Below are 121,896 nucleotides of genomic sequence, written 5' to 3'. Positions count from 1 at the left end.
CGACTGAGATTTTTCTTCACTTTGCAGCACTGGCTTTAGCTTGATGTCTTCCTTCATCAACAGTTTTCTGTTTTAGCAGACTCCTGGTTCTGATACTGCACCGTTCCCATCAAGTTCTGGTTCTTTTGCCTGGGTTAGGCTGGCGTAGGCTTCCTGGACTGGACTGGGCCCATAACCTTTGTTGGGTTATTGTGCCAGAACTTTTCTCTCTCTGGAACTCTGTTTGTGCTCAGAAACAAACACACATCACGCAGGTCTTACACAGCAGAGCTGGTTTATTTCCTTCAGGCTTCTGTGCAGTTCAGTTCAGATCAGCACACTGAGGCATACACAGAGAGCAGTGATCATAGAGCAGTGATCAGTAAGCAGTGATCAGTTCCATTTTACACAAGTGAGAAACTATATACAGATCTACACAATTCTTATCTACATTACATACAGCTGTGATGAGGCTAACTTAAAATCTTGGCAAGGTTCCCAGAACAGCCTCTATCTCGAGGTAATTGCTCACAGATATACTTTCTCTGTTTAACCCTGAGATAGCCATACACACACAATTTTAATGACTAAGCAAGTATTTCTTTTCATATACTTAACAGCATTCGGTGTTGCTGTATATAAACAGCTGATTCTAACTTCTTCTACAACACCAAAACCCAATGACATATTGTTGGGTTATTGGCAATTACAAATAGGAAATATTTAAAAACTTAGGACTTGTACTTTCATTTGTTTCCCTCTAGTTTGATTCCAACAACAGAGCAAACAGATTGCTATGTTTCAGGAGGCTTAAGTGCACTGACCTCTGTTGGACCGTGACCAAAATAAACATTAAACTTGATTTTTAATGTTCAGTCTTTTAATCTTTGTAAACCACCCAGACGGCTTCGGCTATGGGGTGGTATATAAATGTAAAAAATAAAATAAAAAAGTAATGTAATGACATGTCCAGTATTAGCCATTAGCCAATGCTTTTGCTATTAGATGAGTGTTCAAACATGCACTACCCACAAACACACACACACCTACTACCTGCAGTCTGAATTAGTACAGTCCTGAAGCCACCTCCCTGTTTCATCTACGCTAGGCGTTAGCTGAAGCCATCGCAGAAGGCCAAGAAAACGAGCACTGGGAGGGCAAGATCTCATTCTCAAATGTAAGGACAAAGAACAGCATGTAGGTTTGAAGGCAGGGAAGAGAGAACCAGGAAAAGAAGGGTGGAACACAGAGAGGGCTGAGGGAATGATCAAGGGAAGAGAGGGCTAAAGAACACCCCCGAAATGCTAGCAGAGAGAAGTGGAGATCTGCTTAAATGGGAGCAATACAATGAAGTGCTAAATTACAGAATGTTGTAAAGGAAAACGCTCACACAGGACACCGTTTTTCGAAAGGGCTGTCGAACACGGAGTTCCCAAAGTGCCTTCTGCATCCTCAGATGAATCTACATATGCTGGTGCCAGGCAACGTTCGGAGAGCCCTCAGGACATAATCACAACAGTCTTTATGAGTTAGAACCAATGCTTAATTGTAAAAATTACAAACCTCATTCCAACTGGGATTACAGTCAAATGGTCGTATGTAACAAGCTCATAAGCTGTGATGTGGGTGACCTTTGCATTGAAAGGTGCATTGAACCCAGTACATTTGCACTCAGATAAGATCATCTGATGCATGCAGATGGGTGTTCCTTTTTCTGGTTAAGGGCTACAATATAGTGAGCTTCTAGATCTGGAGACATTTGGATCAGGCAAAAAAACCCAAGACTCTATGACCACAGCTAGACCTAAGGTTTATCCTGGGATCACCCAGGGTTCGCCCCTGCCTGAGCACTGGATCCCCGGTGTGTCACCTAGATGAACAGGTTTGACCCCTGGACGATGCAGGGATAAACCTTAGATCTAGCTATGGCCAAGGGAGTTTTGACACAGACCTCAGAGAGGACTGTTTTACCTCCATATGTTTCAGTTTTCCCCAATTTTCAGCATAATACCAGGCATAGGATATGACCCCAGAAATTGCTACAGCATAACATCTAGCGATTATAAAAAACATGCCACCAAGATCACTAGACCTTCATTAAACTACAATTGAGATGTGGCCAAGAAACGGGAAGGTGTGTGGAGAAGTCTGACAAAACGACACGGCAAGAACTGGGCATTCATGCTTTTCAGCAGGGTCACCTGTGGTAGGTTATCCTCCAGAACATTTCCTTGAGCTGGGAAGCCCCTGCTGTGCAACTTTTTAGCTAGGAGTGTTGCAATGAGACGATTGTACCCTTTCCTTCGGTGGTTGGGCAAAGTATACCCATGAATCATAGTAGCAAACTGGTCTGTCAAGCCCCAGGAGACGGGGCATCCACATGCATCCAGGACACAGACGCTAGGGAAGCAGCAAATGAGGTTGGCTAGGTACTTCCTGCACTCTTCACTGCCTCCTCGGGACCATGTCTCGTTCAGCAGACTGGCATGGGATACATCAAGGGAAGCCAGTCTTGGTGCAGGAGCGGGCCTAAAAGAGATTTCTCTGCTTAAAAATTATGTATTCATTTATTCATTTAGTACATTTTTATACCGCCCAGTAGCCGAAGCTCTCTGGGCGGTTCACAAAAATTAAAACCATAATAAAACAACCAACAGGTTAAAAACGCAAATACAAAATACAGTATAAAAAGCACAACCAGGATAAAACCATGCAGCAGAAATTGATATAAGATTAAAATGCTCAAGGAAACAATGGGTAAACAAAAATGGAAACACTGGAGAGAGGGAAAGCAAGGAAAGTGAGGGAACTCAGGGAAATAACCAAAGCAAGGAGTAAAGCCTACCAAATTTTCTGGGCTGCCACACTCCTCAGCTCCTACAACCCTCATACTACTTTGCCTCCTCCTCCTCCTAATTCCGCGTCTATATTGCTGTCATTTACACCCTTCCTCCGAACAGAAACACACACCCCTCCCCCTTTATATCTAACCATATGTAGGAGTCAGGGATTGGCAACCCCACTGCTCCCATTCACAGATTAATCCCACACTTTGGGAACCTACAGTTATTTCTACATCTTTTGCTGAATTCCCATTCCAAGCGCCCAACTGGAGAATAGTATGATTATAATAGTATTTTGTATAGCTTTCCACCCCCTTAAGTACTTACAAGAATTACTGAGACAAAGACAAGTTTCTACCTGTAATTGTAGTTCTTCGAGTGGCCATCTATGCATTTACATGCACGGGCTCTACGCCCGCATGGAGTCTTGATTCAGGAAGCTTCTCTAGCTAAGGCATTTGGGCGGGAACCCTTCCCCCATCGTCCAAGTGCGCATGTCCCCAGCGGGTTCCAACTTATTCCCTCAGTTCTCTATTAGCCGCCATTGTGTGCACCTCATAGGGAGCGCTTCTCTCGTGTTCAGTCTAACGTAAAGCCTTTTTTTCTCATAAGCTGGGGTTTTATTTGATCTTTTGTTTCCTATCAAAGTTTTTCCTACCAATCTAACTTTTTTGTGGGGGGGGGGGTTTCAAAATTTTTGCAATCACCCTCATGAGCATGTGTCCTCAGGGCACCATTTCAAAAATGCACCCATTGTGGGGCAAAACTACCGCCTTCCAACAGCCATTCCCTCTGCCAGTTCTGCCTTGGAGAGGGGCACAGGGTCGAGAGTTGCCCTCTTTGTAAAGCCGGTTGAGAGAGCTGGACCAATAACAGCAACATATTGCTTGGATAAGGGAGTTGGATAAAATTTGACACAGTTAGGTTAGCTAGATGTGTTCATCACTGGTTGTTTTATTACCCTATTGCTCTTTCCATGTGTATGTTTTGTGAGTATGTGTATTTATTCAGATTTTAAACGTTTTCCTTATTTTTCTTTAGTAAAATTTAAAACTTGTTATTTGAAGCATTGTGGTCTCTTTGCTTTTTGTGCTACCCATCCCAAATCTAACCGTCAGCCCCTACGCTATCTAGATTCACGAGAGAGTTTTGAGGATGGTTTGGTGGAGGCAAAGAGAGAAATAAAGATTTCCCCCTGGTGACAGCATAAAAGGCCACAGAGGAAGGAAGCGGCAAATAGGAGTAATGGTGCACAATTTTGCCAGTTTCTCCTTCCACTCAGAGAATAGGGTGTTGCTGGACCATGACAACATCCAATATTTTTTTAAAACGCAATATTCATTTCTAACTTTCAGAAAGGCAATGTGACATTTTTTGTTCAGGTGACTACTGCTAGAATTAAAGCATAACAAAAAGATTAACCTGGTAAAGATTCACAGTTCACAAAAATCCTACATGCACACTTACTTCAAAGTAAACAATCATCAAACTCTTGATTGCATGCATAGGATTTAGCTGCAAAAATAAAATATTTACACTAAATATCTCAGATGAAGGTTGGTATTTCCTTACTTGATTTGTGAGGTACAAGACCGTTGCACATTAGTTTTCATTACAGTATCATTTGCTTGAGCGTTTCCTTAAGCTGCACTACAGGAAACTCTCTCTGAAGAGCTCAGGAAGAAACAAGCCAATTGTGTCAATTTAAAGACAGAAAAATCTGCCAACTAAAAGCAAGGCTATTAAAACATGATTTCTCAAATGGGGCAGGTTTTCAGCTCTGGTGCCTTCCCAGTGATTCAAAACCAAGGTGATAAATGCAAACTACAGGGATACCTTACAATACTTTTATAAAATTCTGCTGGGAATTCCAGACATCATGTGGAATGGACAGGAAACAGCAGAGCACTCTAAATCCTTGGATAAACTAGGGCCTCTATATCCACCCTAGTAAATTAATTCCCTATCTTGACATCTATTCAAGCGCAGCAGTGCAGTGGCATGACTACACTTACGGAAGTTTAATATCTGGAAGCGCATCGGGGTCTGAATGGATAACCATCTGGAAAGAGGACTGCTTCACCTTCACATGTTTGGAACCAGCAACAGCTTTGGAAGCTTCAAATAATCCATCCTGCAGGCCTGTGTACAAAAACATTAAAGGTTTTATACAAAACCTGCAGGAAGGAATATTAAGTCTAGCCAAACCAGCTAGGGATGTATGCATAAAAGCTGTCTTGAGAAATGCCACTATTCTCCTCAAAACACATTTGGCTCTTTAGAAATGGTTCTTTGCGGGGGGAGGGGGGACTATGACGACGACAAAAAAAAAAAAAATCACTTCAAAATTTGCCTTAGGTGATATTTGGGTGACAATGGTAGTAAAAATGAAATCTGTACCTCTTACTGAATTATTCAAATTAAACTGACTCCATTTTTATTTTTGTGAGAAAATATCTTCTTGAACTTCAACGGCTGAAAAAAACCAAACAAAATGGCCTCTATATCCATTTATTTATTTATTTAAAACTTTTGTATCCCGCCCTATATCATTAAGATCTCAGGGTGGCATACATTCGCTGACGGCGTCGTGCTGCCTATCTCCTAGCGCAACACCAGTCTTGGAAATAGAACCACAAATGTAATTTAGCCCACAATCAGTCATTTGTAGCTTAATGACACATTTTGTATAGCTTCTCTGCTTGGGGATATTCCCTACCGTAGTGACCAGGCAAGTGGCTTTTTAGTGCCAAAGGACACACGCCAATCATGCAGGTGAAAAATGCCAACATGCTGACAGAGCCCCATTTAATTTTTGCTTTACTTGCATCATTAATTCTACAATATCTTTTATCAAAAGTCATGTATGACAGAGGCTGCAAACACATTGCTGAAACTTCACCAGCAGCTCTTTTCATATCCGTACATTATTTCACAAAAGAGTTTTTCAGAATTCAGTGTCAGCATTAGCAAGTACATTTTCCCATTGCCCTGCAAAGAATGGGCTTTACCCTGGATCTGGAAGACTTGATCCCAGTTAATAGTTTCTGGGTTCTCCAGCAATGCCTGGTACACTCGTATGTCTTTGTAGAAAACAGCATAAGCATTGGTAAAATAGTCTTGATCATCACTTTCAGCCTACGTTAATAAAAAAACAACACAGTTTACAGTATTACACATGCATACAAAATGTTCTGTTGCTATAATCAAAACGATGAGGTGCCATAGGGCTCGCAGCAGGCGCATTCACGCCTGTAATGTGGTGTAAATCGCCCCTTTATAGCTGCCATTTATACATCATGACCTTCCCTGAAACGCCCGAAAGCCCATTGTGGCACAACAGCGATGGCTCACTAGGAGGACAGGAGGCCCCACTGCTTTCTCAGGCACTTGCAAGTCTTTGCAGAAGCTCTTTGTGGCGGATGGCAGCAGCAGCGAATCAGGTGAGTCAATCCATCCCTAGAACTGATAGAGTGGTTCAGTTTGCTATATTCACAAGCCTTTGATTCCTCCCCTTCTCTGGCACAGCCACAAGGAGATTAGAAGCTTTTGCTTGTATTTTCCAAAAAATGTTTATCATGATATCTGAAACCAAAATGGTGGTTAATCTTAACTAGGGTTTAGGGAAACAAGCCAGACTCATAACTAACAATAAACTGCCGGAGAAGAAAGACGCTCACAAGGTTGAGGCTCATTCACATGACACTAAACTCTAGTTTAACTTCTGAACAAGGCCAGTATTCTTTTGCGTGTATGCATCAGAGTGATACTGCATTCCCTGCTTTACCTCTCTCTGCCGGCGGGTTATAACAGCTTTAAATTCTGGCCATGAATCCACCAGCACTTCCTTCTTGAAGGGGTTTCCTCGGTTTATATTCAACACTGCTCCATAAACCTGCCAAACAGAAAGGCAGGCTATTTAGAGAGGACGGTAAAATCTTACTAAGATACAGTTCCCTCAACTCCTTTCATTTTGTTGAGGTATACATATGAAAGATTGCGTAGGAACTCTGGAGAGGTCCCTTGCTTGGGTTGGGAGCAGAAAGGAGGATCAAGAAGCAGACTGTGAAGTTACACATCTGTACATAATAAATCTTGGGTTATAGTTATATACTCCTATTATATTTTTGCATTTATGGTGAGAACTTCTGGGGGGAAAATGGGATGAGTGACTGGGAGAATTGTGGCTTTGCCTAAGTGTGATGATTGGTTGAATGTATGAAGTGGGGGTGAATATGAACTGTGTGCTGTGGTTGAGTGAGTCAAATGGGGTTTGTAAAAAAGATAGGATGAGACAGGGTTTGGATCAGCGAGAGATTGGATGAGTTAAAAGTTTGTCTGCGGTGATTGCTTAACGACTGATTAAGAGTGTGATCTGAGTATTGTGTATGAGCTCAAGGTCAGAGTAAAGGGTTGGACCGGAGCATTAAAACTCCTCGTGGCAGCATGATTGTATGCAGGGCAAGTGTTTCCTGCAGCGGTGAAAAAGGCCTTAGAATAGGGTTATTCTCACTGGGAATAGGTGGGAACACCACACAAGACTATCTGCCCAATCCCAACATGAGCACTGAAGAAGTGCAGCATTTCCCGAGAATGGCCTGTTTGGGTGCTATAATGAGCTAGAAGTGGGGGGCAGGGATGGAGGGGGCAATATCTATTTTCAAAACTAGAGTTGGCCCCTTCCAACTCTACTATTCTATGATTCTATGAAATGTGTCAGCCATAATTCTACATCAAAGGCAATGGTAATTTCACGTCTCCTGCATTAGTTTTAACATGCTACACGCGCCAGTGGAGAAAACTCTCATATGCAGGACACATGAAATGGCCATTGCATCCGATCAAAAGTTAAGTTATACCTTGAGAGAGCAATCCTTTGTGTTTAGTTTCTGGGCTCAGGGATCAAAAACAGGGCTCCGATTTTGGAGCCCAGAAACTGGGCTCTTCACCCCTTCAACCTCATAGCCAGCATGGTTCCGGCTAAGTCTCCGTGCTCGGAAACGGAACAAGAAAATGGGAAAAGGGGGTGTTCCTGGGAGCAGGAAGGGGAGAGACGGAAAGAGGATGAGGCACCCATAGGAAACGTCATATGCCAATGCACATGACGTTCCCTATGGGTGCCTCATCCTCTTTCCGTCCCCCTCCGACTTCTACACAAGTGAAATCACCCATCTAGCCAAAATACATGTTGGCTGAAGAGCAGAGCCGGACATTGCCTCGACGCCCAGCAGCCTCTGAGTTTGGAGGTTGCTAAACATCAACATAGCATTACACCCAAAATGAGTCGGAGGTAACCATCTTTCCAGAGTGCTTCAATATGGTTTGTTGGCAGGAGTCAACCCCTCAATTTAATGTGGGTGCTTAGTTTAATGGGCGGCCAGCCTTCTTCTGGCACATGCAGAGCCATGCATGAAAGCATCAGCTACTAGAAAGTAGTAATTATTATTTTTATGAATTTTCAGCAGATCTGTTTTATCACAGTTATCAGTGTTTGAAGATGGAAAATGGTGGGCTGGTTTTTGCTCTATTGGATTATTGTGACCATTGCTGTAGCAATATTCTAACATTTGTTTTAATTTTGTATTCATCAGTTTTAATTACTTATGTAATTTAAATTTTGATAACAACCTTGGGGATGCTGCTAGAAGTATGGGATAAAGGAATTAAATAAAACGCTCATGCCTCGGTGTGACTATCCATAATTAGCCATTCTCTTCAAAAAGCATGATGGAAAGCAACTCTGACTGCATTTATCTACAGAGCTGGCTGCAAAAGGTAGTACTTGTTCTTTCTCTAAACACAAACCCTTGATTGTTCAAAAATGTTTGAGGCCCCAATATGAATCCAGACAGAGAGGATTTAGCCTACCTCTTGGTTCAATTTCCTTCTTGTCGGGCATTCTAAAAGGCTTGCACAGAATGATCAGCATTACCTTGAGGGATTCAGGAAAATTCTTTGTTAACGTATGTTCTAGTAGCTGCAGCTTTGTGGAACAGTTCAGCACCAACATCTTTCCCTAACAGCAACTTAGGTACAAAAAAAAAGGGGGGGGGGGAAGATGGCATATTAGGAGGCACAAGGATGAGGAGGCAAAACCATGATACCTGGAAGCAAATGCTCCTTCAGTACCCTGTCAAAATAGAAGCCTGAAACATGCTCCTAGGGATCACCCACTTCCAGTGTGTTTACATTACGTGCCAGGGCTTTTGGGGGTCAGCATGGTCTTTTAGAGCTCAGTTTTCCTGGTCTAGAAATCCTTGTGAAGAGATGTTTCTACACATTAACAGTATCACACAATCAGCTTTGCATATGCAATACAGAAGCATATCCTGTCTTAGCACTGCAGGGTCAGATAGCTTGTGGAATTCAGTGGGACTTACTTTGGAGTAAGGTTTGCATAACACAGATGCAAAGGGGCTACTAGGCTGGGCTGCCTGTGGTTGCAGGACACGGCTTTGGTTGCCCCGGGGTGCAAAGGGCCTGTTCTTCTTGCTACATTTCTTTTCTCACCATCTACCACTTAAGGATGTGGAGAATATGTGGATGCATTTATTTATGAAGCTTGTTAGTCCCTTCTCTAGAAGATATCCAAAGGAATATACAACAAAGTAAGTTATAAAACACATATACAATTGAGGCATCCAGCAATCTTTCCCTAAAAAAAAAGGGGGGGGGGAATCTCGAGTGATAAAGAGTGCAAGATTAGTACCTGGGATTTTCTTGGGAGAATTTCACCCCATAACTATCACGACTTGTTTTACCTCACTGCTGTTTTTAATAGTTTTAGATTCCTGTAAGCCTCCCTGGACAGAAGGGAGGGCTATAAAACTTCTAAACTTTGAAAGTACCGTTATATACCTTCATCGTTTTAAATCCAAAAAACCAAAAGTATGCAGAGCATGGGCTCAACCTGAGAGGAAATGAGAGGATGGAGGCAGCAGTCCCAAAGCTCATAATGCAGGAATTATGTTGTCTGGATGTGAAATTCAAAATGCTTCTAGCACTAGAAAAACTAGAAAAGGCAAGCCACTGAAAGTTTTGTAGTTCAAAACAATACTTTAAATTGGGTCCACTCGTTTTCGACAGTGGGTTAGGTTTCCCTCCCCCTCTGCAGCCCCCCTCCCAACATACCCCCAAAATCAGCGCCAGAGATTTGGGGCAGTTCTGTTGCATACACAGAAGCCCACTCACATGACATTGGATTTAACCCAATATATCTGCATTGGAGGATAAATCCATATAGAAAGGGCCTGTGAGGCAGCTGTCAGAACAGAATACGCAGACACCCCACATTGTATAAATAGCGGTCCTCATATGGATAAATCACATACCTGGTGTTGACTTTCCAACTTGTTGTTGATGTAGGGTACAGCTGGAGCACTAAGAGGCAGCAACACCTTGGATGACACGTGGGTCTTCTGGGATGAATATCCACACCTTTGGAAGGAGGGACTTTCAATGCGGGCTTTAAAAGAGAGCAATAAAGCTCAGAGTAACTGAGGCTACGCTCTGCAAGTTTGCCTCATTGTTCCCAAGACATTTGATACTGAAGCAATGATTGCTATAAAAGATCACGTTTCTACAAACTTTAAATTAGAACTGTTATTAAGGTTAAACAGTACGATGGTCTAGTGATACTTAGACATTCTAAGCATTATTTTGAAAAATGGTCAAAACTGTGCACATGCAAGTACATTGAGGGAAACGGAAGACCTGCGTGCCTTAAAAATCTCTCAATTTCCCGGGTTTTGATGTCCCTTTTTGTTTTGTTTTCTTTAATGGGATACTAAATTCTTCTCAATACAGCTCTAGATCCTCCTTGCACAGTAGCTTGAGCCCCAAGTGACTCTTCCGTGTACAGAGAACTGGAATGTCACCTATATGCATGTTTCAGGGAGAAAAAAAATGCAGTGTGTCTCTTGAGAGGCCATTCTTAAGACAAGATCCCCAGCAGCATAGAAAGAATGACTTATGCCTGGAAAAGAATCGTATGAAATGAATCTTTTAGTCTCTCTGTGTTAAATGACTTGTAAATCTAGAAGCGAGGGAGACAGGAGCAGACAGAGACCATCACAGACTGCTTCAGTTGGACCCCCTCCCCCCAGGGCTAACTGTCATCTTGACCCTGTGCGGAAGAAGGAGCTGTGGGTCTGCCCCTCCATTGAGAGATGAGGGGACGGAGCAGGGCCTTCCCACCAACCTGAACAGTCTCCTGAATTTCTTTTTATTTTCTCCCTCTTCCCTCCCCATCCACTTTTCCTTGTATGTCATGTCTTTTTTAGAATGTAACCCTGAGGGCAGGGACTGTCTTCTTTACTGATCAATTGTAAGCCGCTCTGGGAGCCTTTTTGGCTGAGGTGCAGGATAAAAATACTCTAAATAATAAATAAATAAATAAATCTACAGAAAGTTTACAAACATCTTGGCTGTTTCATTTAGCCTTTTGCAAATTCTTGAGCGAAAATTCAAAAATAGGAGCATAGCCCTTTCAAAACTGGGCAAGAAATATTGTACTTTTCAATTATAAATTAAGACAATTCAATTCCGTATTTTGCTTCCTGTAGACTGGCCACAGGCAAGGCACACCTTTACTGCGCCAGATCTACCTATGCATTTTATCATCTACCTTAGTATCCAAAACCTAAAGTCACCATTGCAGAATAAGAATACATGTCTGAGAAAGCAAATTAGGTTTTATTTATTAAATATAGAAAAATATGGCTATTTTACAATATGATAAAAATTGCTCATCCAGAAAGGCTGAAAAAATAATAATTTATACAGATGAACATAAATGTTGAAACACAGATCAGGACTTAGCTAGGAAAAAAATATTCTAGCTAAAATGTCTCCTTCGCCCGGCTTCCAAGGTCCCATCCATAACAACCACACATATGTTTATAGTTCTCTGCTGATAATAGACCAGAGTGCATTTGCCTCATTAAAGAGAGATGGGGAGAGAGAGAAACTGGCCAGTAACATGTAAACAAACTGAGAAGGAAGCTCACTGGCAGCCCAAGTATTCTAGCAATATCTCCAAAGTTGCAGGGAAAAGCTATTTCTTTTATTTAGGTCTCTTTTGAAAGATGTGTAGACACAGATATGGATTTGTTCATGCCAGAGATGTATAAGTCCATTTCATTTTGTTTTCCAAAACCGAATGCCCTTGATAATTGACAAAATTGAATGGCACTTGACGTAAGAGTACAGAGTACCTTAATCTTGTGGTTATTAAACAGAAAGAGAGCCAGGTGTGATTTTCTGCATTGAAAAGTAAAGAATAACACCAAATTCCTACAATTAAAAATATAATCCTTTAACATCAGGTTTCTCCTACTTAGGTAAGAATTCCAACAGCCATCAGATCAAATATTACTTGAAAGGAAACGCAATTACAACCTGATAAAACATCTCTCTCTCCCTCCTCTTAAAATGCAGGTGAAAAAATCTAAGCAACTCACAGCCCTTTCATTTGATTCAAACAAAAAACCCTTCCATTAGTTGTGAATAACACATTAACAGGTAGGAGTGTGCAGAGTAGGTCTTCTCCACCCTGAAATTTGGGGCAGAGCTCTGTTGAACGAGTTCTCCACTCCAATTTTTGGAGGGGGTCCATCTTTCCATAGCACCGGATTACTCGTCAGAAAACTGCTCCATTTTTGGAGAACTACGCTATTGTCAATGGGAATTAACAATAATGCATACATCTCCATCGTTTTTAAACATAAAGAGATTAAACTTGGCACCTTGGTTGCTCTTAAGTAGGGCTTTAGCTATGCCAAGTTTAAAGCATATGCCTTCATCCCTTGATTTTTAGGAAATTTTTAAAATTCATGGTTTTAAAATTATTATTTTTTTAAAAATGTCAAGTTTAAAGATAAAGAGAGGAAACTTGGCACCCTGGTAGAGCTTAAGGAGGGCTTTAAGCATCCAAAGTTCAAAACAGATTGGTTCACCCCTGATTTTTAGGATTATTATTTTTTAAAAATCCCCCCTTAAACAATTCTCCCCCCCCAATAAACTCATACATGCCTCTCTTATTCTGTGTTAATCCTGTGTTAATTATTCTGTTGGATGGGAGAAGCCAGCCTTCCTTTTCTCTCCTTTGTCTTCAAAAGCAGACATACTTAAAACATCTCCATAACCATGAGATCATGGAGATTAGATTACAATTCCCATTATTCCCAGTGGAAAATGCCAATGATTGAGGATGATGGCTGCAGTTCAACCTCATGGAAAAAGATACCACAGCACCAAGACACAATGCAAGCGGTTTTGTAGCTGAAAGAAGCACTCAGAGGAGGGACCCTGGCCTCCCCCACCCAACTAGGAAGCAATAGGGCCACTGCACCCCCAGCTCCCAGGGAAGCTACCTCAATCCCTGGCCCTGTATGCTCACTGGCTGGTAAGAAATCTGAGCCATGGATGGAGGGGGGAGGGCTCGAGCCCCTTCCCCCTTCCTTTGGCTGCTGCTCACCCACCCCGAACTTTACGTGGATGGTTTGCAAGAGCGATAAATCACCAAGGATAACTTGTTTGCACTTATATCAACCTATCAATGAGATTAACAAACCAAATCCTTTTGCATCAGTACAACCTTTGACTTGAGTGGCTGAAGCATTGAGCAGGGGGTTGGTGTCGATGGCCTTATAGGCCCCTTCCAACTCTACTATTCTATGATTCTAAGCCAACCCTATTAATAACTACACCTACACAGTTACACTAACATAGGGATGAAGAAGCTCTACCCTGTGGGCCTAACACAGCCTGCAGGAGGTCCCCATTTGCCCCCACCTACTTCCCTACCTTCTCTCCACTCACAATCAGACATAAGGCAGTGTTCCTGCACACCATGGCACCAGCGGAGGCTTTTCCCCAGGCCTAATTGCAGCATGGCAAAGGAACATTTTCAGAGGAGAGCTGCTGACTAACCATCCCTTCCCCAACACTGTGACCTCTCCTTAAAAAATCACTCCCCACACACTACACTTAGACTTTAAAAATAAAAAAGGCAAATGGGAGGTTTTGTGTGTGTTTTTAAAACTACGTTGCAAGGCCATATGCCTACTAGCATGTGAAAACTTCCACACCCCTGCACTGACACATCTGAGTAAGGACGATAGGATGCAATAAAAGAGAACCAGAAGAGACTACTGTAGCAAGCATCCTTGTACAGCATAACTATGCAGCAGAGCACTGGCACTATGGCCAGGGTTTTGCCCCAGTGTTGATGCAAGGTCATCTGATCAGCGCTACGAAACTAGTATGAAATCTTAGCACCAGCTACATGCTTGAGCAATAGGGTTGGGCCTTAAAACTACCTAAATACGAACATGCCAGCTTAAGTGATACACATTGCAGCTTCAACAAGCGAGGCAGAATTCTTAGCACAGTATGATATTTAAGCTGTTTTATTAGGGCCTCTAGAAAAATTAAGTTTATGAAAACCAAGAAAGTGTCAAGCTACAATATACAGCTCTTTCACGGCAAGCTGGTCTCTAGACACCTTTGTACCAATAGAACTGTAGAATATTGCACCCAGCTATCAAAATTGCTGCACTGAAGGGAAACATTGTACAATGCAAGCAGAAATGTTAAAAATGATGAGCAAAATATGTATCTTCATATACAGGATGGTGAATTTTAACATGTCTCAATTGACTTGACAAGACTGTGTTATATTCATGCATTTCCCACAGAACACACTGGAAAATGCATGAATATAACCTGGAGTGACAGGTAATTAATTATAAGAGGAGCATCATAATCATGTTTGGAAAAAACATTATTTCTTTACACAGATTCATGGAAGATAAAAGCCTGCAGCTTATATTTCTGTTCTTCAGTAAGCGATTGCCTCACTTTATTCAGAAGGCCACGTTTTCATACGCCTGTTCTAGAAAAGCCAACATAGTCTTCATTTCATCTGACTGCTGAATGGTGTTCAAGTTGTTAAGAAGACCTTGTTGGTTTCCAATCTTCAAAAGCTCATTCTACAGAATGTTAAACAGAAGACGGTTTAAGAAGGGATGAGAATAGTAATAGAAAGGATTTTCACTTAAGAAATCAGAAACATTTCCAGCGAAGCTTTAGATAACACAAGAGCCATGAGGACTCTGAAGCATATCTCCCTGCCTCTGCTCACCTGAAGAATGGGCGCTTTTAGCTGGTCCTCTGACAGATCAGGAAGAGCAAGATCATCACTGTGAACTCTTTGGAATACCTAGAGTGAAGGGGGGAAATATCTAATGTGAACATATCTAGAAATAAAATTCTGCCTCAATCCTTTCCCCCTATGTCCTTACTCGGTGGGGGGTGGGAAAGAATTTGCTCTATAGAAATCCTTCTCAAACTGCTATGTCAAGAAGAGAGAACAACTTGAGCAACTATATAGTTCCCCTTCCTGAACCCATGCAGAAGTGAGACAATGCAATGCCTCTTAGTCAGACAAAATTCCAAACCTACCGAGCCATGTTCAAGGTCCAATTGTTAACATACAAAGCCCTAAATAACCAGGATGCCTAGCACATGCCCTTTCACTACAGACATACATCCAGCCAACCCTGAGACCTTCGGAGGAAGTCTTGCTGGCTGTTCAGCCTACGTGCTGTTGCCAGGTAATAGCACGTAAGCGGGCCTTCTAAGTAGTGGCAACTCCACTTTCTGGAACACTCTCCCAGGCACGGTTTGAGAGGCAGAAACTGCTTTGTCGATGGGTTATTACTCTGTTTTACTGTCAATCTCGTTGTAAGTTTTCAAATTATTTATTATTTTATACTGAATTATATATACATTTTAATGTGAGCTGTTTAGGGATTTTTTAAAATATTAAGCACGATACATGACAAATAAATAAATACCTTGCTTGCTGCTGATAGCTCACATTTTAATTCCTGCACTTTGTTCTGGAGACATTGAATATTCTGATCTTTGAATTCTACCGCTGACATAACTTTGTCTATTTCATTCTGCATTTAAAAGAGAAGTGCAAAAGTTAAGAAATGTATTTAAAGCATGGAATTATCCACGTATCAAACATTATGCCAGGATTAGATGAACTCCCACTGTTATATATGGGACACAAGCTTGATGCGGGGCAAATATTCATCTTTCCAGTTAACCATTCCGTGGAATAGAATGAGAAGAACCCCCTACTATTCGAACTGACAGAACTTGCACAATTATACAAAATTAATTATAACATGTAATATACTACATATTAGTCATTTGTGGTGAACAATACCCTCTCCTCCCTTTTGGAGGGTGAAAAAGAAAAGAAAGACAATGAGGCAGGTTTTGTATGGTATCCAGTAAAGAATACACAGGTTTAGAGATTTTGGAAAAAACAAGTAAACCCTTTGTACCAAAAAAAAAATTGTAACCCCAAAACAGAAAGTGGGACAGCAATATAGCACTGTGGCATGAAGTAATGGGAAGAAATAATTCAAAATATTTTGAAACAGTAGCACAATGTGAATCTTTACAAAGCAATGTCCAAGGTTTCAGGTTCACTAGCACTCTTCTTTAAACATAAACAAAAATAGAGGCCGGACAAAGAATGTTGGTGGGTGCAGTAAGCTTCAAATGATATGAAGTTCCTCTTATTCATGGAATTGATCACCATTTATTTCCAGGCAATGTGCCATACAAATACTCAAGGTTTACCCTCCCCCTCCCTTTCTTACCTGCAGTTCTGCTAAACCCTCTTTCATGACCAGACTCTTTTTCTTTTCCTCTGCTACAATTTCATGCACACTCTTTAAGCTGCTCATCTTCTCCACAGGAACTCTCAGGGTCTCAAAATGTTTTAGAAGCCTTGAGCAAAGTGATAAACAAGATGTCCAACATGCAGTTATAGTAACAGGTTCAATTGTAATATTGAAATTATGCAGGGGATTAGTATCATGCCAGGTGTAGTGCAACTGAGTTGGCACTAGTTGCTTTATAGGGTTTCTTTATAGACTATGACCAGTAGATTTATAGATTATGACCCCAGCGAGATAGGTCCAATGTTTATAAGAAACTTCCTCCCCAATGCCCCATCCCAATGTCTCATATTGGCTGATGGTGCCTTCCGAACTATATAATCTTTGCATCAATGTTTGGACATCACATACACCTACAAGAAGTATTTATGTCAAGTGAGCCACAACTGTTGAACTTCCTTCTTCTGGGGCCTTACCAAAGTGGGTTTTATCTGTGCTAGCTGGCGGCAGCGGTGTGCAAGCTAATGCTTATAATGTCTTATCAATTTAATGTTTTTATAATGTTTTAATTATACTGTCACCTATTTAATTTTACTGTCACCTATTCAATGCTTTTAGGATTAAGCAGGCTACGAAGCAAAGAGGAGTAAAAACCCAGTACACAGTGTTCAATAGTTTTAAATTGATCTAAACAAAACACTTTTAGCTAAGATATATTCATACTAGTAAAATCAACAGACATTTTGGGGCTCTGCGGGTGCTATACAATCTTTATTTAAGAGCAATTGTGTCTTTTGAAATAGATTCTTTCTTGTTTTACTAAAAGCAGCATTCACTAAACATATTGGGGTGATTTGGACATAATGCTGTATCATAGGCTGGCATTATGAGAAAGGGCCACCATGAGCCTCAGTGGGTTCATGTGCTCTCTGCTCTATGGAGACCTGAATGGGGATTTTCTGACCTATGGCTCATACTCATTCTTAATCTGGCACCGAAATGGTTAAATAATATTGCTAACCAAAGTCTGAAGGGGCTGCCTCAAACTACTAATTTCTAACTGGGTCCTAAAATAGTTATGCCTGATTGTGTCTTGGGAAGACCTACAGCTGGCGATAGGAAGCAGTGAAGAAGAGAGCTTAGCGCATGCTCAGATCATGGTGTGCATCTGTGATAAGGGGAACGAGACCGTCCTTATGCAGACTATGAATGTTTTCTAAATAACACATTTAGTGCATTTCAGTTAAATTCTCTGTCTGTGGTGATGTTTGTCTATTTACACTTGGCTTGGTTACCCACTGGGTTCCTCGAACCCAACTGGTCTAAGTTCTGAAACTAAGCAGGACCAAATTAATACTCTCCACTACTACCCAGGCCAGCACTGTTTGGCTCAGCCTTCCCCCAGCCTGGTAGGCCCTTCAGGTGTTGTTTCCTTCCCCAGCCAGAGTGACCAATGGGCAGGGATGGCTGGAGTTGCAGGCCACAACACCTGGAGGGGCCTAGTTGGGGCGTGGCTGCTTTAGGTGTGGGAAATGAATAGGAATTTCTTGGATATTGATTTTAAAGTGCATAATTTGAAAGCATGTGTGAAAAGGATCTTGGGGTTATGATGTGGCTGCAAAAAAGGCAAGTGAAATTTTCAGTTGCATGGAGAGACATAAAGTTTCAAAATCACAGGAAGTAAGAGTTCCACTCTACTGTGTGCCAGTCAGACCTCAACTTGCGTACTGTGTCCAGTTCTGGACATCACACTTAAGAAGGATTCACATAAATTGGAATCAGTTCAGAGGAGAGTAACAAAGATAATTGAAGGAACTGGGTTTGTTCAGTCTTGAGAAGAGAAGACTGGGAGGGGGAGGAATGAGAGCAGTTTTCAAGTACCTAAAGGGCTGTCACACAGAAGGAGGCCTCCAGCTGTTCTCTGTCATCCAAGACAGCAGGACACAAAATAACAGCCATAAATTACAGGAAGGCAGATTGCAGTTGAACATCAGGGAACACTTTTTAACAGTCAGAGAAGTCAGACAATGGAACCGACTACCTAGAGAGGTAGTGGACTCTCCATTACTAGAGTTATGCACTCAGAAACTGGACAGCCTTCATTCATAAATGTTTTAAACTGGATTCGCAGGGGGTTGGACCCTTCCAACTCCAAGATCTTTATGATTCTAAAGGACTGAGACTAACTCATTGAATCACTAGCCACCTAGGAAGGCACCACAAATTCACACCACTTCTTAAAAATCAAACTAGGACATCCTCTTACAGACATTTATGCTTTAGAAAATAATTTCTACCGGGCAATCCTATGTATGTTTATTCAGAAATAAGTTCCACTGTGTTTAGTGTGTCCCCAATAAGTGTGTTTAAGCTTGAAGTTATATGCAGAGAATTAGACACAACAGGCTTTATACCTAGTGCATAATTTTCAGTCTAATGTACGCAGCCCTGAGATCCCAGTGATACAACTGGGAATACAACTGTTTTAAAAAATAATGAATAAATTTAATAAATAAAATGATTTCTTTTAATGAGAAATGCTGTTAAGAACATATTAAATGCTATTAAGAACATATTAACATATGCATATTAACATATTAACTAGAACATATTAACTAGCACTTAAACAAGGCCTAGCCGCCATCATTGTGCTGGCAGTATGCATTTCCTTCACTTCACGGCAGGATCGCTTTCTGGTTTTTTATATTTCCTGGAGAATACTTGACTCGGGATTTAGAGAGCTGAGAATTTTTAAGAATCCTTTAGATCAGGGATGGTGAATTTCCACTGATCTAAGGGGCCACTGTAGCAAGCCAGAAGCTCGAAGTGAAATCAGTCACACAGACTGAACCTCTTCCCCTTACAAGTGGTCTGGTTGCATAATGAATTTGGCACCATCTTGTAGTGAGTGCTCTGCAATTAAGGAGCAAATGCCCTTACAGACAAAATTTCAACAAGATATATAACATTAAAGAATCTATTAAAACTTCAACAGAATTTTCTTTTGAGTGAAATTATGCTGCTGATTAAAATTTGATAGGGTTCTCAGAGTACAGCTGAAACAATAAAGGAAGTGGATGGGTGCTAATCTAGCCTCTGGGATGCCAGCTGGATAAACTTACATTAGCGTAAGGCTGGAGTTTTAGCAGTATTCACCAGGGATTAAATCTTATTGAACTCAACACCTCATTTACACCTATAAACATGCTTAACATCATGTTACACAAACACCTGCAGGTCTTTATTTTTTTGCTGCCCTATATGCATTACCTTTTCTTGAGAAGGTTTAAATCCTTTTCAGTTTCACTCCAATTGTCTGTAGTTTCATACAAAAGAGATCTGGAAGGAGACATAACATATTGCTTGTCGCTTTCTCCCATACAGAAAGTGTAAGTTGAATTTCATATGAGTATTTGTCAGGAAATGAACCACAAATGTACTACACTGAACAGCAAGATATTCTTGGTATGAACTGAGTTGTTGTTTCTGTCTTGACTTCAGTTTGCTGACATCTATTCAAAACAGGCTGATTACTACCTGCTGGTCTAATAAAAAGACATCAGTCTTGCCTCCAGAAGAAAACATAACTGCATTTCAGGGGAGACCAGTAGGGGACCTTTAGATGGTCAAGAGAAGTGGAGTTGGATGGCCAAAGGTCACAGGAAGAAATGTGTTGTGATATAAGAGCAGAGAGATGGGGAGCATGTATGGTTTGGAAGGACAGAAACTCTTGCAAGATCTGGGAGCAGACAGGACGCCAATGTAGGGATTTAAAGAGGGCACCATTTAGTCATATTATTTATTTATTTATTTCATTTGTATCCCGCCTTTTTTCTTCCAAGGAACCCAAGGCGGTGTACATAATCCTCCTCCTCTCTATGTTATCCTCTCAACAACAACCACCCTGTGAGGTAGGTTGGGCTGAGAGTATGTGACTGGCCCAAAGTCACCCAGTGGGATTCCATGGCCGAGTGGGGACTAGAACCCGGATCTCCCAACTCCCATTCCAACACCTTAGCCGCTACACCACACTGGCTCTTGTTAGCTACCATGGTGTTATTTCTGAAATGCCTAGCTTAGATGGTTTTAAGAATGAGGACATAACTCCATGCTTAACTTTCTCCAGCTGAAGAGCTTTAGGATATAAACTAAGTTCCCTGCATCTATGTGTAGGGAAGTCAAAAGGCTGGTTGTCAGGTATAAAGCAATTTGAACCTGCCTGCAAGGATCCCTGGAGACGTTTCAGTTGCTGCACCACAGTGGTTGATACTTTGGAGGGCACTGCGGTGTCCCTGTGCCTAGACAAAGCTGTCCTTTGGTGCCCATCTGCAGTATGCGTTCGTGTGGTGGGGCAGGGTGATGTCACTCTGGGTGGATTGCCTCCTTCCATGCATGCCTAAAGGGGGGCATTACTGGGCTACATGGATCTTGGACTGAATCAGTGAGGCACTACGTGAAACGCTCACCTAACAATTAAATTGTTTTTCATTCCATGAAAGCATTTTAGTTAGCTCTTCATTAAGAGTTATAGTTACCGACTTAGGACAACCACACTTGCCACCATTGGTGAAGCTTCTCAAGGGAAAGAAATCTAATATAGGTAGAGAGGTCTTTGGTACTTACGTTATTAACCAATGCATCATGGATTCCAAGCACTCTCTAGTGCTCTTTGGGAGTGGGCACCATTTTGCTCTTTGTCTTGGAGTCACCCTCACTACTTTCGCGGACCAAGAAGTTACATCTGTTGGCAAACCGCAAGAGAGTTTGTCAGTGTCACGGCTAGGCTTGGTCAGAATGCTGTGCTGTAATATGCATGTATGATGGCAGGATCACTTTCTTAAACAATTCTATTTCTAAGGTGATTTGTTTTGTCAACCTGAAATGGAATGTCCCTATCCAGCAAAAGCCTTGAATTAAATATGACAAAGTGCTGGATTATAACGTAAATATTATCTGCTTATTTAGATGTTTAATCCACCCTAAATGTAAGACAGGTAATACAGTAAGACAGCCTTGGCCAACAGCTCCCACCAGGTTGGAGAAAACAATATTGTAAAACATCCAACAAACATACTATGAAATAGTATTAAACAAAATGTTGTCCATATTAATCTCCAATTACTAAACTGCAGGCCACCTGTTATTTCCCAAATTTTGACATCAGGGGCATCATTTCTTTCCAAATTAAGAATGGATGCACATTTTCTTCTTATGCTCATATAGACTGCTCTGTTTCTCAGTCCACCTCTAGGTCAATGGACAGGCATTCTCCTTTTAACTGCAGGCCAGCACCGTTAATATTGCCGCTGGGTCCCATCCACCTCTTTGCCCAGTACTTAAGGGCCCAAGAATGAGACTGTGCCTCCTAGATAACGGAGCTCTTCTAGGATTCTTCCACACTTGTCAGCTGGTTGTGTCTGGGAATCCTGGTACATCCTTACTCATAACTTTGGGGTGATGTTACTGGCTATCTATTGGCAAGGGTCAGGGAGTGAATGCCACACAAATACCAATAGAGTGAAAGACACCTCCTACAGTGGCTTAGTTTTTCCAGCCACACTTCTGCTCCTCTCACAGCACACTGTTCGGGAATCACCGACTGAAACAAAAGCATGGTTTCTGGCAAGGACTGCCGAAGCTAGGAAGCAGTTGCTGGTAATATCTGTCTATAAATGGAGAACACTACAAGAGCCTACACGTCTTTCCTCCTCCCAGATCAGAATGAAATGGAGAAGGTGGTGGTCCCAAAGTTATGTGGCGCTGAAACAATTTAAGGCTTTATTAGTCAAGGTTTTATTGATGTCCCAGAGACACTCGTGTAATGGCTCCTGGCAAGCCACACTTGTGAATCAAGCAGGCTGCCAGTGTTTTGCACTAGCTGCAGTGATCCAGGATGAAGGTTATGAAGGCAGAAATCACTAAATGTGCCTAAGCCACATCAAAGAGAAATTCCAGACAGGGACAGCAGCAAAAGGGCACTTCCCATAAAAGTCTGTGAACTGTGTGTCTTATCACAGGAGAATCATGATTGCTGCCAAAGCAGAACAGGCTTACTAATGGAAGAATCCCCACATGGCACAATTCAGTCACATACAGTTAAGGATGGATAAACAGCCACAACATCGTAAGCTTTAGATTTCAACTCTTTCTGTTGGCCCTATAAGTAAACCATCCACACACCCAAAATGCAGTCACTAAATAGAACTTTATCATTTGCACTTACAAGATATTTTGCAGCTGCTAAATCTAAAAATTAAAGGAAAACAGCTGCAGCCTTCTCACCAAAAAGTTGGTAGAAAGCAGTCTTGTTCACTGCTGTAACTTTGGATTCTAAGCAGAGTGATAAATCCCAAAGCATCAATGACAGGTATACACTTCCTCTAGGCCACAGCTATGCTGGGCTCAACTATTGACTAGCTCAGTTTTTTCAAAATGATAATTATGTATTCGAATTAAGGGATTTCATGGTACTAACAATTGTAAGTGTGAAACAAGGGAATTTTCTACCTATAAAGCTGAAAGTATGTGTGTGGGATGTATGTCTGGAAATGTTTACCCACTTCCACATGAATTACATCCTTAAAACTGTTCCCCCCTGGATCAGAAAAATATATATCTAACAACCAATGTTTTTCGCTTTTAACTATTTTTAATTAATTAAAAACTAAACTTATGCTGATGCCTTCAACTCCTAGCATGCCTACAACTCCAAGCAACTGAAGGCATGCAGGAAGATGTAGGCATTTCACAGATCTCAGGGAAAGTGCGCGGCCACTTGAGCAATCTTGCGACATCTCTGTAATGGCTACACAGCTTCACAGGGCTTTGGCAGCCATTTCTCAGAGTAGATGCCCTGGGTGATCGTGTGCATCCAGATGGCTGAGCAAACACACAAGCAGCAGGAGGGCCCAATGACTTGGAGGAAGGGCGGCGATGGCAGCAGCAGAAGTTTTGGCGGGACAGGGGCGTGCCAAGGAAGAGCGCAAAAGGCGAGCAAGAGAAAAACGATGAGCGTTGAGGCAGGGGAGACGCAAACAGCAACCCCCGCGCTGCCACTTTTGCTCCGCTTTTCCGGGAGCTTTGAGGGGACAAAGGAGTGTGAATGGGTGAAAAGTGAAGAGAAGGGCATGCTTTAGGCTTTAGACTCTTTGGTGAGAGTTGAACCTGACCCTAAGAGCAGAGATGCAGACAAAACAACCATTTCAAAACCAAGAACACATGAAGAGCCAAAGAAGTGGCTAGAGATCTCTCACTCCTCGGAGATGCTAAGTCGAGAAGCAGCATCAGCAATGAGAAGAGGGAAGCACCTCAACGGCTGCAGTTCAAACCAGGCCTTCACCGCTGGTTTACTTAGAAAAAAATAGTTTCTATCTGGTTTCCATCTGGTTTTATACATCTACTATAAGGAAGCGAGCTCTGAGTCCTAGAGGGGCTCTGAGTCCAGTTCCAGAATTGGGCGGGAGGAAGACTTCCTGCCGCTGCCTTTGTATTCCAGGACTGCAAAGCGGCCTGGTGAGGTTTCATGGTGTGGGAGCTGAGGGAGGGTAGGCTGGTCTGGGGGTGGGGGGCAAAGATGTGAGTGGGGGTTCATTGAAAGGAGGAGGCACCAATAATTTGCTCTTGGGGAGGGTTGGGGGGACGCTTTTGTGAACCGCCCAGAGAGCTTCGGGTGTGGGGCGGTATATAAATGTAATTAAATAAATAAATAAAATAAATAAGAGAAAAGCCTCCCTCCAACCCTCTCTTAGAATCATGGGGGAGGGGGGTTGAAACCATGCAGTCCAGTCGCTAAACTCCACCCCCCCACTCCATGATTTGCACTGTTGCTATCGCAGGATGCACTCAGAAATCAGCCCAAGCCCTATGGGTGTGTGTGTGTGGGGGGGTATGGCTTAGGGTGGAGGACTTCGTGCACAGAAAATAATCTTACTTGGTGGGGCAGAGTGGGACTCAGGAGGGGGGGGGTTGAAAAAGCTCTCAGGAGAAAAAAAGGGAAAGGGACAACATGAAGTAAGAGGTCTATTTAGTACAATAATAGGCAGTTCAAAAGGGCTTGCCATATTCCATCTACCTGAGCAACGGTTCTGGCTTTTATCTGTGACTTGGAAGGCATAATGACAAGAATGGACGTTTTCACCAGTCTTATAAGACACTGTGCCCCTTCCCCCCTGCGAGACTTTAGTGTTGCCAGGTGCGCGAGCGCCTGGTTTGTTACGTAGCACACAGGGGAGGGGAGGAAAAGGAGGGGATTGCACCAACCTGGCCTCCTCTTTAACTCCCTTTTAAATAATAATAATAATGATGATGTTCTAGAAACTTCAGAGCACAGGCATACAACAGTTCCCTGCGTCCACTGAGATCCGCTTCCCTACTATATGTTATTCAGGTATCTGGGCAACACCAGGTATATTTTGAAAACGTATTTTTAGGTTTGCATCTTTTTTAGCTGCTAGAAAGGTTGTTGTGTCTCCTGATTGGTTTTGAAGGTTAGATGGACACTCCAGCCAAGGCATGTTGGGAGGTGTAGGCATTTCAGAAATCTCGGGGGACCCGGGCAACGACGGATATATCAGCTAGTCACTAATAAATTACACAAAGGTGAGAAAAATGTAAAACCGTTTAATACCTTCAGGAGTCTGTGCTCCCTGCTGCATCGTTTTCTTCTGGACTGCTTGTACACCCTGCTATAAAGAAATATGCAGGAAAAAGATACATTAATTGAAGCTGGTTTTTAAAAACTGTATACAGTATACTTACATCCTGGCTCCCAACCCATTTAAGCTGAAATCTATAATGACAATGACTTTCTTATGTGTTTCTTATTAAGTTTAACATATACATGAAGCCACTGGGGGAGGTTATCCGGAGATGTGGACTGAGGTGTCATCAATATGCGGATGATACCCAGCTCTACCTTTCCTTTTCATCAAACCCAGGTGAGGCAGTGACTGTTCTGAACCAGTGCCTGGGTACGGTAATGGACTGGATGAGGGCTAACAAACTGAGACTCAATCCAGACAAGACGGAGGTACTGTTAGCGGGTGGTTCTTCTGTCCGGCGAGGTGATGTTTGCCCTGTCCTGGACGGGGTTGCACTCTCCCTAAAGGATCGGGTCCGTAGTTTGGGGGTACTCTTGGATCCAGAACTGTCACTTGAGGCACACGTGAACTCAGTGGCAAAGAACACCTTTTATCAGCTTAGGTTGATATACCAACTACACCCTTATCTGGACAGAGATAGCCTAGCTATCTCTGAGCTATCCATGCTCTGATAACCTCTTGTTTGGATTACTGCAATGCGTTATACGTGGGGCTGCCTTTGAAAACGGTCCGGAAGCTTCAGCTAGTACAAAACAGGGCAGCACGGTTACTAACAGGGACTGGCCGGCAAGATCACATTACGCCAGTCCTTTTACAACTTCATTGGCTGCCAGTCCAGGTCCGGGCCTGATTCAAAGTGCTGGTATTGACATTTAAAGCCCTAAATGGTTTGGGGCCAGGTTATTTGAAGGAACGCCTCCTACCCGGACCTTAAGATCATCTACAGGGGCCCTTCTCCGTGAGCCCCTGCCAAAGGAAGTGAGGCAGGTGGCTACTAGGAGGAGAGCTTTCTCCGCTGTGGCACCCCGGTTGTGGAATGAGCTCCCCAGAGAGGTCCGCCTGGCGCCTACACTGTACTCCTTTCGTCGCCAGCTGAAGACCTTTTTATTCTCTCAGTATTTTAACACTTAATTTTAACTTAAATTTAAATTTTACTGTTTTAACTCTGTATTTTAATTTTATATCAATTTTGCTGCATGGTTTTTATCCTGGTTGTGCTTTTTATACTGTATTTTGTATTTGTGCTTTTAACCTGTTGGTTGTTTTATTATGGTTTTAATTTTTGTGAACTACCCAGAGAGCTTCAGCTATTGGGCGGCATAAAAATGTAATAAATAAATAAATAAATAATTATACAAGCTAATCCTGACTGAAGAATTGGAGTGCTCCCCGATCCCTCTCTCTCCCTCCAGAGGAGGAGAGCTGGCATCTAATGGTCCCAGGTGCACCCTCCCAAAGGTTAGAGAATTGCGGCCTTAACTGTTGTTTTTTCATGGTCCTGTCCATTCTTATTTATCTTATCAATCCTGTGCACACTTCCCTGGGAGCAAGCCCTATGGAACACAATGGATCATAGTGAGGATCGCACTGTGTGTTGCTTTCTGTTGGCCACTTCCCTTGGTCCTTCCATTTGTCAGTCAACTAATCTAGGATAGCTAGAGTGGCCAGATACAACAGCTTTAACTGTTGTGATGAAGAGGGAATTTCACAAGGTGCTGCCTGCATACAAATGACGTCTGCTGAAATGCCCTTTTCTATACAACTGTGAAAGATACATGAGCCCTGTCCTCCTTTTCATATGGTCACCCTACCTCCAACGCCAAAGGGCATCCCCAAGGCATTTTATGTAGAGGTGGGATTGTTCCCAACTGCAGTCTTGTGGTACAGCTCATCTAGTTTATGTGATCTGGGACACAATAACATATATTCACCATGAAAGGGGAGATGAAAATTGTATCCAATTACAATGGGAGTTTATCCCAGTGTAACCATTCCTTTGCTCAGGCTCATTCTCCCTTTAGAGGTATGATGCTTACTTCTTCCTCTAGATTCCTCTTTTGTCGTCTTCCCCTTTTTCGGCTGGGACGTCTTAATGGAACTTTAGACATCTTCGCTTCCACAGCTCCTCTTGCCTGGTGCCTAACAGAAGAATGACTTTCATGACTTTTAAAATGAGAAACAGAAAAATAAAGAGATAATCATGTTCCAAACATGCTAGGATGAAGTAATTGTAAGAAAGAGCTTTGCTTGAATAAGACATAATTTCTTAATTCAAATGTAGTGCTTCCTAGAAAACTCTTCAAAAAAGTAAAGTCTTTTCCATTTTTATGGAAAAGTTTCCAAACATTCCTCCTTCCATAATAATATCTATATATTTAAAACCTCAGTTTCTGAATTACAATCCTATATATACACTTACTGGGCAGCAAGTGCCATTGAATACAGTGGGATTATGTGTTGCAAGAATCGGTAACACTGAGGCTATCAGAGGGAAAGAAAGCAGCAGTCAGGCACTCTCCATCCTGCCTGGACACAGCTCCAGCTGAGCACCTCCCTTCCCCCAGCTACTAACTGCCATCACTGCTGCCTTAATTGGGTGGGTGGGTGTGCGCGCGCAGAGTTCCATCAACTGCTGAATTACTACTGGCAGAACTTTACGATAACAAATCTAGTGCATGAGTTTGTTTTCCCAATCCCTTTTCCTTTAGTGTCCTGTCTTTTTAATTGTAAGAGTACAGGCAGGGACTGTCTTATTTTTGATCTATGCAAGCCGCTCAGGGAGCCTGGTCCACTAAAGAGTGGAGTAAAAATGTTTAAAATAAATAAAAGTATAAATCACATCTTCTCCTATAAAATTTCGGCAATCAGCCGTAAGGGCTGGGAGTGGAGCAGGATATATAGGTTTCAAAATGGATGGGCTTCAAAATGCCATAATACTGTCCCTTCAGGCTACCTCAAAATGAAATAAAGATAAACTTTATTTCAAGGTTTTATCACAAAATAAAAGCACAACACCCAATCCTTAAAGACAAGTCACCGTGAGCCACTTCTTAATTCTGGGCTAAACAGCTACGAAGTTTGCCCAAGACTACAATGCCCAGCATGTGAAGGGCCTTTTTTGACACTTGAAACCATCTCCTGAGCTGGGCGCGTGTTGGCCTGTTGCAGCAAGAACAGTCAGGTGGCACCTTAAGTGCTCACAGGTCTGTGGCGACTCGAACTAACGTGGACTAGGCATTACTTCATTGGTCACGTGAAGCCGCATCCTCAGCTGGCAGGAATATATGCGTGTAGGCGGGGGCGTGTGAATGTGATCTTGGGCCGTAGCTAGACCTAAGGTTTATCCCAGGATTATCCTCGGGTCAAACCTGTTCATCTGAGGGCCTTGCTAGACCTACCTCAGAATCCATGTGGGAGGAGCAGCCAACCCACGCTAGAAGTGTCGCTCCTTTCCACACATCAGACGCGACGGGGAAAGGAAAGCCCCGTGGCATTCTCCATTTTTAAAAAAAAGTTAAAGGGGCCATGTGCACAGGAGCGCACCAACGAAAAGGTAAGTTGGGTTTTTTAAAAAATAAAGGGTTCCCCGCTCCCCCCAATTTCCCCCCACAATGTCTGATGCCCCCCACTTGCCCCTGCCCATCCACTCGCCGTCCCTGCTCGCCATGTCCGATGCCCCCTCCACCACCACCCCAGCCGTGATCTCCCCACCCTGGCTGCGCTCTTCTCTCCCCATCTCTCCTGCCTGGTCCGCTCTCTCCCCCACACACGATTCCCTCGCCCCCAGCCCGATGGGCACAGCGCTCCTATGGCGCTGTGCCCAGTGCGCGGCTTCTCCCGGCTACTCGCGAGTAAGCGAGCAGCCCGGAAAAGCCGTGGAACAAGCTAGACCGTCTCAGCCAGGGGCTGCGGAAAAACTGGGCCAGAAGTGGATCCTGTTATCCTGGGTCAAGGGAGGGTTTAGCCCGGGCTGACCCCGGGATCCCCTGTGCGTCATCTGCATGCACAGCAGGGAGCTGGGCCCTAAGAGCCACACAGGGCATCCAGGCAGGGCCGATCCCAGGATGACCCTGGGATAAACCTTAGGTCTAGCTGCGGCCTTGGAAGAGCTTGAGCAAATGCAGCGTGAAGCACAGGAAACTATTCCACACCAGGAACAAGTTGTACAGCAGTGCTCAAAAACCGGTTTTCATTCAGTAGCTATTCCTGTATATTTCCTGCTTCTGTATCGACGTGCATAGATATATATATCTAGCATTGTATTGTAAATGGCGAGTTACAATTAAAACCGCTCCATTACCAAACAAATGCCCCGTAAGGGATCGGTTACTGTAGATCAGCCTTCCTCAACCTGGGGCGCTCCAGATGTGTTGGACTGCTGGAGCGCCCCAGGTTGAGGAAGGCTGCTGCAGATGCTTATTTGCAGATTATACACGGCAACCTTGTGGGTTTTTGTGAACCGCCCGGAGAGTTTCGGGGCGGGCAGCTCGCCGCGTCCCTCGCCTCTCGCAGCTCAATCGCGCAATCCTTCCCACGGTGGGAAACGTGGGTGGGTTTGGGGTGCCCCCGGCCCCTCTTCGTGCTTCCGGTCCTGCCCCCCACTTCCCCCTTGCAGCCGCGCCTCCGTGGCAGCCTCCGGCGGAGGGAAGAGGCTCCTCACGCCACACCAGGCCGCCTCCGCTGGCCCAGTGGCCGGGGCGCCCGCCCTCGGCCAGCGACCACAAGGCAGGACGAGTTGCGACAGCCACCCTCCCAGGCTCGCCCTCGCGCGTTTTCCATCTACCCCTGAGAGACGTAAATAACTGAACCCAGGCGCTCGCGCGCGCGCGCTGCATCCTGGGGGTTGTAGTCGACGCCGCCTCCAACCCTTTGCCTTTCCTCCCTCTTTCCCCCGCACCAGACTGAGACGGAGCAGCTGCGGTCCTTCATGCGACTCACCGGTTTTGCTCCTCTAACCGATCCGAGATCGCGCTGGGTGCCAAACGGAACAGCCGTGAAAAACCGTCGCCGCGGATTCGACGCGCAGGCGCTCAGCTGGGCAGGCCCAGGAGGCCGCGCCTGCCTGCCTGCCTGCTTGCCTGGCTGCTCTACCAACGGCCCTGGCGTAACGCCGCCGCAGCAGGTACCCGCTGGTCGGGAGGGTCCCGGCGCGCTCTTCCTTCCCCCGGGAGGCCGCGGCTCGGTCGTAGCCCGTGCTGAGATGAACTCGCCTCCCTCGCCAAGCTCGGGTGAAGAGGAGGCACCGCTGAGCTGGCCACCAGCCCCCGCGTTCAATGCCCGCCTCTGACGCAGCGGGAAAGAAGAGAAGGCCGCCCCGAGGAACTGCAGGCAACGCTGCGAGGGTGACCCTATGGGGAGGAGGGCAGGGCTCCTGCATCTTTAACAGTTGCATAGAAAAGGGAATTTGAGCAGGGGTCATTTGTATATATGGGGAACCTGGTGAAATCCCCTCTTCATCACAACAGTGAAAGCTGCAGGAGCTGTAATAATAATAATAATAATAATAATAATAATAATATTTCTTACCCGCCTCTCCCTTTGGATCAAGGCGGGGAACAACATTAGTGCAGGAATCAGCACATTTTTACAATTCTAGGCTCCTGCATCTTTATTTAGAAAAGGGAATTTCAGCAGTTGTCTTTTGTATGCCTGCAGCACCTGGTGAAATTCCCTCTTCATCACAACAGCGAAAGCTGCAGGAGCTATTATTATTATTATTATTATTATTATTATTATTATTATTATTATTTCTTACCCGCCTCTCCCTTTGGATTGAGGTGGGGAATAACATTAGTGCAGGAATCAACACATTTTTAAAATTCTTGATTTTACATTAATCTGGGTAGGCCTGCCGGAAAAGGCTAGTCTTCAAAGCTGCCTTAAAATCACAGAGGGAGTTAATATTACGAATCTCCTCCGGCAGGCCATTCCATAATCCAAGGGCAGCAGAAGAAAAGGTCCCCTGGGAAACTGATGTCAGCCTAGTTTTGGCTGACTGAAGTAAGTTCTCCCCAGAGGACCTGAGTGTGTGGAGCAGACTGGAAGAAGGCAGTCCTGCAGGTAACCTGGACCCAAACCATTTAGGGCTTTAGGGCTTTTTTTTAATACTAGAGTGACCAGATTTAAAGAGGACAGGGCACCTGCAGCTTTAACTGTTGTGATGAAGAGGAAATTTCCCCAGGTTCTCCATATATACAAATCACACCTGCTGAAATTCCCTTTTCAGTACAACTGTTAAAGATACAGGAGCCCTGTCCTCCTTTTCATATGGTCACCCTAAACTCTGCCCTTCCCCAGAACGGGGTTTCCACACCTGATGCGACCCCCCCCAATCCCTTTCACTGGGAAAGTTCAGCACAGGGGGTGGCTCAGAGTTGCCATTGGGGTTCAATTAAAGGGGGGTGACTTGTGGGGCTCAGATGATTTGGGCTACAAATCATCTGACTTGTAGCCAGAACGCTCTCCGGAGGGCCACAGGTACCCAAACCTCAACTAAAGGATCTAGGCTTTCCATTTTTAAGGCATAACAGTTATATAGGCATGTCAACTGTGAATATATTTTATATAACGTAGGTATTTTCAAAGGCTTTAGAAGGTGGAAGAATCACACCAGCCTTTCCTTCCCTTCTGGTGTAGTAATGTTCTTCTCAGCAGGACAATCTGGAATAAGTCCAGGGCAGGATCTACACTACAGTTTTAAAATGGTTTATAACAGTAGTGACAACTGTTGAGGCCCAGGACATAGAGCTCCATATCCAGTTTTCAAAGTGTCAGATCCTGCCTGGTGTAGATCTGGCCCAGGCTTCGCTCCCCACTTCATTCACATTCTGGTTGGCTGCCGGGGAAAGGTGCCACCTCCCTAACAACAGCAGTGCTGCCTTGTTGCTTGCCATGAGCAGCACACAACCTCTTTGCGCTTCTAGAAGTTGACATCATTCATCAGCTTTCTATGACCCCACAGCTTTCAGCCAGTGGCAGGAGGGATGTAAGTGTTCTATCAGAAAGGTAAAAGGTGTGTAGGTATGGGTAGTCACCTTAACAAAAGAAGTAGATTCTTGATTGTGCAAACAAGCCTAAGGTAGCTATGGCACGTCAAAACTCATAGGTCTGTAAACTTAATCCATGTCTCTTCCTAGTACACAAAATTATGACAATAGCTCTCTAGTTTGCCCAGAGAGCTTCAGCTATTGGGCAGTATAGAAATGAAATGAAGTAAATAAATAAAATCTCTCTGGGAGTGGTGTATGGAAGCAAAAATGTGCCTATTAAGCTTCCTTAGAGACAACAATCTCACTGTGTCATATTGTAATATTCAGATCTCAGTCCACAGGCTGCATCTTAACGAGTACTTCAGCAGAAAATGTTAAGGACCAGGAATGGAGTTCTGCGCCTTTGGCCCTTCCGTTACAGGAAAGAAGCAGGGCCGCACCTCTATGGTCACACTTGGCGCTCGCTGCATGAGCAGCTGCTACACCCAGAATGGGCAGCAATGGCCAAAAAGCAGCTAAAGGGCAAGAATCCAGAAGAGTTGATATGGCACACCCCAGAGGGAGTCAGAATCAAGCCATTGTACTCTACACGGGACACAAAGGACTTTCCTGAGGAACTACCAGGGGTAAAACCCTTCACTCGTGGCCCTTATCCTACCATGTATACTTACAGGCCTTGGACCATCCGGCAGTATGCTGGCTTCAGCACTGTGGAGGAAAGCAACAAGTTCTACAAGGACAACATCAGGGGTGAGCTACAAATGAGAGTAGTTGGCGGGGGTCGGAGTGTAAAGACTAATGTTAGCTTTGTTAGGGAAAGTCTTCAAGCAAAGTCTTTAGTCGTTTGAAACTTATTTTCTTAGCTCTCAAAGAAACCGTTCTGCTTATGGGATTCTACAGATGGTTTCAGTCTGGTTAATAAGTTCAAGGTTTTAGTAGCATGTTAAATGCTAATATTTATGCAATATTTTCTATATATTTCAATATATGCAGATTATACATAGAAATTGTAGGACTGTAGTCAGACATCTTTTCAGAGGTTGCTCTAGACATGCAAACCCAGACACTGTGGGTTAATTGTGGGATAAGCAACCCAAAGTTAACCTGCAACCACATATTCAAAATGGTGGTGGTATATGCCATGCAAACAGGACCATAGTGAACCTAGGGCTTGCAATGCATTTTTTTCTCCCTTAACATGGGTAGAAAAGAGTATCTAACCTAATTGTTTTCTTGATGAATCCGTGATTCTGTATCAGAGTTTTCTTTAAACCCACTGGGAAAATATAGTGTCATAAGAGCAGAAGTTTGCATGCAGAAGTTTCTCCTACACCCTCCCATCCGTCCCCTCATATTATGTTCTGGAGGCTCCATGAACTATCCAGAATACATTCTGAGGGCCTGTGAGGTGGGGTGGGGGGAGGGAGCTGATGGAAGCCATTCTTTTGTCAGGAAGGGTTAATTGGATACTATACTGAAGTGGAAAGTTTGGTGCGGTGAGAGACGGAACATGAGGCAAGGTGTGTGTTGAAAAAGTCACCTCTGACCAGGGACTTGGCATATGTGTTCATGTGCTCATGCCTCTTCTTCCCTCCGTATTACCATTTTATTCCTATCAGTCTTGATGTTGAATATGATTTCTGTTTAATTTATATCACTCCCTTCCTCACCAGATTCTTGCAGCAGAATTTATTTTTTCATTTCATTTATTATCACCTTCACTTAACTTGCTGTTGTCCATTCACAAAAACTTTTATAGTGTGAGGATTATGATTTTTTTTTTAAGAATAAGGACAATAATGTTGCAGTAATGAATGGTTAATGAGAAAAGTATAAGATGCTACCTGGGGCTAAGTGTGACCCAGAATTAAAATTGCAAAGTGTAGATTTTACATTTTAACCCTTTTACTGTTAATCTCTTTTTTTGGGGCCTAGCTGGCCAGCAGGGTTTATCTGTTGCTTTTGATCTGGCAACACATCGTGGTTATGATTCAGACAACCCCCGAGTTCGTGGTGATGTCGGAATGGCTGGAGTTGCCATTGATACAGTAGAAGATACCAAGATTCTTTTTGATGGAATTCCTTTAGAGAAAATGTCTGTTTCGATGACAATGAATGGAGCAGTAATCCCTGTCCTAGCTACATTCATTGTAACTGGGGAAGAACAAGGAGTGCCTCAATCTAAGCTGACAGGGACAATACAGAATGATATACTGAAGGAATTCATGGTTCGAAACACATACATTTTCCCCCCACAGCCATCAATGCGGATAATCGCTGACATATTCCAATACACATCAAAGGTATTGCTTTAGCACCTGTTACTATCGTTAATATATGTGCGGTTCTCAAGTATTAAATATTCTTATAGAATAAAGTTTTTTAAGAATTACACCTTTTTTGCAGCACATGCCAAAATTTAATTCTATTTCCATAAGTGGATACCATATGCAGGAGGCTGGAGCTGATGCCATTTTGGAATTAGCTTATACTATAGCTGACGGATTGGAGTACTGCAGAACTGGACTTCAGGCTGGTCTCACCATTGATGAATTTGCACCAAGGTAGAATAATTCAACTTCTTGTGAAATCGAGTCTTTAATTGCAAGCTAGGAGCATAAATTCCAAACTAAGCTGCTATATGTTGCAGTCAGTTAATAGTTCGACTGTATAATTGTTATAAAAGTAGTGAACTCTTAGAGTAGTAGATAAACAAATAGTAAATTAGTGTCATTAGGACTCTGTTAAATGTGCTTCTGCACTAGTCGTTTCCCCAGTATTTATACCATTCATCTAATACAGATAAGATTTCTCTCAAACTATTGCATTCCTATTTTTTTAACTGGTGTCATCATAGTTCGTTAAAGATCTGACTTGTAGTAATTATTGGAGCTCTTATCACAATTGTAGAATAGTACTTAGAAGTGCGAAAATTAGACTTCGCTATCGAAGTAATGAGTAGAGGATGTTGTTCCTCAACTTGAAACTCTAGCTAGTCTTGCTGCAGTTCCAGGGGTGGCATGGTGAAAAAGATTGACAAGGAGTTTTACCTCATTTTTCTGTGGAAAGCTTGACAACTTCACTTTTCTTCAGCTAAAATGTGTAGTCTGTCCAGCCTTGTTCCAGAAATGGTCTGTGCGCAATACTTCTGATGGGCACACAACCTTCAACTCCTTTTACACTAAGGCAGCATTCCTTAACCCAGTGTCCTTCAGATGTATTATTACTTATTTATTTATTTAGAATATTTATATACCGCTCCCCATAGAAAAATTTCAGAGCGGTGTACAAGGTAAAATGAAAACAAAAACAGAATAAAAACAGTTAAAACAAAATTTAAAAGAAGCAAAAACAGTAATCCAAGGTTAAAGAAAGGCATCTTGGAATAAAGATGTTTTCAGGAGGCGCCGAAAGGAGTACAAGGTTGGCGCCTGCCAGATCTCCAGAGGCAGGGAATTCCACAGGAGGGGCGCCACCACGCTGAAGGCTCTTCCCCTGGTGGATTCCAATCGGAGGATGGATCTATGTGGAACCACCAGGAGCAGGCCCTCGGATGACCTCAGTGACCAGGCAGGTTGGTAAGGGGGAAGGCGCTCTCTCAGGTATCCTGGTCCCAAGTTGTTTAGGGCTTTGTACACAAGTACAAGAACCTTCAACCTGGCCCGGTAGCAAATAGGCAGCCAGTGCAGTTCCCTCAGCAGAGGAGTTACATGCTGGAAAGGGGCAGCTCCAGACAACAGCCGAGATGCAGCATTCTGCACTAGCTCCAGCTTCCGGAGCAGCTTCAAGGGCAGCCCCACATAGAGCGCGTTCCAGTTCAGCTTCCATCAGCCCTGGTCTGCATGGCCAACAGTTAGGTTTTCTGGGAGTTGTAGTCCAAAACATCTGGTGGACATCAGGTTGGAGAAGGCAGCACTAACGCAATACCTCAACTAATATGCAACAAGTGCATGCAAGAGTGCAGTTTTTCTGTTGTTTTTTTACATTTGTATCCCACCCTATATCACAAGGATCTCAGGGCGGCATGTTCCAGGGGTAGGAAACCCGGTACCCTGCGGATGTTTTGAACTACACCCCTCATAACCCCCAAGCATTGGCCATGCTGTTGAGCTGATCACTCCAAACATCTGGAGGATTGCTTAATCCTGCTCTATTGTTGTTTTATTTTTCATCTGACGCTCCGTTAAAATACTTTCTAGTTTTCTAGTGCATGAAATGAACTACCAAGGCGTAGTAAAAATGTTTTAGATACAGGAAAGGGGAATTAGTGTGCAAAGCAGCTAAGTTTTTCATTGCCTGTTTTATATCACCTCATCTTTCCTTAAAAAAAAGGTGCATAGTTTAATGAATGGAATTCATTAATGCATGATGTGGTGATGGCTACTAGCTTAGATGGTTTTAAATGGGAATAAGACAACTTTATAGAGATCTATCAATGACTTTTAACCATTCTAGGTACATGAAACCCTGTTCAGAGAGAGTTTACTGCTGAATTCCAATTGTCGAGGAGTAAACAAGGGTGGTGGGGTGAAGAAGGGATAGAATATCTGTAGTGTGAATTCTTAATATTCAATCATAGGTATGTGAACACATTGCATAGTTTCTGATATGATACCTTTGGCAGAATGTATCATTTCTTTTAAATAAATGTTCTAATAGTTGGTACAAGGTCTGGTTGCTTTTGGTGGAACTTGAAGAAAACAATCTGAGCAAATTGGCCATCCTTTGAACTGAAGAACAGCGTGTCCACTATGTTTTCTGTCATTCTTTCTTTAAAAACAAGGTTTTACCCTTTAGCGTTAGTACCTAACATGCTTCTAACTCTATATACATGTTTAGAAGGTAGTGGTAGCTTGATGTATTCCTTATTTTCCTCCTACTTTTTCGATGGCATAATGACATTTGTCATACATACTGTAGGGAGAGAAGCCCAGAAAATCACACTGCTATTCTAAACTGAGAACTTTAGAATCACACTGCTATTCTAAACTGAGAACTTTAGAATCACACTGCTATTCTAAACTGAGAACTTTAGAATCACACTGCTATTCTAAACTGAGAATCAGCTCCCTTCTCACAAAATTTGGGACACATAATTTCCATCCTCATGGTGAATATGGCTATCTGGTGAGTTCACAGGATACCTTTGGAAAAGATTGGCCTATAAGCAATGATGGTTGGTTATGACTAGAAATTTCAGTCACGCTGTTAGTAAAAAGTCACCCGTCCCTTTACTAGCCCAGACACAACCAGGCAAATACATCTTTCTGTTTTGGGTTCAAGAGTGTTGTAGTTTATATGCACTGTATGATGCACAGTGCCATTTGTTCCCTGTTCTATCTGGACAAGACCCTGTGTGCTTTTATTGCAGGCTGTCTTTCTTCTGGGGAATCGGTATGAACTTCTACATGGAAATAGCTAAACTAAGAGCTGGGAGAAGGCTTTGGGCTCACTTAATAGAGAAAATGTTTCAGCCGAAGGACACAAAATCACTTCTCCTTAGAGCTCATTGTCAGACATCTGGATGGTCACTGACTGAGCAGGTTGGAATCTGAATTTCAATTATTTACCACACAGCTAATCTTAAAAGGGGTAAATATATTGGTACATGCTCACTAGTTTGCTTTACCAATGTTGCTTTTTCTAATGTTGTGAACCAGTAGCCTGTATCAGTTCCAGAGCCTTCTAACTGCTCCTGTTTATATAATGGATAAGGGAGGTATCGTATTTCTTCGATTGTAGGACACACACTAATTTCAGTACCACCAACAGAAAAAAAGCTTTGATTCTAACAATAATAATCACACCCGCGATTCTAAGACGCACCCCGTTTTTAGAGATGTTTATATGGGGGGAAAAGTGTGTCTTAGAATCGAAGAAATATGGTACCTGTATATGTGTTAGGATTTTTTGCATCTATCAATACTGAACTTAGGTCCTAAAGTCTGATATTCAATTCATATATAATTCCTTTTTAAATATTTACTAGGCATAATATATTTAAATGTGTGAACAAAATTAATGTAGGAGAAGGCAAAATTTAGGCACTCTGGAATCCCAAATATGGCTTAATATCTCTTATAGGCAGGTATCCTTAGGAGAAGGCATCTGCTCTGTTGAACAAACAAGGGGTGCCTATTTCAAGAGAGAGATTTGGCTGTTGGGTGGTATAGAAATGTAATAAATAAATTTGTAGCCTTTAATTGCATTTCCAGTTCGTTTGCTTTCTGTACCTGTCTCTTCAGCCATTGTTTACTTAGTGCCAGCCTCATCCTGCAAATTACTTTGTGCAGTACACAGCGATGGCAGTTGGTTAGCACTAAGAATGCTTCCCTTGCCAGTGGAACAACCACGAGCACGGTAACTAGCATTTGTTAGTGCAACCTAGAAAACTAGAAGACAGCTCTGCTGACTTGCCCCATTCCTGAAGTGGGCATTTCAGCTAGTTTCCCATTGTGCTGTCAGCTGTTCCTGCTAGCACAGTGGCAGCATTGTATAGGGAAAGTTTTTATACATATTAATGTTTGCTTTTTTTCGAAGATAGTTTTGTTGAGTAGCAACTAATTCAAGGGAAACCGATTCCCCCTGTAGCCATTTGCTCCCTCTGAAAATAGGTTCTGTAATGTCCTCCAACTCTCTGGAACAGATATTTTGAGGATGCAACTGGCTAAAGGAGGGTAAGAGAATCATTAAAATTGTCTTTCCACTCCCATACCCCCAACCCACCCTTCTGTCAGTGGGAGCGTCTCCTGAGCGGAACCCCACTTGGGATGCTTCTTCTGGCAAGGGTGAAATCAGGACTCAACCCAGTATAAAAACACAAAACACTTTCATCTTGCTAGGAGCTGAGGAGCCTTATGACGAAGGTGAAAGAAGAAAGTGCAAAAGCTGGGTTGCAGTTAAACCTCAAAAAAACCAAGATTATGGCAACCAGCTTGATTGATAACTGGCAAATAGAGGGAAAAAACCTGGAGGCAGTGACAGACTTTGTATTTCTGGGCACAAAGATTACTGCAGATGCTGACTGCAACCAGGAAATCAGAAGACATTTATTTCTTGGGAGGAGAGCAATGACAGATCTTGATAAAATAGTTATCAATGACAAATCTTGATAAAATAGTTAAGAGCAGAGACACCACACTGACAACAAAGGTCCGCATAGTTAAAGCAATGGTATTCCCCGTAGTAACCTATGGCTGCGAGAGCTGGACCATAAGGAAGGCTGAGCGAAGGAAGATAGATGCTTTTGAACTGTGGTGTTGGAGGAAAATTCTGAGAGTGCCTTGGACTGCAAGAAGATCAAACCAGTCCATACTCCAGGAAATAAAGCCAGACTGCTCACTTGAGGGAATGGTATTAAAGGCAAAACTGAAGTACTTTGGCCACATAATGAGAAGACAGGACGCCCTGGAGAAGATGCTGATGCTAGGGAAAGTGGAAGGGAAAAGGAAGAGGGGCCGACCAAAGACAAGATGGATGGATGATATTCTGGAGGTGACAGGCTTGACCTTGGGGGAGCTAGGGGTGGCAACGGCCGACAGAAAGCTCTGGTGTGGGCTGGTCCATGAAGTCACGAAGAGTCGAAAGCGACTGAACGAATAAACAACAAAAAAGTAACTCTGCCAATCTAGTTATGTTTGTATGCATGCACTTTTTATTTCTGAATTTATTGAAGCTTCCTGGATATAACACATCCAATTCTAGTACAACAAACACTAGACTCAATACAACAAGACTCAGTGGTCTACAACAAAGGCAGTGTGTGCTGCATGGTAATCTCTTTATTCCTTACAAACATTTTTTATTTTCCTTTTAGGATCCTTATAATAATATCATCCGCACTACAGTTGAGGCAATGGCAGCTGTGTTTGGAGGTACTCAGTCCTTGCATACAAATTCATTTGATGAAGCTTTGGGTTTGCCAACAGTGAAAAGTGCTAGAATTGCCAGGAATACCCAGATTATAATACAGGAAGAGTCTGGCATACCTAAAGTCGCAGACCCATGGGGCGGGTCATTTCTGATGGAATCTCTCACCAATGATGTGTATGAAGCTGCTTTAAAGGTCAGTTGTTCAGCTGGGGGACGTGTGGTACAGGAAAGAAGGGTGTTGATAACGTCAAACAGAAGAAATATTTATAGTCTAAAGAAATGCCATTTGAAAAGATGGTAATTCAAATAGAGTAGAACATGAAGATTTAATAAAAAATACCAAATAAGATTTCTACTAATATTCTTCCGACTTAAGAAATCACTTAAACACACACACACACCCCTTTAAATACAAAATATTTATTATTGTGCTGTATTGGGGCTTTTCTGGATGTAGACGTAAGAATACATGTTATTCATACAGAGGTAATACATCAAAAGGAAACTCTTTGTGCACGAGCTGAATGAATCAGAGCTGTGAATTTTTCCATTTTGAATTAGAGCCAGTTTCAAATGTCTTCTGTGGGGCAGTGCTGGCATCTGTCCATCTTAGTAACTAGTTGCCCTGCAACTATCTTCCCCCACCCCAAAGTAAGTAATGGGGGAAGATCAGGGGTCAGCAATGCTGCTGCTGGTGCAAGACCACCCACCAAAACCCCAGAGTGTGCCCACAACTAACTTTCCCCTACTTCTATTGAAGTCAATGTGGAGTGATTTTGCTGCATTGATTTAATAGTTCATAGAATAGTAGAGTTGGAAGGGACCTATAAGGCCATTGAGTCCAACCCCCTGCTCAATGCAGGAAGTTGGAAAAGATTGCCCTGCCAAAAGCGGCCTGAGTATGGTAGCCCACTACCCATCAAGGACTTTTGGGGCAACAAAGGTCCTCAGTGAGGCTAGGCTTCTTCTCCCCCCTCCCACCCCCATCTGTTATTCAGCAGGAGCCCATTTTCCCTAATCCAGTTAAAGTCAGTGGAGCAATATCGCTCCACAGATTTCTTTAGAATTGGGACAAAAGTCCCATGTGAAAAAGCAGCTGGAGCATGGGGCAAGAAAAGTGATAATACAGAAAGTGGGGCATGCTCACAACATTTTGCCTCCCACATCAATTTGTAGTCGCACCTGGGGACACTTTTTCAAAACGTCAAATAAACCCGTAGGCCTAAAAAGGTTGCCTATCCCTGGGCTAGATAGTGTTCCATACATGCTTTTATCACTAGACAGTAGCCATATATTTAAGGTCCTTAACCATACACAAACTTTGTTATCTCTTAGCTCATTAATGAGATTGAAGAAATGGGTGGAATGGCCAAAGCTGTAGCTGAAGGAATACCAAAACTCCGAATTGAAGAGTGTGCTGCTCGAAGACAAGCCAGGATTGATTCCGGTAAGGAAAGTGAAAGAGTATACTATTTAAATACAATGTACACATTTAGCTCAGTGGGGCTGTAATCCTGCACACAATCAGAATTTATCCTAAATTACAGTAACTTTTATAACTATCTTATAGGATACATGTACTGTTCCTAAGATTGTATCAGGATCTGCCCTGCAGCACCATCTGGCAGCAGCTTTGCATTTAACCAGGATGCGAGCCCTGGCTGGTAAAGCCTTACAGGGTTCAGGCCCAGACCAGCAGGCACTCCCAGGTGGGCTCATACGGAACAGCTGGGAGCTGCCAGGAAAGGCCTATATAAGAGCTGCATTTCACCTTCAGCCTTTGCCACAGCAACACGGTCTCTCATGCTAGCTGCAGCCAGTTCCTGACCATTTGCTACCACAGATCTCACCTCGCTGGACCTCTTGATCGTCTCAACCACACCTCTGCCCCTTTGCTATCTGGTACATGCCTGAACCTTGCTTTGCCTTCGAGGATCGACTTTTGCCTCTGGCCCTTGTTTGGACTCTGTCCCTCCTGGACTCTGACTCTTGCCTTGATCCCTGCCTGGACCTTGCCTGCTTGTTGACTGGACTTCTCTTCTGCCTCTGGCCCCTGCTTAAATTCTGAACTTGTGTCTGACTTTGTGCCTGTTTCCTGGATCTGCCTCTGGTCCTTTGTTGGACTCTGCCACCCAAGACCTGTGCCTCACTCCCAGCTTGCTTCACCAGTATTCCAACTGCCCAAGCCGGTTCCGTCTCCATCCATCCTGGCCCCGGCATTCCTGCCTAAGGACCCTGCCAACCACGCCCCAGATCGTGACAGATTGTTAGAAACATCTGCAGGTCCATGTCATCTTCTGTACTTCACATGTACAGACTTAAATTTTAAGAAAAAGAATACATGAGACATCCACACTGAATTATCATGGTCAACAGTCATGTGGGAATGTTCAGATCCTCCTTTGTAACAGCCATTCTCTCTGTGATGAAAAAGCAATTGCCCAGGAAAGGGAAGAGCCAGTGAGATTATTTTATTTATTTATTTATTTATTTATTTAATTACATTTATATACCACCCCACAGCCGAAGCTCTCTGGGCGGTTTACAACAATTAAAAAACCCTTAGATTACATTCTGTTCTGGAAAAGGCTAAAATAAGAGAGTGGGAAATCATAAACACAACTTCACGTGCTAGCTTCAGTTTAAACCTCTTATCACTTTCAGTTTTTTAGCTATTGAAAATCATTACTGAGTCTTAAAATCAGGCTGGATTGTTGTTAAAACAAGACTTTGAAGTGAGTAAGTGGATAAAATTCACAAATTGGATGAATGGCCAAATTACTCAACTGTAGCTATATTATAGAGCTTTTAGTTAAAGATTTTTTACGTTAGTAAGTGCCACTGTGTTCATTGGAGCTTACTCCCAGGTAAGTGTGCATAGCATTGCATCCTTAGTCCCCTAAATTTAATTGATAATCCATTAAATATGTCGAGCACATTTCTATGAAAGAATTACATGCTTTATTTTTAAGATAAATTGAAAAATACTACATACGTGATAAAGTCTTATAAAACGATAAAGCAACAAGCATCATCTTTGACTCCCCTGTCAAGAGTAGGGATGCCCCAGAGTCTGGGATTCCTTCTTTACTGAAAGGAGGTGATTTGGCCACCCAAATTCAAATTATACTTGGGATTTGGAGCAATTCCAAATGTGGGAAATTGTAGTGCAGCAGAGCTTCCTTTTAGTTGTTCTGCATACACATTCTAGCTCCTCTTCAACAGTTTATATTATCATGCAGTGAAAGCCCCACCTAAGGGGCAAGTAGCATTTTCAGTGGAAGTAGTGGGATAAGGAAAGACCAAAAATCCTCATTTAGTCAGTGTGGATTTCCTTCTCCGAGGCTGGGCACAGAGCCCTGGCCTCAGAGGAGGAGACTGGATTGTGGATCTTCCCTTCCCCTGAGCATTTCACCTGAGATTGGAGAAGAGGGAGGGAGGGAAGGGGCGTGTTGGGGGAGGGAGGGGAGAGGTCAAGGCCTCTGAAACCCTGCCCCTGGCAGTGCCACTCCACTGGTTGGCCTCAGAGGCCCATCTAGTTGAAAACACTGTAAAGGAGGGCAGAGAGGTAAAATCTGTCTCGATTGCTCCTTCCACCCTATTGCCAGAAACCTGGCAGGTAATAGGATTCTCGGAAACTTCCCAAGATCAGAGGGTTCCCTCTAGCAGGCAGCAATCTAGTAGGATTGTGCCTTAAATGTGGCAGACCTTTTGTTTGGGGCGTATAGAATCACAGAATAGTGGAGTTGGAAGGGGCCTACAAGGCCATCGAGTCCAACCCCCCCCGCTCAGTGCAGGAATCCACCCTAAAGCATCCCTGACAGATGCTTGTCCAGCTTCCACATGGTTCTACACATGGCTCATAACACACTGACCTGCATGAGAACATTGCAGTTTTAAGCTGGTCTAAATCGAAATAATGAAATGTTTTGAATGTCAATACAAAATGTGAAAAATGTTAAGTTATGGAGGGGGAGGGGGAGGGGGTTGCTTTGTTTTTGGAAACTGACCATCTTGTGGCTCGCCAGAAACAGAATAGCAAACACTATTTTTAAAAGTTATATTCCATAAATATATTCTCTACAGGTTCAGAAGTAATTGTTGGAGTAAATAAGTACCAGTTAGAAAAAGAAGAGACTGTTGAAGTTTTGGCAATTGATAATACTTCAGTCCGTAACAAGCAGATTGAAAAACTCAAAAAGGTAAAGTATTCATATTGCAGAGATTTTAAGAGGTAAAGGAATATTGATTTCTTTGTTTTATCACTTTGTCATACCAAACCAAATGAAGTTGAAGATGCTTATGCTTAGGACCGAATTACTTAATAATAATAATGGGTATTTAATTATGAGAATTTATATAATTATCTCAAGTGGTTAGAATGCTTCACAAATATTACCTTAGTAACCTGTACAACAGCCCTGTAAGGTAGGCCAGTATTACACACACACACACACACCCTGTGCAAACTGGTAGAAGAAATCATAGAATCATAGACTAGCAGAGTTGGAAGGGGCCATCGAGTCCAACCCCCTGCTCAATATCCACCCTAAAGCATCCCTGACAGATGCTTGTCCAGCTGCCTCTTGAATGCCTCTAGTGTGGGAGAGCCCACAACCTCCCTAGGTCACTGATTCCATTGTCGTACTGCTCTAACAGGCAGGAAGTTTTTCCTGATGTCCAGCTGGAATCTGGCTTCCTTTAACTTGAGCCCGTTATTCCATGTCCTGCACTCTGGGAGGATCGAGAAGAGATCCTGGCCCTCCTCTGTGTGACAACCTTTCAAGTATTTGAAGAGTGCTCTCATGTCTCCCCTCAATCTTCTCTTCTCCAGGCTAAACATGCCCAGTTCTTTCAGTCTCTCTTCATAGGGCTTTGTTTCCAGACCCCTGATCATCCTGGTTGCCCTCCTCTGAACACGCTCCAGCTTGTCAGCGTCCTTCTTGAATTGTGTAGCCCAGAACTGGACGCAATACTCTAGATGAGGCCTAACCAGGGCCAAATAGAGAGGAACCAGTACCTCACGTGATTTGGAAGCTATACTTCTATTAATGCAGCCCAAAATAGCATTTGCCTTTCTTGCAACCATATTGCACTGTTGGCTCATATTCAGCTTGCAGTCTACAACAATTCCAAGATCCTTCTTGTTTGTAGTATTGCTAAGCCAAGTATCCCCCATGTTGTAACTGTGCCTTTGGATTCTATTTCCTACATGTAGAACTTGGCATTTATCCCTATTAAATTTCATCCTGTTGTTTTCAGCCCAGCACTCCAGCCTATCAAGATCACTTTGAAGTTTGTTTCTGTCTTCCAGGGTATTAGCTATCCCACCCAATTTGGTGTCATCTGCAAATTTGATCAGCGTTGCCTGCACCTCCTCGTCCAAATCATTAATAAAAATGTTGAAGAGCACTGGGCCCAGGACTGAGCCCTGCGGCACCCCACTCGTTGCCTCTCCCCAGTTTGAGAAGGTTCCATTGATAAGTACTCTTTGAGGTGGATTCTGTCGCCAACTGTGAATCCACCTAATAGTTGTTCCATCTAACCCTCTTTTAGCTAGTTTGTTAATCAGAATATCATGGGGCACTGTCAAAAGCTTTGCTGAAGTCAAGATATATGACGTCCACAGCATTCCCACAGTCCAGAAGGGAGGTTACCTTATCAAAAAATGAGATCAAATTAGTCTGACAGGACTTGTTCCTGACAAATCCATGTTGGCTTCTAGTGATCACTGCATTGTTTTCAAGGTGCTTACAGATTGACTTCTTTATAATCTGCTCCAGAATTTTCCCAGGGATGGATGTCAGACTGACTGGTCTGTAGTTCCCAGGTTCCTCCTTTTTGCCCTTTTTGAAGATAGGGACAACGTTAGGGCTGAGGGAGGGTTGAGCCTGAGAATAATGGTTTGCCTAAAGCCAGCTTGTTAGTTTGTGGCCAAAATTTGAACTAGGGAATTCCCAGTGAAATCTCTTAGTCGCAGACAAAATCCTTCCTCACACAAGAGAACAGTAAACGCACATGAAGGAATCCCCATATTGTTTGGCAGAGCTTGGTTTCTCTTTTCCCCCTATCTGGCAAAGTGCCACTCAAATCACAGAGTTGGAAGGAGCCCTTGAGTCCAACCCCTTCCTTGCGCCGGGTAGGAATCCCGTTTAAAGCGTCTCTGACCGACAGCTGCCCAGTCTCTGAACGCCTCCAGCGATGGAAGCACCCCCCACCTCCCTAGGCAGTTGGTTCCACTGCCTGATTGCTCTGACTGTTAGGAAGTTTTTTCCTGATGTTCAATCTGCCTTCCTGGGACTTAAGCCTACAACTCTTCTATCTATTATATGTTTCCTGTTTTCAGGTCATTGCTAAGTTTTTAGCCAGATTGTCTTTTTTTCCTCACTGGGATTGCTTCAGATTGTGCCTTTAGTATCTTCTTTTTTAGGAACTCCCATCCCTCTCAACCTCCTAGTCTTATTAGGTTTTCCTGCCATGGAGTCCCACTTAACATTGCTCTGAGTTTATCAAAATCAGCTTTCCTGAAGTCCAAGGTATATGCTTGACTACGCGCAGCATTAGTTTCCTTTAAAATCAAACATGATGTGGTCAGTCCCGTCCTCCCCCCCCCCCCCCGCCAAGTCCATGCTATTTTCACCTCATCCACCAACTCATCCCTATTGGTCTGAATCAATCAAGGATGGCTGATTTCCTTGTTGTTTCCTCCATCCTCTGAAGGAGAAGGTTGTCAACAAGGCAAAACACGTTTGGCAGAGTTTACCTTCCAGTAGATATCAGGGCAATTTCTACTACTTCATGCTTCCTTGAAATATCTGCAATTTCCTTTTTGAACGCATCATCCACCTCTTCTCCTTGGTCAGGTGGTTGGACTCCAGGCACAGTCTTGTTTTTATTCCTTCCTCCATTTATTCTAACCCACATGCTTTCAACAAGGCCACCATCTTAATTCTCTTGAATTTCTGGGGCCAGCTACTATTTGGCTCCTCCATTTTCAGTGCATGGTAGTCCCTGCTACATGGGTAAAGGTGAAATGCTCCAACTACAGTATAGGCTTTGCAGAATAACTGAGCAGTCCATCACCAATAACACTTCCAGTTTGTTGATGGAGATAGGCATGTCACAGTACAGTCACATGTAAATGTTCAATACCCCCATCTGTATATTCAAGTGCTTCTCTGTCCATTTCACCCTATAGTCTCTCTTACTCTGCCATTCACACCACCTGCTATTAACATAATATTCAGATACACACACTCTGAGATAAGCAGCTGCTGTCTACTCCTTTCTTCACTGAAGGCTGTCTCATGAACAGCACACAACCCTATATCTCTCTAGGCTTTGTGTGCTGATTTAAAAAAACAATAACAACAACACTTGTGAGTATTTTAAACGTTCTTAAGTAGTTCATCCTATTCAACTTGTATGCAGAACACATCATGCGACCTGCTGGGTTTGACAAATCCAAGGCTGGAGTTAAAATCGCAGGAAGAAACATTAACAATCTCAGATATGCAGATGACGCCACTTTGATGGCTGAAAGCGAGGAGGAGCTGAGGAGCCTTATGACAAAGGTGAAAGAAGAAAGTGCAAAAGCTGGGTTGCAGTTAAACCTCAACAAAACCAAGATTATGGCAACCAGCTTGATTGATAACTGGCAAATAGAGGGAGAAAACGTGGAGGCAGTGACAGACTTTGTATTTCTGGGTGCAAAGATTACTGCAGATGCTGACTGCAACCAGGAAATCAGAAGACGTTTACTTCTTGGGAGGAGAGCAATGACAAATCTTGATAAAATAGTTAAGAGCAGAGACACCACACTGACAACAAAGGTCCGCATAGTTAAAGCAATGGTATTCCCCGTAGTAACCTATGGCTGCGAGAGCTGGACCATAAGGAAGGCTGAGCGAAGGAAGATTGATGCTTTTGAACTGTGGTGTTGGAGGAAAATTCTGAGAGTGCCTTGGACTGCAAGAAGATCAAACCAGTCCATACTCCAGGAAATAAAGCCAGACTGCTCACTTGAGGGAATGGTGTTAAAGGCAAAACTGAAGTACTTTGGCCCACATAATGAGAAGACAGGATACCCTGGAGAAGAGGCTGGTGCTAGGGAAAGTGGAAGGCAAAAGGAAGAGGGGCCGACCAAGGGCAAGAGGGATGGATGATATTCTGGAGGTGACAGACTTGACCTTGGGGGAGCTAGGGGTGGCGACAGCCGACAGAAAGCTCTGGCGTGGGATGGTCCATGAAGTCACGAAGAGTCGGAAACGACTGAACGAATAAACAACAACAACAACAAAGTAGTTCATAATGTTTCAGCAGCTGCCGTATCTCACTTCATTCAATTGTAGCCAGATCCCACCGCCGACCACTCGCGGCTGCCCTGGAAAGAACTGCAGTGCCTGCTTTCTGAGGTTGCAGACACAGCCTTGGAGGACCTCAGAGGGGAGGCCTCTCCAGCCCCAGCCGTGCCCCTGGCAGGGAGCCTCCTCCAGATGGGTTCAAAGGCCCATCTGGAGGAAAGAAATGTGAAAAGGGAGGTGAAAATGATCTCTGTCACTCCTCCCCCTGCCAGCTGAGCATTGAATACTCGGAAGCCTCCTAACCAGGAATGTTTCTTCTAATGGGAGTGCATAGGATTGTGTCCTTACATTTGAAGAGAACTCATAAATGAAGCCTACATTTCTGGTTTCCATAAAGAAAGTTCTGTTGTTTATCTGTGGTACTATTTTTTGCATGTTTTCTTTGAATTGAAGTGTTGCCACCTTCCAGGGGCCTTAAGAATGGGGCAGGTTAAGAATTTCAGTGCTTATATTGATGGTTAGAATTTCATTTGGTTGCACAAACCATGCCAAACTTGTTTTAGTCTGTGATTGCAGGCTGAATTGCTTGGCTCCAGAACCCAGTTTTGGGCATATGGGGTGTGTATGCTAACAGTGATGCCTCGGTATGTCCCGTTTCATCGGTAATAGAGAAGTCAGGAAAGTTCCGTGACGGGGGAGCCTGTTAGACCCATACAAGTGCTTTGGGGCTGGCACCAGGGTTTTCTTATTTTTGAGTTTCAGGCCATGTCCCTTTGCGTTCTGTTCTGAAGTTCCCCTTGAATTTTGGGTGTGAATCATTGCTCCGTGCTTTCAGACAAGGAGTGTGGAATCCTGCTGAGAGTGTCTGGAGCTCCCTGCATCTGTTTTTATTCTTGCCTCATGACTTCTTATTTTCACTGTTCTTGTTTTTAAGAGAGTTGAAAAATGAGTTGCAGTGTTCAAAATTCCCTCTTTGCGATAATATGAAATTAATAAAGAATTTTGGGCTGACTCCTCTGCACACTCTACTAAACCCCCTGAGACTTACTTTTGAATAGAATCACACTGTTCAATTTGCTTTTTAGGGTTGTTGTTTTTTAACAATAATTATTAGACACTTTACAATATTTGTATGACAGTCATGCCAAGGTCAGTAAGGCATTGCAAAGGTACGGAGGAGATGTAGTGATAATTCCTCAGTGTTGTATAGTCAGTTTTATTTTGTGCTTCTCCCTAAAGGTGAAAGCTTGCAGAGATGAAGGAGCTGCCCAGGGTTGCCTCACTGCCCTAACGGAATGTGCTGCCACGGGCCAAGGCAATTTGCTGGCCTTAGCAGTGGAAGCAGCACGTGCAAGGTATGTGGAAAGTATGGAGCACTTACCAAAGGCCTAAGTATCCATTTTAGACTCTGCACTAGATCTCTGAGGTCCCGCTTCATTGGTTCATAATTCATGAAAGGGTGTGGCTAGAATTATGGTTTTGGGTGTGTTAAAGCATAGCTTCAATCCAGATATAGCTAAGAATTTCACTGAGTGGTCTTGGAAAGTCACTATCTTTCAACCTTCATGGTTCCACCGGGGATTATGAAGTTAAATCACAGCTCTGAAATCCTTGGAGGACCAGAATAGAAAGGCAACACATTTTATACGTAAAATAATCCTTGAATTAGGGAAAAGGGGTACAGAAGCACCCTTAGCATAAATACGGAGTAGGAGAGACCTGTTGCCCCTTCATACTCTCCTCCTCAGGCTCCCTCTGTGGGCCGTTTAAGTAAAGCATATCCCTTGAGGATATGCAATGGTATTCCCCGTAGTAACTGGACCGTAAGGAAGGCTGGGCGAAGGAAAATAGATGCTTTTGAACTGTGGTGTTGGAGGAAAATTCTGAGCGTGCCTTGGACTGCAAGAAGATCAAACCAGTCCATACTCCAGGAAATAAAGCCAGACTGCTCACTTGAGGGAATGGTATTAGAGGCAAAACTGAAGTACTTTGGCCACATAATGAGAAGACAAGATACCCTGGAGAAGATGCTGATGCTAGGGAAAGTGGAAGGCAAAAGGAAGATGACCAAGGGCAAGATGGATGGATGACATTCTGGAGGTGACGGACTTGACCTTGGGGGAGCTGGGGGTGGCGACGGCTGACAGAAAGCTCTGGCGTGGGCTGGTCCATGAAGTCACAAAGAGTCGGAAGTGACTGAACGAATAAACAACAAAATCCCTTGAGGCTGTTTCCAGGCAACAGCAAGTCCTGGGGGCTGTCTAGATGGGAACGCTTTGGAACTTGATTCTGTTTTAAACTGTGTTTTCAAGAAATCAGATTTGCTCCTTCCTCAGTACACAGAGCCAATTCCAGTGGGATATCCGCTTTGGCATGGCAGACGAGTGGAGCCTCACAGCATCAACAAGCTTTCGAAAAAACAAACAAAAAAAACCCCAAATAAGTCCTACATGCTTTGCCCCTCCTCTCTCAGCCATGCTCCTAATTGCAGTGAAAGTCAATGCCCAGGTTGCGGGGCAGCTGTGGGCAGCTGCGTGCGCCTTCCTCTCTTCAGCGGCAGTGAGCAGCAGCGGGCTCAGCAGGAGCAGCCTAGCCTTGGGGTCCGAGAGTGGGGGGTGCAGCGGAGGATTTGCTGCACCCCTTTCTCCCACTGCAGCAGCACCCCAGGCTCCCCAGAAGCCCTTCCCTGGAAGGAGGAGGACTCACCAGCCCCCAGACCAGACCAGCCTTTTTATTTTCCACCAATCTGTACTTCTGTAGCTGGAACTTCAGTGCAAGTCCATGGGAATTATTTCCAAGTTGGCATGTTTACTGGGCTGTTTCCAGAGAAGAAGTGGAGATTTCCACGGAACAGAAGTCATCCCAAAGCACAGGCTCATTTGGGGAAAAACAGAGCACCTTTGAAACTCATTAACCTTGTAGCAATGCTTCACACAGCGGGATAGGCGCAGACTCAGAACAATAGCCTTTCTCACCCCTCTCTCTCAGCGTTGAGTAAGTGCAGTACAAGTCAGTGAGGGTTACTTCGGAGTAGACATGTTTAGCCCTGCAGCTGTGAATGAGTGAGGCAGGAAAAAAACCAAAGCAAAGGGGCTTCCCGCAGCGGTGACGTAGGACTGAAACGCACCCCTGGGCACACCCGCCATCCTGAGCCGCAGGAAACCACGCTGTTCCTGCAAAGTGGTGGATGCATCATGTGTCACTAATGACACATTAGGATAAGGATACTGTGTTTATGCTTTTTATGTTTTTCAACTTTGTATATTAGTTGTAATGATTACTGTTGAGAGCTTCGGCTATGGGGCGGTATATAAATGCAATAAATAAATAAAGAGGCTGAGAAACAGGAGTGCCAGAGTAAATTGCTCATTTAGATAGGCCCCTGGTTCAGGGTGTGGAGCCTTTTCAAAACCTGCAGTAGCTTTGCTGCCCAGCCCCACAGGGATGCACCAAAGGGAGGTGATAATGCCTGCAGTTGTTACTGCCATGTAGAGATTGAATCATACGTTAGTTTTTCCACTTTTAGAAAAACAAGTTGCTGCTCAAAAAGTAATCCGTTCCTTCTACGTTTTTTGGTAATTAAAAGGAGACGACCTTTTATTTTTGCTTGAGGAAAAAACATTTGCATGTGCCAAACATGTCCTTGGCTTTGTCTGAGAGAGGCCTCTTGATGGTGTCCTGTGTTAAGTGTTCAGTGCCATTAGCAAGACGTGTGTCGATGCATTTCCAGAAACACCTCTTCAGCTTTGAAAATTCCTTTGTGCCAAAGTCCAGCACATCCTAGGCAGCTGTATTCAACAATGTTACACAGGCTGGTTTCATATGTAGTTACAGCAGTGGTGTGGTGGTGGGGGACAGCATATATAATCAGCTTGTCATGTGCCTCTTGTAAGTCTTCATGCCTGTGTATTACTAGTTTTTGGCTAGCTGTGTGGAAAATGAATGTTGCTGTGGAGACTTGTCATGTGGGCAGATGCATAGGGAAAGGGGTTACATATTTAGCAGAATCTGTATTGAGGATTTCAGTATCAGAAGGATTTTTGAGTGGCAGCCTCCCTGCCCCCCACATTCCTCCCATCTGCTCCAGAGAGCTCCCCAAACCTCCAGAAGGGAGCGCTGTAGGAGGGAGGAGAAATCCATTCTGCCAGCAGTTTCAACCCCTTTTATTATACTGATAGAACTATACTATTTTATTATACTGATAGAAAATAATTAAACAGTTGTCAATGAAAGCTGTGCTGTATTTTGATTGGCTGTACTCACCTCGGAAGAAGCAAATCAAATATTTGTAAATTTTCTTCAGGTGTACCGTTGGTGAAATAACAGATGCAATGAAAAAAGAGTTTGGTGAGCATAAAGCCAGTGATCGCATGGTGAGTGGAGCATACCGTCAAGAGTTTGGGGAGAGTGATGAAATTTCTCAAGCTCTCAATAGGTAAGAAATGCTGTTAAAACTATTATATGAAGTTGACTCAGATTCTGTAATTTCTTCTGTCTATCCTCTCCAATTTTATTGGCTAAATAGACCAACCACTTTTTTTAAAAAAATTGTAATACTTCCAAACTTTGTAAAGTCAAAGAATTATCTTAAAGCTGTTATATCTTTGTACATTTCTATGTAGGTTTCCAACTTAATTTCTTGTCAGTTGTATTAAACAAGCAAGTTCATTGTGTTCACACTGCATATTTATTATATTAAAGCCTTTGGGAAATATTTGAAAATTCAGCAATATAAACCCTTAGAAGCCATTTATTTGAATGATAAAGTGATCTCAGTTAATTTTGCATCTAAGGATTCAGTGAAGTTATGTCCTCTTTTTATGCTTCAGTCACAGTCCCTAGTTTGTTTTGATTCAGTCTCAGTTAAGTGTTAAAATGAAGCTCACAAGAGAGAAAGTGACAGGAGCTGTTGAGACAACACACTAACCCACATTCAGTGGTTGAGTGCTGGTTGTTTTCAACTGTGGGTTGGCATGTTGTCAGAATGCAGGACGTTTTGTGCAGGGTGAGTTAGCATGTTTGAATGCAGACAGGGTGGGTTGTTAAGCACTCTGAACAACCCAACAACAAACCTTGTTCAAGAAAATAAGCCACACTGCATGGTTTACAAGCAACCCTAGCTATGTTCAGACAACACGCTGAACCCAACAAACAACCCACAGTTCAAAACAACCCATACTCAACCTCTGAGTGTGGGGAAGTGTTTTGTGTGAACAGCCCCAGTGTCCATAAATAGACGTGTGTGTGTGTGTATGTATGTATATTCTAATACTAAAGTATCATACTGCTTACAGAATATCTATAATAGATATTCATTTCATTTCTGTACTGCCCAATAGCTAATGCTTTCTGGGTGGTTCACAACAGTTAAACCATAAAAAACATCCAGTATTTAAATATTCGGTATTTTAAGTTGTAGTCATAGCAACTTTCACGGTGATACCCAAAAGTGTCTTCTACTTATAATATTTCTAAACATTTTTGAAACTCAGAGTTAACAAGTTTATGGGATGTGAAGGTCGTAGACCACGTCTTCTTGTGGCTAAAATGGGCCAGGATGGCCATGACAGAGGAGCTAAAGTGATTGCTACCGGATTCGCTGACCTTGGATTTGATGTGGATATAGGCCCACTGTTCCAGGTATTCAGTCACATAGCCTAATTTAAATATTTGTTTAAATATTCTCCACTTGTAAATGCTGATTCACCAAAATTTCATTAGTTGTGCATGCTTTTCATAAGCTAATTTTAAAGAGGAATACTATTTAATTTTCTCTTTACTAATAATTAAGATAATCTCATACTTGAAAAAAGGATAGTAATTTCCCAGTGAAATGTTATACTTGATTCCTTTTGTTGTGGTTGCACTTCACTCTATATGTTTATTTTATGCATCCATAATTGTGCTACTTGAGCACTGAATTAATAGGTTCGACATCCTCAGTTTTCCTGTTTAAAAAATATTACAACTTTGGAACTTTGTGTAACATTTGAACCCAGTGATAAGATTTATTGCACTCAAACAAGCCAGGGTTCATAACCAACGACAACTCTGGTTTAAAGATGGTTTACAATCTTGGCTTGTTTGGGCACAGTAAATAATTGTTCATTTACATTCTGGTTTATTAATTCATAATTCATAACTTAGTGTAACATATGAATGCAGTCACCAACTCAAAATTAAAGAATATGAACGGTACCCACTGAACTCTCAGAAGCCAGAGAGGGAATGAACAAATCTTCGTTGATCATATTAAAGACTGTGGGCATGTATAGATACCCCTTCAATTCACTAGCCGCACCCAATATAATAATCACTATTTATTTTGCTGAGATGTTTTTACATAATCCCTAAATTGGAAAAGACCCAGTGGGCAGCCGGATATGTTATTCTCTCCATGTTACACTTTCACATCTTGTAAGGCGTGGGACATATCTTCTAATAAAAACGCTGGAAGCAGTTTTAAGCAGCAAAGCAACGCGTGAAGAGTTCTGTCATAGCTCTTGTCTATGGTGGGGGTGGTGGGGTGGAAGCATAGTTTGCATATGGTGTTTCAGTTTATAGATTCTTGCTTCTCACATTCTTTGGCACTTCATTTGCTATCTCTGCTTAGACACCCCGCGAAGTGGCCCAGCAGGCGGTAGACGCTGACGTGCATTGTGTAGGTGTGAGCACGCTAGCTGCCGGACACAAAACACTTGTTCCTGAACTCATCAAAGAGCTGAATGCCCTCGGCCGCCCAGACATTCTTGTTATGTGTGGAGGCGTCATCCCTCCTCAGGTACTGTGCACAATCTGTTGCCAATCTGCAACTGAAGGCTTTTTTGCACAACACCTAGCCACTGAAATCTGTTAATTCTTCAGCAAATGTGGAAGTAGTAGTTGGTTTTAGAAAGCTTTATAGGTGCAACTGCAAAGCTCTCTCCCACCGGAATAAAAAAAAATAACTCCAAGAGGGTGTTTTGTAGCAATGTTGTTCTGTGAATTTTTGTAGCTTTAATTACAATGCTTTTTAAGTCCAATAATGCAACCATAAATCATCCTAAAATACTTTTAAATTTTAAAATATTCATAAATATTTTAAGGAATGAATAGAGGAACCAATTTAATCTACAGATGTTGATAGATTTTTCCCCCCAGCATCTGTTTTCTACTTTGGAATTCTTGGTCTTGATACAACTGCTGAACTTGGCAAAAGTTATAATCTCAGGACAGAAGTGATAATTTGCAAGTTCTTTCTCTCTTTGTTTTTGGTAGGGTAGTATCTACAGCCAAGATCGCAGATTTCCCAAAATATTTTAAACAATCTACAGTTACCAGGACTGTCCTATGCACAGTGGGGTTTGAGCTGTGGAGGGGGCATCATTGTTCTGGCCTGCCCTGGACCTCCCCGCCCCCGGCTTTCCCTTCTGTGCTGCCACACGATCCTGCCTGCCACCACTAAATTCTAAACTTGTAGTGTGTATTCTCAGGTTTCTCTGTATGTCTTATGTGTGTCTTAATCCCCCAAATAGGATTATGACTTCTTGTACGGCTCTGGTGTTTCCAGTATATTTGGCCCAGGAACCCGAATCCCAAAGGCAGCAGTCCAAGTTCTTGATGATATTGAGAAACGTCTGGAAAAGAGGCAGCAATCTATGTAAACCACTGTCATTTAATGTCTCATGGTAAAGTGTATAATTTGTGGTGATGCAATGTGATCAGTTGCTAAAAAAAGAGAGAGAGAATTCGTATTAAATCAGCTACCATGCCAGATTCTGTCTTATGCTTTCTAAGAAAGTGGTAAATTGCCTGCAATATTACATATGAGAAACATTTTGTGACTAATGTGTATAAAATCTATTAATTAAAGATAGCTCAATAAAATGAAAGGATAAAAAATTAAATAAATTTTGCTTATAACAGCTTTCAAATATACTTTGTATCTTTTAAAACACTTTTCAGATTTCAAAATAAAGGCTACTAATATTAAGCAGAGAAACGGCAAAATCAAAAAGTGTGCATTATTGCACTTAAGTGTTCTTGAAAATCAAAACAGTGCAGTTTAATTTTAATTTGATTACTGAATTTAGGGTGCAATCATATACGTAAGATACGCTAGTTGTGGGGCTGTAGGATATGGTGGAAACTGCTGCACAGGAACATCTTTAGCTACAGTGATAGAACTTGTGCAGCGATTAGTGTCTGTGGAGTGTATCTGGGCCGTTTTAAAAAGCCACGGAAGCCACCAGTCCACTCACGGCAGTGGCCCACCAGAGGTTCCCATCTGGCCCCTGCCCTTGCTGATCAACGATAAAGGACTTCCCCTCCACCCTCCCACAAGGCAATGGGGCTTTTAAAAAACCTTCATTGGTGACAGTGGAGGCTTTTAAAAGCCTCATTACAGCATTAATGACCACCACCACTGAATTCCTTTTTATGATACTTTGTGAAGATTGTATTAGAGATAACACCCTCAAACTTCCCCAAACTAACGAGAACACACTTTTTTATACAGCAACATACTTTGTGATGGAGGATGTTTACTGAATTACTGATAGCAACCATTTCATCAGATGGTTCAGCAGGTTCATGTTTACCCCATGTCTCTTTCCCCCAGTTGACACAGAAATCATTCGCAGGATCGTAGGGACTGCTCCCAGGGGTTGGCATTACAGAGCATTTGGCAATGTCCACTTCCCAGCGGGGGAAGCTGATTCTCTTCTCTCTTTCAGCTCATTGTAAGCAGGAGAAGGAGCAGCAATCTTTACTTGCCTGGGTCTCTCTCTCTCTTTTTGGGCTGTAGTACAGATTGGGCCCAAAAAGAGCAGGCCATGGCGACAGGGGCAAGGACGTGGATCCACGAAGCGAGTTTCACTGAAGGCAACTTGCAGAAAGGCCCTCCAAATGTGGAGTCAAGGATCAATTTGATCTATGTTCTGAAAGGAACGCATAACCAATAACCATAGCATTCATTCTTAAAATCTACCTGCCAACTTCTAAAGTATCTTTTAGGTCTACAAGTAACATTTTTGAGAGATTTTAAACGTTTTACCATGTGACTAAAGAAGTATTGCCTGCCTGTGAAATTACTACTCCCATTATCAACATCTACAACATGAACAGACTGATCACAATTAATCTACAGAATCTTCTAAGCCTACTTGAAAGTTCTGCAAAATTTCCTCCAAATTGCAGAGAACTAGGGCTGAAAGACCAAGGGAAAGTGGGGGTGTATGGAGGTTAAGTTGCAAGTAACTGCAAGAGGAGGGACTATACAAGATGTTTACTGCTTGCATGACCTAGAAATTAAGGTTTGCTGTCGTAACTTTCAATGCCCAAGCTCCTCGTTGCATGAGTAAATCTGAGTGCATTAACTCTCTTCTCATGAAGTTTTTAATCCTGCAATAAGTGCACAAGCATTCCCTATCTACACTACAGTTCCTTCTACTCAGCTAACAAGATGGAGACCATTTATTGTCTCGTCTCCAAAATGTGTAATGATGAAGTGGTCAAAGGTTGCTTTAATTCCTGAAGTTGAGACATGGCAACACCCCCACTAGGTATGGCAGTAACCATGCCAGCTGTGCTCAAAGCATTGGCTGGCACATAGCGCTCCCAAATGTGTTTACGACGGGAATGTAAAGCAGCAATCAACTTTTGCACTTGAAAGTCTTGGATTTCTGTCATGTTGTCTCTTAGTGTTTGTTCGTATGCCTCTCCCTTACGGTCCGACAGCTTCATTGCCCTACCTTTGTTTGTTTCTAATATAACAACAACAGAAATCCACTTCACACACTCCTGACCCTTGTAGTTTACCTTTTTTCCTTCTTGCATTTCTGTCTGCTCAGTCTCCCTGCCTAAACGGTTTAAATCTATCTTGATTCTCCTATGGCCATGGTTCTCAAAGTGTGAGGCTGGTGGCCTCCAGGGAGGTACGGAAAGTTACTAGTTGTTCTGTGACCTCACTAATCCCTTTCTGAGATGACATGCCTTGGAAGGGAGAAGGGTGAGCAACCCTTTTATGAAGACCCTCCTCCTTGTTCCTTATTTCAATATTGAGAATAAAGTATGTGGAAATGCTTTTAGCACATAATACCATACAGGATTTACTCTTGTACTGATAACACACAGGGGTCTGAGGCTGCTCCATTGTGGATTCAAGTATTCCACTATTCCCACTAAATAATAGTTAATCTGGCCTAACGTTTCCTGTCCTTGTCCTGAGGGTTTAACACTTAAGTTTTGAAGAATATTACAATTTAAGATCAGTCCTCTAAAACTTCAAGACCTGAATTAAATAATTGCAATTGTAATACTGAATCCCTGACAAACATTTTGGTTCAAGATCAAAGCTTTGAATTTTCATAACTTCCAAACGGTTAACTGAAAAGAGGGTTTTCTGTTCCAGGAAAAACTACAGTCTTGTGGCATTTAAAAGACAATCAGATTTATTGTGGCACAAACTCACTTCAGCAAGTGAATGAAATGTTGCTCTGTGTTGACACATTATGTATGCAAGTATAGAAACACACACACTAGTATAAAAGGAAAAACCTGTGAATAGAAGCCAAAAGGACATGAAATGCACGAGGTATAGTGTTTGACATCTCTACGTTAAGCACAGTCACCATGCACATTACTGGTAACAAATGATAATACAATCCTAATACAACTAATTCAATTTCAGGACAAATTGAAACATCATGTAGTAGTGAGCAGATTACTCACTACTAGATTTTCAGGCTAGATTTTTTCAAGCTTTGCTATTGCTAGTTTAACGTCGGTAGTGGGATCTATTGATTCTTCAACAAATAGAATCAAATACTAATTCTAGTGCAGTAATTACATGATGATGTCTCCATTTAAAGAATGATGGCTAAATTGTTTTCACAGAGCTGATTTTCACAATGCTCCAGTTGTCATGTCACAACAACCTATGGTTTATTTAACTCATGGCTTGTTGGGACAAGGGGTTGAGTTAACTCTTGTTTGCTTAACAACCCAGAATATATAGGTTCTGATGTCTAACAACCTATGAATAGTAGCTTCTGAAAGCAGAAGTGACAAGCACTTTGGAGGCAATGCATGCACTCACTCCAACTAGATTTTGGGAATTTGTGAGTTAAATAACCCACAAATTGTGTGAACCAGGTCAATTGCTATGTGCCTTTCTTGTACATACAAGGCTAATTTCCTATCGCAGTGCCTGAAACAATCCTGTTCTCTGAGTTGATTAAATAAAAATCCACCACTTTTGGGAATGTGGTTGCCCTCCTATGAAGTCATTTTCCCAGCATGCACTTCAGCTAAATTGCCCCTTTAAGATATGGCAGTGAGAACAATGTCAACTGACTTCTTCAAAAGCAGCTGCTTCTTGTAATATCTTTCTGTCTATGAAACATCTGAAGCTCCAGTTGAGTTCTTTTTGTTGTTTTAATGAAAACTAGCCCCTTGTTATATATGTTGAATAGTTACTGTTACCTGTTTATTTCTTTTTGGACAGTCAGAATCAATGGAGCATTCCTTGACAGAAATAAGATGTATATTTAAAAGTATGGTTAGTTGGCACCATTTAGGAATTCAGCTTGCTCAGACCTGTAATTCCCCTTTGTGAATTGGATTCTGTTTTCCCTGATAGACACCTTTCAAATCGTTCTTCCTGTGCTTTTTACAGGTGTAAATGAGCTACTGCTTCACTGGTACTCAAGTTCAGCTTCCTGAAAAGCTGAGTCTAGAGCCACATTCACAGGGTGATTCGATATATTAAAATACAAGGCAGTAACTTGTATTTGTATCATTAGGAATTTAATCCTCCCCGCTATATCAAAAAAGGAAGCACAATAAAAGGATTATTCAAAGCATGGTATTTTAGAAAAGAGAAGTGAATGCCAGGGATCTCACCATTAACACCAATTTGGGTGCATCCAAAGCAAGAGTAAAAAGTAAGAGTAAAAATAAGCTGAAAGAAATAAGATTGATCCAAATGAGAAATTTTTTTACAGCAGCACCCTATAACTCAAGAAATATGGAATAACTATACACAAAATATGGGAATGTAATGGTTAGCATGGATGCAAATTATTAAATTTATAAGAACTAGAACGACAAGGTGAAGTACAAGAGATTTAACAGAATGGGGAAAATTATAGATACCGTATTTCTTCGATTGCAAGACGCCATCGATTGTAAGACGCACACTAATTTCAGTACTGCCAACAGAAAAAAAAAAACCTAAGACACACCTGCGATTCTAAGATGCACCCCGTTATTAGAGATGTTTATATGGGGAAAAAAGCGTCTTAGAATCGAAGAGATAGGGTAAGTATGAATTAGGAGATAAGGGTACAATAACACAAATATATAGAATCTTAATAAAGCAGGAGCTAAAAGGGGATGTAACAATAAAACAGATATGGGAAAGGACATTGAAGAGGAGATTGAGGATGGAGAATGGGGAATTTCTTTTGATAGATTCCCCTTTCAAACAATATCCACAAGAATAAAAGAAGGTGCACTAAAATTAATTCAGAAGTGGTACCTGACACCTGTAAAGTTGGCAAAAGTGAACATTAATTTATCAACTTTGTGCTGGAGAAAATGTGAAACTCATGGAACCCAAATCCACATGTGGTGGGAATGCAGGAAGGTCATGAAGTTTTGGGATAAGGTTTTTCAAGAAATAAGAAAAAAAAATACCGATCAGGAGATTTGCAAAACACCAGAGTTAGCTTTATTGAATATGTATGCTAAAGAAAATAGATTAAAAAAAATTCATTGGATTTTTGTTGACAGCCACAAGGCAATTAACTGGAAGACAGCTTGGATGTTGACAGTATCTTTGTGGAAAAATAAAATTTGGGTTATAGCAATAAATGAAAAGCTGACATAGAAGTTAAGAATACATAGAGGAATAAAGAAAAAAGATAATTTCAGGATCGTCTGGTAAAAATACATAGACTATATAAAAAAGAACCAAACAGAATAACTTGGGCAGAAGCTTATAAAAAATTGTGGGATTCATGAAAAGATTATAAATAAAGGAAATAGAAAAAAATAATAATATACCACCCTGGAATAGAAGAAGAAAATGAAAGATGTAAGAAGAAAAACTTTGAAATCAATCAAGTGTGGGTAGGTAATGGGGAAGGATTTTGAATCAGTATTAATGTCTTTCATCTCTTTTTTTACTGGGGTGTTCTTGTTTTTGAAAACTCAGAAATTATTTTTAAAAATATGATTTTTTAAAAAAATAAAACTTTAAACATTTCAAGGATGCTGAAGAAGGAGCTAAATCCTAAAGAATGGCAACTAAAGCTGAGTGAAATTTCTCTTTGAAATGTTTTGAGATTTTTCTTTTTTTTTTACTTCCCTAGAAATACATGGCTACTTTGCTGAATTTTCTCCAAATTTTCTCCACCTTTTTTGTTGTGGTAGCCACATCCCAACCCACAAACAATACCGCAGAATGACATTAGGTATGAGGCACTGTGGTGGATGCAAAATGGTGGCTGAGCTGTGCCCCCAAAACAAACAAACCACCCTTCGGAAGCAAGAAAATGTGCTACAGCCGTGGATAATGGTGAGTCCCATCTCCAAGGCACTGTTGGACAGGTTCTCCTCTGCCTAGAGAAATTCAGTGAAATGGTCCTTCCAATTTCTCTGTCCACAAACACGGTGGAGAATTTCTGGAGGCCATTTGTGCAGTTATAGTTGAAACAGGGAGATGTTTGTTTCTTCAACTTCTCCCATGGCCTGGAAAGCTAAGGAGGAGATGTAGGTGAGTGCACACCTTCAAACGCCTTTATTTTGAGAAGCATCCATTGCTTCTCTCTCTTCCAGAATGCGGTTAATTTTGGAATTGTTTTCCTGTAATTGTTTGCCACAAAGTAAAAGCCACCAGTACTGATGGTGCTATATAAATAAATAATAATAATAATAATAATAATGTAGCCAGACAGAAAGATGTTTTGACTTAATTAACGTCTTCCCACTTTAAATGCCTGTAAACTCTGATTTCTTAAATAAAAGTAATTTTGCTTTTTTCTTACAATAAACTGTGCCTAAACCTAAATCCATACACACATGTACTCCTGCCACATGAGGCCCATGCTGCTAAAGGCATTGAATGTTGCCTAGGGGCAATCTTCAGGGGCAATTTGCTACGGACTGGGAGCACTTTGAGGTTGTTTGTGACACATGACATTATGTCTAGTCCGCAGCCACCCTGGAGAGTCTCTCTGGAAAAGCTGCATTTTTACAGAGTACTTTTAGTCTGTTTTTTCCCCCTTCATTCGTCTCTCGTGTGGTTCAGCTGCTGTGTGCCTCATTCCTCCAAATTAAATTTGGCATGAACGGCATATGCCCAGGGGTGTGTCTTTCACTTGGCTGTGACCTTGATCAAGGAATGGTGCTCCCCCACACCCCATTTCCCCCCTGCCATCTCGTGGTGGCATACAGCACATTCAGTACATATTGTCCCCTGAAGTAGTTATTTCTTCTCTCCTGTGTCACTACTCACACTACTGCCCTGTACTTTGCTACTCACTGTATTTTATTCTTCTTTCCCTCTTTCTGTCTCGATCCCTCTGAAGTAAATGGTTTCCGTTTAGCAGCCCATTTTTCAAAAAACAGTAATTCACTCTAGTGCTAAACCACCACTTAATCAAAATAGTACTAAACTGCTGTACCACAGAGTCGCTATAGTCAACCAGTTAAATTGCAGTAGCGAATTAGCTGTACTTTGGGATTTTGCACTGGTCCCATTCTCCTTCTCCCCATTCGGCTCCACTTGGGTTTGGGCTGTGGGGGTGTCTTCTGCACCTCCATTCTCCACTGCTCATTTCTGCCTTAAATCATGGTAGTGCACTTGCAAATGAGTGGTGCTTCAGGATCTCGCTCTACTTCCTTCTCCCCATTCTGCTGCTCTCAGAGCTCTATCACACCTACTTTTTTAAATCTTGTTTTCACCTGTGGTTTCCCCCTCCGTTTCCTTAGCAAGTCAAGCACTGGGCACTTTCACATCTGTGCGTTGTTTCGGTCTTTCAGCTCATGTATCTTCTTTTCACCTGGAGCGCTACTATGCTGGCGAAATCTCCCGCTCCACCCCCTACGTTCTCCTTTCCCCTGCAGTTAATTTTTATTTTAAAAAAATATTTCTTTATTTCTACCAAATACAATAGTACAGCAGCTTGAAACTGCACAATTGCAGTGAAACAACACACTATACTTTCCCCTAAGATCATATTAAATAAACTCCAAGGAAGGGAGTCTGTTTGTAAGAAGCAGGAGGGAGCGCCTGGGCCAAGACTGTTGCTGCTCCTTGGCTTGGGAAAGGTTTACTGGGGGGGCGTGGGGGGTGAACAAAGATTTGTGTTGCTCATTCCAGAGGGTGGGCAGGTGAAAAATAATTTAAACTCGTTTCTTTTGTAAAGGTGGTCAGGTCCCCTCCTTTGCTCCAAGGTAGCCAAGGTGCTTACATCTGTGTAGTTTTTAAAGATAAAGAGATCAAACTTGGCGTGGTGATAGCTCTTAAGGACGGTTTTAGCCATCCCAAGTTTGAATCAGTTCTGTTCATCCCTCGATTTTTTAGAATTTTTTTAATTTCCCTCTTAAACTCTTTTCCTGATAGTTCACCAGTCTGAAAGTCCACCTGTTTGCATTTGTGAAGGATCTATATTCCTTTACTTTGATCATGCAAAGCTGTGCATGTCCAGTTCATAAAATAGAGATCTGCTGTTCCCTTAATCAAGAGTAAAACCCACTGATTTCAATTGTATTTACATCCAAGTCATACTAAATTCCCATGCATGCTTCCCTTTGAGTAAACCCCACAGAGAGAGACTTACTTCCTTTTCTCTGGATGCCTGATATCCCTTACAATGCACTGCCTTCCAGGGAGCAGGGGAAAGAGGGGAGTGGGATGCAGTTCTCATATATGGTTGATGACGGTCATATCAACTAGTGGGACTCCACCCAAACCACCCCCCAAATAAAGCAGATTAGAGTGCAGTGTGACCAGTGAAAGCCCCTGATTTGAGTGGGGTATAATCCTCTCTTTCCAGCTCAGTGTGCCGACGGACCAAAGCTGAATCCAGAGAACAGGGAAGGGAAGTTGAAAGCAATTCGCAATGCGTTGCCGTGAAGATCCCCGTAGACAGAGGGATGCCCCCGACATATTTGGTCCAGTCCTGTTTTGGTTCTTGCTATCCATAATCATAATAGAAGTGCAGGATAGGTAGCATTCTCTTAAGCAAAGGAGTTTTGCATCCTTCAAGATGACCGGGAGTCCTGGGCCCCCATCTTTGACCCTTGAACTGATCACACAGTCTAACGTAAAAATGAAAAGAAATGAAAAATACACTGAGTTCTCAGTTTTCTCAAGTACACTGCTGCTTCCTCTGCCAGGGTTATAACTATTGCGGACACTAATATGGTCTCTGTGATAAAAGTCCTTGAAGTCCTTGTTTCTTGTAAGATTTTTTTTTCTGAAATCATTCATTAATCCTAAGAGCAGCTTAATGGCTCCCTTTGAAGAGTTTCACCATTAAATGTCATGATCTAGACCTTGAGCTAGCCTTTGCAGCCTTTGTTTCTATTTATTGGTTTGGAATTTCTCCGCTGTCTGTTTTTCTGAATGAAGAAATATGTACATTGCCCCTGCCTAACCACATTACTGACACATGACTATTGATGGAGTTCTTGGTGTTAAAGAAATGAACTTTCTGGCCACAACAGCATTGGAGCTGCTTAACTTCACGCCGGAAAGTTTTGCTGAAAGTGTAGTAAATCAAAGGGTTGTAGGCTGTTGATGATTTAGCAAACAGACATGGCAGCAAGGTAACGAAGTGCGGTATCGACTCACTGGAGTGAAATATTGACCAGAAGCTGACTGCCGCATATGGTGTCCATGCGCCGAGGAATCCTACACTGATCAGAACAGCCATCTGAAAGAAACCAACCATATATTGTTAGCCATTGGCGCTTCTTGATTTTCGCCCTTAATATATCCTTTTGGATTAATGAGGAAAACAGATTAATTCCTTAATGTTTAGGGGATACTTAAATTATTAGTTCTTGCACAGTGCTTCTCATTTGAGACTGTCCATGTATTTCTTCACCTTAAGAGTGAAAAGCAGAACCCTCTGAAACATCAGAAGTGCCCTGAGGCTGGGTCAGACCAAGGGTCCATCTAGTCCAGCACTCGGTTTGCACAGTGGCCAACCATTTGCCCACAGAAAACCCACAAGCAGGACATGACTACAACAGCACAACCACACCCACGACAGCCCTTCAGTAGTATAGAATAATACAATATAATTTTTGATCAGAAATTAAGTACAGCAAATCCTGTGTTATCGGATGTTCTGCATTTTACATCTCACAGAATGGATCATACGTAGAGACGCTTTCTCTATGAACTCACACATTGCAAGACTTAAAGAACTCCAGAGAAAATCATGAAATTTGCTACCAGAATATATGGCAGTAAAAATTCATGCTAGCACTGGCCATGGGTGGGGGACTCTTGCAGGAGTTCTGTGTGTCTGAAAAAGATAGTATCTAAATCATACATGAAACCACGCACAATCAATCAGCCCAACCCATCACTTCCATGTGCACACTGAAATTTTACCTGACTTTTTGATTAAGTAACTGTCAGGCTGTGAGTATGTGATCAATGTCCGAGCCATAGAAACTCTAAAAGAGGCAGTGTTCCTAACATTTCTAAAAATAAAAAAGGTATCATCCATACACAACAGCAGTTACTCACCAGGGTCAACTTCTTCTCCAGCTTTGCTGCACTTGAAATCCTGTTGAAGTTTTGCATTTCTTGATAGGTTTTATGAACTTTCCAAGCAATACCCAAGTAACAGATGATGATCGTCATTGCAGGCAGAATAGTGCATAGAATGAACATGCTCAGGATGAAGGAAAACCCACTGGACGAGTTGTGGAACTGGCTCCATGCTATGGTGCAGGAAGTCCCAAATGGTTCTGGGCCATAATGCCCCCAGCCCAGCAAAGGCAGAATGGCCCAAAGTGCTGCATATAGCCAAATCAATATAATAGAAACATGTACGACTTTCCTGTTGATTTTATTGCCTGGGGAGAAAAGACAGCTGATGATATATAGCAACACTATCTCAACAACATAGGAAGCTGCCTTATACTGAATCAAATCTTTGTCCATGTAGTTCAGGGTTGACTGGCAGTAACTCTCCAAGGTTTCAGACTTTCCCTGGCCTATTTGGAAATGGTGGGAATTGAACCTGGGGCCCTGTCCATACAAAGCCTGTGCTCTACCACCAAGCTATGGCCCTTCACCTAGGTTATGTACAAGTAATGTTTGTGATCTTAGATAAGATCCATTATGTCTATAATTCTCCCAAAATGTCTTTAGGTTATGCCCTAACGTGTGTGTCTGTAAATGTATTTTTCAAAAAATATTTGATAACTGAACGTAAAGACATTTAATAACATTAGTAGTGCATTTCATAAAATCTTTTAAACTTGGTATCCAGTTTTGCTCTGCCTATGCCATCGTACACCTTAGCAAGAAAGTTGTGTCATTTCATTATTGATCTTTCGGGGAAACTTCCTTAGGGCACAATGCATGTTTGGACAGAAAAAAGTCCAACCACTCACAGCATTCCGAAGCTAGCCATACTGGCTGGACAACGTTGGGAGATGTAGTACTTTTTTCCTGTATAAATATGCATAGGATTATGCCGTTAATAATTCTTCTAACTCTAATTTCCTGCAACTTAAAACACATGCAGAGATACATGAACAAAAGTACTGTATGAGATTAGAATCTTGTGTGATAATTTATTCTGGGTACCATTGACTGATTGATTTACATTTATATGCTTCCCTATCACAGCTTTCTCAGGGTGGCTTACAACATTTCCATCTATTAAACCAGGAGTAGCAGGGAGCAGGGGTGGGTGGCAAAGCGCAAACTGGAATGGCGCTTTTCACACCAGCAGCACACTACTAACTCCCTCACAGTGTACATAATATATTCATAAAAGTACTGGAAATTTATTACATATACAACTTTTCTCATAGCCTTTGGCAAATTTCAATTTACAGTTCATTGGATCAAAAAGAGCTACAGCTATATTTACTTATAAATCCAATCCTATTGTTAACTGCAATAACACTGGACATCTCTATCATCTCCACCCCGATATCAAAATACCCCTCTTAAAAGTTCCTTTAAAAAATTGATCCTTGATGCAAAGTTTAAAACTTTGCAATCGATACACCTTTGCCATTCCAACATCTTTGTTTATTCTTATTTCAAGTCCTCCGCATTCTCCTCCAACCAAAAGCCCTGTCAAAGTCAACTCAACACATTTGTTGAGCACCTCACCTGGCACTAAAACTATACTACAAAAAATCGGGCGGAGGAGGCTGGGGACTCCCACACCTCACATCATATTATGAAGCTTTTCAGTTATGGCAGCTCCACTTTATCATTATGAAGGCTGACAAAAACTGGATACGCCTAGAAGAAGAAATGCTGAACAAGGGCCCTTTATGGGCCTTGCCTTTCCAATCTTTAAAAATAAAGGAGCTGAACAATATCAAAAAAACAGATACCAAAACTATTTTCACAGTTTGGAAAAAAGTGGCAATCCAGCCTGTCTCCAGTGTGGTCACTGGTCATCCCATTACAAATATATCCAAGTTAGACACAACTATCATCACTGGAATTTCTGGATGGGAAAAGAAGGGATATTTTCAACTGAGAGATTTTTATGCTCAAGATAAACCAAAAACAGAACTGATGTAGAAGACCTAGGCCTAGGATGACTACAAGAATTACAACTACCCCACCTCTTCAGAGATCCCAACATAAAGACATAAGCACTCAGAACCTTAACAGGATTAGAACGAGCAATGCTAATGGTATGGAAAGGAGGGGAAGGAATTGTATCTTTAGTTTATGCTATTTATTTATTTATTTATTTATTACATTTTTATACCCCCCAATAGCTGAAGCTCTCTGGGAGGTTCACAAAAATTAAAACCATGAGGAACATGATAAAACAACCAATAATCTAAAAACCCAAATACAAAATACAATATAAAAAGCACACCTAATAGGTGCCCAGATAGGGTCGATGGTGGGTTTGAGGAAAGTGTAGGAAGGAGATTTTAGAAGGGAATTAGAAGATGTTAGTTGGAACAAAGTATGGGACAAAAGTCCACTCAGATCAATATCGGCCTCTATCTGAGAAAACTCTTTGAAAGAACTGTACAGATGGTATTGCACAACAATACAGCTGGCACATACTACCTCAACATGCAGCCCCCTTTGTTGGAGAAGCTGCAGGGTAAAAGGCACGTATTTTCATTTATGGTGGACTTGTTCATATATGCTGGGATTCTGGATGTTAGTACATAGAGAAATAATGGTTATTACTAGAGAAATGATTGTATATGATCCAGAATTATTTTTACTATCAATATACAATGAATCTAATGAAAGTTTGAAATGTAAAGTTTTGTTATCTTTTTTGCTAATTACCGCTTGCCAAACAATTAGCAGTGGGAAAAATGGGATAATTTGAACATACTTGCATGGTACCAAAATATATGGTCTGTGGCAATATAAGAAAAATAACTTATGATTTGCCAAAATGGCGTCAGGAAGGCTAAAGCTGAGAATGAGCTGAGATTAGCAAGGGATGCTAAAAGCAATAAAAAGGCTTTCTTCAGATATGTGAATAGTAAAAGACAGATGAAAGAAATGGTGGTTCAACTGCTTAATGAGGATGGCAAATTGATAACAGATGACAAAGAAAAGGCTGAAGTGCTCAATTCCTACTTTGCCTCAGTCTTCTCCCAAAAGTGGGTCTATGACCCCCCTGGAAAAAGTGAAGCAGAAGTTGAGGGGGAAGGATTGCAGTTTGAGATTGATAAACAAATGGTCAAGGAACACCTAATTTCTTTAAATGAGTTCAAATCTCCAGGGCCCAATGAACTGCATCCTAAAGTAATGAAGGAGCTAGCGGAAGAACTCTCAGAACTGCTATCTATTATCTTTGTGAAATCATGGAAGACAGGTGAGGTGCCGGACGACTGGAGGAGGGCTAACGTCCCTATCTTCAAAAAGGGCAAAAAGGAGGAACCTGGGAACTACAGACCAGTCAGTCTGTCATCCATCCCTGGGAAAATTCTGGAGCAGATTATAAAGAAGTCAATCTGTAAGCACCTTGAAAACAATGCAGTGATTACTAGAAGCCAACATGGATTTGTCAGGAACAAATCCTGCCAGACTAATTTGATCTCATTTTTTGATCGGGTAACCTCCCTTGTGGACTGCTGGAATGTAATATATCTTGACTTCAGCAAAGCTTTTGACAAAGTGCCCCATGGTATTATGATTAACAAACTAGCTAAAAGTGGGTTAGATGGAACAACTATTAGGTGGATTCACAGTTGGCTACAGAATCGGACTCAAAGAGTGCTTAACACTCTTTCTCAAACTTGGGGGAGGTAACGAGTGGGGTACCGCAGGGCTCAGTCCTGGGCCCAGTGCTCTTCAACATTTTTATTAATGATTTGGACGAGGAGGTGCAGGGAACACTTATCAAATTTGCAAATGAACAAAATTGGGTGGGATAGCTAATACCCAGGAAGACAGAAACAAACTTCAAAGTGATCCTGATAGGCTGGAGTGCTGGGCTGAAAACAACAGAATGAAATTTAATAGGGATAAATGCTAAGTTCTACAACTAGGAAAAAGAAACCAAATGTACAGTTACAAGGTGGGGGATATTTGGCTCAGCACTGCTACAAACAAGAAGGATCTTGGAATTGTTGTAGATCACAAGCTGAATATGAGCCAACAGTGCGATATGGCTGCAAGAAAGGCAAATGCTATTTGGGGCTGCATTAATAGAAGCATAACTTCCAAATCACCTGAGGTACTGGTTCCTCTCTACTTGGCCCTGGTTAGGCCTCATCTAGAGTATTGCGTCCAGTTCTGGGCTCCTGGACAACCATCTTTCAGGTATGCTTTAGGGTGGATTCCTGCATTGAGCAGGGGGTTGGACTCGATGGCCTTACAGGCCCCTTCCAACTCTACTGTTCTATGATTCTGTGATTCTTATCCAAGGAAAAACAGAACCACTAGCATTTTATACCACATGGTGGAGTTTTATTCAACATATGTAACAACCTGATTTATAACAATATATGCCTACTTCTGTTCTGAGCATAACAACAAATGATGATCACACAACTTCTTTTTCCTTTTCTTTCTTATTTCTTTTGTCTTGTTCCCCCCTTAAAACTGTATTAAACAAGTTTTGTGTAATAGCTGTTTAAGCCCCAATTGTTAGGACACTGTTCTATTTTCTGTTATATCTAAAATAAAATAAAAACAATCTTTGTTTACTTACTTTTAGACTTCGATGAGTGGGTTACAAGAAAACGGATTACTGCCATTACAGACAAGGTCATCATACTCGAGACACCAAAAAGGAAACCCATCAAAGCATAATAAACGCAAGTAGCATCTCCACCCAGCCAGGCATGGTTCCAGGCAGAAGCAATTGCCAGGGGATACATGCTGATCGCCATTCCAAGATCTGTTACTGCTAAATTAACTGTAAGGAGCTCAGGTGACCTGAGACGGGAGGAGCGCTTCACAGCCACAGCTAGGACGGCAGAATTCCCCAGAATCGTCAAGATTGCTGGAAGAAGGAAGAAAGCAATATGCTTTAGAAGTAATAATGCTGTCGACAACCCAGTGCAGTGGATCACCCTGCAAGACCTAAACAGCACTGTTGTTGCCTGTAGCTACCATCTGATGGAGGAAATCATACAATCCAAGCAATGGCCACAATCCACTACAAAGTTAAGTACACCACCCACACACCCAATATGCTGAAATCAATGGTTTTAAGCACACAGTTCCATTTTGTATTGTGTCTATTAATATCTTCAAAAAAGAACTTGGCCTGCTCCTCATTGGTTGTGACTGAAGCTCATGTTTTATACTGAAAAGTTTTGGTATGTTAACGCTATAAAAAAAATTGTTATAAAAATGTATAAACTGGATGTGCTACTTGTGTTCGTTTGTTTTATTTTATTAGTATAATTTTATGGGGACTCATACATTTGAAGCAAGTGACTCTGGGGCCTTAGCTAGACCTATCTTATAGTCTGCGACGGAGGAGGGAAGATCTCGTGTTGTGATTAATGCGAGATCTCTCCTCCGTTTACATGTGAGGCACAACTACCTCAGGAAGAATCATAGAATAGCAGAGTTGGAAGGGGCCTACAAGGCCATCGAGTTCAACCCCCTGCTCAATGCAGGAATCCACCCTAAAGCATCCCTGACAGATGGTTGTCCAGCTGCCTGTTGAAGGCCTCTAGTGTGGGAGAGCCCACAACCTCCCTAGGTCACTGATTCCATTGTTGTACTGCTCTAACAGGCAGGAAGTTTTTCCTGATGTCCAGCTGGAATCTGGCTTCCTTTAACTTGAGCCCGTTATTCCGTGTCCTGCACTCTGGGAGGATCGAGAAGAGATCCTGGCCCTCCTCTTTGTGACAACCTTTTAAGTCTTTGAAGAGTGCTCTCATGTCTCCCCTCAATCTTCTCTTCTCCAGGCTAAACATGCCCAGTTCTTTCAGTCTCTCTTCATAGGGTTTTGTTTCCAGACCCCTGATCATCCTTGTTGCCCTCCTCTGAACACGCTCCAGCTTGTCTGCGTCCTTCTTGAATTGTGGAGCCCAAAGGGGAGTGCTCTATCCCGGGGCAAGGGAGGGATCATCCCTCCCTGATCCCAGGATCCCCTGTGCATTATGTGGATGCACAGGGACGATCCCGGGTTCGTGTTCAGAGGAGGGCAACCAGGATGATCAGGGGTCTGGAAACAAAGCCCTATGAAGAGAGACTGAAAGAACTGGGCCCCTTCCAACTCTGCTATTCTATGATTCTATGATAAAGCCCAGTCTAGCTAAGGCCTGGGTTTCATTTCACATGAATGACTTAAGAATGGTTGTTGTTAATTGCAACCCTTTCAAGATGCCACAGACTGTGAGCCTTGGGCACAACAGAGGTTTCTGGTTGTCAATTATGGAAAACGGAAAGAGGCTTCTTATGTCTACTTGTGATCAAATGTTCTTCATCAGCTAGAAATATTGTCCACAAATGTTCCTCATCAGCTAATACTACGCATGAATAAATGTTCTCATATGACTAGAAATAAAGCTAATTTTAGCACCATGAGCCAGCAAGAACAAGAGGAAAGCAACCCAACGGCAACTAGTGCAGCTGGTACAGGATAAGCGTAACACAATCTATCTGTCTAGGAATCAAGAGGCCACGTTCTGCACCAGCTGAAGTTTCTGAGCGCCCTACAGTGGTCCAGTCTGGATATAACTAATGCAGGCATAACTTAGCATTTTAGCATTTTTCTTCTGCTTCAATTGAAAGATTATGTGAACCAAATTGGGTAATCAAACTTGCATCTGTTTATATATATTTTGCTGCTGAAGAAAAATATACATAAATGCATATAAAAAGAATCAAGAAAGATAAGCTTGCTACTGATTTCAGTAGGGTTCAAGCACACTCAGTCTAGGTTATGGCCACTGAAGGCAGCAGAACACAAGCTTAAACTGAAATAAATAGCTACAAGTTTAATGTCCATTTTGCACAGGTAAAAACAGTGCAACTTTCCCTTCCATAGCTTCAGTGATTTCCAATTTCCCACTTCTTTTCTGTAACAGCTACATTTAGAATTTTCAGAGTATCCCCCAAGACCTTGTAATGTAATGTACATAACTATATGATGCGTGCTAAAAATATTTCATAAGAATTCTTTTGCATGTAATCTAACAGCCCTGAAAAAAACCATGTTAATTAATCATACATCTGATACCACTTCAACATCCAAATCTATATGAAACAGTAGTGGAAAAGACACCAAAAGTTGAATGTGACCACAGAAAATAGCACAAAATTCTTTCTCTAAAACTTGGGGGGATGGGACAACACATGTCCTGGCATGTGTTCCTTTCCATATATCAGGATTACAAGAAACATCTGAATTTTTCTATCCCAATCTGTTTATGAGCTACAACTGATGCTTGCTTTCTTGTATCTGTAACATACTTCCAAATTGCATATAACAATGCATACCTCTGTTCATTTGTGAAACCAAAATGAATTTTAGACTGCCTGCTACTCTTGGTAATGCATGAGTTGAATATGCAATTTATTCTCCTGCTTCTAGATCTAATGAAAAGCAAATTTACACCTAATAATAAATAACACAAAAAACACACTTAACCCACCCTGACCCCCCTGAAGGCAAAGGGATATTACACTTGAAGAACACAGTACCAAAACAGGAGATAAGCAGCCTAATTTATATCACAGACCAGTTTAGGGGATGTAGACCTTATAGCAGCTAAACGGTGCATCCTCTCACTGGTCAGCCAAAGGCAGAACTTACCAATAATGAGAAGAAACACACCTGTTCCATAATCCCCTGTTGGGTTAAGTTTGGAGATGTAGCGCTCCTCCATGTCCCCTTGTGGAAGTGGAAGAAGTTCTGAAGCAAAGGCAAAAGCTGGGAAGAGGAGGTGAGGCTATTCCTTGGCTTGGCTGCCAGGCAAGGACACAGAGGACAGTCTCTAACAACAACAATTACGGATGCTGGTCTCTCTCACATGTTTTGTGGAGTTTAAGGAGATTGGAGCTGGGCCTGGGCAATGTAATCCACCTCTGAAAATCAGACACTGACTCACTGCCCAACTTGTTTATAAAGCCTGTCTCCAGCCCCTCCTCTCCTCCCCCCTTTCTGATGCTTTGCTATTTAGCTTTTTCTTTTCACGCACACTGTCTTGAGCTCCTTAGAAGAAAAGTTGGCTAAAAATGCAATACATAAAATAAAATAAAAACATAACAACCCCCAAGGATTTGCTCAGTCTTAGAACACTGAATGGGTTCCTAAGCCGGAACAGAACGGGCCGGAACGACCCCTTTATATTGAAAAACAAACACCAAAAACAGTGGCATGTGTTAGAAACACTTGAGAACAATATTTTAGAACTAAAACCCTTGTAATATTATATCACTACTAGACCACTAACCACATAACTTACAGAACAACATCTGGAACAGAATGGATGGCCCGGAACAGCCACTTCCAAATGACTGAAATCAAGCAAACACACCGGTCACGCGTAACTTTGTGACATTGAAAACAATGTTCCGATACCCATTTCAGGCCATAGTCCATATTTTGCAAAACAGGCTGGAATGGCAACTTCCAAGTGAGCCAACTTAAATTAACTCACAACTCATACATTACTAGGTGGGACAGATATAATATGCGCAAAACTTCCATGAAAACTACATTCTGATACCTGTTCTGGACCATAGTCCATATTGCACAAAACAGGCCGGAATGGCAGCTTCCAAGTGAGCCAACTCAACCAGACTCAGCAGTCACACATTACCAGATGGGACAGATATAATAAGCCACAAAATATCCACAGAAACCACGTCCCAATACCTGCTCCGGGCCATAGTCCATATTGTGCAAAACAAGCCAGAACGGCAACTTCCAAGTGAGCCAACTCAACCAGACTCAGCAGTCACACCTGACTAGGGGAATAGCTAGACCTAAGGTTTATCCCTGGATCATCCAGGGGTCAAACCTGTTCATCTAGGTGACACACAGGGGATCCAGTGCTCAGGCAGGGGCGAACCCTGGATGATCCCAGGATAAACCTTAGGTCTAGCTGTGGCCTGAGTGTCAAAGATATAATAAGCTCCAAAACTTCCACTGAAACTGTGTTCCGTCACCCATTTCGGGCCACAGTCCGTATTCTGCAAAATGAGCTGGAACGGCAGCTTCCAAGTGAGGTAAGTCAACCAAACTCACCAGTCCCACATAATAATAATTTCTGAAACTTCCATGAAAGCCAGGTTCTGATACCCATTCCGGGCCATAATTCATATTACCAAAATAAGCTGGAAAAGCAAATTATGGGTGAGTAAAATGAGGCACAATCTATTGTTGGAAAATTGCCCAGAACTTCTCTGTGCATGAAGGCAATCAAATAAACTACTTTCATTGTACTAAAATAGAACAGTTAATAAACTTTCACAGAATCCAGAGGGAAGTTCTGCAAAGAGAGTTTCCTACAGAAGCCCATAGTTGTCATGTGGTGTTGTGTAGTGCTTAAAATATAAAGTATAGTGCTTAAAGTATAGTGCTTAAAACACTGAGTGTCTTCAGTTTATTTGTTATGCAGTCTCTGGAATTAAATGGGTATATAACTAGTGTACATAACTTGGAATAGACTTGGACATAACAGTGAAGGACATCTGGCTCATTCCCACCAATATAGACAGTTCTCACTGGATATTAATTATTGTTTTCTTCAGGTGGAAAATTATTTTGTATCTTGATTCCACACATAATATTGCCACAAAGTACAATGACATGCTGCAAACGTTTATAGTAGGGTGACCATATTTTGGAAACCAAAAAGGAGGACAACATGGCCACCCCATGGGGTGTGCCCACCAACATGTCTAGCCCCCAAGGGGGCGTGCCCACCAACATGTCCAGCCCCCAAGGGGGCGTGCTCACCAGCTTTCAAAGTGGAATACCCTGCTTGGTGTAGATGAGCCCTGTGTGTGATACAGTCTTCCCTTCCCTCAAATATCTTTTCTGACTGCAAATCCTTCACTGGATGACCATAGTCTAACTTTTCCTAACATTTAACACTGTTTCCCCATCACCTTACTGCATACTGCTACCACTGAACAAATGAAGCAGTTGACAAGTATACAACAACCAAACAACCAAGCATTCAGAAAGGATATAAACTACTATTAGCTTGCAAACGTTAGCCATGGAACAAAATGGATTAAAGCTTGTCTTAGCTTGTTTCAACCAGACATAACAGTCAAAAACAACCGAGAAAAACACACCTACATTAAAATTGCAATACCTAATGACAAAAATGTTGCAGAAAAGAAAAATATACACGACTGGATATGGAAATTGAAGAACTACGGCAACAGGAAAAACTTACAATTATTTGTTAGTCACATCAGTCACCAGCATGACATCGTGGTTGTTTTTACAGAAAACCTTCAAAAATTAGGCCTACCAAAATACATGCACTCCAACATCCAAAAAGCAGTCATACTTAAAACATGTTCAATAGTCAGGACATTTCTGAATCAGTAAAAGACAACATGACTTGGCAAAGCCTATCATGTTCTTCTAGAAAAACCACCACAAGCAAGAAAAGAGAGATAGATGATGATGATGATGATGATGATGATGATGATGATGATAATAGCAACCCTGTTAATTTTTTTAAAGTTTCTTTAAGAAGGATGAACAATTGTCAGCCACTGTTACAAAATATAAGTCATGCCAATTATAGTAAATAAATAGGAAAGGAAGGTCTATGGGTCTAAAATGCATTATTTAATAGGAACATCACCTCCAAATTATCCCCCCAACTCACAGAAAACTACAGCCACCCCCACTACAAACATGCACATGCATTCATTCAGTCAAACAACCAGGCATCCCATTCAGACATCAATACACTCACACTGCCAGCACATGTGTGCATGCACGCACACACACACACACACTCAGCATCACTCACTCCAAAAACACACTTGCACACATGCATGCACACGTGCACTCACTCAAAGACCCCATGCACCCCATGCACCCACACATTCTCTCTCACACACAAACCTTAGTCTTGCCTCCTCCTCTATCTTCTCCTCCTCCTGCTTGCTTCTTCTTCTACTTCTTCTTGCTGCTGCTTCTTCTTCTTGCTGCTGCTTCTGCTTCTTCTGCGCTGGGGGGTGGGGTGCTGGAGGCTGCGTTGATGGAAATTCCTGCACGCAGCCCCCAACCACTCACCTCACTCTCATTGCCCACCCTTCGCGGTGGACATCTTGATTCTCGCCCGAACTCACGTGAGATCTTGGCTGTTGGCTGGGTCTCGCAGAGTTCCCAGCCAGCTGCCGAGATCTCGCGTGAGTTCGGGCGAGATTCAAGATGGCTGCCGCCACTCGCCGGAGAAATTTAGGCCCGGTAAGTTGGAGTTGTGGTTGCTGCGGGCGCAGTAACCACAACCCCGGTATTTTGGGCCCTAAGTCCGGTTGCTCCGGACCCCCAGCTCTCCCCGGAGGTTTCCGGAATTTTCCGGAGGGTATGGGCAGCCTAGTTTATAGAGATGCAGTCTCCTTCACTGATCGATTGGTCAGATATTATTTTTAAACCAGCTGATAAAGGGGGCACTTTAGTATTAATGAGCAAAGAAGATTATGTTAAGGAGGCCTATAGACCATTGAATAATAGGAAGCATTATGTGGAGTGTAAAAGAAACACCACTGATGATATCAAGAGGGAAATAGTCAGGACATTGGATGAAGGTTTGTTGGAGGAACAAATATCTAAATCTACTTATGATTTTTTTTTTAGAGACTGAGGAAAGGATTCCTCAATTCTATCTTCTACAGGGGCCCTTTGCCGTGAGCCCCTGCCAAAGGAAGTGAGGCAGGTGGCTACTAGGAGGAGGGCCTTCTCCGCTGTGGCACCCCGGCTGTGGAATGAGCTCCCCAGAGAGGTCCACCTGGCACCTACACTATACTCCTTTTGTCACCAGCTGAAGACCTTTTTATTCTCTCAGTATTTTAACACTTAATTTTAACTTAAATTTAAATTTTACTGTTCTAACTCTGTTTTTATATTGATATAAAAAAAATTATATCAGTTTTTGCTGCAAGGTTTTATCCTGGTTGTGCTTTTTATACTGTATTATATATTTGTGTTTTAACCTGTTGGTTGTTTTATGATGGTTTTAATTTTTGTGAACCGCCCAGAGAGCTTCGGCTATTGGGCGGTATAAAAATGTAATAAATAAATAAATAAATAAATTCTACCAAAAATCCACAAAAAGGAATTTCCGGTACGAGGAAGGCCGATAATGTCGGCTGTGGCTCCATTTTGGAACCCCTCTGTAGCCTTGTTGACTATTTCCTTAAACCATTTATACCAGCAGTAGACTCCTATCACCGTGACACAATGCACTTTTTACAGTGTATTAACCAAATAGATTTAAAAGAAAAACCAGTTGTACTAGTCACTATGGATGAGCACATAGGCCGTTAGTATGGTTGCTACATATTTTAGGATTTGAAAGGCAGGCTAATCAGGAGCAGATTTTGGAGATTACTTACTCCTCAGTTAGTTAACAATACAGCTGGAGCAGGCTCGGGCCACAACCAGGAGACAGCAAATAAAAACTGCATTATTGAGAACATGGCTCCCAAGTTTATCTTGCATATTTTGCATATACCTGTTCATTTGAGATATCACTCATGCAACTAGCTATTACTTGGGAGCCAAGGTAAGATTACTCAATATTATATACTTTTCTCTAAGAGTGAGCAAGTTGTGGGAGTGTTGTTTTAATTATGCCAACTTTGCAAACTAATTAGGTGTCTTTATCCACCAACTCTTGAAGACAGGAGGGAGAATCTAGTCCCCTCTCTTCTTTGTTACAAGCTTGAAGATTCACAAGAGCCAACTTTGGGTAAATAATCATTATTAGAGTAAAACCTTGGGCTCAAAAGGAAGGGGGTAGAGCACCAATAGGCATTTGGCAATTATTTTTTCTTTGTTCTGCTTTTCAGGTCCGATAGAAACTCCCTATATCTGGGGCATAAAAAGTTGTTTTTAATATTTGTATATTTTTTTAAAAAAATCCACATATCCTTTTCCCACTGATGAAGACCTGTATGGTTGAAACGCGTTTGCGGATTTTTGTTTGAAGTTTGATGTATGTGGACTATTCCGTTTAAATTTTAAATGTATGTATTTGCTGTACGATTAAAAAAAATTCTACTAATATGATTTTATTGTAATAAGTATATTTATACCTAAATTTGATATATTGTTTGTATTAGTTGTCTTAAACTTATTTTGTTTCCAGGTTTGGTTTTGGTTTAAGATAGCACTTTTTCACATTTCTCTTGTCTTCAGCAATACAACAGTATTACACTTCATCTTGGTCTTTGTGCTTAATGGGTGATCAGTGCAAGGAAACCCAAGAAGGACACTGTGGCAGCTGAAGACCTTTTTATTCTCTCAGTATTTTAACACTTAATTTTAACTTAAATTTAAATTTTACTGCTCTAACTCTGTATTTTAATTTTGTATCAATTTTGCTGCATAGTTTTACCCTGGTTGTACTTTTTATACTGTATTTTGTATTTGTGCTTTTAACCTGTTGGTTGTTTTATTATGGTTTTAATTTTTGTGAACCGCCCAGAGAGCGGTATAAAAATGTAATAAATAAATAAATGACTCTGTGCCAGGGAGCATGTCAGGACTGGTACCATCTCTCTTGCCTTGAGATAAATCAAGTTCCTTGTGGTATATTCAAATGTCCAAAGCGTTGTGAGAAATGAATAATCTACCCTGCAGGCAAAATATTATGTTAACTACTGCTATATGTGAGCATCTACATTTACACACACACAGAGAGAGAGAGAGAGAGAGAGAGACTGACTCACAAATGTGTGTGTGAGTACATATATAAAAGAGAGAGAGAGTTTTAGAACACAAATATTATACAAATATTATACACATGTTTTTACTAGTTGTGGTTATTATTGTATTCATGATTACAATATGATTATGATTAAAGAAATATGAATATGATTAAAGAAAGCTTCAGAACATCAGAGACAATGACAGTGAATTATACTGAGTCAAACAATTAGTCCACGCAGGTCTGAACTAGACAACACACCAAACATGCAATTAGCAATTGCGTGATTGGCTTTTAAAAATAAATTCCATTTTTGAGCTGGGGGGTGGGGTACCTATCAAGATTGTGGAATGGAGGCATTAACTCTTTGTCTCCTGGTGTGATCCCAATCTGGATCAGAGCTCTGCAACTGCAATTAACATTGAAAAATGGAGTTATTTACTCCAAAGAAATAATTTCTCATTATGCAAATAGCAGTTGTGGGGATTAAAGCCCTACTAGTCATCATGATAGAGTCGCAATATGGATTAACCCCAATTGTGCTAGTATAGAGGTAAATTGGACCCACTGCATTTGAACAAAGAATGCAGAAGAAGGACCTCAGGGCTGAAATGCATTGGAGTTCTTCTGGGCTATTTTCTTGCCTCGTTTTGCTCACCCATAATTTGTTTTTCTGGTTTATTTTGCGGAATATGAACTGTGACCTGGAACAAGTATCGGAATATGGTTTTCATGGATGTTTTGTGACTTATTATATCTGTCCCACCTAGTAATGTGTGAGTGGTGACTTTGGTTGAGTTGGCTCACTTGGAAGCTGCCGTTCTGGTCTGTTTTGCGCAACATGGACTCTGGCCTGGAACAGGTATCAGAACGTGGTTTCTGTGGATGTTTTGTGGCTTATTGCATCAGTCCCTTGAGTTAGTGTGTGACTGTTGAGTTTGTTTGAGTTAGCTCACTTGGAAGTTGCCATTCCAGCCTGTTTTGCACATATGTACTATGGCCTGGAATGGGTATTGAAATGTGGTTTTCATGGAAGTTTTGGTGCTTGTTGCATCCCTGCCATGAAGTTACGTGCAACTGATGGGTTTGCTTGATTTCAATCATTTGGAAGTCGCCATTCTGGGCCATCCATTCTGTTTCGGATATTGTTCTCGGAGTTATGGGGTTAATAGTGTCCTCAAGTCTTTCTAACACATGTCACTGTTTTTGCCGTGTTTTTTTTAATATAAAGGGATCATTCCGGCCAACCCCATTCTGGCTTTTACACATCCCGTTCCAGGCTGCAGCCCTACACACACTTACCTGAAGTAACTTCCATTCAACACAGTGTGCCTTGCTTCCAAGAAGACATTCACATGATTGTGCTGCAAGAGTTCACTCAAGTATCCTATTCCATCAAGCAAAGTATGGCCATCCAAGCTTTTTGGACCCATAGGCACACACTTGGGAATTTGAAAAACTGCTGTGGGCACCACCACAAAATGGCTCCCACAGAGTATAAGGCTAGTCACAGAATGGCTGTCATGGAGGCATTACTTGTTAAAAAGACAAGTAATTACCAGAGAAACTGCGTACAAGAAGAGAAAGGGCCTAAACTCTAAAGCTAATCCACATATAGCCCCACAATATCCCCACAGAAGAGTAACAAAATACCTATTTAAGGTTGCAATCCTATGTGTGCTTACCTGAAACGCAACAGGAATTACTTCTGAGTAGACTTACATAGGTTCACACCACTCATCCTATCTACACACACAGTTTCCCCCAGTCCCAAGGGAAAGGAAAATCCCTTTTGTGAAGGGAAAACTGGCCAGACAGCTCCGGCTATTGAGCTGTGTGTATACATGAAATACATCTAAATAAAATGCTCCAACCCCAAATATAAGAAAAAGTTTTCCCAACCTTCATGCCAGGCTCAGCCACTGTGTGTGAAGGATGAGAGAACAGGCTGGGAGGGAGGGAGGGAGGGAGAAACAGCGAGAAAAGGGGTGAGAGGAAGACAGCGAGGCTAGAGGCCGGGAAAGGGAGAAACAAGATAAAGGAGGTGGGAAGGAGGGAGAGGGAGAGAGCGGGGGGGGGATGAAAGGGCTTGGGAGAGAAGTAGCAAGACTAGAGACTGGGAGTGGAGAGACTAATGGAGAAAGGGGTGGGGGAGAAAATTGGGCCAGGAACAACTGATCAGCAACAAGTTCAGGAAGAGGAAGGAGAACGTGGTGCCCTAACATTGTTCAAGTTTGTTTAAAATTTAATATAATTTTTTGAAGGGCCCAGGGAGTAGAAAGCTTTGTGAGCACCGTTGCAGGCCCCTGCAGGCCAGCTGGCGCCCACAGGCACCGCAATGGAGGCCCTTGATCCGAGGGATCCCCTCGCCTCTACCATCCCAACATAAGCCCTTGTGAAGGGAAAACAAATAAATAGCTTGCTAGAGCAGCCACGGTGAAAACCCTACTCCAGCTGTTCTTACTTGCTTAGGCTGACCATATGAAAAGGAGGACGGGGCTCCTGTATCTTTAACAGTTGCATAGAGAAGGGAATTTCAGCAGGTGTCATTTCTATGCAACTGTTAAAGATACAGGAGCCCTGTCCTCCTTTTCATATGGTCACCCTATACTTGCTGCAGAGATGGAACAGACAAAAAAAAAAGCCAATCTCAAAGGTTGAGTGGCCATACTTTGCTTGATGGAATAGAATACTTAAGTGAACTCTTGCAGCACAATCCTGTGAATGTCTTCTTGGAAGCAAGGCACACTGTGTTGAATGGAAGTTACTCCAGGTAAGTGTGTGTAGGACTTCCAGAACTTCACAAATACTGATCAGTTTACAGCCTTCCCTCACCTGGTGTCCTACAGGGCTTTGGGGGACTTCAGCTTCCATCAACCCAGCATTTTGCCTTTATAAGCTTAAGAATTCAACTACAAGTACGTTACGATCAACTAATTTGGAACGAAACGATAATTTATAAATCAAAGAGGAAAATAAGGTGGTATGAAGAAGAGAAATAAGATTTCATCCAAAACAACTGCACTATCATATTCACATGAACATTCATGAGACTTTTAATTCTCCATGAGGAATGTGGAACAAAAAGGAACAAAAAGTAGCATTCAAAGCAATATTCATGCTAAATGAATTGTAGAGGGATGGTAGTATCAATGGGATGTTGTGTTTTGCGCATTCCGTCCTGAAACCTTTGCCAAACTGAGAAACATTTCTTCAGAAAGGACCTGACCAGCAGCTAACAACTTTCTAAAACATGACCCTACAAAATATATCCTGATTTCATAATAAACTGACTGAGTTAATTGAGTAAACTACTGTTGTTTGAAAAATGGTGTATTATCACCCTGATCAACACAATGTACAAAACAAATGGTTACAATTGTTGGAATATTCTAAGTCATAAAAAACCTGGGGCGGTTCTACACTAGTGCTTATTACGTTTTTTTCCTACCACTGGAAACATTTTACTTTGTGTCATTTTTAAACATCACGGGGCACACTCCAGTAATGTCGCGTTATTAACCTTTTGCTTGATTAGAGCAGGACACACTGTTTGTTTTATCACTGTAGCTTGTACTTCTTCTTCATGGCTGGTCTCTTTGCTCCATCCACTTCCTGATCTCTTGGCTCCACCTTCCACCCACCTGTTGATTTTTTATTATTTTTTAAATGGAAATTAAACAAATGCTTACATCTGTGTCAGTTTTAAAGATAAAGAGTTCAAAATTGGCACAGTGACAGGTCTTAGTGAGGGCTTTCAGCATACCGAATTTTAATCAGAGTGGGTCATCTGTTGATTTGTTATGATTTTTTAAACTTCCTCCCTCCAGCCCTTTGGAGCTTATAGTGCACTAGTTTTAGGCACCGAAAGGAAGTATCCACGCCTCCAGGAAAGCAATTGGCTGACAATCGATGATTCAAAAGTCAGTGAGATACAACTATTGTGACGTAAGGGGGCACAGAGGAACACTTGCAATGCTATTTAATGTCACAATGGAAGAAATACAGCGAAAGAAGGAAGGAAAATATGACGATGATAAAACATAAGAACCATAGCGTCATGCGACCCAATAAGTTATGACAACCCTTCCTTAACGTTTTCAATCATTAGTGTAGATCCCACCCTGCTTGTTTTCAGGAATAATGTGTCAACATTTATTTATTTATTTATTTCTATTATATTGAGTGGTTCTTAATTTGTGAGGTTTTCTACACGAGACAAGTATTGTGCGCTCATGATTCTTTACTCATGGTTGCTTATGTTTACAGATTCTTTAGATGATGTTATAATCTTCCCGTTTTGTTTCTGTTTTTTAACTGCACTTTCTTGGATATTTTTAGAGCAGGGGAAATGGGGTACTATTTTAAAAAGTGAAAGAAAATGTAGTTTCCTAATTGTATAATTGTGATATTCCACTATAGCACAGTGCCACATAGAGGTTATGTAGCAGAAAACCAAGAAAGGAAAAGCCCTTTGTGCAGTGTTCAGATCTCAATTCTGTGACAAAACCGAAAGTAGATATAGCAATTAACAACCTCTACCAGTCATTCTGCAAAGCTCTGGTCCTACATTTTTTATTTATTTATTTATTTATTTATTTATTTATTTATTCATAATTGTTTTTAAATTGCCTTTAAATTGCCTCGTGTGGCACAGTGGTAAAGCAGCAGTTTCTGCAGCTGAAACTCTCCCCACGGTCTGAGTTCGATCCCAGCGGAAGCTGGTTTCAGGCAGCCGGCTTGGGTCAACTCAGCCTTCCATCCTCCCGAGGTCAGTAAAATGAGTACCCAGTTAGCTGGGGGAAAGGTAACAATGGCCGGGGAAGGCAACGGCAAACCACCCCGCTATAAGGCCTGCCAAGAAAACGTCAGTGAAAGCTGGCGTCCCTCCAAGAGTCAGTAATGACTCAGTGCTTGCATGAGAGGTTCCTTTCCTTCTTAAAGATAAAACATGATGAAATCGAAATAGATTAGTGGTTTTCCAACATGACCCACGCTCGATCAGACCAAAGGCCTATCTAGTTCTGTCTGCACAGTAGCCAACAAGATACCCAGGGGAAGCCTACAAGCAGAAAATTTGTGCAACAGCACCTTCCCACTCATATTCCCAGGCAACTGGCATACAGAGGCATACTGCCTTTGATATTGGAGGTAGCATATAATGCCAGTAGCCATTGATTGGCCTGTCATACATGAATTTGTCTAGTCCCCTTATAAAGCCAGCCACATTAGTGGCAATCACTATTTTTGGTTCCTTGGAAGCTTATCTGGGGTTCCTCATTTAAAAGATCAGTAATGTGGACAAACTAATTGAAAAATATCTGCCATTATAACTTTCCCCCTGCAATGCGGAAATGTAAAGAAGTATTAGGCACATTCTAGGATGCACTCTCAAATCAAGAAGAGTAAAAGCTGGCCCCATCTGGCTCAGCCTGAGTTCTCCACAAACTATACATGTCCTCTAATGCTTAACCAGAATATTCAAGCAATGTGCAGTGACTGAGAGGCTAATGTACAGGGGCTCCAGACCAATTAATGGAGAAAAAGTTCCCTAAGGGTAAGAACTTTGAAAACTACTGCAATAGAGCCACCCCATTTCTGTGGATGTTGGGTACTTCCATCATGGATGGGAACAGGCTGTTGTCTTGCTTTTGGGTCCCTGTTAAACAGCTGGTTGGCCACTGGGTGAACAGAGTGCTGGACTAGATGGACTCTCGGTCTGATCAAACATGGCTCTTCTGATGTTCTTATGGCTTGAATCTACAGGTACCCTGCATCATTTCCAGTACTTCTATGAATTTAACTAGAGGGAACTTTCATGGGCTTCAGATTATCCCATATTATAGGTATGTCTGGGGAAAGTATATCTGGTTTATTAGTGTTTAGAGCTTTCAGTCAGGGGTTGTGGCCTCCATTTACTAGTATCACACAATGTAACATAAAAAGTCACTTCTTTCCCCAAGGAAATTTTGTCTGGCTTCATTCTAATGGAAGATTACATGGAGGCACTGGAACCATTCTTCCTGTTATACCACTCCATGGGGAACAAAGTGAGAAAATTAGTGGACATGTTTTTAAAGAAGAGACAAAAATGAAAATGTAGGAATAGTTGCTTCGTAAAGATTGTTGCAAAATCCAGGGGGAACTGAAATTTGAGAGAGGTTTACAGAACAACCCTAAGGTCCTGGGAGAGTGTCCCAGGGACTGCGGGGCTCTTCTGAACCCCCCTCCAAGATACTGCTGTGGCATCGAAAAAGGATGCCATCTGGCCACAGCTCCAGTCTGAACAGATTCAGTTAACAGCCCAGCTTGAATACCATCAGCTGCTTCTGCAGGCCAGTTGGGATACAGGAGGCCCTATAAAGCCCTTGCAACCTGGCCAGCTCATCAGTTGAAACAACTTATTAAGACTCTGCCTTGGAAATAAGGATCTGGATTTATACAAAGCTTAGAAGATGTGGAATTTAGTTTATAGTTCCTTCCTTGAATACAGTGACAGGCAGATTGGCCCTTGATTTGCCAATCTAGTGTAAATCCTGGGGTGGACTCAATGCCAGCGCCAGGTTTTTGAAGGGCCTTGAGCAAGATACCCTCAATGGGATCCGTTTTTAAGTAAGCCTACCTTCCCACTGCCATTGTCACTAGCTATTATTGCTCCTCATCCTTTGCCATTATGGCTACTACTTCCTTACTTGACAGGAAGAGAGCCAGTGAGCAAGTAGGCAGTGGTATCTGCTGCTGCTCCTTCTCACCACTACCATTGTCTGGATCAGAGAGAGATAGCGATGGAAATTCTGCCATAAGCATTTCCAAAGCAACGCAGCTCTGTAAATTTTTAAATTATATACAGCATTTCCTATATGTTTATAAGCTTTGTGTGGCGCAGAGCGGTAAAGCAGCAGTTTCTGCAGCTGAAACTCTCCCCACGGCCTGAGTTCGATCCCAGCGGAAGCTGGTTTCAGGCAGCTGGCTTGGGTCGACTCAGCCTTTCATCCTCCTGAGGTCGGTAAAATGAGTACCCAGTTAGCTGGGGGAAAGGTAATGACGGCCGGGGAAGGCAACGGCGAACCACCCCGCTATAAGGCCTGCCAAGAAAATGTCAGCGAAAGCTGCCGTTCCTCCAAGAGTCAGTAATGACTCAGTGCTTGCACGAGAGGTTCCTTTCCTTCCTATGTTTGGTGAAAACAAAATAAAACCTTGTTCTGTGCTTCCTTCTGCTGCAAATGTTTTCTTTTTCTTTGAAAATCATGTTAGATCAGCCAGTAGGAATGCCTGATGGCATATTATACTTCTAAGCCATCCAGCTTGACAGATTAAGTGGAAGGAGGCATTCAGCACAGCTGTTCATCTAGACACACAAATGCTCAGTTGCAGGGAGTGATCCATATGCATAAGCAACATGCAAACATAAGCAGTATTCTATATGCATTTCTGATGTGACTGTGAATCTACATCCACAGGTTCTTCAACATCAGAGTGCTCTTCCACTCTGTGTTGTTAATTATCCTCATCTTCTGTTCCAGGATAGGCCAGTAACAGCAGGCATATGGAGCAGGCAGTTTGTGAGAACTTGCCCTCCCTTCCACCATGTGAGTTCGTACTGGTTGACTTCCTGCAATCCGGAGTTGTAAGAACCATGTTCTGCTGAGGACCAAACTTTAATAAAAGTACAATTAGTTTGGAAGATCAGCCTGAATATTTGGCAGAGATGCCAAATCTTCTGACTAAGTCAGGACCTCAATCACAAGACGAAATTTCCACACCAATGTCACACTACAAATGGTTTGAAACAGAACAAGCTAATTTTGTATTGCTGCTAATGCTTTCTATAACACTAGGGACCATTCTGGGAAAAGGCGAGAGCGTACAAGAGTCTGTCACATAAGCAGAAAGTGGTGTTCATATCCTCAGAGATTATTAACTTCTCATGGCTGTGTTTGTGTGGCGTCTGGGGAGGTGAAAGGAAGGAAGATGGGCCAAGTTGAAAAGAAAATAAGACATCAGTGATGTCAAAAAGGGGAGGCAAAACCACTTATACTAACAGTCCTGTACTGGGTTAGTAACACCCAGAGCTGAAGCCATCAGGGGGTTCTTTACACGCTAAGAAGAGTTGTACCTCAGCATAAAGTTGGAATAAATTTCTAACCTTTTCATTTAATTCTTCTGGGTATGTCACAATTCTATTCACATCTAATATGAACAAAAGTTATTTTTGTCAGGTGACAGACAGAACTTGACTTACTTTTACAAAATTCTGTCTTAAGACTGTTTGATGTATTATTTTCTCCATTGATGAATACTTGTGGTGAAATACAAGCAGGACCAGTCCTACCGTTAGATAGAGTGGGCCACCTGCTTCAGGTGGTGGATGCTGAGAAGTAAAGCGAGTGGTGGTGAAGAGCTAGTGGTAGGGAACAGACTTGTGAGGGCCATACAGCCTGCCTTGTGCTCTCTAGGCTAGCCTGCTGTACTCAGCTGCAGTGGAGGACACGGTCCCATTTCCAATTTATGTAATATTCATTCTGCTGCCAGTCTGGTTGCCTTGTGTACATAAAATGGGAGTGGGGGAGCATCTTGTCCTTTGCCTCAGATGACAAAATGTCTTGGTTTGGCCCTGAATACAAGCGGGAAACCCTAACTTGGTTTGCATGATCAAAACGATCCACAGTGGTTTAAACAACAGTGAGCTACAGCGTGTGCCGCCACGGTATGTGCTGGGTGCAATTTGCATAATCACCACCTGGTCAAAGTTTATCATGTCATCCAAACTTGGCTGTTATAGTTTATTGGAGGGTTAAATAACTGCAATGACCATGGCTCATTGGTTTGTGTTAGCTTGATATAAGGCTTCATCCCACGTACCCGTTTCCCTCGGATTATCCCCTGTAGCGTAAAGCTGTCGTTGTTGTTGTTAGCTAAATCACACCCCGGGCAGCAGCGCTCCTAAGATCCTTTGCATACCAGGAAAAGGGTTTAAGGGGGGAAATGTAAAAAAATAATTAAAAAAACAACAGATGACCCAATCTGATTCAAATTTGGTATGCTTAAAGCTCTCCTTAATATCTATTACTGTGCCAATTTTGATGTCTTTTGATGTCTTTAAAACGTATGCAGATGTCAGCATTTGTTTAATTTGAAGCTTTAAAGTATCAAATCCTGCTCCTGCGCCCCCAGTGGCCGCTCGGAAAACAACAAACTCCTCGCTCCAAAAGTAGTAGCAAAATAGGGCCGGATCTACACTAGTCTAATAACGTGGTTATTCTCCATTTCTAACGTTGCTGTCTGTGTTGGTTTTGATAATCACGGGCACACTATGGGGATCTAGCAGTACTTACATTTTCCCTTTACGTTATAAATTCATTAATCCATTATTCCATTAATAATGGAATATTATTCCATTAATTCCATTAATCCATTATTCCATTATTTATTCATTTATTTATTTATTTATTACATTTTTATACCGCCCAATAGCCAAAGCTCTCTGGGTGGTTCACAAAAATTAAAACTACAATAAAACAACCAACAGGTTAAAAGCACAATTACAAAATACAGTATAAAAAGCACAACCAAGATAAAACCACACAGCAAAATTGATATAAGATTAAAATACAGAGTTAAAACAGTAAAATTTAAATTTAAGTTAAAATTAAGTGTTAAAATACTGAATGAATAAAAAGGTCTTCAGCTGGCGACGAAAGGAGTACAGAGCTCATTCCACAACCGGGGTGCCACAGCGGAGAAAGCCCTCCTCCTAGTAGCCACCTGCCTCACTTCCTTTGGCAGGGGCTCACGGAGAAGGGCCCCTGTAGATGATCTTAAGGTCCGGGCAGGTACATATGGGAGGAGGCGTTCCTTCAGATAACCTGGCCCCAAACCGTTTAGGGCTTTAAATGTCAATACCAGCACTTTGAATCGGGCCCGGACCTGGACTGGCAGCCAATGAAGTTGTAAAAGGACTGGCGTAATGTGATCTCGCTGGCCAGTCCCTGTTAGTAAACGGGCTGCCCTGTTTTGTACCAGCTGAAGCTTCCGGACCATTTTCAAAGGCAGCCCCACATATAACGCATTGCAGTAATCCAAGTGAGAGGTTATCAGAGCATGGATAACTGTAGCTAGGCTATCTCTGTCCAGATAAGGGCATAGTTGGTATATCAACCTAAGCTGATAAAAGGTGCTCTTTGCCACTGAGTTCACCTGTGCCTCAAGTGACAATTCTGGATCCAAGTGCACCCCCAAACTATGGACCCGATCCTTTAGGGAGAGTGCAACCCCGTCCAGGACAGGGCAAACATCACCTCGCCGGACAGATGAACCACCCGCCAGCAGTGCCTCTGTCTTGTCTGGATTGAGTCTCAGATTAATGGAATTAATCCATTATCCATTAATTCATTAATCTTTGTTCTTCCGTTGTAGCTGTTCTCTGTCTCCTCTGTGTTTTGGCGAGCTTCTCAGTTTGCTCCGCCCACTTCCTTTTTTCTTCCCTTCCTGTCCCCCCTTTGTTAACTCATTTGAATTGCCAGTGGCGGGAATTTTAGGGACCAAAAACTCTCAGCAATGCGTTACTGCTGGCTTAGAAAGAAACAAGCAATCCTTGCCGCACTTCCTTGTGTCCACCTCGCAGGGTTGGTTTGCAATGTGTTACTGCTGGCTTAGAAAGAAACAAGCAATCCTTGCCACACTTCCTTGTGCCCCCAGAAATGTCTGCTGTCTGCCTGCCTGCTTTCCCTCCCTCCTCCCCCTGGGAGCTGTACTACATAATGGGCTTTGTGGTTCATGCCCACAAGCTTCCAGCATGCTTGCTCCCAGTCCTCCTCCTCTGTGCCCGCCTCGCAGGGATGGTTTGTGTGTGTCTTGCTTTGACTCAGGCGATAAGTCCTTCCTGCGCTCACTTAGAATTTTTGAAGTTCCAAATAAATTTTTCAAGTGTGGAAGAAGATTCATATTTAGGGTTATCTACTCCCCAATTCATGGCATGTTGGGATTTCCTTTGAAATGAATAAAGCCCATTGAGCTGTCTGCAGCTTTAAATCCCTGAGATACTGGGGTGTCCGATTTTCAAAAATTCCCCTCAGGGGAGGCTTGGATTTGTTTGAGGGTTGGCATGCATGCATCAGCTGTCATGATGCCTAATTTGACGTTTCTAACGTGAAAATTCACGTAGTTCTAGCATGGGACTTGATTTGGGGTGAGTTAAAAGGTTAAAGCCCCGCCAAAAATCAGGGGATGATGGGATTTGCTTGAAACTTGCCATGAATGTGGATCTAGATAGCATCTGTGAGGGTGCCTGCTTCAAAGTTTTTTATTTCTCAAAATGTTGGCGAAAATCCCATGTCTGAAAATGGGGTGTCCGATTTTCAAAAATTCCCCAAAAATCAGGGGAGGATTGGCATGCATGTGTATACATGCATCAGCTGTCATGGTGCCTAATTTGACGTTTCTAACATGAAAATTGACGGAGATATCGAAAGGGGTGTGAATTGGGGTTAGGGGTGATGCTTTAGAGGTTAAAGCCCCGCCAAAAATCAGGGGATGATGGGATTTGCTTGAAACTTGCCATGAATGTGGATGTGCCTGCTTCCAAGTTTTTATCTGTCAAAATGTTGGAGAAAATCCCATGTCTGAAAATGGGATGTCCGATCTTCAAAAATTCCCCCAAAATCAGGGGAGGCTTGGATTTGCTTGAGGCTTGGCATGCATGTGTATACGTGCATCAGCTGTCATGGTTGAACCCTCGGTAGCACACTGTGATGAGTTTGCACAGCACTTTGAAGATAAAGTCGCTCAGATTCGTCATGAATTGGACACCACACTTAATGCAGCTCCACTAGTAGAGGCATTCAGAGCGCCATCCGGCTCAGTTTTATTGGATGAGTTTCAGTTATTGAGGCCCGAGGATGTGGACAAGGTGCTTGGCCAAGTCCGGTCGACCACCTGTGTGCTTGACCCTTGCCCTTCATGGCTCATTACATCAAATAAGGAGAGGATCACCGGCTGGGTCCAGGAGGTTGTAAATGCCTCCTTGAGAGAGGGAGTGGTGCCGGCCTCTTTAAAAGAGGCGGTAATTAGACCACTCCTGAAGAAGCCTAATCTGGAGCCGGAGGATGTTAACAACTACAGGCCGGTGGCTAATATCCCTTTCCTGGACAAGGTGCTTGAACGGGTGGTTGCAGGACAATTTCAGGCACTCTTGAATGAAATGGATTATCTAGATTCATTTCAATCGGGTTTCAGGCCTGGTTTTGGAACGGAAACTGCCTTGGTCGCCCTGTGGGATGACCTCTGTTGGGAGACAGACAGGGGGAGTGCGACCCTGTTGGTTCTCCTGGACCTCTCAGCGGCTTTCGATACCATCGACCATGGTATCCTTCTGGATAGGTTGTCTGAGCTGGGAGTTGGAGGTACTGCGTTACAGTGGTTCCGCTCCTACTTGGATGGCCGATTCCAGAAGGTGGTGCTGGGGGATTATTGCTCTGTGCCATGGCTCCTAAGCCATGGGGTTCCGCAGGGCTCTATTTTATCCCCTATGCTGTTTAACATATACATGAAGCCGCTGGGGGAGGTTATCCGGAGATGTGGACTGAGGTGTCATCAATATGCGGATGATACCCAACTCTACCTTTCCTTTTCATCAAACCCAGGTGAGGCAGTGACTGTTCTGAACCAGTGCCTGGGCACGGTAATGGACTGGATGAGGGCTAACAAACTGAGACTCAATCCAGACAAGACGGAGGTACTGTTAGCGGGTGGTTCATCTGTCCGGCGAGGTGATGTTTGCCCTGTCCTGGATGGGGTTGCACTCTCCCTAAAGGATCGGGTCCATAGTTTGGGGGTGCTCTTGGATCCAGAACTGTCACTTGAGGCACAGGTGAACTCAGTGGCAAAGAGCACCTTTTATCAGCTTAGGATGATATACCAACTACGCCATTATTATTATTATTATTATTATTATTATTATTATTATTATTATTATTTATTTATTTATTTATATAGCACCATCAATGTACATGGTGCTGTACAGGTAACACAGTAAATAGCAAGACCCTGCCGCATAGGCTTACAATCTAATAAGTTGTAGTAAACAATAAAGAGGGAAGGAGAATGCAAACAGGCACAGGGAAGTGTAAACAGGCACCGGGTAGGGTGAAGCTAACAGTATAGAGTCAGAACAAACTCAATATTTGAAGGCTATAGGGAAAAGAAAAGTTTTTAGCTGAGTTTTAAAAGCAGTGATTGAGTTTGTAGTTCTCAAGTGATCTGGAAGAGCGTTCCGGGCGTAAGGGGCAGCAGAAGAAAAAGGACGGAGCCGAGTAAGGGAAGTGGAGGTCCTTGGGCAGGCGAGAAGCATGGCATCAGAGGAGCGGAGAGCACGAGCGGGGCGATAGTGTGAGATGAGAGAGGAGAGATAGGCAGGAGCTAGACCGTGAAGAGCTTTGAAGGTCAGCAGGAGAAGTTTATATTGGATTCTGGAGTGAATTAGAAGCCAATGAAGAGATTTCAGAAGTGGAGTGACCTGGTCAGAGCGGCGGGCCAAGAAGATGATCTTAGCGGCAGAGTGGTGGACAGAGACCAGCGGACTGATGTGAGACGAAGGAAGGCCAGAGAGAAGAAGGTTGCAGTAGTCCAACCGAGAGATAACCAGTGCGTGAACGAGAGTCTTGGCAGAAGAGACAGACAAAAATGGTCGAATCCTGGCAATATTATACAGGAAGAAACGACAGGATTTAGCTACTGCCTCGATGTGAGGAGTAAAGGAGAGCGAGGAGTCAAATATAAAGCCAAGACTACGAGCTTCCTTGACCGGAGTAAGCGTGACATCGTTGACAGTAAGAGAGAATGAGAGGTGAGGAGAAGGTTTAGGAGGAAAAACAAGCAGTTCAGTTTTTGCCATATTAAGTTTCAAACGATGATGAAGCAGCCAGGCTGAGATATCTGAAAGACATGCCGAGATATGATCGTGAACATCAGGAGAAAGTTCCGGAGATGAGAGATATAATTGTGTATCGTCGGCATACAGGTGATATTGGAGGCCGTGAGATTGAATAAGCTTACCCAAGAGCAGCATGTATAGAGAGAACAACAACGAGCCAAGCACCGAGATAGCCTAGCTACAGTTATCCATGCTCTGATAACCTCTCGTTTGGATTACTGCAATGCGTTATATGTGGGGCTGCCTTTGAAAACGGTCCGGAAGCTTCAGCTGGTACAAAACAGGGCAGTCCGTTTACTAACAGGGACTGGCTGGTGAGATCACATTACGCCAGTCCTTTTACAACTTCATTGGCTGCCAGTCCAGGTCCGGGCCTGATTCAAAGTCCTGGTATTGACATTTAAAGCCCTAAACGGTTTGGTGCCAGGTTATTTGAAGGAACGCCTCCTCCCATATATACCTGCCTGGACCTTAAGATCATCCACAGGGGCCCTTCTCCGTGAGCCCCTGCCAAAGGAAGTGAGGCAGGTGGCTACTAGGAGGAGGGCTTTCTCTGCTGTGGCACCCCGGTTGTGGAATGAGCTCCCCAGAGAGGTCCGCCTGGCGCCTACACTGTACTCCTTTCGTCGCCAGCTGAAGACCTTTTTATTCACTCAGTATTTTAACACTTAATTTTAACTTAAATTTAAATTTTACTGGTTTAACTCTGTATTTTAATCTTATATCAATTTTGCTGCGTGGTTTTATCCTGGTTGTGCTTTTTATACTGTATTTTGTATTTGTGCTTTTAACCTGTTGGTTGTTTTATTATGGTTTTAATTTTTGTGAACCACTCAGAGAGCTTCGGCTATTGGGCGGTATAAAAATGTAATAAATAAATAAATGGTGCCTAATTTGAGGTTTCTAACATTTATTAATATATAGACTCCGGGCAATACAAACCTGACGTTCATGCCCCCTCCATCAAACAACAATAATCACTGAGGAGGATAGGATTGACTACTGCAGTCATCCGCAAGGCAAAACGCTCAGTAGAACAGTTACTAAAGGCGGGTAATGGAAGTGGAAACGCCCCCAGGGTAGCAATTGGCTGATCACTCAATTCAACATTTTCGGAGAAGAGCTAACATCGTTAGAACAGGGCACATGATTTCTAAATAAGCGCTAGTACTGAGCAACAACGAACAGAGACAACAAAATCAAGGAGGTAAGTACAACTCATTTACAACTGAAGATACAGAGGGTCATGTGATGCTTTGTGTCACAGTTGCTGATTCATAACGTTATAATAACAATAGCGTAGATTCCCACCCGGTCAGGTCTTTTGGCTTTATAGCACCATTAAAGCAGGATGCATGGGAGCGCTTCACAGTCAAAGCAGATTATAAACTGGAAAACTTCAGAGTTCTTTGCATGCAATTCGCAGTGATTGCACAGTATAACGCTGGTATAACGCTCATAATGTAGGCACAGCTTGATGACAGCAGACTACTAAGCATATTCTTGGAGAACTGGCAACAATAGTGCATTTTGCCCCATTGTGTTGGCCGGAACTCGATTAAAGTATATGACAGCTCTACGCTGAACCATATCCTGGGGTTTCTCCACTTCTCCAGGGCAGGATCTACACTATTCATTACACCGTTGTTTAAGTGCATTGTTGCGTCCTCCCTTGCTACGTTACAAAATGCAACTTGAGCCCAGTCAATCGAAATACCTTTTCTTCTATCGTTTTACCCCGGCACACTCTTCTTTAGAACGTTCTTCATTATGCTCATACCGGCTCTGAAGTAAACCTCCTTCTTCCGGTGACTCTGAGCTAGACCTGCCGGGATAAGCCGGCAGGGAGGCGGGGCGACGCGTAGGGATGAGGGAAGCCCTGCAGCGTCTTAAAGGGGCCACGTGCGCCCCGAAAGATAAGCAGTTTTTTTAAAAAATTAAGCCTCTGTCCCCTCTTTCACCGCCCTCCCTCCCCCTCCCCCTCCCCCTCATCGCGTTGTGCCAGCTCTCCCTCCCCTCGTCTAGAAAAGCCCTCACTTGTCCTAATCAGGAAGCAAAGACCATGGTCACGAGACATGACTTTGAAAGACGGCATTGAAAACAACGACAGGTTGGGGCACATTGTTAGTTTTAAAACGATTTTAACAGAAAGTGGAACGGTTTTAAAAGTCAGAAGAAACGTAACAACAACAGCATCACGTGACTGCTGACGTCATCTCTGCCAACTTGTTACGTTTCATCTAGACAAGTGTAGACGGGCCCCAGGAAACCAAAGATTTTATGCAGACGTTTTGCTGTCTTCTGTTTTTATTTTCTAGTATCTTTGAACTACATGGAAGAAGTCACCTAAAACAGATGTGGCACACAAATAGTCTGCACTGATAGTGGACAGGACCATGCAGCAATTCTCTCATCTTTACCGGTTGTGCAAATACTGAGAATAAATTCAGAAAGGGCTGCATTTGGCCCGATCCTTGTTACCAGCACATCAAATCCCTGAAAAAAGACACGTCTCTGTGCACTCTTAATACACCCACCTAAGACTGAGTAGAGGGAATGCAAAGGGGAAGATTTCCCTTTAACTGATTTTTGTTGCATTTAACAGACGAAGCAACTGCATAGATTTTAAAGACGTTGCCCCTTTTAGCCCAGCTCTCCCAGATGTGACAGGCTAGGTCTATCAATGTCTATAAGCCATAATAGCTAAATAGATCCTCCATGTTCAGAAAAAGTAATCCTCTGAATACTGGGGGAAATAACAGGGGAGGGGGGCTGCCTCTGTGCCCTGTTTATGAGCCCCAGGCTCCTCATGGCTATATGTCACAGGAAGGATGCTCCCGAATGCCAGCTGCTAGCAGGCAATACAGGGGTGGGTGGGCACATGGACTTCATGCCCTTGCAGGCTCCCATATACATTTGGTAGGAAATGTGGGAGCCCTGACACATTTGCAGAGTTGCCAGTTTCAAACTCACACCAAATTTAGTCCTTTCCTCGGAGTAAAGCATGCGACTAAAGCAGAGCACTCCCACCCAAGTCATAAGTTTAATATAAGAATATCAAAAGGGCCCTGAGGCTGGATGAGACCAAGGGTCCATCTAGTCCAGCACTCTGTTCACACAGGGGCCAACCAGCCATCGGCCAGGGACCAACAAGGCAGGACATGGTGCAACACCAGCACCCTCCTACCCATGTTCCCCAGCAACTGGTGCAAGATTGGTTGACATTTCTTGGCCATCTCAGAGTACGCACTGAGAACTCCACTGCTCATGCCCCCATTTATCATAGAAACATAGAATAGCAGAGTTGGAAGGGGCCTACAAGGCCATTGAGTCCAACCCCCTGCTCAATGCAGGAATCCACCCTAAAGCATCCCTGACAGATGGTTGTCCAGCTGCCTCTTGAAGGCCTCTAGTGTGGGAGAGCCCACAACCTCCCTAGGTCACTGATTCCATTGTCGTACTGCTCTAACAGGCAGGAAGTTTTTCCTGATGTCCAGCTGGAATCTGGCTTCCTTTAACTTGAGCCCGTTATTCCGTGTCCTCCACTTTGGGAGGATCAAGAAGAGATCCTGGCCCTCTTCTGCGTTTCAACCTTTCAACCCTCCTCCTCCTCCCTCCCAATCCCCTTTCCTTTTGTGTCATGTCTTTTAGATTGTAAGCCTGTGGGCAGGGACTGTCAAGAAATACTTTTGTAAGCCGCCATGAGAGCCTTTTTTGGCTGAATGGCGGCATAAAAATCCTTAAATAAATAATAATAAAAAATAAGTATTTGAAGAGTGCTATCATGTCTCCCCTCAATCTTCTCTTCTCCAGGCTAAACATGCCCAGTTCTTTCAGTCTCTCTTCATAGGGCTTTGTTTCCAGACCCCTGATCATCCTGGTTGCCCTCCTCTGAACACGCTCCAGCTTGTCTGCATCCTTCTTGAATTGTGGAGCCCAGAACTGGATGCAATACTCTAGATGAGGCCTAACCAGGGCCGAATAGAGAGGAACCAGTACTTCACGTGATTTGGAAGCTATACTTCTATTAATGCAGCCCCAAATGGGGGACGTACTAAACCGAAGGACACCGAATGGCCATTGAAATGCATTGTGTCATTCCTAGTGTGACCATATTTTGGAAACCAAAAAGGAGGACAACATGGTCGCCCCCCAAAGGGGGCGTGTCCACAACCAAGGGGGCATGCCCACCTGAACATAGCCTTGGTCACATGTCTGATTTTACAGCACACATTTAAGACAAATCTGTTCTACTGTTCTAATGTTAAAATCACTGAAATAAAGAACAAGTGAGAGATTCAATGTATCTGGAATTAACTTCACTCACTCCTACTTTTGTAGGTTTTGCTGTACTTTGAAGCTTTTGCTATACTCTGTGTGTTACCATTGGCATGCGCACAGCAGGTTCAGGGGGTTCAACTGAACCCCCTAATGCGCTGCCGCCGCCATGTTTGCCCCGCCTGCACTTGAGGGAGAGAGGACAAGCGAGACTATCTTTATATATGCCTGGTTATCACAACAGCAAAAAAATATTATTCAGAGTCTCTGTTTTAAAATGTGTATTTTTAAAGTACAAATTACTTGTTAATTAAAAAAATCCAGTTTACTTCAGTTTTCGTTTGTTCGATGAATGAAAAAAAGTCCTTTATTACTGTATGTTCAATCAGTGTTTACCTTAAAAAAAGTATCCCTGGCCGAACCCCCTAATGAAATGTGCTCCGCACGCCTATGTGTGTTACATTCTCCCCTTCCCTCAAATCTCTTTTCTGACTGTATCTTCACTCATTGCAAGCTGCTGTTGTTGTTAACTCCTATTAGAGCTCCTCTCTGGAGAAAAATCGGGATTAACCCTCCCCCTCCCGGATTTGTCATCAAAAACTTGGACAAATCCGGGTAAATCCGGTCATATGGTCACCCGAATGGCCATAGGAAACCATTGAAGGAGTTTAGGGATCATCTACAAATTAAAATACTTAAAGGAGTTAAACATTTAGTTTTCATAGAAAACCACACAGAATCAAAATACAAACTAACAAAGTGGTTTTGGGGAACAATTCCTATGACCCCCAACACAGTGGTTTCTAGGGATCATCTCCAAACATAAAAAGAGAACAGAATACAATAAAGAGAAGGTGACTGCAGTTTCATGCAATGCTTCATAGGCACCAGTTCAAAAAGACCAAAATAAGTGGAGGAGGGGTTGCCAAAAACTGCCACAGATTGTTACCATTTTACATATGCCCTCCCCCCAGCACTCTCTCCTCACAACAATGCAGGCCTGCATTTCAAAGTAGCCATAGGGATACATGGGAATGATACCACAAGCCCCTGAAGAACCAGATGAAGCTGAAAATGCTTGAGGAGGTTGAAATTAGCAACCCAAGCATCCTAAGACTCTGGGCTTGATACATGTTTCATTGAACTTGCCCCTTGCACATAGCCATAATATGGGGTGTCATTCAGAATGGCCATAGGAAAGCATTAGGCTGTCACAAGCAGGCACAGAGAAAAGAGGGGGAGCCCCAAAATTCTCTTAGAGGCTTGTAATAGCACACTAAGCATCCTAAGAGTTTTTGCTGCAGGCAAGCTCCATTGGCATGGCCCCTACACTGCGCACGGGCACATGAGGTTTCTTCAGAATGGCCATAGGAAAGCTATCTGGAGCCCCAGAAAATCAGGGGGAGCCCCAAAATTCTCGTAGACATTTGTAATGAGACCATAAGCGTGCTAAGAGTTTTTGCTGCAGGCATGCTCCATTGGAATGGCCCCCACATTGCGCACAGGCACATTAGGTTTCTTCAGAATGGCCATAGGAAAGCATGGCGCTATCTGGCAGCCCCAGAAAATCAGGGGGTGCCCCAAAATTATCATAGAGGCTTGTAATAATACACTAAGCATCCTGAGAGTTTTTGCTGCAGGCGTGCTCCATTGGAACGGGTCCCATGTTGCGCACGGTCACATGAGGTTTCTTCAGAATGGCCATAGGAAAGCGTGGCGCTATCTGGCAACCCCAGAAAATCAGGGGGCACCCCAGAATTCTCATGGAGGTTTTTAATAAAACCCTAAGCAGTCTAAGAGTTTTTGCAGAAGGTGTGCTCTGTTGAAATGGCCCCCACATCGCTCACAGGCACGTTAGGTTTCTTCGGAATGGCCATAGCAATGCATGGGGCTATCTGGCAGCCCCAGAAAATCAGGCGGAGCCTCCAAATTCTTATGGTTGTTTTTAATAAGACCTTAAGCATCCTAAGAGTTGTCCCGACTTCAAACAACCAATAAACGGTAGGAGGAAGTACAAAGAATATCTTGGGGTGGGGATAACAACATGTTTGAGTCAACCTCAAGAGATCTCCCCAACGCACTACAGCAGAGGTGTAAGTTTACAAGTTTTCATATGCTATATAAGCACTATATAAGTACTATATAAGCAAAATGAGATAATTCGATGGTAAACCAGAACAAAAGTGTACGTGGGATGAGGCTTTTTGTCAACAGCTCTTTTGAAATCCAAATAAGCAATATTGACTGGAGCACCCCTGTCTATCCTTTGAACAAATCCTACTGAATAATTGGACGTATTCAAAGGATAAGAGTAGTACAGGCTATTATTAATTGCCAGCTGCTTGTAGCACTGATAAACTAGATACTTAGGATAGATATTCCAGACCTTCCTCTATGCAGAATACCTAAAATGGTTGCATGACTGCTGAATTCATTGTAGGACTTTATTGAAAGCCTTTTGGAAGTCCAAGTACACAAAGTAACTGGTCTGTAATTTCCAAGATTCCTTGAATCTCTTTTTTAAATTGGTGTTACTGTGTCCATCTTCCATTCCTCTGGTACAGAGGTTGATCTTAGGGATATGATATATATTCAGGCCCCTGTCTTGACGTCCTTGGGTCTATGCCCCAAGGCCCCAGGTTCCCGAATTGGCTCACCTTCCCACCACCTGCTTGTGAAGGAGCGCCAATTCGGAGTTGCCACTCCTGCCACTGGCAGAAATGAGGAGAGGGGAGGAGTGGGGCAGCCAGCCCTTCTCCCTCTGAGATAGCACTGGCTGCCCCGTTCCTTTCCTCCCACCCACCCACGTTTCTTTAAAATGTGTGGAGCCCAGAGCTCCCTGTCTGCCCCCTTCCAACCCCCGCCCCTATAATTTTTATTTTCTTAAAAAGGCTCCTTAGAGGAGTGGAGAATGGCTCCAAGCTAAAAAAAAGTCAGGGTAAGTACCTGAGTTCTTTAGCGCGTATCTTTTGGGCTTTGTCCTGGGTCCCTTCAGAGTGGCTGCTGCATCCTGTAGACTACCTGCTGCCACTCCAAACCTACACTGGGGTAAAGTGCCTGTGTATATGAGTCCTTAGTTTGCTGATCAGCAAATTCATGTTTGAGTTCTTTGGAGGAAGATTGCTCAGATATTACCCGAGTCCTCCAACATTTCTAGCTTCCTCCAAGATGGCCCTTATATTTCAGCTTCGGGAAAAGGAGAAGTGTCTTTGCTTGCAAAAAGCGTTAGAATGAGCAGTAATGTCTGAATTTGGAAAGGCATTACTGCTCATATGAGTGTGCAACTTTCGCTAGCTTGATGGCTTGATTCAGTGTGTCTGGTGCACCTTCGCTCTGTAAATTCCTAGTATATGGCCTTGTTCCTCACTGTCTTGAATGAAAAGTTTTAAATTTCCTTCGAACTTTGTTCTGGTGAGTGCAACATATAGCTGTCCATGGGAAAATACCGGCTCTCTGAGGAAAACACCCACATTGTTGAAGGATTGTCCTTGCACTTTATTGATGGTAATAACAAAAGCTGGGATGATGGGGAACTGTCATCTTTTTAGTGTGAAAGGTAAGTCAGTGTCAATAGGTGTGATGTCTATTCGGGGCAGAAACACTGTGTGACCCTTTTGGGTGCCAGTAAGGAATTGTGCTTTAATGAAATTTGTGCAGAGTTTCTTGATGATCAGATGTGTACCATTACACAGACCCATTTTGCTGATCAAGTTCTTAATAAGCCTAATGAGAGCGCCAACTTTCAAATGAAGAGCATGAGGTGGCATTCCTGAGGGTGTCTGTGCGTTAAAGAACTCAATTTGATAAGTACTGTGGTTTTCTGGGTCGTCAGTAATGATGGAGTCAGCACTTTTGTAATTTTTTGTTTTTGTTGGAAGGAGGTCCAGTATTTGATTGTTGAGTGTCAGGGCATCTTTATTTTTTGCTGGTAACAATAATCTTCTCGGACAGTCCTTCGACATCATCCACATTAATCGAGGATCCATAGATGGCATTGATGAAGTCTGTCTCTTCTAAAAATTCTGCTGGAATTTCCACATTGTTGTCAGCCAGTTCCAAAAAGTTCGCTACCTCATCAAATGGCAACAGTGGCACAGTCGTATCCTTTGTACAGATATTTAAAAATAGACTTAATGGATTTAATTGATGTACATACTTCCACATTGATATGAGCATCGTATTTAAGTGTGAGGAAGGGGTTGTATGGCACGATCCATCTGTTGTCAACTTTATGCTTCCCAACTTCCATCTCGGCTCCTGGCCTTGTCTGATACAAAGGGTACCCAGAAACATTCAGTAAGGTCTCCGCCTGAAAATTCTTTGGGAATTCCTTGATACATTTGGCGCCTTCCATGCAAGGTGCATAAGGATTCTCGCTACCACAAGTTCCATGCACCATACACCGTTTGACAATTTCATACAACCGAGGCTCTGTAACTTTGGCCGTTGCTAGACGGGGCTGTAGCGTGCGTTACATCCCGTCGTCGTCTTTACAGATCCACATGACGTTCACCGGGATCCATGTTCATCCTGTGGTGAAACCTCTGTTTTCCCGTGTTTTATGAAACGGCTTTAAGCGTGGCTTTTCTGTTGGCGTGCTCTAATTTGGATACGGGAGGCAGAGGTGTCGGACGAAATGAGGTCAGCGCAGTTTCCGGCGAGGTCAGCACTGGTCAGGAAAAGGCGTGCTAAGGGGAGTGGTCAGCGGCTTTGGCCAAACCTCCTCCGCCATTTGCGCCCCGTGCACAGCTGTGGCAGCGGCTGCTTTTTTTTTAACCAAACGATCCGCTTTGCGCAGAACGGAGGACCGAAAAAGTGTCTGCTGAGTGGTTGGTTGGGTGTGTGTGGTGGATGTGTGGGTTATGTGCAGCTCAGTACCTCTGTGTGGGTCACTTTTCAGGAAGGCGGGCATCCAGCTGTAATGGGAAGTTGGTGACCCGTCGCGGTGGGCAGCCACAGGTACCGTCCTCATGCTGGTGGTTTACGCTGCGCGTTAGATGTAAAGGCGAGCAGGGAATGATGGGCACGGTAGAGGCACGCAGGGCTGTGTGCCTATTGGTGTGGGTACGCGGCAGCTGGCTGTAAGGGGGCAACAAGTGAGCGTGGGCGGCCACGCAGCGGGGCGGAAGGTCAGGGAACCGTCAGCCCGGGGGAGGGGACCTGCCCTGGGGCCCCTTTGCACTGGGGGCGGCATGGAACAACAGCAGCAGCGCCACTTCAGCCACCGCCACCGCCGATCTACACGAATTGCACTCTTTCGCACTTGCACAAATCGTACGGCGGGCGGAACCCCCCCCCCCCCGGAAATCAGGCTGGTGTGGCTGCGCAACCCGTGCTCGACCCGACAGCACCACAACCGGAGCAAACTCCCGCAACCACCCCACTCCAACACCGGGATAATCCTCACAAGGTGTGGACCATGAGGCGTCACACCTAAACAGGAAAATCCGGAATCACCCCTCCTCAACCACGGAACACCTGGTAGGTCTAGCAAGGCCCTTAGACACCCACCCACAGCTAATTTTCTACACCTCGGCCATGCCCCCTTACTTGCCTTTTTTCTTAACAAAATAGCCCTAAACTTTGTGAGATTTCCTTGTAGGGGAGTTGCTCTAGTTTCCCAAGGTTGCCCTTTTCTGTACCTGGTCCACGAGTTCATGATTTTGATGTCGTTCTCACTGAGGTGTTAGCCCTGTGCCTTGGCTATGATTCTTCAGACTCTAGATGGAGTTTCCCATGAGGGAAGGGGCAGGAGTCAGCTCATGAGCAGAGAGCATGCTTGTTCTCTAGGATCCATCCCCAACATCTCCAGTTCAAAGGATGAGATAACAGGCGATGGTAACATCTTTCTCTGCCTGAGACCATGACAGTACTGAGTAGTACTGTCCAGATGACAGTACTGAGTAGATGGACCAATGGTCTAAATCACTGGGCAACTTTCTTGGGAATGTTTTCCCATACAAAACAATTCCTTACATATAGGAAACTACTATGCCAGGGGGAAAGATAGGCTACAGCACCTTTCTGTATATCATTTGAGCTTTCCGTGTACAGGAATTCCCTTTTCTTATGAAAAGCATTCTATCATTTGAGCCCCCGTCTACATTTATATCCCGCTTTTTTTCCTCCAAGGAACCCAAGGCGGCATACATAATCCTCCTCCTCTCCAATTTTATCCTCACAACAATAACCCTGTGAGGTAGGTTGGGCTGAGAGTCTGTGACTGGCCAAAACTTACCCAGTGAACTTCCATGGCTGAGTAAGTACTAGAACCCGGATCTCCCGACTCCCACTCCAACACTCTAACCACTATGCCACACTGGTAATGGCCACATGACCATGAAAAACATTACAAGCTTTTATTTTTGCTTCAGTGCAGTTCATAAAGCTCTTTGATGTTCTGGCTTCTTTCCTTATAAACTTATTTCCCTGCTCGTAGCATTGATGGCTAAGCTGCATTTCTTCGTTGTCGTCGTCCTTCTTCTCCATCATCATCATCATCATCATCATCATCATCATCATCATCATTTCCTTTGCGGTACCTTGAATATTGCTTTCTTGGCTTCTTAGGGAAGACCCTGCTAACAGTTCAAACGAAATCAAGTTTAAAGTATTTAATGAACGCTTTTATTTTATGTCCAGGTTCATATCTAACGGCATGTGCAGAACATCCAAAAGAAAGCATGGGCCCAGGTTGTTTTTAATGAGAATCAAATCTGCAAGGTGGCTTTAGATATATTGGTCTTAACAGCGAAATCAGCTGGAGTAGCTACCTAGCCATTTTCAATCATTGAAACCTGATGCAATTGGAATAAGTCCTTTGAATCCACATGAGTGAAGGTGGAGCCGCACATAACATTCAGCACAGTGTTGCCACCAAAAATGGCCATCCTGCCTCGATTTCTCCCCACAGCTCATCATGTAGAGCAGGGCGGGGCTGCATGTCTCTTCCCATCTTTGCATACACATCTGAATGCTATTTCTTTTTCTTATGGCATCCTAGGACAATGCTGATCAGGGACTAAAAACTGTTTTGGTTAGGGCACAAAGAATGGGCATCACCTTGAGAGGGTCACATTGGCTTGACTTTCCTCTCTCTCCAGGGGCTTTTGGAATAAATTGATTGCCCTAAAGAAATAGGCAGGTACAGTACTAGTGCTGACGAATGCACAATGACTTGCTCTTCTGTTGCCAGAAATGTTATGGCACTGAGCATTCACTTGGTTTATTTTAATGTGTATGTTGGAAGGGCTTCCAATAGCCACAGTGTCTTATTTAGGAATCGAAACATTTGTGGGGGGAGAGATATAGGCCACAGCTAGACCTAAGGTTTATCCTGGGATCATCCAGGGTTCGCCCCTGCCTGAGCACTGGATCCCCTGTGTGTCACCTAGATGAACAGGTTTGACCCCTGGACGATCCAGGGATAAACCTTAGGTCTAGCTATGGGCTGATGAATCTTGTAATCCTTATACCTTGAATATTTAATTAATCATTTCCAAGCATACTTGTATTGTCCTGTTCTTTTATTAATAAAGCATTACCAGTTGTTCTGCTACACTGTTATAAACATAATTTTGTGTCAGTAATGCTGTGAATGTAGTGCATGAGACTTCAGCTGACCCAAACTCCTTGATTTCAAGATAAAGAGGAAATTGGGAGAAAAAGAACACCTCTGTGAAGCAGATTTTTAAAGATCCTGGTAAAAATTTAGATTTCTCCATTCTCCAGATGTGCCTCAGCTTTATTATGACACTTCTCACCTAGCTTCAGACATGACTTTGAATTGGTTTATAATCCCCCCTTGCTATTGTTGGGGGTGGGGAAGGCAAAGAAAGAAGCATCTGGAAAACAGAACTGCAACTGTGCGCTTTCCCACTGTTTTTCAGCTTTCCAATTCTTTCTTTTCTGTGTTTGATAAATGTATAAAGAGCTGCAGGGCAAAGATTGCAATCAATACAAAGGGTGATCCACTACTTTATTACCCTTGAATATGCATCAGTTAAACCAAGCTAATGTTAAGTGCCTTACCCACAGAATCACTCTGTTCTTTGGTCCAATACTGAGGTAATTGTGAGCATTGGCACTCACTTTCCTGGGAAGTGGATGGGGTCCGAAGTTTGTTAACTGCGTTGTTCATGTCACGGATATCAGCCAAGCCTTGTAATTCTCATTTTTAATAAAGTGTACTGGTTGGAAAACAACTTTATACCTTCACCTTCACTCAACCGCTCTTTTCTGAGGCATCTAAAACAACCAAAAACTTTTTTTTCTTTTGACCAGTAGAAAACAACATGCCTTGGGTTGCACTGCTGTTCCACTGTTCCTGGCCTGGGACCCCATAGGTCCCAAAGTACAGTTACCAATTCTTTATCACAAAACACACACAAATGTAGCCCTTGTGTTGGCCCTAAGAAAAATTCCAACACCCGTATTCATGTTATACTTTTATTAGCATTATGATAAATTAATGATAGGGGTGTTTGGGTCAAATAAGAACTTTGATTTCTGAAGTGGACCATTCCAAGTGAGCACATGTGCAAATCTAGCTTGAATGAAAAGCAAACGCATGTGTAAGAGTGAAAGGCTCAACATGCATGAAAGGCCAAACCAAGAGTAGTGCCACTGAACAGCAATGGTGCCCATGGTTACTAGGTTGCTAAGGTCATTGTGACATGTCCTCCACTGCTTCATGAGCCAGGAGGGCAGAGTTGCTCAGTGTGAGACGAGGCTTGATGCTTTCGGATCACAGTTTGTTAGCTGATCGGTTTTCGCTATATTAGCAGAGAGAAAGAGAGTGAGACATGTAAGTGGAATTTTTTAGCAGCTTCTGCATACTTGTCAGATCATTGTTCACCATGCTCCCTAGTGGGGTCTTTCCTCTGGTGGGGTTGTCTTTAAAAGGCCCAGATATTCAGAGAAAAACACACATATCCCCCCTAACCCCCCCCATCTCATTGAGAAGGGATGTGGAAGATCAGCAATTTATTCTTTGAATGTTTCTGACTGCCCTCCTCCCTATGTAAAACACCTCTGGGTAGGGTACAGTCAATCAAAATAATTTGACATCAAGTCACTGGGCTCCTGTACATGAGCAATTTATAGCACCCTCATGACTGGCCGCTCACGGATGCTCGTGGGTCATGTTGACGCCACCATGAGCCACCTGTAAGTCTCTCGCTCAGTTTCCCAGTTTTAGCATTATAAAATAAGCCTCACAATTTCCTGCCATGTGCAAGCGAAGTTGCGCTACAAAACGCCCACCGGAGGGTGCTGTCCCATTGAACTGTATGGGCCACACGATCACAGCTCTCTTCCCCATGTAATTTCACATTGTTTCAAATATGGAAGAGAAGCAGGAAGCAGAGTGATGGCAAGGAAATGTGATTCTCCCCGGTGTCTGAAAGTCTTCACTAAGCCACAGCAAAATCCCACAATCCAATATAGTATCAGCCACAGTAAGCTCCAAACTCAGTTTAGTCATGCAGATCAGGAGACTTCAGCATGCCCCATTCCTCATGTTCTCCTCACTCTCTTCCAGGCTGTCAAAGCTGCAGCGCTTATTTCACCCCGACCATTCTAAGGTGAACCCCAAACAAGAAGGGAGGGGCGAAGAACAGGGAGCCGCTGCAGCTGCAGCCTGTGAAAAACGCAGGGGCTGGCAGTTTACATCTTTCCTGAAAAGGAATAAGATCAGGCCCCTGCCAAAAGATGGTGGGCTGAGGCCAAAGGCAAAATGGTTGTCCCTTTGTCCATGGATAAAATCCATCTCGGTGGACAATGGTGGACAACGCTCTGGAGCCCCCAAAACCACAACCCAGGGAGATGCATCTCCACAAAGCAACGAAAAAGGCTGCAACTCACAGAGATGCCTGATTGCAGGTGAGGAGAAGCCCGGGACTTGGGAGGGGAGGGGGAAGCTCATCAGGTAAGTGCAGCACTGTTGTTTATCTAGCCAAGATATCCAACTTTGGCTATTCAGCAGAATAAAAATGCAATGAATAAATAATAAAAAGTAAATAAATAAAATGACGTTACGCACACGCCTGAGGGAGGTGTCAGTAGGCTTGGGGGAAACCGCAAGGGTTGAGGAAGTAAAAAAGTATTGACGGAAAGCCTGAAAAGTGGGAGGGGGACCCACCAACCCAGATCACTGCTAGGTTAAATGGAAACCCAGGGGGAGCTGAAGGGAATAGATAGGCCGCCATCATGAACCGGAAGCACTCCACATCTTGTGAAAGTGCGTGACAAAAGCCCATGAGCTTAAAGAATGTTGATGGCAGTGGGGCTGAAAGAGAGGGGTGGGAGATCATGTCTAAAGCAGTGGTGGGGTACAGGACTGGTCCTGGTGATCAGCTTGTCCACCAGTGTCAGTCTGGACAGCCGGATGATATCAGGGTGGGACAGCTGAAGCCCCACCCCACCCCTTGGCATCTGGGCCATTTTGCTTCTCTCCATGCAGAGAGAACTCTGTGCCCACCAACCTAGCAGAGTCATATGGGAGGAGGTGGTCCTTCAGATATCCCAATCCCGTGCCATTTAGTGCATTACAATTAGCACCAGCGCCTTCAGTTGTGCCTGGAAACAGATGGGCAACCCCTGCAGCTGATATAGGACTAGTGTAATATGGATGACAACGGACCTACTAGAAAGCAATCGTATAATGATCTCTAGTATAGCTAGAGTGACCAGATACAAAAGAGGGCAGGGCTGCTGCAGCTTTAATGAAGAGGGAATTTCACCAGGTACTGTATGCATACAAATAACAGCTGCTGAAATTCCCTTTTCTATACAACTGTTAAAGATACAGGAGCCCTGTCCTCGTTTCCATACAGTCACCCTAATTTCGCGCTAGTTGCAGTTTCTGAATAGTCTTTGATCAATTGCATCTATAACTGAGAAAGGTTGAGGCATGGAAAGTTCGGGTAACATGGGATTTTGGAGAGACAGGTTGGGCGGAAGGAAACAGAGAGGATTCCTCCAGGGATCTATGAGTACCAGAGGAAAGGAAATAGAACTGCCCCTCCCCAACACCACTAGGGATAAAAATAATAGGAAGGGGAAGGCAGGAATGAAAGTGCCCACTTATATCCCATCCCCACTCCTGAAAACCTTCCCCAAAGGCTTCAAACAAAGGCACTATAGGTTAGTAAGGTGGGCTTCCTTGAGAAGAATCTGGCTCTGCCTTTGGTGAAGGAAGGGAATATGACTATAAACTCCATCCGACGAGCGTTTTATTGCACACTCCTTACTGGGCACTCACGGAGTTTGCTCATGTCCCTCACATGACATCGTCTGCCCCTTCTGGCCTTCCTTGCGTGACAAAACCCCTCGTTAAGTCTGATTTTTTAAAAAACTTGGAATTGCTGCTCGTTCCTGCTGTGTGCAGGAGAAGCAGCGCCATTAGAGCAGCAGACTCAATGGGCCTCGTGCTCGTTGGGTACTCCCTCTTTTGAAAAGAGGAAGTAACTGAGGAATGAAAACACAGACAGAGAAGTGATGGTAGGGTGACCATATGACTGGATTTGCCCGGATTTGTCTGGTTTTTTGGTGACAAATTCAGGAGGGGAGGGGAAATCCAGATTTTTGCAGTCTTCCCCATTCAAAGAGCAGCTCTAATAGGAATTAACAAAAATGCTTATAACACTGTCATTTTTAAAGATAAAGACATGAAACTTGGCATGATAGTAGCTCTTAGGTAGGGCTTTAGTCATACCAAATTTAAAACAGATCTGTTTATCCATTGATTTTTAAGGATTTTTTTAAAAATTGAGGTTTCAAAATTATTATTTTTAAAATTGTCATTTTTAAAGATAAAGAGATGAAACTTCACACCATGATAGGTTTTAGGTAGAGCTTTAGCCTCTCCAAATTTGAAACAGATCCATTTATCCATTGATTTTTTTGGAATTTTTTAAAAATTGAGGTTTTAAAATTATTATTTTTAAAATTGTCATTTTTAAAGATAAAGAGATGAAACTTTGCACCATGAAAGGTTTTGTGTAGAGCTTTAGCCATACCAAATTTGTAACATTGATTTTTAGGAATTTTTTAAAATTTGATGATTTAAAATTATTAATTTTTAAAAATGTTATTTTTAAAGATAAAGAGATGAAAGTTGGCACCATGATAGCTCTTAAGGAGAGATTTAGCCATGCCAAGTTTGAAACAGATCTGTTCATCCAGTGTTTTTTTTAGGATTTTTTTAAAAGTTCCAAGTTTTTTTTTTTTTTTTTTTTTTTTAAACTGCTGGAGCCATCAAACTCAGGTTGTCAAACCTCCTCTTTGGAGTAAGCAGTTTCAGCCCTTGGCATTAAGGGGATCTCCAGTCTTTAGGTAAGAGTCCTGGGCAAGCAGGGCACCTTTCCTGTTGCAGATTTGGTGTGCAGTCGAGTACCTGGAGCTTAGCAGAGGCAAGGCATCCACAAATCAAAATGTGGGAAAGGAGAGGTCAGTCAAAGCAGCCCACAGGGCAAAACAGAATGGGCCAGAGGTCCTTTTCCTCAAATTTCCACATCATGGGCGATGAAGGGTCATCTTTAGAGAAAAACTCTCACGACCAACAGTAAGGTGCCAGCCGAGAGAGAGGCTCTCTTCTTTGCGGATGCCCAGTTGCTGCGAATGTTGGAACCTGGCATATCATTGCGTTGCTTCGCTACCACTTCCCTTCCACTTCACTTTGTACACTTGTGAGCTAGGCTCTGACTGCACTGCTGGGATGCAATACAGAACACTTGAAGTGCATACCAGAGGAAAATAGATAGATTTGTGGCTTTGGCTGGCTGGCATATCTCTCAGAGACAGAGTTAGACTGAAGACACAACTCAGAAATGGCTGTAGCTGAGCCCTGAGAGGCTGCTGTACCACACAGAGCCTTTTTAAGAGTGTCTCAGAGTCCAGTTTTGCTGCAGGCAGAGGTGGCTGGTGGTGGATTTTTTTTTAAAAAAAACAAGAGTCACCAGATGCAACCAAGCTATAAGCTGTTGCCCTACCCCCAGCTATAGGGTACAAGTGCACAGCCTGGCTGGACCATTAGAGACTTTAGCAGAGAGAGCGGGGGGTGGGGGATCATTTGAGGCTGGAAATGTTGGCAGGCTGGCATAAGGCAGAGAGAGGCTGAAGGCAGCCAGATGCACCTGTAGCTTGGCCCTCAGGCTGGCTTGCCACCCAGAGTGTTTTAAGAGTGCATCAGAGTTGTGCAGGAGGAGAGGAGGTGGAGGCGGCTGGTGGGGGAGGTTTTTAAAGTATTGGGCAAAAGGCAGGGAATAATAATAATGATGATGATGATGATGATGCAAGAGTCAACAGACTTGACCAAGCAATAACCTGCAATAAGCAATATCCCAAGCCACAAGTGTGCAGCCTAGCTGGACCATTGGGAGACTTTGGAGGGGTGGGGAGAGAGAGAGATTGTTTGAGGCTGGAGGCTTTGGTTTGTCTGCAATGACTTAGGGCCTTGCTAGACCTGCCGGGATAAGCCAGCAGGGAGGCAGGGCGACGGCGCGCTAACTTTAACGCGCCGCCCAGCCTCCTAGATGCACGACGCGCAGGGACGACGGAAGCCCTGCAGCGTCAGCCCATTTTTTTAAAAGTTTAAAGAGGCCACGTGCGGCCCGAAGACTGCGGAGAAGGTAAGGGGTTTTTCTTAGTTAACCCCCCCCATCCGCTCCCGATCCCTTCCTGATCTTTCTCTCCCTCCGTGTCCCGTCTCTCCTCCTTCTCCCTCCATGTGTGTGTCCTGTGTCATCTCTCCTCCTTCTCCCTACGTGTGTGTGTGTCCTGTGTCGTCTCTCCTCCTTCTCCCTCCTGGGATCTCCCCCGGCCGATGGGCACAGCGCTGCGCTGTGCCCAGTCCGCGGCTTTTTGCGGCTACTCGCGAGCGAGTAGCCGCAAAAAGCCACGGAAGTAGCTAGAAGTTCCCCAGCCCCGGCCTCAGGCCGGGGCTGGGGAAAAGGCACGCCATAAGCGACTTCGCTTATGGCGCGTTAGAGGAGGCTTCAGTGTGGCCTGGGGCCGGATTCCCCTGTGCGTAATGTGGAAGCACAGCAGGGAAACCGGCTCTCAAGGCGCGCTAAGGCCTCGTCTAGCGACGCCCTTAGAGTGAGAGACAACAGAGGCTGCACAGACAACCTGGAGACATCTATTGTAACTTAGCCTCATGGTGGTGGCATGAAACGCAGGGCATTAGGAAGCGGGTCTCAGAGCTGCATGTTTGTGCAGGAAGTAGACAGGAGTTCAAAGTCTGGATGTGCGCAGTGGTGCCAACACACAAGCCTCGGGAAGCTAATGTATATAAGTGAGAAGTGTGAATGGGCCAAGTAGTGTTCACTGCCACAACACCCACCGTAACGTTAGAGTAGAGAAACTTGTGACAATTATACACAAGCTTTTTAAAAAAATTGAAATTAAAAAAAGCCAGCCATCCAGCTGGCCAGTAGCAAACCCTGTTAACAACAACAGCAGCTTGCAATGTGTGAAGATACAGTCAGAAAAGATATTTGAGGGAAGGGGAGAATGTAACACAAAGTATAGCAAAAGCTTCAAAGTACAGCAAAACCTACAAAAGTAGGAGTGAGTGAAGTTAATTTCAAATACATTGAATGTCTCACTTGTTCTTTATTTCAGTGATTTTAACATGAAGATGTTATGTAGAACAGATATGTCTTAAATGTGTGCTGTAAAATCAGCTATTGGGTGGTATAAAAATGTAATAAATAAATAAACAAATAAATAGATAGATAGATAGATAGATAGATAGATAATTGGGGGCCACCAATGAGAAGGCCCCCTCCTTTGTTGCCACCTTCTGAGCCTCCCTTGCAGGAAGTACCCAGAGGAGGGCCAGAGATGAAGAGCATAGTGAAACAGAACGTTCACGTCAGGAGAGGCGCTCTGTCAGATCCATGTCCGTCTTCCTGGATTCTGACAAACTGCTGATGCCATGTTTACCCGGGGAAACTCATATTTTTTGGTTCCAGTTATGATCGCTGACCTCACAGCATGGTGTACATGTGTGTGTGTGTGTGAGAGAGAGAGAGGCAGAGACAGAGATATCCAGACAGAGTTATCTTGGTCCTTTAAGGCTGGTTCCCGCCCTCATCCCCAGACAACATCAAAACAGACTTGGATCCTTTGCTCAGTTCCAGCTGGGTCCAGCAGTTAATGGGCTGGAGCTGCTCCCCTGGCTCCTCCAGGCATCGAAGGTCCAATCCCATTCCTCCCCACTCCCTGCTTCCATCCTCCTCCAAGCTGGGACTTCTTTTCAAGGCCTGCCTCAGGTGACCTTCGCCCTTTGGCAATACTGCCCTGTCTTGCCTCTGGCCGTGTGCCTGCGCCCATTGAGGAGCCCAGCTCCCCAAACCCACCTCAAGAAAGCCACACACACCATTTCTTTCCCATACGAACTGTCTCTGCATTCACAGCTCGTGTTGTTAGTCAGAAAAGATATTTGAGGGAAGGGGAGACTGTATCACACAGAGTATAGCAAAAGCTTCAAAGTACAGCAAAAGCTATGAAAGTAGGAATGAGTGAAGTTAATTTCAGATACATTTAATGTCTCACTTGTTCTTTATTCCAGTGATTTTAACATTAAGATGTTATGTAGAACAGGTTTGTCTTAATTGTTTGCTGTGACCAAGGCCATGTTTGGGTGGGCACGCCCCCTTGGGGGCTGGGCATGTTGGTGGGCACGCCCCCTTGGGGGCTGAGCATGTTGTCCTCGTTTTTGGTTCCCAAAATATGGTCACCCTACGGTAGGGGGAGTGATAACCTCCGGTGTGATGGAGCTTTATGTCTACATGATCTGTGTGTTCCCTCCCTCCACCAAGAATCCGGATCACAGACCAAGCAGAACATCTCAAGCAAAGATGAGGACCCATGCAGCATTATTCTCGAGCGTATGCGTAATGGAGAGAAGGTAAAAACAAAAGCAAATGAACAAACACTTCCGCAGAGATATTCCCCTCACATGTAAGAGACCTTTAGGGCTGCCCAGCCATTGCCTTTCAGCAGTCAGGTGGAAACTGCATTAAAACTGCAATTAAACCAGTGGTGCTAAATCCACCGCTATATTCCCCATAAAAATCCCCATGGACAAGAGCCTACACTACTGTACGTTTACTCAGAAGTAACACCCATTCAGTAGCTGTGTCTTTATTTAGTCTTTTCCTCCTCCTTTCTTTTAAAGTAGCTTCCGCTTCCTGGCTTCTGCCCCTTTAGTTGGTTGCTTCTTATTTACTTGTGTAGCCAAGAATCAGCCCGGAATTATTCACGTCCTGTTCCCTGTAGAAAAGTGGGCTTTCATTCATTGTTTTTGATTTGTAGCCAGAATAATTCCTCTTTCAATTAAAATCTTGAATAATCACAATTGAGCAATTATGATGAGAAGAAAAGAATATTAATGAACAACTCCCCTGATTAACAGCCTGAATCTCTTACTACCTCCAGATCAATCAGGATGACAAAGCGGACCTTCGCTTCCTCAACAGCATCGCCAATATATGTCAAGCAATCAATAAGAACCACCAGGAGCAACTGGAGCTTCCATGCTCCAAGACGGAGTTGGCGTGGGCAGTAGTGGTGAGTGAGAGGCAGCACCAGAAAGCTAGAGGAGAGGTGTCAGCGAGGCGGCGGGTGGAGAGCCCAGGGTTCGAATTTCGGGGAGGTTTTGTGGTGGTCTTAGAAAGAAAGACTATGGAACCATTTAGAATAGGATAACTAATTCTACCAATGATAGTACAGAATTGTTACTCCTGTCCTGAGGGTTATGCGGAGGGCTCCAAGATGCCTGAGGGCTCAGACAAAACCAGTCGGAGGGTGAGGTTGGGATGGAAGTGTAGGCCTGGGCCTGGAACAGCCCTCCTGGAGTCCATGGGGAACTGGTCCTCACTTGCTCTGTTCTGCCCAGCCCACTTGGTTTCTCCTAGGAGGTGATGGAAAAGCTCCCAATTCCTTCGGCACCATCACCAGTGCTCTTAAGCGCCATGGACGCAATCCATCATTTGAGGTATGTCTTTTGGGGGGAGAAAGGCCAGGGAGTAGCAGATGGGAGGGGAGTTCTATAAGGGACAGATAAGGGCAGGAAACAGAACATTTTCAGAAAAGCAAACAGAACAGCATAAACTAAACGCAAGAGGAAGCCAGAAAGAAATTAACCCATGAAAAGCAAGAGTCTGTCCCAGCAGCCCTCAATGGTATCAAAACACCAGAAAACCCTCTGAGTTTCACAATGCAGAAAAGGGCACTCAGGAGCGATTGTGTCAATGGCCTGTAGCATTTCACCATCCCATCGTGCGACAAGGGACTCAACAGAATCGCCAGCTCTAGTTACTGAAAAGTTCCCCAGAGCAATCAGGAATTGCTTGGATTCCATAAGTCTCCAGGGGTGGACCATCTTAATGTGTCCCCCAGCCCTGCAGGGAGGGACTGGCACGGTAAGATCAAATTTCACCAGGAAGTGGTCTGACCGAAATGAAGGGGTAATTTACACACGCACACACACAATATCCTGACACCCCTTTGTTAGATCAATGTTCTTTTCACCCAAGGACGAGATCCAAACAGCCCTTAAGCACGACTCCACCATTCCAGCGACAGAGGGTTCAAAAGCGCTTTATTGATTAGTAATCAAGGCCTGGTCTCTTCAAAGGGAGCAATCAGACAAAAGACATAGGGAATATGGTACAGTATTAAAGCTTTCAAGGGGCAGGACCCAGTAGCAGCATTAACCAATCAGAACATAACACTGAGGCATAGCTAATTATGCTAAACAGTCCTGTAAACAATACCTTTGGCCTGACAGTAAGTTACAGAGAGTTAACTTCAACACAGACAGCTGGAGCCAGGACTCTTGTTTATATTAGTAATCAAGGATGCAAGGACGCACACAAGGAGACATTCTCATACAGGGCATTTTGACATTTTGCTTGGAGTGCAATGGAGATTTTACAGTTTACTGTTAAAAATGGAGGTGGTTCTGCTAACATTTTCCCCCCTTTAAAGCAATTTAAAACTTAAGCTTGCTAGCTTCTTTTAGATCATCTGTGGCTAAGGCTTCACAATACAAATACATTTGCTGGTGGATTACAGACTTTGCAAGACTTTTCACAAAAGACAAAATACAGGGAAGGCAAAAAGCAAGGATAAACAAAAATCATTACAATGGAACAAAATACAATGCAAGAAATCCCTCTTTTAACTACTCTATATTGGACAACTAACTAGTGAGCCATCTAAATAGATCATCAGTGGGTGGTTCAACTGCTTAATGAGGAAGGCAAATTGATAACAGACAACAAAGAAAAGGCTGAAGTGCTTAATTCCTATTTTGCCTCGGTCTTCTCCTAAAAGCGGGTCTATGACTCCTTCCTGGAAAAAGTGAAGTTGAGGAGGCAGGATTGCAGTTTGAGATTGATAAAGAAATGGTCAAAGAACACCTAATTTCCCTGAATGAGTTTAAATCTCCAGGGCCCGATGAACTGTATCTAAGAGTAATGAAGGAGCTAGCAGAAGAACTCTCAGAACTCTTGTCTATTATCTTTGTAAAATCATGGAAGATGGGTGAGGTGCCGGACGACTGGAGGAGGGCTAACGTTGTCCTTATCTTCAAAAAGGGCAAAAAGGAACCTGGGAACCTGGGAACTACAGACCAGTCATCTCTGAGAAAATTCTGGAACAGATTGTAAAGAAGTCAATCTGTAAACACCTTGAAATCAATGCAGTGATTACTAGAAGCCGAAATGGATTTGTCAGGAGGTGTAGGGAATGCTGATCAAATTTGCAGATGACACAAAATTGGGTGTGATAGCTAATACTCTGGAAGACAGAAACAAACTTCAAAGTGATCTTGATAGACTGGAGTGCTGGGCTGAAAACAACAGAATGAAACTTAATAGGAATAAATGCCAAGTTCTACATTTAGGGAATAGAAACTAAATGCACAGTTACAAGATGGGGGACACTTGGCTCAGCAATACTACAAACGAGAATTGTTGTAGATCACAAGCTGAATATGAGCCAATAGCGCAATATGGCTGCAAGAAAGGCAAATGCTATTTTGGGCTGCATTAAGAGAAGTATAGCTTCTAAATCACGTGAGGTACTGGTTCTTCTCTATTCAGTCCTGGTTAGGCCTCACCTAGAGTATTGTGTCTAGTTCTGGGCTCCACAATTCAAGAAGGACGCAAACAAGCTGGAGCGTGTTCAGAAGAGGGCAACGAGGATGATCAGAGGTCTAGAAACAAAGCCTTATAAAGAGAGACTGAAAGAACAGGGCATGTTTAGCCTGGAGAAGAGAAGATTGAGGGGAGACATGATAGCACTCTTCAAATACTTAAAAGGTTGTCACACAGAGGAGGGCCAAGATCTCTTCTCAGAATGCAAGACACGGAATAACAGGCTCAAGTTAAAAGAAGCCAGATTCCGGCTGGACATCAGGAAAAACTTCCTAACTGTTAGAGCAGTGCAACAGTGGAATCAGTTACCTAGGGAGGTTGTGGGCTCTCCCACACTAGAGGCATTCAAGAGGCAGCTGGACAACTAACTTTCAGGGATGCTTTAGGGTGGATTCCTGCATTGAGCAGGGGGTTGGACTTGATGGTCTTGTAGGCCCCTTCCAACTCTGCTATTCTTTGTTAACTTTCATTTACAACTACCGTAGGGCTCTAAAAGTCCTTGGGTAGAATCATAATATGTGTACACAATTCTGATATTTTGGCTTGTGTGGTGATCACAAGCTTTTGCAGGGCAGGAAGATAAGCTTTTGCAAAGAACATTTGGCAGTTGTGGAACGAAGCCAAGTCACTTATGAGTGGTAAAAGGCACAACTCCTTTCTTAAAAACATTTGCTATGGCAATTAAAGAAACACTTAGAACTACTAAAGTAACAATTATCAAAATTACAGCTACATAATCTTCACACACATGTAAGATAACTTTAGTGTCTTTTAGATGTTGGGTTGAGTACCTAGGTTGCTCCGTGCTGGTTTCTTCGCCTATGTTGCTGGTGGCTTCCGGTGCACCAGAAGGCAGATGATCGTTGCCTGTGTCCTCTGAGCTCCGGCTACTCAGAGGAGGCAGAGGTTGATGAAAATGTTTTATTCTAGAACAATGTGTCCATTTATCTGTCTATAATAATTTCACTTACAACTTACAAGTACAAAGCAGCAAGGGCTTTCTCAATCCTGGGGTCCTACTTTTAAGCAGGTAGGCTGGAACAAGCAGGGTTCTTCTAACGACAATCTCTGGAAAGGTGCAGGTAACGATGGAGCTGGAAAAGAGAAAACTGCAGGGCAATTACATATTCTTGGAATAAAACATTTCCCAATTCCTATTTAATTCTTTCTTGTTCCCCCACTAAAACCTGAGAGGAAAAGCCAAACATTAGCTCAAAATGAAACAATTTAAGACCTTTTTCTGATTTTAACAATGCAATTGGAAATACATCCACCCATTTCAAGGAAATTTCTAATTTGCTAGGGTCTCTTTTCAGGGTCCTATTAACTCTATCTGCCTTCCAGACTGGAATCTTCATGAGATGCCAGCCTACTTTTAGGACAAAAGTGCCATGTTCTACACTACCTAAGAAGTAAAATAGCTTTCTAGATCTGATTCTATGGTTTCAGGCCTGAACAAAACAGTAGGTGTTCAGAAAAAAACCTGAACAAAAACAAGTAGGTGTTCAAAAACTTTTACATTTCAACAAAGTCAATCTGGATTCTTAAAAAAAGATAACAAGTCCATGTCTGCAGGGGCTTTTCTTTTGATGCATTTACAAATGAAGCCAGTAAAAACAATTCACTGTGCATTTATATTCTTTGGCTGATTCAGGGAGGTCATGACAGGGAGGTCATGATGATTCTTGGCACATCAGGGGTAACAAATCCCATCTTTCTGGGTTCTCGAAAACTTAGAGTTATTGTGCTAATTCCAAGTCTTCTTTTTCTTAAGGTGGATTCAAATACTGAGAAATGGGCTAGCTCCAATTATGGCAGCTCGCTTGTAGACAAATTAGCCAATTCTTTTGGCAACATCAGGGCTTTTAACAGATCAACTGTTAATTCTCCATGGGTCACTGCTCCATGGGCAGTCACAAATCTTCTTTCTTTCCAAATCTGTCCATGTGATATTTTGAATCAGTAAATATAGTCCTTTGCCTGAAACAAGCATCAGGGCTTCTGTGCATACTACGAGTTCAGCTGCTTGTTGTACAATTGTAGCTGGATCCATCAGTAAACAACTCGAGGTCATCATATAGGTCTGGGCGAAGTTTGGTGCCAAGTTGCAAGACTTCAAGGCATTCATGCTCTGGAACTTCTTTTCTTTGTAGTTCAGGTATCAACGTGGCAGGATTCAATGAGGCAAGCCTTGGGTCCACGAGGAGGTTGATCTCATATCTGGACTGGCAGGCAGGGTTCAGGTGTTAGCTTCTGCCACTGTACTCCACTGGTCTGTGCCACGTTTTTGGCACAGCACACTTGAGGCTGGTAGGGCAAACACAGTGATGCAAGCTGGAGTTTTTAATTGCTTTAATCATTTCACAAGTCCATTTTTAAAAAGCAATAGTTGTATTCTTCTTCTGGCTTCTAATTTCAAAGGATACTGATGCAAGAACACAGGGGTGCTTTTAGGCTTCAATTGTAGTTGCATTTAGGGCTCAGGCTCAGGGCTCAAAGCATTTCAAAAGTTCTATTAGGCCAAAGTTAGAATATCTCTGCCCCAAAAAAAAGAACCACTGGGCAATTTTCAGAACACAAGGTTCAAAACACACACAAAAATATAGCAATTCAGTATTTCCAATCTTCATCAGCAGAGGATGCAAGATTGTCCATTCACTAACTTTTTCAAGGCAGGGCTTCTTCACCCCCCTTTTCCTTCTGGTCAAAAACCATGCCACGTACACTGACCTTCAAACACTTTCCTTTTTCACTACATTTCAATTTCTTCACTTCTGCTATTCACATACTTTACTCTTCTTCAAATCAACTTCACTTCAAATCAACATCTTTGCAAAACAACCAAAACAACCTTTTTAAAAGTCTTTCAAACTATCTCTTCTGCACAGCCTTCTCTCTCTCTCTCTCTCTCTCTCTCTCTCTCTCTCTCTTTTTCAGACATTTCTCTTATCCACTTTTAACAACATACTTTTTCTTTCTCTCATCTTGGCAAAACGGTTGGCAAAACTATTTGTACAAGGACTTGAGCTTTTCAACTCAGGCAGTGAATCTTCAAAGCTATGGAAGACTATATCTTCCGTGAAAATGGGGTTCTAATTATCTGAGGTTTGTGAAAGAGAAAATACACAAAGTCTTCAAAATCTAAAACAAAAACTTTTCACTGCTTATCTCTAGCTGCTAAGCATAGGAGAAGCAAAAAACACTAGGGAGGAGAAGGAAAACAAAAACTTCAAATTTCTTTCACTTGGGCCGGGTGGAAAACACAAACTGACAATTTTTTCTTTCACTTTAACACAACACCAACTTTTATGTAATTCACATTCCAACACTAAAGGGCGATCCTTTGAGAGGTACATTTACTCAATTACATTTCTATGTTTGCAAATTGATTCCAATGACACAGCTGAAATTAACTTTGGATCAAGTTCAAAAAAATCCACAATCTAACATAAAAAAGACATTCATTCACAGTCACAAACATTTTTAACTCATTGTTACACTGTTACAGTTTCAAAATCTCAATTTCAATTTCAATGAAAGCTTTCCCAAAGACAACAATGGGCTCGGGGACTCTTTTCCAATACGAACTATAAGCTTCTCATTTCTGAGGTCAATTGTGAACACCCACTCCCTCCATTTCCCGTCAGGGTCCATGGGATTAAAGGTTTCACTCACCAAATAGCCGTCTCCCGTCTTCGCCCTTTCTAATCACGTCTGATTGCAAATTGTTGTTGCCTGTTCCCTTCCATCTGTCGGGTGGAGTCGATTTTGTAACCTTGGCTCAAATGGTCCCGTCAATTCGGTCTCCATGTCTGCACAGTGCATGTCAGCCTACTAGAGGCAAGAGAAATCTCTCTTGGCGATCGCTCCTCAATCTAGGCTCCACTGGCAGGCATGAATCCGTCTTGGGGTAGATCCGAGTCAGGCGCCATTTGTTAGATCAATGTTCTTTTCACCCAAGGACGAGATCCAAACAGCCCTTAAGCACGACTCCACCATTCCAGCGACAGAGGGTTCAAAAGCGCTTTATTGATTAGTAATCAAGGCCTGGTCTCTTCAAAGGGAGCAATCAGACAAAAGACATAGGGAATATGGTACAGTATTAAAGCTTTCAAGGGGCAGGACCCAGTAGCAGCATTAACCAATCAGAACATAACACTGAGGCATAGCTAATTATGCTAAACAGTCCTGTAAACAATACCTTTGGCCTGACAGTAAGTTACAGAGAGTTAACTTCAACACAGACAGCTGGAGCCAGGACTCTTGTTTATATTAGTAATCAAGGATGCAAGGACGCACACAAGGAGACATTCTCATACAGGGCATTTTGACATTTTGCTTGGAGTGCAATGGAGATTTTACAGTTTACTGTTAAAAATGGAGGTGGTTCTGCTAACACCTTCAGATCCACAGGCAAAGGCCAAGTCAAGGGTATGCCCGTCCCTCTGTGTTGGGTCAGTGACAAACTGGAACAACTCAATGGTTGTCATGAAAGACATGCTGTCCCAATCTGGTCCTGTTAAGGCATAGGTGTTGAAATCTCTCGGGACCAGAATCCTAGAGCTCTCCAACATTACATCTTAGACCATCTCAGCCAGTGAATCCACTGGGTAGCAGGATGGACAGTACACGAATGGTATCCCCAAGTACGGGCGCTTGCCTCA

The 121,896-nt window shown here is 43.0% G+C and overlaps 4 protein-coding genes across 5 annotated transcripts; 1 reads left to right on the top strand and 3 right to left on the bottom strand.

Annotated features, from left to right (window-relative positions):
• Positions 1-604: 604 nt before the first annotated feature.
• Positions 605-8,832, bottom strand: GLYATL3 (glycine-N-acyltransferase like 3). The gene is made up of 5 exons (XM_063115952.1): positions 8,755-8,832; positions 6,610-6,717; positions 5,834-5,960; positions 4,838-4,964; positions 605-2,508 (listed from the first exon to the last, which is right to left on the bottom strand). Exons 1-5 carry the CDS (start codon positions 8,830-8,832, stop codon positions 2,082-2,084), a joined length of 867 nt encoding a protein of 288 aa, XP_062972022.1. The 3' UTR covers positions 605-2,081.
• Positions 8,833-11,497: 2,665 nt separating this feature from the next.
• Positions 11,498-30,408, bottom strand: CENPQ (centromere protein Q). Its single transcript, XM_063115950.1, has 9 exons — positions 30,255-30,408; positions 27,165-27,291; positions 25,155-25,212; positions 21,152-21,269; positions 19,799-19,867; positions 16,508-16,637; positions 15,683-15,790; positions 14,968-15,045; positions 11,498-14,815 (listed from the first exon to the last, which is right to left on the bottom strand). Exons 2-9 carry the CDS (start codon positions 27,234-27,236, stop codon positions 14,690-14,692), a joined length of 759 nt encoding a protein of 252 aa, XP_062972020.1. The 5' UTR covers positions 27,237-27,291; positions 30,255-30,408; the 3' UTR covers positions 11,498-14,689.
• Positions 30,032-56,205, top strand: MMUT (methylmalonyl-CoA mutase). 2 transcript variants are annotated; one of them, XM_063115949.1, is made up of 13 exons: positions 30,032-30,250; positions 32,452-32,867; positions 34,053-34,420; positions 34,524-34,681; positions 37,489-37,660; positions 39,934-40,182; positions 41,325-41,436; positions 44,076-44,191; positions 49,532-49,647; positions 52,596-52,727; positions 53,785-53,932; positions 54,906-55,073; positions 55,807-56,205. In XM_063115949.1, exons 2-13 carry the CDS (start codon positions 32,489-32,491, stop codon positions 55,933-55,935), a joined length of 2,247 nt encoding a protein of 748 aa, XP_062972019.1. In that variant the 5' UTR covers positions 30,032-30,250; positions 32,452-32,488; the 3' UTR covers positions 55,936-56,205. The 2 variants fall into 2 exon arrangements, with proteins under 2 accessions (XP_062972019.1, XP_062972018.1); XM_063115948.1 differs by having other exon boundaries at positions 32,445-32,867.
• Positions 56,206-64,765: 8,560 nt separating this feature from the next.
• On the bottom strand, positions 64,766-73,881 carry LOC134393495 (opsin-5-like). The gene is made up of 4 exons (XM_063118521.1): positions 73,759-73,881; positions 70,693-70,986; positions 66,045-66,376; positions 64,766-65,217 (listed from the first exon to the last, which is right to left on the bottom strand). Exons 1-4 carry the CDS (start codon positions 73,829-73,831, stop codon positions 64,870-64,872), a joined length of 1,047 nt encoding a protein of 348 aa, XP_062974591.1. The 5' UTR covers positions 73,832-73,881; the 3' UTR covers positions 64,766-64,869.
• Positions 73,882-121,896: the final 48,015 nt, after the last annotated feature.

This window comes from Elgaria multicarinata, chromosome 2 (genome assembly GCF_023053635.1).
Source record: "Elgaria multicarinata webbii isolate HBS135686 ecotype San Diego chromosome 2, rElgMul1.1.pri, whole genome shotgun sequence".
Taxonomy (NCBI): Eukaryota; Metazoa; Chordata; class Lepidosauria; order Squamata; family Anguidae; genus Elgaria; species Elgaria multicarinata.
The sequence above is the reverse complement of the archived record's forward strand: the minus strand, read 5'-3'. Positions and strand labels throughout refer to the sequence as shown.

Coding starts and splice junctions, on each gene's coding strand:
- LOC134393495 (XM_063118521.1), bottom strand. CDS start 73,831: ATGGAGGAGCGCTACATCTCCAAACTTAACCCAACAGGGGATTATGGA. Junction 70,987..73,758: donor TGTGTTTCTTCTCATTATTG/GTAAGTTCTGCC, acceptor TCCTTCTTCCAG/CAATCTTGACGATTCTGGGG. Junction 65,218..66,044: donor TGGAGAAGAAGTTGACCCTG/GTGAGTAACTGC, acceptor GGTTTCTTTCAG/ATGGCTGTTCTGATCAGTGT.
- CENPQ (XM_063115950.1), bottom strand. CDS start 27,236: ATGTCTAAAGTTCCATTAAGACGTCCCAGCCGAAAAAGGGGAAGACGA. Junction 15,791..16,507: donor AGGGTTTAGCAGAACTGCAG/GTAAGAAAGGGA, acceptor TTTTAAATGCAG/AATGAAATAGACAAAGTTAT. Junction 15,046..15,682: donor AGCTATCAGCAGCAAGCAAG/GTATTTATTTAT, acceptor CCTTCACTCTAG/GTATTCCAAAGAGTTCACAG.
- GLYATL3 (XM_063115952.1), bottom strand. CDS start 8,832: ATGTTGGTGCTGAACTGTTCCACAAAGCTGCAGCTACTAGAACATACG. Junction 6,718..8,754: donor ATTTTCCTGAATCCCTCAAG/GTAATGCTGATC, acceptor TCTGTTTGGCAG/GTTTATGGAGCAGTGTTGAA. Junction 2,509..4,837: donor CTTCCAGATATTAAACTTCC/GTAAGTGTAGTC, acceptor AATCTCTTTTAG/GCCCGCTCCTGCACCAAGAC.
- MMUT (XM_063115949.1), top strand. CDS start 32,489: ATGTTAAGGACCAGGAATGGAGTTCTGCGCCTTTGGCCCTTCCGTTAC. Junction 34,421..34,523: donor TATTCCAATACACATCAAAG/GTATTGCTTTAG, acceptor CCTTTTTTGCAG/CACATGCCAAAATTTAATTC. Junction 52,728..53,784: donor ATTTCTCAAGCTCTCAATAG/GTAAGAAATGCT, acceptor TTTGAAACTCAG/AGTTAACAAGTTTATGGGAT.